General features: G+C 44.2%; 1 protein-coding gene across 1 annotated transcript; it reads left to right on the forward strand.

The window, feature by feature from the left end:
- The first annotated feature begins 9,932 nt into the window (after positions 1–9,932).
- BARX2 (BARX homeobox 2) lies at positions 9,933–79,724 on the forward strand. The gene is made up of 4 exons (XM_025894037.2): positions 9,933–10,119; positions 65,161–65,461; positions 70,041–70,125; positions 79,007–79,724. The coding sequence occupies exons 1-4, from the start codon at positions 9,933–9,935 to the stop codon at positions 79,271–79,273; spliced, it is 840 nt and encodes a 279-aa protein (XP_025749822.1). The 3' UTR covers positions 79,274–79,724.
- Positions 79,725–135,356: the final 55,632 nt, after the last annotated feature.

Below are 135,356 nucleotides of genomic sequence, written 5' to 3' on the forward strand. Positions count from 1 at the left end.
TCATATTTCTGAACCTAATCATTCCCTATAACTCTTCTTCTTCTTCTTCTTCTTCTTCTTCCCCCTCCCCCTCCTCCTCCTCCTCCTCCTCCTTCTTCTTCTTCACAAATTAATTGACAACCCTTAATAGTTAAGCTATAGACATTTAACAAGTTATGTGCAGACATCAGCCTAAGAGATCATGTACTCTGGAATATTCAGTGGGAGGGTGAGTCATCTCAGACAATATAAAGTTTACATTATTCAGTTATAACAATAATTATTTCTAATTGTCCATGGCTTTAAAAAATGTCAAATAAATGCACAGAGAATAAAGCCATATAAAATTGGACATGGGTAGATTAGCTGTACTTAATGTTGCCCGAAATATATATGAAAATATTTTCTTCCAAGTGCATTTATTCAAGTAGGAGCTTGCAGGCTAATACAGATTTCTGAACCAAATCATTCCATAGAACATTTCGGATCAGAGGATTTTTAGTCCATGAGTGAGAACCTTAATATGAAAGGAAAATGGGGTAATATGAGCAGAAAGTTGGGCTGGGATCCCAAAACTCTCCCTCCCTTTCTCTGAGTTGTTTCTTCTTGGGGCTGTCTCTATGCGCCCCCAAAAGATAATGATTTGAAATTCCAAATATCCATTGAAGATATCATGTAAGAATCTGAAGAAATGAAAGAAGTGCATTATTTCTATTTTACAGAGAAATATTTTGTGCAACAGCGATTTAGATGAAAAGCTATATGCACCTACATTTGGTAATTTACATCATGTGTCAGATTTCCTCAAAGTGAGGTCACATGTTCACAGGAATGCTAGTAAGGTCCAGTGGTAATAAATGCTATTCTGTGATTTCTAGTTTTGCTACTTTTATTTCTCAACATTTAGCAAACACAGACCAGCTTAATTCTGGCGTGGTCCCAACCTTGAGAACATGGAATTCAAATGAGCACAGAATTGTCTCAGAAACGTGGCTAAGTCATCTTCATACCCATAACATTTTGGACTGAAATTCTGTCAGAACACCTCCCAAACATTAACTTGATAAAACTCACAACCTCCTTCAGGAACTATGGACTGTTTTCTGGTTTTAGAAGAGAAAACCAAAACCTTTTGAGCTGTATCCGCTTACTGTCTTCCCTGAGAAAACAATCCATTGTTCTGCCTATACAAAGGACTAATTTGACTAGTTTTTTTCCCCTGGCTTGGCAGAACCTTTTATTGAACTGATTGAAATGACCAGATGTTTTGGCAGCTTATGTAGACATAATCTAAGAGACTCAATAATTGACTTAAGTAAACGTATCAGGATGTGGATTGGCAATAGTATCGGGATTCTCTGTTCTGTGATGACTTCAAATTCCTTTAAAAAAACGCAGGCTGCTTGTGTAATTGAAATGCGCAGAGATTGGCACCACCTCATATACTTCAGTAATTTATAGCCTATTTAGATCTGAGCATCCCTGTAACTTTTGAAAGTAAGCAAGCAAAAGCATTAGAGATCTATAAAGATTGTCCTTGAGGCTGTCTGCTCAGAGTGAAATGAAATATCTCTCTGCACAAAAATCTCCAGATGAAAAAATTGAAGCAAAATTTCATTTGACTCAGATTGTCTAAAAAATTATATGTTTGTGTTTTTCTTAACTTTTGGGCATTTTAGATGAGAGTGTTCGATACCAGAACTTTCCATATTATTTTTTGATGTTCCATTTTGTTTGAACATGTGTGCTGTGTTGTAATCTCTACTGATAATAAAAATATTCACTATGAATAGCTCACAGAGGTCAATTTTCTCTTAGAAGCCAATTGTTATAAGAAATATTTCAAATTGGGGTTTATTTCTTAGAAAAGGAAACAGTCTAGGGGTGCCTGGGTGGCTCAGTTAGTTTAGCATCAGACTCTTGGTTTCCACTCAAGTCATGATCTCGGGGTCCCGGGATCAAACCTCGTGCCTGGCTGGGCACTCAGCACGGAGTCTGCTTAAGGATTTCTCTCCCTCTCCCTCTGCCCCTCCCCGCCTTGCTCTCTCTTTTTCTCTCTCTCTCAAATAAATAAATCTAAAAAAAAAAGAAAAAAGAAAAAAAGGTGTAGATGGATTTTTAAAAAAAAGGGGGGGTGCCTTGGGTGGCTCAGTCTTTAAGCATCTGCCTTCGGCTCAGGTCATGATCCCAGGGTCCTGGGATCGAGCCCCACATCGGGCTCCCTGCTCCGCAGAGAGCCTGCTTCTCCCTCTCCCTCTGCTGTTCCCCCTGCTTGTGTTCCCTCGCTCGTTATGTCTCTCTCTGTCAAATAAATAAATAAAATATTAAAAAAAAAAAAAGAAAGAAAGAAAAGGAAATTGTCTACATGCTGCTTCCCGCACCAAGGCCTTCTAACCTGGGCTGAGCCCAGGAGAGAACACTACAAATATGAACCTTTGGCTGGGCAACTCAGCTCCATTTCCCTTTCTCTCCTGAAATTAAGGCTTTCTCTTGAATTTGTTTAGCCAACAAGATTTTTTTTTTTAAGATTTTATTTGTCAGAGAGAGAGGGAGAGAGCACAAGCAGGGGGAGCGGCAGGCAGTGGGAGAGGCAGGCTCCCCACTGAGCAGGGAACCCAAAGAAGAAGACGTGGGACTCCATCCCAGGACCCTGGGATCATGACCCGAGCCCAAGGCAGATGCTTAACCAACTGAGCCACCCGGGTGCCCCAACCAACAAGGTTTTGAAATGTCCCTCCTTAAGCCTTTTTAAAAATTCCTCTTTCCTACCCATCCCTTCATTCCTCTTAAAAAAAGAAAGTTTACAGACTCTGGGCCCATTCAGGTGTGTGTGTGCAAATGCATGCCCCCTACACTTAGACCTAGGTAGGTGCTTAGCACCTATGTCCAGGAGTTTCTACAATCTTCCTTAAGAACCTGGAGCACCGAGAATATTACATTCTCTGATGGGCACCCGGCAGCCGGTGTTCTTAGTAAATGCTGTTCTGTATTAGCTAATTAGCTAATAACAATCACGTCAGCAGATTTCTTTAATCGTCCAAAGCCCTCATGAATGTTGTTTTACCTTTATGTGTTCAGAAGGCCGACGGGCCCCTCGAGGCTTTCCCTGAGCTGGCTGACACAGGAAACTTCTTGTCCTTGATAACAGGCGACGTGACTGTCCAACTGCTAACTGCTTGTTCTCTGAAATCTTGCCTTGCTGGGTTGCTGACTGGCCCTGTGTTAGGGAAGATTACCAAGAATTCACAAGAAACCTAGCGGAGGCACGCTTGAGGCAAAACAGAGAATAAAAATATTTTATGAGATAATTTGAATGGGATGTCACCCAGTGGGTGCAGGATCATGGTTTTTTTTTTTTGGCAGACAAAACAATGTAACAACTATAAATGAGCTAGTCCCTTGTGAAGTGCTGGTTAGAATGATTGACTCCTGCAGATGCGCCGGGTCTGTGGCTCGAGGTGCCAGATGTAAAGTAGCCCTTTGGGGACTCTTGGTGGCCAGGCCATTTCCTTTATAGTTAACGACACCTCCTCCTCCCACTCTATTTCTCCTTCCATCCTGGCTTTTGAACACTGAGCCAACACCAACCCCAAACACATGTAAAACAGCAAAGGCTCTGATGGTTTTGAAAATGCAGTTTTATTTTATGATGGGTTTTTTTTTTTAAGATTTTATTTTTTTATTTGTCAGAGAGAGGGAGGCAGGCAGAGGGAGCCCAATGCGGGACTCGATGCCAGGACCCTGAGATCATGACCTGAGCCAAAGGCAGCCATTTAACTGACTGAGCCACCCAGGAATCCCTGTGATGGTTTTTGGTAGCCAATTGCTTATTGTATTGGACTCAAAGACAGGCTTTTGCATAAGTGAGTGCTGGGCACAGGCTCTTCCGTGAAACCCTCCAGCAAACCTTGCAGTTGGCTATATCACCCACATGTTACTGCTGGAGACCAGAGGTCAGGAAAGTTCCTGAGAGACTGGGTAGGGACAGCACCCAGATTCGCTTGGCTCAGAGTTCTTTCCACTTACCCCAGACAGCCAGGGCATCGCTCCACTGAATGTTGAGAAGTGCCTTTTGTCTCTGGTTGTAGCTTTCTCCTTAGTGAAGGGTTAAAATAATGTCAAATTCAGGGATGCTCTAAACTTCCGTGTTTATTTTCACCACAGTATGAGAAAGATAGGAGAGATTACATTTTATTTTCCTGGCTATGGTCAGTCAGCTGAGATAATTAAGGCACACAGGCTATTGGCAGAAATAGGGCTGTTTGAGGCCAGGATCACAGCAGTAAAAAAAAGGGGGGGGAAGGGAAAGGATTAGCAAAAGAAATGATTTTAATCTGTATACCAAACCTCTAAAATTTTTGGAAACATTTGGTGGATTAATGGCATTTCCACTCTGCGTGTAAACATTCTGTGTTCTGTAGATACAGCTATTGTGTTAGTTGATTTGCTTTTTTTTTTTTTCAGTTTAAACTTTTCCTCCAGAAAGATGTTTTGAGAAAGGACAGAAGGACGTAGTCAGACCTTCCCAAACCCATTTGTCAAGTGGATTACATTTGTGCCCTCTCTTAAAAAGATGCTTTACAATGTATGAGAGCAGTTTTTGTAAATTAATATCATTACAAATGAGCTAGCCTCCTTGTATACCTCCTTTAGCTCCTTTTTTTTTAAAAGATTTTATTTATTTATATGACAGAGAGGGACACAGCAAGAGAGAGAGCACAAGCAGGGGGAGTGGGAGAGGGAGAAGCAGGCTCCCCGCTGAGCAGGGAGCCCGATGTGGGGCTCGATCCCAGGACTCTGGGATCATGCCTGAGCTGAAGGCAGACGCTTAACGACTGAGCCACCAGGCGCCCCCCTTCTTTAGCATCTTGTACAAGGCGGGCCACGCTGGACTCCACAGGCAGCAGTTTTGGCATGGCCCTGGGGCCCCGGGGAATATTAACTTACAAGGCTTTCCCTCTCTTGCTTTTACATGTCTGAAACTATTTCAAAACTTAGTGGCTGAAATACAAGTTATTAAATACACTTTACTAGAATATAAAAAGTGCTTTTGTCCCCTACTCCTCTTTGGAGAAAAACTGGTTGGGAATGTACTTATAAGACTTCTGGCATGGCTCTTCTGAACATCTACATCGACACATAGCCCAAGATCATAAAAGGAATAAACTAGGCATCAAGATGAGTTCAGCTAAGGTTAGAGCCTACATGCAATTTCAATGCTGCTCTAGGATTTTTATTTATTTTATTTTATTTTTTAAAAGATTTTGTTTACTTGAGAGAGAGAGAGAGAACAGGAGCCGGATGAGGGGCTGAGGGAGAAGCAGACTCCCCACTGAGCAGGGAGCCCAATGTGGGGCTCGACCCTGGAACTCATGACCTGAGCTGAAGACAGACACTTGACTGAGCCACCCAGGCTCCCGTGCCCTAGGATTTTTAAAAACCATTTTGTTTTAGGGACGCCTGGGTCGCTCAGTTGGTTAAGCTTCAGACTCTTGGTTTCGGCTCAGGTAGTGATCTCAGGGTCATGAGATCGAGCCCCACATTGGGCTCCACAGCCTGGGTCAGGCTCTACGCCCCATGTGGGGCTCCACGCTCAGCACGGTGTCTGCTTGAGACTCTGTCTCTCCCTCTCTCTGCCCCTTTCCCCTACCCTCTAAAATAAATAAATACATCTTTTTTAAAAAACCCATTTTTATGACTACTAGTTGAGTGGAGATACCAGGTATGAGCTGAAGTAGGAAAGTGGGATTCCTTGGTTTCTGATTATCAGAGCCTCCTAACATTGCAAAGATGTCCTTGTCCCCTTCTTTCTGGCTGGGCTCTATCCCCAAGGAATCAGGTACCTGATGGAATGGGGGACTGATTTCCTGAAGCCTCTTGGAGGGTAGGAATTGTTAGCCCCTTCTATGCCTGCCCAAGTGTGGCTCAGTGCAGATGGGCCCGTTCCTCTCTGTGTGTGTTCCCCTCCCTGGGCACGGGGGGCAGACACTGCCTGGGTAGAGTCACCAGAGGCTGGGAAGTGTCTGTGGGTCTCCAGCAGCTGGAAAAGGTTTGAGTCTCTTTGGCAGATGTTTGCTGTTCCAGCCACTTCATTAATGTTGGAAACTAAACCCCTGACCATTCTTGACAAAAGCCCCACTTCGTGATTGACAGCCAGGGTGTGCTTCCTCCCACCGAAGCCCTTTACAGAGAAGGAGAGAGGGAGTGAAAAGAGAAAAATGGAAGCAAAATGGGAATTGGGCTAGGTGCCATTGCTAAACACCCAAAAATACCGAGGAAAGAGAGTGGCAAAGGCTCATGTGAGGAGAAAGACAAATTCAGAACAACAAATTAAGATTTGAAGTATTGTCCTGTGCTTGGGTCTTTTACGCATATTACGTAATGATCCCAGCTTTCATGCATTCATTTCTTTTAAAAGATTTTATTTATTTATTTATTTTAGAGGCAGGGGAGGGGCAGGGGGAGAGGGAGGGAGAGTCTCAAGCGGACTGGGCGCTGAGCGTGGAGCCCCACTTGGGGCTCCATCTCACCCCTGAAATCATGACCTGAGCCCAAACCAAGAGCCCAACACTTACTGGACTGCACCACCCAAGCTCCCCTCTGCATTCATTTATTTATGACACACTTACTGAGAACCTGCGGTGTGCCAGGTGCTATGCTGGAGAACACACCAGGAGTTTATTTCACCAGTGGGTGAAATAAACATGCAAAAGGTAGTGCAGCAGAGGTAGGAATCAACAGCCTTGGGGAGTGGGGAATCCTTTCTCAGAGGAGGTGACATTTGAGATGGGTCTTGAACTAGTTTTTCAGGGCAATGAAGGAGGGAGGGACTGGGCTGTGGAGGGCATTCCCGTAAGGGGAACAGCTTGTGTGAAGGTATGGATTATGAAAGGCCAACCTTGTGAAGTAGGTAGGTATTACCATTGCCACTTATAAATGAAAAAACGGAGGCTCAGGTTTGATTATAAGCGACAGAGAGCTGGAGGCCCCAGATTCCACGATCTGGAATCTCTCTCTCCCCTACACCTGGGACGTGTGCCCTCAGACCGCCTTTAAGAGGTCTTGCCTCTGTGGCAGAAAATCGAGAAGCTGGAAGATCCAAGGAGTTGAGCCGAAATTCTTTAGCTATTTTAAACACGGCAGATTTCCAATCAAAGGACAGTCTGGGGGAGAGTGTGAGCAAATTTTGTGCCTGTGGTCAAGAATCCGAGCGGGGAGCAGAGGCGAGGCCGATTCCCGCCGGGCACGGTCACCCGGGCTTTCGGCGCTGTCCCCGCCGCGCGCTGCCGGCAGCCTCCCGTGTGGCAGCGCCGCAACGCAAGGACGCGAGAGCGCGGCTGCAGATCCGGGTTTGGAGAGAGGGAAGGAAGAGACAAAGAGAAGGGGCAAGGAAGGGAAGAGAAGGGCAGAAAGAAAAAGAGAAACCAGGATGGAAGATGGGGGTGAAGAAGGGAAGGGAGGGCAGAAGAGAAAAGAGAAGGGGACGTCCCACAGGGGAGGGGAGGCCGAAGTGCTGGGAAGAGTGGGGGAGGAAAGGGGGGATGGAGTCAAGGCAGTTAAAGGAACACAGAGGGTGAGACGGGGCACGGAGCGGGGCGAGGGGAATAAGCCTGGAAAGGGAGAAAAGAGGCTGCAGTGGGGAAAGGCCGGGCAAAGACAGGGCCCAGAAGAGTAACTCGGAGTAAGCGCGTCCCGTAAGCGCCCGGCAGGACCGGACAAACAGTCCACACCGGTAAAGCTCAGTCCCTCGCCAGGGTTGCCGAGTTTAAGGAGAGGCTGTCGCTCAGGTGCTGCGCCCCAAGCTTTGAGCACGCCTAGCGGCCCGCGCTCCCCGTGGAGTCGCCCCCACGCCGCGGGCTCTCGAATCCCACCAAACACTCCCTTTCTCGGCGCCTGTCAACAGCTCTGCGCTTGCCAGGGGCAAAATATAGCCCCCCCACCCAAGATTGTCCTCGGAGCGAGCGTCGCGCCCTTGGGACTCGTCTCCGGCTCGTGGCGCCGCTGGTCCCCGCTGCGCCCGCGGCCTGGAGAACCCCTCGGGGCTGGCACCCGGCGGCGGGGCCCCGGCTGAGCCGGGAGTGGTCCTGCCCCCCCCTCGCCGGACAGCGGACAGGCGGCGGGGACTGCTGGTCACCAGAGCCCGGGGCGCTCCCGGGCCCATGGCGGCGACCTGGCGTCCTGGCGGCGGGACGCGCGCCGCCGCCGGGACACCTGGCCGCAGTGTTCGCAGGCCCTGCAGCCGCCTGCGCGTGGAGGAGAATGAACGAAAACAATTCTAAACGGAGAGGAGGGGAGGAGTAGGGAGCCCTGGCACACGTGAACACATCCAGCATGAAGATCCTCAAAGTCGCCCTGCGAGCCATGTCTAATACCGGGCTCTAATTCGGCTGACTGCTATTTTCTCTTAAATGCCTAGTTATTAGTCCTCCAGGTGTGTCCCTTCCGTCCGACTTGAACCACCAGCCCAGGGGCGCGCGTCCGCTTGCTACCGCGGCGACTCGGGCTCCTGGGCGAGCAGCTCTGCAGCGAGCCCGCCGCGACTCCCGGCCGCTTCCAGGTTTCCAGCGAGATGTCACCAGCCCCAAACTCGGGTTTCGGAGAAGGCCATCCGCGTCTATAATTCTGTCTCTCTCTCTCGTGCGTTTTCCTTCCGATCCCACGCACACCAGTTCGGAGACAAAATCGTGGGAAAGCGGTGCCACCGGGCGGTTGTGGCCGGCCGCCGTGCGGGGTGGCAGGACGCAGGCAGCTGGAGCCGTCCCGGGCGCCGAGACTGGGTGGGGGTCCCCCTCGGCCACCAATTCCAATCGAACACAAGTTCGTACAGATACTGATTGAAACAGACTCGGAGGTTAGGAGCCCAGGAGGGGGGAGGCAAGCCACCCAGTAAGCGTGTTTCTTCGGGGCTCCCCGAACCCTAAGCGTCCTGAGGGACCCGGGAACGAAAGCCGCACTGCCCGGAGCATCGGGCGGCCAGAATCCTCGAGTGGGGCTGAGGGCCGGCGGGCACCGCGGGATCGCGCTGCGCTTGCCTTTACGGCGGCGAAAACAGTTCATAAACGTTAAAACATAAAAGAACGCACGCTTTTGGGGGATGACTTTCTCATTTTTACAATTTATTATTGGGATAACGGTCAGGGGCAAGGGTCATTTGCGATTTGGGAATTTGTGAGGGCGGTCAAGTGTGCGGCTCCGCGCGAGCCGAGAGCCTAGTGAATTGCAGGGGAGGCCGCGGGTCCTTGGGAAACCGGGGAGAAAGACACACGGGTCTTTGGGGCGCCGGCTCTGTGGCCCGCAGCCTCGGGAGCCTCAGCAAAGACTCGACTTACTTCTAGCAAGAGACCTAGACGCGCCTGCTCCCCGGGTTGCGGGTTGCGCGCTGCGCGCACGGGACCCAGCCCAGGAGGCGCACCCGGTCGCGTCCCGGAGGAGCGGCCCAGACCCGGCCCGCGGGCGGGGGCGGCGCGCGCTCCCCGCACCGCGCGCACACCCGAGCGCGCACACTCGGCACACACACCTGGAGTTCGTCCCAGGAGGGGGGCGGGGAGGAGAGCCAAAGCGAGTGTCTTAAAATAGAGAGGCTGGCAGAGGAGCGCGAGACACCGCGAGGCGGGAGGAGGCGAGCGAGAGAGGCGGGCACGAGGTGTGCAGGTCCGCGGCCGGCTTGCACCAGCGGGCTGGGCGGGGTGGGCGCCGACGCCCCTCGGCGCGCTTCGGCACCCGGCCCCGCAGGAAGCGCGCGCTGATTGACAGCTGCGCCGTCCCAAAAAGGCTCCGCGAAGATGCTGATCCGCGGGTGGGTCTAGACGCGCGGCCGGCGCGTCCGGTGCCCGCTCCCATCCGCGCGCCTCCCGAGCCCGCCGCCTCCCCGGCGGCCGAGGAGCGGGGCTGAGGCCCCCGCCGGCGCGCCAGCCCCCGCGGCCCCGGCCGGCCGGCGCTCTCCCCGGCTCACGATGCACTGCCACGCGGAGCTGCGGCTGAGCTCGCCCGGCCAACTCAAAGCAGCCAGGCGGCGCTACAAGACTTTCATGATCGACGAGATCCTTTCCAAGGAGACCTGCGACTACTTTGAGAAACTTTCCCTCTACTCCGTGTGCCCGTCGCTGGTCGTGCGACCCAAGCCCCTGCATTCCTGTACCGGTAAGGCGCCCCGCCGGGGGTGGGGTGGGGGAATTAGTGGGGTGTCGTGGCTTTCGCGCGGGTGTCGGGCGCCTTCCCGCCTCCGTCCTCCCACCGGAGGGCGGGGGGATTCTTCCCGGTGCCCGTGCCATGGGGGACCAGACTCGTCAGCGGCGGGCATCGCAAGGGCGGCCGCGATCTGGGACGGGCCAGGCAAGGTGTGGATCGCAAGGCTGGCGGTGGAGCGGAGGCAGCGGGCCCCTCGGAGCGGCGGCTCGGGCCACGCCGGCGATCCCGCTCGCGGGAGAAAGCTTCCTCCTTCCCGGCGCCGCTGTCGTTTTCGGTCAGAAAGTTCAAACACTTGACCCGGTTCGGCGCCTAACTCACTGTTTCAGGAAATGGTGTTGCTGCTCCCCTTGAGTTAACTTGTCCAACCTCCTCTTGTCTCCACTGGGAATTTTACGAGTCAATCAGTGTCCTGAGGTTCTCAACAAAATCCAGAAATCATTGAACTTTACTTAAAAGAATCTCCCTCTGGGGCAGTAGTTCTGGAATCCATCCCCTGTGGTGCAAGCTGAGGAGGTGACCCTTTTGTTTTAAGGGACTGAAAAAACAACAGTTATAACAATAAAAACATTCTTCACGTCTGGTTTCCTCTATCCACAAGAGCCTAACTAAGATCACTAGGAAAGATAAAGAACATTTAATAAACACGTTGAAAAAGTCGTAAGTTTATATGGAAAGTAAATCCGAAGGTATTTTTAAAACTTTGAGTGCATTAAGAGAAGCTCCAAGTTTCAAAGTGCCCTGGCTTTATAAGGATTTAGGCTATCGAAAAGCAGGTATAAATGAAAAAAAAAGTTAAAGCAGTTTTTATCAAAAATAAGTGACTGTGTGTGCTTTCAACTAAAGGTAAAAATTTAGTATTTCCCAACTAGAAGAAACTTTGAGGTTTTGTTTGTTGCATGGTTGTCCTGAAATAAGTAATTTTGTTATACTTCCACTGAAAAAGTAAAGTGAAGAGCTGGCAGTGTTCTTAAAAGACATTTTTTTTTTTTTGACCTTTCAGGCCAGAAGCTTCTAGTGCACAATGCTTAGAGTCCTATATTTTCTTTTGATTTGATGGGTTGTCCCTGTAGAACGATCAGTTAATATATGTAAATACAGCAAAGTTCTTTGAAAACCAAGTTGTTTCCACATGTATTTGGTTATGAAATGAGTACAGTATTCAGGTATGCCTTTGTAAAATAAATTTTATCCGTAAGATAGAATTAGCCTTGATAGCTCATAGCAGGACTTGCAATACTAAATTTTAAGGGCCAAGAAGTATATGAGACAAGAAACTTTAGAAATAAGCTATATTTTTACATTTACGTGTCTGCCATGCATATGTAAACCCTTGAATGAATAGTCTACATATATATTAAATAGGGGAGGTAGGCTAAGTTTTGTATTAAGCATAAATCATCACTTGCTATAATAACTCAAACCTCTTTGAGGAAAAAAAAAGATTTAATCACAAATTTCAGTGCACCCTGCTACAACATCACATGACCCTAGGACAAAACAGAATAATTCTGAACACTGAGGTATAGCACAGGGCCGGCAAAATTTTTAGTGACTTTGTGCTCTGCATTGACCCAAAGGCGGATTTTCCTGGCTTTTAGCAGTCACAGAATTGGATCATAATAAAAACATGCTAAAAAAAAAAAAAGTAATAAATAACCTCAGAAAACCGTGATCCAGTCATCAATAGGAGCTGAGTAAGTTCTGTTTCACTGAGTCTTGTATGGAAATAAGTCAGAGGAAAATAAGATGATTCATATGTAGTTTTGAGAATGTTAAGGGTGAATTGCACGTGTATCACGAACTAAAAGTTTTGCTTGGTCTTGTGCTTTTGAAGTTCCTTGATGGTTTGTGTGAAAGGCTGGTTCTTGGTAATGGTTTTCTTGCCCTGTCATTCCAGTGTTTACTTTCTTTAGATTGTTCTTTTGAAAAATGTCGTGATTTTGTGGTAGTTGAGATTTAAAATATAGAGACTGGGATTTGCCAGTGGAATTAAACCCATAAAAACTGGCTACAGTAGTCCATACTCTCAGGTCATAAGCCTTTAGTGGGTTTACGATTACAGTTAAAGCCTAACATATATTAGATCATGGGAATCCCATTAGTGACTTCTCAAGGGTTTTGCAAATACCACACTTTCAAAGCATTTTTGTTGTTTTTAACGGTTATGTTCAAGATCAAAAATCTTAGACTGGATAAATTTTATCTTTTTTTTATTAATTAAAAATGGCATTAAGTTGCTGACATTCTACATTCAATACAACTATTTATATATATTTATGTGTATATATATATATTTTCTGGATAGAGATAAATATTTAGCACTTTTGGTAGAAACGATGTGTAAAAAGTTCAAATCAAGTGAAAGGCATACATTGGAATTAAAATTACTGAACTTTCTCTCATCCTTCGGTTTGCCATTTTTAAGATTTAAATAACTACCAAAAGTGAATTTTGCCAGGTAAAATATGAAATAAGATTAAAAAAAAAGTTACCACCCTGCACAATAAGTATATAAATTTGGGGTGAAAAAAAAGCTACAGCATTTAAGAAGCCTCTACATAATTAAGCAGTCCACATTGTTTAGATTTAGTAATCCAAATGCCAATTTATGGTACTAAATCTCCTCAAGCAGAAGGTCATGTGTTCAAGTAAATTGAGAAATGGAAACATTTTTCATTAGGCAGATCATCACCTGACAGTAATTTATTATTAGACACTCTAACCTTGATGGAATACTTCCCTCCAAAAAAAATTGTTTGTCTTAGCAGGCCCTTTCTTACTACAAATACAGTAATTTTAGGCTTAGCAGGCTGTCTCTAAATTTATTTAAGTTTCCCAAGAGATGTTCTACATCACATAATAGACAGTGAGAAAGGGAATCCTAGCCTTTGAAGCCAAACTGAAGGAACATTTGTCATTAGATTTAAAATAAAATTTAAAACACCGAGCCCAAAGAGAGCCTCCGTTTGAAAAAAAGTTTGTTACTCGGACCACTGATGAGGTGTGAAATATGTTTAGGATTATTTTAAAATCTGGTAACAGGGGCGCCTGGGTGGCTCAGTCGGTGAAGCGTCTGCCTTTCACTAGGGTCGTGATCCCAGGGTCCTGGGATCAAGTCCCACATTGGGCTCCCTGCTCAGCAGGAAGCCTGCTTCTCCCTCTCCTACTCGCCCTTCTTGTGTTCCCTCTCTTGCTGTGTCTCTCTCTGTCAAATAAATAAATAAAATCTTTAAAAAAATAAAATAAAAAATAAAAAAAATCTGCTAACAGTCATTCCCATTTAGAATGGAAATATATTGCCATCTAGAAATCAGTTAACAATCTCTCATAAATGTTAGAACATTGACAGTGATTAAAGGCGCAGTTCAGAGTATCATAAATACTACTTAACTCTCGAGTGCGTTATTTCATTTTTCTGGTTGTGATTAATGTTTCTTGGTGGAAGAGTTGCTTAAAGAAATCTGGCTTCTCAGGATGGAGTATGTGCAGAGATATCGGCCGGGCATTTTTGAAGGCTCTTTCAGTTTGGTCTGTAGAGACAGGCAGAGTTTGGAAAAGATGAATAGCCTGCTTCACAAAAACAAGGCTATAACAATTTATCCTAAGAGTTTTTTGAGGATACTGAGAAGCCAACCTACTGTGCTAATTACTTAAAATTCTATTTTAGTTATTTATACTTACAACCTAGAATTATCTTTAGACTTGCACATGCGTGTTTTGCGGGGGGTGGGGGGAAGGTGAATATAGATACTTGGATGTTTTGCAGCCTGTGACCAGCACATGGCTTTTAATTAATCCACTAAAACCTACAGGCGAATTTCTTTCTCCTTCCCTGGTGGAATGGTTCTGTTGGATCTCCCGGTGACCTTCAGTGGCCAGCCTTGTAGAACCGACTGTTGAGGTACAGAGCTGGAAGGGATCACAGAGATCACGGACCAATCTCCCCGAGCAGAATATCCTTTTTTTGTGAGGCGCTAGGGTCACATCAGTGCTTAGACACAGTTTTAGTCCACGCTGTCCACTGCCGTCCTCCTTGTTACTGAGGATACTCAGAAATCAGGAAGACTTTTTCAACTTGGTTACGCACCCGGGATAAATCCGTGCAGTCACACCCAAGGGACAGTCAACCAGCCAATTAAAAGGGGCACTTGGGGAAGGATGTTTATCTTAAGAGGTGGCATTGAGAACATTTTATCCTTTGGTGGGTCCAAGAGAAACAAGTTCTTTGGGGTGGTGTCCTTGGGTTCATTTTTATCACAAAGATTGGGTGTCATCCCAGTGAAAAATGAAATGAGGTGGGGACACGTGTAATGGCTTTTTTGGAAGTTAGGCAGCCTGCTCTTGCTTCATGGAGTTGGCTCCAGTCATTTCCTAAATCTCAGTGTGGTCTTTCAGTCTGAGAATGAAGCCCGTAGGATCTTGGGAACCTGAGGGTTGGGGACTGGAATGTTAATGGAAAAAATGTAAACTGGGGTTTGGGAGGGTGATCATTATCAACAAGCATTTGTATTTCTGCCAGAGGCTGATAGGCTTTTATTAGAGCGATTATTCATAACTGCTTCTCCTGTTCCCATTCTAAGGGTAAATAAATCAAGGGATGCGCAGGACATAGGACTCATCCAGGGTCAGAAGAGATTTGGAGCTGGGCTCTGTGGGCCCCCTCAGCTGTTGTCTCATTTACTCCTTAAGTTTTATAACTCCTTTGTTAAACAGACAAGCTGAGTGGCTCCTCAGGAGTCAGTTTTAACTGGTGAATATAGTTCATTAGCAGTTTCTTCTCCGGTTCTGGTTTCCCTAATAACCAAGGGGAAAATGATTAGAAATTTAGTCCACGAGTTAAAATGCCTCTCTGAATGTCTGCAGTCTTTAGTATCATTTAATTCATCATTTTCATTCAACAGATCTTCATTCTTGCTTGGTGATGGCACTGTTAACGAGTTCATTACATTTCAGTTTATTCTAAATCTTGACTCACAGTTGGGATACTTTACAGATTCCCCTAAACTATCTGTAGAACCACTGCCAAACCCAATTTTGTTGTTCTCTAGAATGTATTGGGCAGTTTGGAATTGGGATCAGGGAACATTGTGACAATTGAATACTTTTGCTCGCCAGATGGAATTTTCTGTTTGAACTCCCCCTAAAGGGTGTGATCGCCAGCCAACTTGTCATATTAACCTCGTTAAATACAGCCAAAATGAAACGGTGTTTATAGAACCTCTGTTATGAAGCCAGTCTGCCCGTGTTCTTGTGGGTTGTATGTCTGGACTGAAACCGCCTTTGTATATAAGCGTGAACTGTATAAAGTTGCTAGTTGTAACCCACCTCCGGAATCAAAGTGAAAAGATTGTTAGGTCGAATAAGTCCCAGGAATCTATAGGAAAAGCAGTAAGGATTATAAAAGGTTGTTTACATTGTAAGGAGAGATTAAACAAACAAAACCCACAAAAGGAAGGAATAGGGAAAAAGAAAAAGAGCAGGTTTCCCTGAAACTTTTGTAGCTCCTCCAGGGAGCCTTGCCCAAAGCCCAGGGTCCTTTAGCATGGCTGCTCAGGCCAAGCTACGGGGGCTTCTGAAGTTTTTGTCTGTGCCTGGATAGTCAGTGGTGGCGAAGGTTGATTTTACTTAGATACACATGGAACCCCCTTGAAACAAGAGACCCAGGGCCTGGGCCCTGCTGGGCATTCAGCATTCACTGGGGAGGACTGAATAAATGTCAGGCCAGAAGCATTTTTAGGTGTCATTTGCGCTTTATTTTTGAGGCCCAGCAGGAACAGAGATGGAAAGCTAGGTAGGCCACATGATCTGAGGCTCCCTCATTGGTATGAAGCCCGTGAACTTGTATGGGTGTCACCGGCCTGCCCCGCTGGCCCCTCATCCAGCTTCAGGGCAAAGTGCGCTCAGGTCCTGTGGCTGAACCCATTGCTGAACTCGTCCCTGGAATGTGGGACTAGAGGCCTGCAACAGAGGGCCGCGGGGATTGGGATGAGATGTCCAGATTTCAGCCTCATTTGCCATTCTTCCTTGGGGAAGGCCGTCGTACACGCTGTGTCGTGGAGTCATTTTTAATGTGGCATGGAGCTGAAACCCACTCGCACAGCTTGCTCACTGAGGGCTGCCCAGAGCCCGCAGGTGCTCACAGAGCTGTCAGGAGCCCCGACTGCAAGCGACCCACTTCCCTTGGCAGCAGCGTGAACAGAGAGAGGAAGAGGGGACTGCGAGATATTCGGGGGAAGGCTCCCCCTGTGTGACAAGCCCCTGTGTGCCGCCTCTCTGGGGCCTGCCTCGGCGTTAGCGGCCTGTGAGGTTGGAATGGCTATTTCTTCCTCCACAGCACAGATGACGGGATGAAAATTGGCATTAGAGTGTATTAATAATGCGGTTCAGATCAGAACCTTGTATAACCTTGGTGATATTCACAAAATAAGTGGTTCGAGAAAGAGAAGCTTTGTGTGTGTGTGTGTGTGTGTGTGTGTGTGTTTAACCAGAAAACCTCCGCAACCCCTCAGGATTTAATGTATTTTTATTGCAGCTTGAGAACAGTTAGGGAAAAAAAAAGTCTTGTTAAAATGAATGCTCTAAATAAAAACACAGTTAATTTTCCATTACAGTGTCTAATTACTCATCATCACCAGGGCATTTTTATATGGCAATTTAACTTCTTGAAAGTGGAAACTTGGCACACGTTTAAGGAAGAAAGCAGTGCTCCTAGATAGGTATCAGAAGATGGTCTAATTATGTTTGGGCTGGAGTTGATTCTTACACATGATTGCTCTGGAGAAGATAGGGGGATAGAGGGCCTCTTTCTTTAGTTGCGAAGGAAAGTCTCTGGTTTCTTCAGTGCCCGTTGAAATTGAATATGGAGGGAGAGAATTCTGAACGTTAGATGATGTGCAAGTACATCTGAAAAGGGACCCTGCCAGTCACCAGTTGAAGCTGATGTCAGGACTACTTGATAGGCCTGGAGGACAGCTATCTGTGCTTTCTGACTCCCCTGGCAGAGTTCATAAAGATGAACATGGCCTTTCTCCAAGGAAAGGTCAAGATACCACTGAATAGAAGCCAATCTGGGAGGATCTCCACACGAAACTAAATATGTTAAGAGTCCAAGCAGACAAGCTTATGTGGCTCCTTTTTATTGCATCCCTCTAGCTTACCAGCATGTCCTTAGGAACGTGTTCTTCTGGATATTGGGGGACATTCTCACAGTGTACGTTGAATAAGATTACCTGCTGCCTCAGTGATGTCAATGTCATTATTTAAAAAAAAAAACCTTATGTGTGTGATAAGCGATGTGATGATTTTCTTTTTGCTTTTCTAATTCAAGGATCGCTTATGACGTGTGGGAAAATGGAATGGTCTAGGGCTTGGTGGAATCTTAGGAAGTCCTAGCTGTATTTCCATGCCAGGAATGCCTAGCAGGTCCCTAATTCTGATTCACCTACCAGCCTCCAGCACCCCACTTCCCTCTTCTCAGAGTTCTTTGCACTCTGTAACTTAACCTTTGTTGAAATTCAGGATTATGGTGATTTCACAGACAAAATCAAAGCCATTTGTATATTGAAGGAAGTGTAATAATGGAAGTTTTAGTTTAAGCTATGTCTAGGAGAATTGACGTTGTACATTTCCCTCATAGTAACCTACAAACAACCGAGTCCTGATATTATGTCTTCTGTGGTGGGGGAACCGCCTGGGCAAAGAAAGTTGCCGAGACTCCTCCTCTTGTGTCCTGTTTTATTTATCCCAAAGGCAGCTACAAACTTGGGAGAAACGCTAGAAATACTCTGAACCCTCTTCTTCACATTTGTAACAATAATAGAAATCATGCCTATCATGTAATAGGCATTGGACTAAGTGCTTTAAGATCAGCTAGAGATCATCTCTAGGAAGTAGGTATTATTATTGCCACGGATGGGAAGCCGAGAAATTAAGTAACTTTCCCAAAGTCATAGGATACATAAAGATCACTTACAAAGCAATAAGAAGGCAAGTAGAAAGATTTGCAATTCATAGAAATGAATATCTAGACAGTAAAGATGAAAGGATGTTCTGCCTCCCTGGGAATCAGGAAAACACAAATTAAAACAAGATACCATTTCACAGCCATCAGATAGGCAAAAATTAAAGAACCTGACACGATTGATGACAGCGATGTAGAGTGATAGACATTCTCATACACTGGTGGTAGGAATATATTTTTTTTGGTACGATTACTTTGGAGAGCCGTGTGGTAACACCCAATAAAGCTGCAGATCCACACATACCCAGCAGTTCAGCAGCTCCACCTCTGGGTTGATGCCTTGAGAAAACACTGTATGTGTGGGAAGGGACACATGTTTAAGAATGGTCATTTCTATGTCGTTTATGATAGTGACAAAGCTAAAACAATCAAACCACTTTTCAGAAGGAAAAAGGATAAAAACATATGTCTATTCATGCAGTGAAATTCTAAGTAATGAAAATGAATGAACCAGAACATGAATGAACCAGAACCATATTCTGCATGTATGAATATGGATAAGTGTTAGAAATACAGTGTTGAGAAAAAAACAAGTTGTAGATTGATACTTACAGTCTGATACTATTTATATACTGCTTGAAAACAAGGGTATGGGAGGAGGAGGGCTACCCACAGGTTTTTATTTTCCCGTGTAAAAATTTATTTATTAAGGAAAAGAAAAGGCCTAATGTAAATATGGCTAAGCATTCAGATTTAACAAAGCTTGGTCATGGGTATACAGATGTTCATTACATTATTCTTTGTACTTTTCTGTATGTTTGAAATTTTTCATAATATAAACCTTGAAAAATGATAGTATGGGAGACCTCACATATTCACAAAGCTCTTGATCTTGTGGAACGCTTGATGGCTTTCTTAATAGCTTTTCTGTCCTGAAACAGAAGCTTTTAAATGCAGGGCTTGTTGTACATAGTCTCGCAGTAGGGAAATAAGAACACTTTATAATTAGACACATGAGTACAACTCTCACTAAAACAACCACTGTAGGCTTCTGTAATTGGTTTCTGGATCTCACTTACCTCCCCTGGCTGGATGGGGATACTATTTATCACCAAGATAGCTGCTGTTCCCCCAGGTGATACTTTGGCATATGAGTAAACATTCTCTGAGCCCAGCATAAGGGCTAGAAGGGGTTTGCTCCGTGAAGTGTTTATTTCAGATATACATAAATAATCATGCAAGCAGGAGTCTTCAGGATTTTTCCCTTCTTAATGATGTTTAAAATCACAATAAGTTGTCTTTAAAAAAATTTTTTTTTAAGATTTTATTTATTTATTTGACATAGTGAGAGAGAGCACAAGCAGGAAGAGCAGCAGAGGGAGAAGCAGGCTCCCTGCTGAGCAGGGAGCCCGATGCGGGACTCAATCCCAGGACCCTGGGATCATGACCTGAGCCGAAGGCAGACGCTTAATGACTGAGCCACCCAGGCATCCCGTCAATAAGTTGTCTTTTATTGGATCTTGCTTTTCTATTTATTTGCTGAGATGATATACCACTCTTGGCTTTTGACCTGTAGTCCATTGCTATTGACAATTTAACTTAAAAAAAAATTGTCTAGGGACAGCTGTGAATACCAAAGAATCTAAAAATGTTAAAATGTAGCTTATTAGCAGGGACGAATGATGTTGGTATTGGCGTATAAACTGGCTGATTTCTCCTTATCCTTTGGAACCACAGATTTGCTGTGAAAACTTTGATGTGTGGTAGCAGACCTGGTTAGGAAGGGATGAGAACCATTACCGTGGAAATCCCATGGATTGCTGTGTGTTAGGGATAATAAGTGGTTATCCTATGGTTTGGAGAAGGTAACCTAGACCATGTTACTCTACCGTGACATCTGCGGTGGCAGGTGCTTTGCTCAGTCTATCTTAACAGCCAGAACCTTTTGCTTTTTCTTTCGTTCCAATTTAGAAATAGAGCTCTAAGACGTTTTGACCAAAAGGTCGCCTTTGGGGGCTTTTTCCTCCTGTGTCCATTTCAGAGAGAAAACACTCTTCAGTGGGGGTGAAACAGTTTGTACGGTCAAGAGTTGGCCAACACGCTCCTCCTCCTAGACCATCCCTCTCTGCCTAAATATGGCAGACCCTTGAACAACACGGGTTTGAACGGCATGGGTCCACTTATGCATGGATTTTTTTTTTTTTGATAAATACAGTACAGCACTGTAAATGTATTTTTTCCCCTTCCTTATGATTTTCTTCATAACATTTTCTATCCTCCGGCTTACTTGTTTGCAGAATACAAAATATGTGTTAACCATTTATGTTACTGGTAAGGCTTCTCTGGTCAGCCGCGGGCTGTTAGTAGTTAAGTTTTGGGGGAGTGGAAGTTCGACGGTGATATTTTGAGCACCCCCCAAGCCCCTTATTGTTCAGTGGTCAACTGTACATACAGAGAAGCAAATCAGTCCAAGCACCATAGGACGTGCGTCCCACCCAGACCATCTGCAGCCCGTGTCACAGAGCTTTCTTCAGTGCTTGGCAGTGGCAGCTATGGTCAGCAGGAATTAATGACCACATCTAGAGGACTGTGGCCAAATTGGACATGACTGAAGGGATGGTGGATCTGTCAGATTTGTTGCCAGTGAGCAGACTTTCATGGGTTGCAGGACCAAGTCTGCAATTTATCTGACCCACGTAGATGCATGCAGTGGCTGGAGTAAATCAGACGGACTGCAATTTTCGCTGTGTCTTGCTCAGTCAACCTTCTGGATCTTTTCAGTGGAATCTTATCCCTCATAAAATGGACTAGCTAGGCTGGAGGCTGTGAATGGAGAAAACATTATGAAGACAAGTTCCAAAGAGCTGCCGTGCAACTCTCTAAGTAAGATAACATGCTCTCGCGACCCATGGAGTCTGTTCACTGGCAACAAATTGGATAGATCCACCTTGGATCTTCTGTTTGGAACTACGTGGGGAAAAAACGGGCGAGGACTTAGAATATTTATGGTCGCTTTTTAGCAAGTTTCACTGAGGGAGAGAGATAGGAATATATTTGACTTAGGTTCCAGTCCAAGTCCTTTTCTTTTCATGATTGAACATTTTATTGAAATAATTGGTAAATCACCCTGGAGGAGATTGTTTCGGAGGATGTTGTTAATTTTGTTATCCCTGGATATCATGGCAACTCATTATTGCTCTTAGCACGTTAGACAGCTGTGTAACTTGGAAGCATGTTTTCAGTCCTCAGTTCAGAGTACAGCGTAAAGGAACGTTCTGTTGGAGTGCGGGTTTGGTTTCTTTAAACTGGGACATGGAGCCTGGGCAGTTGGAACAATTAGCTGCGCAACTTTTTTTAGGTAACCGTAAAATAGAAATAACAATAATTATAAATGGTAACCCTGTGGCAGACACGAGGGCATTTAAGTTAATGAAATAGTTGTTGCGATCACTGCTTTTCGGATGAAGAAAGGGAAACTCGGGGAGGTGAAGAAATGGCAATAAGATCACGTGAGTAGGTGGCACAGTTGAGATCGGAACTCAGGTCTATTTCTTTCGGCGTAAAGCTCCATACTATGTATAACCATATGGAAGTATGCAAATTAGAAGTCAAGCCTGTCCCTTTCCATGGAGGGTCCATACTGTATAGAAAGCAAGGTCCAATGAACGTGAAGGAATTTATTTTGCACCTCTTCACTCCTTTACCCATATTTACAATCACTTAGTGTGTGCCAGTCAGTCTTTCCTTTCCCGTGATTATTTGGGTCTCTGAATGATTCTAGACGAATTCTAAGAAGCAGTACTACCTTTGGAGGAAGCAAGATCATAGACCTACTGCCTTCTGGCGGTGTGATTTTGAACCCATTTCCTTGCCTCTGGGTGTCCTTATTGGTGTGACATGCCTAAGGCTTCTTTGGTCACATTGCTTCCATGAGCTGTGGTTCTCTGAATAAAGTTTTCTGTAGGGGTCAAGGGTGGAATTCCCATCCATCCATCCATCCATCCATCATCCATTCGTTATTGTGAATCAGAGAGAATATGCTTAACTAAATACAGCCAATTGCCTGGAGAGTTAAGACTTGGAATATTTTTCATGAAATACTCATTATTAAATTTAGTGGGGGAAAAAATCTGGCCACTTGTTTGGCATCACTTCAAAGGTTAAGAGACTAATTTGTTTCACATTATATGTTGTGGAGCTTGGGGTGGGTTCTGGGAATCTCTGTTTTTAAGAAGAGATTATAATGATTATAATGAAAAGTCAAGTTTGGGAACCACTGTAGTGTAGATATCAGCTTAATGGTGAGATAGATGTAATTTGTACCCCATGACTTAAATACAGGAAGCTGTTTAGTGGAAATGATCCTAGTGGATGGATTTTGAGTCACATGGTACTGGGTTTGTGTGCATTTTATTGTTTGTTTGACCTTCGGCAAGTTATTTGACCTCCCTGACACTCAATTTCTTCATCTACAAAAGGAAGATAATAATAACTCCCTAATGGGGTTAGTCATGTAGGTTAAGTGAGATAATGCATATAAAGCTCTTAGCATAGTTCCTGGCATGTAAGTGCTCAGTAATTGATAGCTTCTATTAAAAATAATAATCTTATAATCATAACTGCATCTTGGTTGACTGAAGCACAGCCCTTCAGAGAAAGATCGCTATTCTTGATGAATTAAACTCAAGAAAAACTAAATATCTTTAAAAAACTACTTCACTCCAGGGCATTCTTGTGAGTTATGTCATAGTGCTAACTGCCTCTTGAGGCCTCTTGCATCCTGGGTGGTCTGTGAGCTAAGTTCAAGTCATCATGAATAGGTACGTTTGATTCCCCCACCTTCCTGTTTTATAATACGAATTCAGAATTTTGTAAATTCCTAAACGAGTGGCACAAACAGGTCAACACGACATCGTCACAAAATGTGCTTTGTTACTTTCTTCTTTTACAAGAGTTGCTCAGGATTAATTACCCGTAGGAAATGTTTCATCATGCAGCTGGGTACCTCAAGAATTGTTTCAGAAAAGTGGCAGAATTTCCCAACAAGTTTGAATTCTTTTCTTCTTTGAAGAGTACAGTTAGGGATAACCTTTTCTTGTGCAAGAGAATATGAATATTCTCTTATTTCAGAGTACTGAGAGAGAAAAATTCAGTTGTGATCTTTTTTAATTGGCGATGTGGAAAAGGTAGCAGGTTGGGAAACAGTTGTTGTCCTAGTATATTATTGGGTCTGTGATTCACAGGGAGTTCCAAATAAAGCCCCTGTTTTACAGCTTTTAAATTGCTTGTGGGGCTAGTTTAAGATCACATTCTAAGTGGTAATGGTGGCTGTTGTGTTGAAGGAGTGTGTGGACAAGGGTTTGACATGGATTTCTCCTGGGAATTGTGTTTCTCAACTAGCCACTGGTATCTTAGGAGGCCCGGTATCTGCTAATGAAATACTTTAATCGATGAATCCCCTCCATAGGGTGAGAAAAATTCTCTTGATGAATTCTCCCCTTCCATGGTGTGAAAGAAGCCCTGGTGAACAGGGCAGTATGTCTGTCCCACCATTTATAATGATGATTCCTACGAGCAGTGTCTAGTGACATCATCCAGGCTCTGTGGGGGTGGGGGGCAAGTGGAAGCAGGTGGAATTAGGACCAGTTGGTGTGTCACCATGGCCACATGGAGTGGGGCTGATTTTTTTTTTTTTAAGATTTTATTTATTTAGTTGACAGAGAGAGCACAAGCAGGGGGAGCGGCAGAGGGAGAAGCAGGCTTCCCGCCGAGCAGGGAGCCCGATGTGTGGCTCGATCCCAGGACCCTGGGATCATGACCTGAGCTGAAGGCAGACGCTTAACCGACCGAGCCACCCAGGCGCCCCAAGGAGTGGGGCTGATTTGTGTAGGGAGGACTCACCTGGTTCCCTAAGTTCCTCAGGACCATTGTTGAAATAGGACTCAGTGGGACATATGGATTTTGGGCAGCCTGTTGAGAATATTCTGTTAAAGCTGTGAATTCGGAAAAGCAGTGTGCATGCATTTATAACCCAGTAGGAGGGGAGTAGGCAGAAATGGATGAGAGGTGGGAGGTGGGGTGTGAGAAGGAATGTCGCAAATGGGGAAAGAAGAGTCGGGGGTTCGGAAACAGGTTCTACTACTGGAGCCCGAAGCCTGGGTCCTTTGACACCCGTAGGAAAACAGATTTAAAAATGAGAATGGAATATTTCATTTTGGAAATTGCCCTGTGAGTACCTGCTTATTACCAGAGGCGTTCCTCATAACCGACAGCTTGATGACCTCTGATTGGGCAGCGGCCCGCCCAACCACACATGTTGCATAATTATCATATATATTAATGATGCATTGAAGAATTTCATCATCCTGGGTCACAAAAGATCGTTATTATTACATGATAATACAGTAATCGTGTGCGTGCAGTGCCGGGCAGGAAATCGCGTGTCCTTGCTGTGAAGAGGCCGTGTGGGAGCAGAGTTCACAGTGCAGATTCTGTCAGAAAACCCCTCCTGGGCCCTTCGCTGCCTCCGTTTCAGGGTCATAACACGCACGACTGTGTTTTTCTGGACAGCGAGACCAGAGGCGGGCCAAATTTGGCCTACCACCTGTTCTTCTACTGCTAGGAGCTAAGCATGGTGTTTACATTTGTAAATGGAAGAAAAGAAATCAAAAGAAGAATATTTTGTGACCCATGAAAATTACACAAAGTCCAGATATCGGTGTCCGTGAAGTCTGATGGGGGCAAAGCCACGCCCACTTGCATACATACCGTGTTTGGTGGCTTTCACTGGGCGACAGCAGAGGGGAGCGGTTTCGGCAGAGAGGGTATGGCCCACAAAACCTAAACTCTTCACTGCCTGGCCCTTCACAGGAGAAGTTTGCAGGCCCTTAAACTAGACTACTGGAAGCAGGTTTCCTCAGTTGGCTAATAGTTGTTGCTGATCCACAACAGATGATGTCATCCTCGTTATTCTAGGGCCACAAAATCCCCCCTTTGATTCATCACAGACCAAGGTTCTGTTGTCATCCTGTGATGTGTGAATGGCCTTGGAAGTGGGAGTTTAGTGGAGAATTTTGCCGGGACTCTCTTAAATTGAGACAAGGCTCTTGGAACTAAGGATGAATTTCTAAACCTTTCTAGATATAACACAAGATTTTTCTGCACCAAGAGAGGGGTTAAAAATATTGACAGTAAAGTGGTCAAGATTCAGCTGAATTCTGGGGAATTTTCTTTGCTGTCCTAATCCTCAACTGGTTTTCCCCAGAGGAAAGCTGAGGATGACAGCTTATAAGAGCTTGGGAGTATCAAAATTACTGACATTTATCTGTTTGAGGTTTGGATGACATTGTATATGCTTCTTATTTGACTTTAACTTGTTGCCCATCCCTGGAATTAATAGCAATAATAATACAAGTTCTGCAGTTACATCACCACAGCCCCACCTGGGAGGCTTTGCATGGCTGGGTAAAGCACTTGATTGTGGGCGTACATTCTGCTGCAGAAATGCATACCCGTCTGTATGTGCCTTTGGAATTTTCACCTGTTCGGGTTCAGGGGCTCCCAGACCTTTCAAGAAGGACAAAGCATGATTCTCCTGGTGCCTCGGTACACTCTTGTTTTATTTCAGGCACTCGGGTTAGGATGAGGCTTCTAGTGTCCTAGGCAGCCTTCGAGCCTTCCATTGGGAAGTGGAGGTGTGAAATGAAGCTGACTCGAGATAACTTCCTACCCGTTGTGTTTATCCAGCCAACTGGGTTGAGAATCCTTCAGATGTTGCCCTAAAATGGACTTGGTGGGTGGTGTATACGCTGGAAGGTAGGTTAACTCAAGAAGAAGCAATCATTGATGTTGGTAGGTAAAATTTGATCTCAAAGAGAAGAATGTATGGTACACGCTACCTCTGATTTCTTACTCCAGGTGGTGGTGAATTTGACAAAAGGACAATGACGACAACGAAAAGCAAAATAAATATAAAAACAAAAGTAAAGATAACAGCAAATACTTCTTTAACATTACTTAACACTCAGTGCTCTGAATGCCCTACGTGAATTAATGAATTTAATTCCTACCACAATCGTATGAGAGACCATTATTCTTTGCACTTAAAAATGAGGAAACAGAGAAGTAGAGAGACAGACCTCTCCTTGGTTGGCATAGTATGGCAGAAGAGAGGAAATCACATTTTAGGTGGTTAGAGATTAAATACATTAGGGGGTAACCTCTGATTTCTACAAAGCTAATACAGAGTGTGACAAAAAATAATACTCAAAAAATACGGGTGGAAGAGCAGAAGATAAATCCCAACTTTGTCACACATGGGGAACTCTGTTGCTTAACAGGGAGCTTAGACTCCTGAAGAATTTCTTATTTTTACTTTTATTTATTGACTTTTTATTTAAAAAATTTTTTTAAAGCTTTTATTTTTAAATAATGTCTACACCCAATGTGGGGCTGGAACTCACAACCCCGAGATTAAGAGTCACACGCTTAGGGCACCTGACTGGCATGGTCGGAGGAGCGAGTGATTTTTGATCTCAGCATTGCAAGTTGAGCCCCATATTGGGTGTAGAGATTATTTAAATAAATAATAAATTAAAAAAAGAGTTGCATACTCTACCAACTGAGCCAGCCAGATGCCCCAAATTTCTTATTTTTAAAAGCAGTGCTGGGTACAGAATAGATTGTAAGCAGTATTTTTAAAAATTTTCTCAGGGCGCCTGGGTGGCTCAATCAGTTAAGCATCTCCCCTCAGCTCCGGTCATGATCCCAGGATCCTGGGATCGAGCCCCCTGTTGGGCTCCCTGGTCCGCAGGAAGCCTGCTTCTCCCTCTCCCGCTCCCCCTGCTTGTGATCCCTCTCTCACTGTGTCTCTCTCTGTCAAATAAATAAAATCTTAAAAAAAAAAAATTCTGATTTTCTTTTATTACGACTCATTTGATTTTCCTTACCTAGTTCTTTATTTCCAGGCTAGCCAACTGTCCCTGCAATGATTAGGACATATTTTCCCCCGAGGAACAATGAAGTTCTTCTATGGCTGAAGTCCTAGGGAATCTATTAGTGTCCATATTTGCAAAGTGAGCTAGAGAGGGACGCAGTTCAGTATTTTACTCATTATGCTTAACTGCCTTAGCTACTGTTCCAGGATGGGTATAATTTAACTAAATTTGATCTTATTGTTAATACCAGAACAAAATTAAATGTGAGTAGATAAAACTGAACACCTGTATACCTGCCACTGAGCTGAAGGGAAGGACATTTTTTCTGTGGTTTTACCCTGTGCTCCTCCCTGACGCTGCCCTCTTCTTTCTCTCCACTAGAGGCAACCAGTGTCTCAGGTCTCTGTTCATGCCCGGCTCTCCTCTGTAGTTTCACCATATGTTTGTATCCCTAAATCAGAGATCACTTAGCTTTGTTCATTTTTGAACTTGATATAAATGCAGGCGTGCCATGTGTATTTTTGGTGACTTGTGTTTGCACGTAGCATTGCATTCCCAAGGTTCATATATTGTTATATGTAGCTGCAGCTTGTTCAGTTTTTCGTGGCTGTGTGCTACGCAGTGTCTAAATATAATGTGGTGTATTTACCCATTCTGTCGATGGACTTTTGGGTTGCGTCCAGTCTTCATTAGAGATATTGTTGCCTTGCTTTTTCTTTTTTTTTAAGGTTTTATTTTTAAGTCATCTCTATACCCAACATGGGGCTCGAACTCACAACAGTGAGATCAAGAGTCGCACGTTCTACGCACTGAGCCAGCCAGGCACCCCAGGGATATTGTTCCTTTGAACATTCTTGTTAAATGCCTTTTCTTAAAATCAGTGATCAGGAGGACTCACTTAAATAGTTTTCCTATGAAAAGGTTAGTCTTACAGTTTAATGAAAATGGTAATGCCTATTTTTTGCATAGGTAGGTGTGTAGTTTTTATTTGGGGACTCAGACTGCATATTAAATGGATTTATTTTTAATTGCTTTTGTGGTTAACTTTTTTCCAGAATTGACAATGATTTGTGTATTTTATTTTCTGAACAAATTGAAGCATTTATTATAAAAATCACTGGAAAATAAGTCTGTCCAATTTTATAGTAGAGGTTATATATATATTTTAATAAAATAAGTGTTTGAAAATACTAAATAATTTTAACTAGAATGTGAAGTACTTTCTTCTCTTAGTGAAACATTAAATAAGCTTTTGTCATCCAGAGCAACAAATAGCAAATCCTGCAGTTATTTAGGTAAGTTGGTCTTTGCGCCACCCCCTGTTTATATGGAGACTAGAAAAGAAACATTTAATTTGCACAGTTTTCAACTTAAAAAAGATAGTCCTTAAGAACTTTCTGAATTATTCTGCAGAATTGTACAAAGGCACAGAGGTTTAAGGCAGGTAAGAATCTGCAGTCCACTCCGCTGTTTTTGACTGGAAAGAGAATGAAAGCCCAGAGTAACTAAGTTTCTTAACCAAGATCACAGCGAGGCCTTGCTATGCCTTTTAAATACAGCTTCTCCAAGATAGCCATATGAACCTATAGTTCCTCTTGTAACTTAGAAGCCAGCAGTGTCTTGTCATAGTCCTATTTTTTGCTTCAGTCTGTCTTATTTAGCATCACTGGAATCATTAATGAAATCTATCATGACAGTGTAAGGTTTGATTTTTCTAAATGCTTTTCCCCACCCTGTCAACTGTGCTGACCCCAGAGAGATTGTACTTCATTCCCAGAGCCTGGCTTCTGTCACTGACAGTATTTCCATTCGCTCGTGACTCAGCTGCCGCCATCCAACGTTGGAGGAGAAGCACTAAGCTTGAAGAATCCCGCTGCCTGGTCAACCAGCCCTGGCCCGGGGCACCTCGTCCTCAGTCCGCCCGCAGCCTGGCAGGGGGCTCTCCCTCTGAAGGAAGCGGCAGCTTTGCAAGAGAGATCTTAATGAGGCTATTTGGATTAGACTGGGTTAAGGGGCAGTGAGTTCTATGCATTTGGGGGTGGATGTGAGGTTCTTCGTGTTCTTGCAGTCACCCTGGGCCCTCCTGTCACACCCCTCCAGCGCCGTGCCCAGCCATCAGCCTCTGCCCCCATCCTGAAATAGCCACGGTTCACAAGGAAGACATTCGCTCTTCTCATCTTGCTGGGCTGGTGAGCTCTGTGTTTGCCAGGGGGATGGGCTGGGGCCGGGGGCGGGGGGGGGGGGAGGGGGAGGTGGGCTTTGACTTGTTCTCCTTAAGGACAGCCTCCGAAAGCTTACAGTCTGTTTTAAGAATGGCACAGGAATGCAATGGGACTTGGAGACAGAGCGTGAACACTGAGTTGGTGACCTGGGCAAGCTGCTCTGCTCTTCTCGGCCTCTCCCTCCTGGGCTGGGAAATGGGTGTGTAAGAGCACTGGTGCCCCTGGGTTTGCTGTAGAGACTGCCAGAGGTAGATCTCCTGAATCTCACGGGGACAAAAGGAATTCACCTCTGAAATAAATTTAAAATACATATATATATCCTACACGTGTCCTTAGGTTTCTGCATCAGAAAGCTGGGGAATGCATCTGCAGAGTCAGAGGTCACAGAGATGACTAGATGCATAGCATGTCACACACCAGCTGGCCTCTTCCCCGGCGATCTGCTCCACTCCAGCGGCACCTGGCTTAGCCAATATACTGTACTGAAATCTTGTGTTTATTTGACCGTCTCTCCTGCGGGGCTGTGAGCTTCCATCGGGCAAGAATTGTGCCTTAATTCATCTTTGTGCCCCTAGCACCTGGCATATTTTGGGTGCTTAATAGGTCCGGAAAGCAGGGTGGTTTTGAACCTTATTAAAACGTAACTGAACCCGTTGAGATTTGTCTCTGTCTGGTGTTTCCTCCCAGCACTTGCCTTACTCTAGGCAATATATTTTTCTCTTGCTCACCTTCTCCCTTCTTTCTCCACGCAGTTGATCTTTCTGCTATCTAGGGACCATCTTGTTCCTATACCTCCAGTTTTCAGGTGTTGCTTGCTCCTCCCCGGGCCCACTTTGGGGTTGTTTTTTTTTTTTTTTTTTTTTTTTGGTTTAAGTATTTCTAATATGCAGCTTGTCACACTTGGCTAATAGACTTTATTATGTGGAATTGTCTGCCCTAGTGTGTGAATCCTTGTATTAAGCCCTTATTATTTATATTAAAGGGTCTCCTGTGGTTTTAATTCTCTAAGTTCGCATTGATTATACTTCCCCACCAGGGATAATGGTTCATTTCAAGTTAATCTACAAGACTAAAGTGTAACCTACTGGGGTGGGGGGCGGGTAGGAGCTCAACAGCAGCTGTTAAATAGTGCATAGCAACTCCTCACAGCGGCTTAAACATGAAAAGGGAATGGGAGTAATAGAATATGCTGGAATTTGATGAGGACACTGTGTGCTAGAGGACATGGGATTGGAACTTGCAGTTGTAGACAATGACTACGCCTCAGAAGACCAGAGACCCTGAACCCTTAGCCCCATGACGCCTCAGAAGAAAGGCTGGTGGAATCATCAGCCAGGTTCCAGTGTAGCTCAGGGAGCTTTACACCCCGTTGTCACACAACATCCGTTCCTTTCTTCCTTAAACTTCCGTATAATAGAGACATAAAGTTCTTGCCACCTTCGTGTCCCATAAAGTTGACAATCAGAATAATTGCAAAACCTCTTAGGACTTTGAGGACTGAAAAGCACTAAGAAACTGAAAGAATTAAGTCACCTGGTATAGAAAACTGGTATTAAACACCTTTGCATGAAAGAATCCATCGCATGCTGGCAGTTATTGGAAGGTACCCTAAAATGTTCATAGCATCATTTCAGAGTGTGACCCATTTGGATATAAAATTATTAATGAACTCACTTGCCTCTTTTCCTGCCCAGGAAATTGTACAGATGGCCATGATTTTTTTCAGATTTTATACAAATCAGATTCTGAACAAGTTTATCAAAAATTTACAATGTCTGTATTAAAAACTTGAGTGAGTTAACAATGAGCTCTCACCTCACACCTGTCAGAATGGCTAAAATCAAAAACACAAGAAACAGCAAGTGTCAGTGACGATGTGGAGAAAGGGGAACCCTCGTGCACCTTTGGTAGGAATGCAGACTGATGCAGCCCCTGTGGAAAACCGTATGGAGGTTCCTCAAAAAATTAAAAATAGAACTACCATGTGATCCAGTAATTCCACCTCTGGGTATTTACCTAAAGAGTATAAAAAACACTAATTCAGAGCGATACATGCACCCCTATGTTTATTGCAACATTAGTTACAACAGTCAAATTATGGAAGCAGCCCAAGTGTCCCATCAGTAGATCAATGGACAAAGAAGATGTGGGACGCACATGCACACCCGTGTATGTGTGTGTGTGTGTGTGTGTGTGTGTGTGTGTTTGTAAAATGGAATATTACTCAGCCATAAAAAGAATGAAATCTTGTCATTTGCAAAAACATGGATGGATCTAGAGGGTATAATGCCAAGTGAAATAAGTCAGCCAGAGAAAGACAAGTACTGTATGATTTCACTCGTATGTGGAATTTAAGTAACAAAACAAGTGAACAAATAAAAAAAGAGACAGAGAAAAAAATAGACTCTTAAATACAGAGAATTAACTGGTAGTTGCCAAAGGACAGGTGGGTGGGGGGATGGATGAAATAGCTGAAGGGAATTAAGAGCACATTTATTTCAATGAGAACTGAGTAATGTATAGAATTGTTGAGTCACTGTATTGTACCCCTGAAATTAATATAACACTGTATGTTAATTATATTGGAATTTAAAAAAATCTAGTGAATTAAATTTAACTCTTAAATGATGGAGTCATCCACACTGAACTTTCTGATTAAAACAAAGAAAAGGTGGGGCACCTGGGTGGTTTAGTTGACTGAGCAGCCGACTCTTGATTTTGGCTCCAGGTGTGATCTCAAGGTCCTGGGATCAAGCCCGAGTCAGGCTCCGCACTCAGCAGGGAGTCTGCTTGAGGATTCTCTCCTCCCTCTCCCTCTGCCCCTCCCCCTGTTCATGTGCACGCACTCTCTCTCTCTCTGTCTCTCCCAAATAAATATAGATCTTTAAAAAAATAAAACAAAGAAAATAGCCCTTATTGTTTCAACTAGAGTTCATTAATAAAAAACTCTCAAGCACTTATCCCCCAGGTGTGATGACAGAGCATCAAAGTTTCTGCTTGTGGGAGACTCAGAGGAGTAAATATGAAGTCATCAGTACAATATCCAATGGCAAATTCCAGGATGGGGGTAGGTAGGTGTGCAGAGGGGCACCTAAACCAGACAAGGACTTGGGGCAGCAGTGAGGGAAGGCCCAGGGAAGGCAGCCTCTAAGCTGAAGGCTCCAGGATAAATAGGCAGAGGCAGAGGTTTCTAAAATGAGTTCCTTTTCCTGAATGTTATAGCAAATAGGATTGAACATTATTTTGATGGCTGAAGACCTTGTGACCTTTGGGGCAATTATTTTTATCACCAGTCTTTATGTAGTGTTGTAAGTGTAGTTGTATAAAATACTAGTAGAATATTAATGATAATACTGTCTGAAATGCCTCTTTGCGAGTTGTGTCTTAAAAATAAACCCACGGAGTGCCTGGGTGGCTCAGTCAGTTAAGTGTCTCAGCTCAGATCATGATCCCAGGGTGCTGGGATCGAGCCCCGCATCGGGCTCCCAGCTCAGCGGGAAGCCTGCTTCTCCCTCTGCCTCTGCCTCTCTCCCTGCCTCTCTCTCTGTCTCTCAACTAAATGAAAATTAAAAATCTTTAAAAATAAGCCCACATAGGGACACCTGGGTGGCTCAGTCAGTCAAGTGACTGACTCTTGATTTGGGCTCAGATCACCATCTCAGGGTCCTGGGATCGAGCCCCGTGTTGGGCTCCACGCTTAATGTAGAGTCTGCTTGTCCCTCTCCCTCTGCTCCTCCTCCTGCACTTCCTCTCTCTCTCAAATAAGTAAATAAAATCTTAAAAAATAAAATAAAATAAAAATAAACCCACGTAAACTCAACCTAATACCTGTGTAGCAGAAGGACAATGCAAACCATTAGGGTAAGTTGTGTGTTTTCGACTCATGAGTCACTGTTGCTTCAAAAATCCCCCCTTTTTATCATTACTGTCTTAAGGGGTCAGGATAGCATCCATGTCTCTTGACGAAATTAGGGCTTTGTTTTACCAGGAATGGAGTCTCATTTATTTACTGAGTTTACTTTTATTTTGTAATGAGCTCCTAGAGTGACTTACATTCCGAGAGTAGGTTGTTTCACTTCTTTGCAACTTTTCTTCTGAACACAGATATCATGTTCATTGGTGGCGTACTTGGAGGTTCTTCAATATCAACTAGGAAACTTAGGAAAATGCAAAATATAATTACATGCATACACATTTGCCTCTTCTAAGCAGATGCTCAATAAATGTTTGCGGAAATAAATTTAATTGAGAGTTTAACCATTCACAGTTCATTGCAAAGCATTAGAATCCTAGTTGCAGCAGGTGAATTAAAAAAAAAAAAGTGTATCATTGCTGTTCCCGTTGGAATTTCAGAGCTTCACGTGTGAGTATTTTGATTCGGGTTCATTGATCATTTGGTTGGCTGAGTTCATCAGAATCTGCATGGGAGTCTAGCAAATGTGTTAGTTCACCTTGTTCAGAACACAGTTGGACACTACTGGCAAAAGCCATGTTTGATTCCAGTTCTGAATACGTGGCTTATAAAACCTTGAGAGAGTGGGGTGCCTGTGATAGGTTTGGGTGAGAAGGAGCCTGTGTAGATCTGAGTTTTCTCGTTCTCAGAACGGTTGGGCTAGTTGTGTTGTTCCTTAGTGACAGACTGGCTCAGAGAAAATCATGCCAGACTACTTTACCTACTTAAGCTACCGTTTGGGGATTGCAGTTCAACTGTAGGGATATTTGCAGAAGGAGAAACAGCATAACCACGTTTGCCAGTAGCTGCTCAAGGAACATCATGGCAGGCTCCCTGTATGATGATCTGTGTACCTACGTGGTGGCCACTGGATCAGCTCCTGTCTGCCCGCTAGAGTAGCCCATCAGTACGGCTCTGGTCATACACAGTGCGTCAGCGCTGTAGTCTCTCCAGGAGTGGAATGAACTAGCCAGCTTCCCATCTGGATTCCTGTTCTCATGGGAAGACTTTCAGACTGGCGGAGGGGGCAAAGTGGGGGGACAGGAGAACAAATTCGACGGGAAGTCAGAGGCTGCTTCTCTTGAATCTACAGAGATGGTCCTTTGATTAGAACCATAGACCCTTCCATGGCAGCTCATCTGCTGTGCACCTTCATTTGGCACAGGAGCAATAGAGATTTAAGTCAGCTCAGAAAACGTTCATTGGATGCCTGCGCCTTGCCAGGTTGTGGGAGCAGCTACAAGATGAATTATCCCCTCAGAGCTTACTGAGTGGTAAAGGGATACAAACATATTATAAGTCAGTTAAGTGCTCTGTGGAGAGCCCTGGAAAAGGTAAGCATGGAGGCACTGTGGGAGCGGAGCACAAAGGAAGGGATTTAGCTCAGTCTGTGTAGGAGGCAGCAGGAAAAGGCTGGGGAAGGTTTTATGGATAAGAAAGCCCAAGCTGAATCTTAAAGGATGAATAGGAATTAGCCAGCGGAATGAGACTCCTGGGGGTGAAGCCGGGGGCATTCTGAGAAGACGGAAAATAGGACCAAGGATAATGTGGCTTGAGACAGCATAGTACATGTCTGGGAACTGCATGCAGGTCAGTACGAACAAAATGTGAAATGGTGCTGAGAGGTGAGGTTGACGAGGAAGGGTCCCATGCCGGGGGTGGGGGGCGGTATTCTGGAGGCCCTGGGGAATCACTTCATGGGTCTAAGCAAGGGATTGACACTCGGGTCTGGTTTGGGGGGAGAGTCATTTTACTGGATGGCTTTGACAGGCACAAGGGTGAAGGCAGGAGAACCAGTTAGGAGGCTCTTGTCATTATCCAGGCAAAAGGTGAACTAGGGCAGTGGTGGGAATGGGCCGAGGAGGAAGCCCTGGGGAACACCAGCATTTAATGAGCAGCAGAGAACTAGGAGCCTGAGCAAAACCCCAGTCAGAGAGATGAAAGAAAAATCAGAAAAGAGTGTCAAGAAGAGAATTTCAAAAGGAATAAGGGATCAGCGTGTTAAGTGCTGAGGGATCCAATTAACTCAAGACTGAGAAGCGTCCAGAGCAGCACTATCCTGAGTGTGGTCCATGGGCCAGTGGTACCAGCGGTATCTGGGAGCTGGTTAGGAATGCAGAGTCATGATCCACACTTGGCTGTCGATGACCTTGACACACCATTTTCATTCAGATGGTTGGGACAGAACCAACATTGTGGTGAGTTTGGGGGTGACTGTGTAATGAGAAGGCGAGGACAATACAGTCTTGTGAGAAGTTTGGCAAAAGTGGGAAAGGGAGAAATTGTCAGAGACGGGGATAAGTCAAGAAACCACGTTTTTAGCATGGCAGAGACTTGAGTGCCTGTTGTTTGGCTTACAGGAAAGTAGAAAGATTGTGGTTTATGATAAGGAAGGTGGGTAACGTAAAAACAAATATGTCGAAGACATGCATACCCTCACATAGAAGTGTCTGAACAAATGTAAGTCATTGTCGTGTGGGACGAAGCGGGGTGATCGGTGCCCTGGAGTGGTGAGGCTTGGCTCTCAGTGCTGGCTCTGTTTTTCCAGGTTTCGTTGAGAAGCATCATTATGTATGAATCATAGCCTACAGCTTTTTAAGGAACAGACTTGGTTTGAATTCTCCGCCCGTGCCCATCAAGTGTGTAAATGTAGGCAAATTATTTAGAGACTCTGAGCATGTTTCCTCATCTTTAAAAAAAAAAGGCATAACGATACACAAAACGTAGGATTGTTATGGTGATTAAATGAAAAAGTATGTATGTAAACTCTCAGGTGTCACATACTGGTATAGATCTGATAAGCACTCCACAACTGTTTGAATGAATGATTGAGTTAAGTGCACTGATATGAAAATCAGTGCATGACTAGGTAGGTTGTTTAAGATGGGAATGTTGCAATTTCCTTATCTGTGAAGAAGGGCGAATAATAGCGCCTTCATTATGTACAGGGTTTTATAAAGATAAAAATGAGCTATTTATGAAATGCTTTCATGAAATGTTAATGTTTCAGAAGTTAAAGGAAGCATTTCACTATGTTTGTAAATACTGCGACTTCAGTGGTCCGAAGATTAACTGGTTGGTTGACTCTTCTTGTGACAGGTTCCTAGTAGACCCTCTCCTGGAGAAATCAGTTAGCAGATCAGGCAACAACTGCTAATTGAATGTCTGAAGTAGGTAAGAGAACATTCTAGACACTGAGGGAGATCCAAAACAGACAAACAGACAACAGCAGTAGAAACCAGGAGGAGCGTGAGGTCTGTCCAAGGAGAAGACAGTCTAGGAGGGAAGTGGTTCGGGCCCAGGGAGGTGCTCCAACAGGGCACCTCAAGAAGTTGGTGCGCAGTATTTGCTTACGCGCATGCGCAGTATTTGGAGAAACTGGCACATTGCAAGACGAGCGGTGGAATGCTGATGGTGTCCTTGCAATAAAGTGCCGCAGTCCTTGGGTTGACCCGGCCTCCCGGGCAGGTCCGGGGCTTTCTAGAGCTCTGAGCTCCACTGGTTTTCTCAGCCTTCTTAAGGGTTCTCAGTCAGCAGTTAGCTGTTTGGGATGGTCATCACTGTCAGTCGTGTACTTATAAATTCTCTCCTCCTTTCCACTACTCCTTGCCTAGAAGTGGGTACAGCACTGTAGTGCTGCAACTGTAATTTTTATCACGGAAACTGGGGGATCCTTGCACTCCTTCTTGGAAGGAGTCCTATTTAAAGGCTGAGTGAAATCCGGATCGGTCTCTGGAGGTTAGTCCCAGTTCCTCCAGGAGGCCCCTGTTGGCATCACCACCTTCAGCCTCCCGAAGGCAGCCTCTGCCCCTGCTCGCCCCCCTGCCTTTGGCCCCAGGGCTCACTCAGCACCCGTTGCACTGGCCAGTGGGATTGTGCCAGGTGTATCCCTCTACCACGCAGGACTGTCCACTTTATGTTGGTCATACAACAGACTGGTGTCTTTTGCTGTAGACTTGATGGAGAATTGAAGATACCCAGACCCGAAAGCAGTAACCAAAGTCCCCACCCCGTTTCCTGCAGGGCTAGTCCTGTATGGCTTCTCCCACAAGTGGATTTGGGATCAAATGGCAACTTGTGCTTTTCTGAAGGCACAAGGTCAGTAGGGGTAAGGGCAGCCCCAGAACAGGGCTTAGGGTGAGGAGTGAGGCTCCCATCCTAAATAATGATCTGATCCAAGTTTCCCTGAGAGATGGTCTGCCTCGTGTCCATTCCGCCCTGGAATTTCCCAGAAGGAGAAGCATCGAAGCCCACAGTCACGCACCCAGTCAGCTGTGTTGCAGTTTTGATGGCATTGGCACATCCTGATGTAAACCCCAGTCTGATTGGAGAGGGCTTCATGGGAGGCCGCAGGCTGACATGGTGAACAATGCTCTATTCACAGGTTACAAGGGCAGGCCCGTCTCCTGTGCCAACCAAAATGGTGCTGGGAAGAGATGTCACTCCATAGTCTTGCTTCAGGTGATTAGAACCAATTAAGGGGGTGACACATCGTAGAGACGGGAAGAGAAAACACAGAGGGCATTGATTTTTCTCCCCCCCCCCCCGCCATTGGCCCAAGAGAGAAGGCAAGTGTCTGCCATCTGCCTGCTTCCCGAGTCCGTGTACAAACGGCTGGATACTCTTCCTTTGCTGGTTGACCTTTCTGGGCTCTCGTCCCTCCTTGGTTCATAAAACAACAGCGAGGCTACCTGCTCTGTGAGAGGAATGTTGTCTTAATAAACCTGGTGGGAAGTGCTTTTCTTTGGAGAGCCTGGTTGCTACTTCACGTTTCATTTGCAGGCAAACACAAAGCCTGTCCATTTGGTGTGAGCAGTGAAAGGAGGCTTCTAACAGGTGCCATTGTAAGCTTGCTGGTGGAGGAGCCATTTAGAGGGCAGCGGGCTTGTTTTGATCTCCGCTCAGATGGAAGGCTTTAGTGGGATACCCTCTCCGGCCGGGAAGGGGACTCTTTGATCTCCCTTTGCCTAATAGGCAGAACCCTCTGCTCTGTTTCCTCTAAGGACAAAAATAAACAGAGAAGCTGAGTTTGTGAACAGCTGCATAAACAATGCAATTTGGAAGTATGCAAAAAATATGTGGGTTATATATACATTCATACATATAGCCTCTTGATCCATGTTTTGCTTCCTTGTGACCATCGCATGATCTGAGAGAGATTTCCATCGGATGCAGTGAAATCCAGCCCCTTAATGCTCTGAGGGGTTGAAGGCCTCTGAGCATTTGGGCAGAAGCATTTCTTTCCCCTGGACCTGAAGCAGTTCCGAGACATTCCAACAACAGTGTAATAAAACCGAGGGAGTTTTCCATGCCGCTCACCCTCCAGAGGGTAGGTGACTTGAGTTGACTGTCTCATGGAGGTGACGAATTTACGCTCGTACCATAGAGTCTGCAAGTCTGAAACCAAATTCATCTTCCTTCCTGTGTCCCTTCCTTCCAAGGAGGTCTTGCTTTTGACATCCATCAGTTATTTCATGGGATCACCCTTTGCCTGGTCCCAGGCAGCAAGCTGTGGCATGAGTCTCCCTGATTTCTCCTTCACCCCCCACCTCTGGTCCGTCTCCATAAAGTGTGGAGTTTTTCTTTTTTGCCTGTCTCTTCACCAATACTCATAGTTCAGGCCATCATTACCCAGACTAATGTAACAGCTTCCTAACCAATAATATACCTTTACGTTTAAAGATGATAAATTAAAATCATTTTAGTAATGCATATGGTAGAAGGAAACGCTCAGACATACCATGTTGGCTCCCAGGAGAACTTGGAAGAAACAGTGACTTTCAAAAGACAAGAGAGGTTAAAAGTATAGAAACTTTTTCACATCTGAATGCTAGCCTCTAATTCTCTCCCATGACTTTTTCTCCCTAGCCTGTCTTACATGTTTTGGTCTTTTTATCTTGGTCTAAGCACTTCTGCTTAGAGTGCCTGCATTCGTTCCTTCTGCCGATCAAAATCCTGTTACTCAGAGCACAGCTCACTGCCATTGTCTTCCCTGAACATTGTGGGCAGAAATGTTCATTCCCTCTACCGAATTTCTACAGGCCTTCTATTCTTTATTCTACATTTAATTGAATGCTTTGCTTTATAGATATCTTTGGGTATTACTTATCTATTTCCGTACTGGATTATGAATTCCTGGACAAAAGACTTCTTTTTTTTCCATATTTGTACTTGTTACTACAGGGCAAAGCGTAATGCATTGTGTAAGGTTAACTCCTAAATAAATACTTTAAAACAGAAATGGAACTTTCTAAACCATGATAACTACGCATTCACCTAATATCCCTAGTGCCCATTATTTGTTTCCAATTTCATTGAGGTATAATTGACAAATGCAATTTTAAGATTTTCAAGTATATATGATAATTTGATACATGTATCCACTGCGAAAGGATTTCTCCCATGGAATTAATTAACACATCCATCACCTCCCTTTCCTTTCTTCCTTCCTTCCTCCCTCCCTCCTTTTTTCTTTTTTCTTTCTTTTTCTTTTTCTTTTTCTTTGTGTGAAAGAGCATTTTTAAGTTCTACTCCCACAGCAAATTTTAATTATACAATATGGTGTTATCAATTATAGTCACCATGTTATACATTAGATCTTCAGAACTTACTCATCTGATGATAATGATGGTACCCTTTTGCCAACCTGTCTTATTGTCTTCATCTTCTAGCGCCTGGGAACCGCTTTTTTACTCTGTCTCTAGGAGTTAGACTTCTTTTTTAGATCCCATGTATGAGATACCAGGCAGTATTTGTCTTTCTCTGTCTTTGTGTCCATTATTTTAAGCAGATGTTTAAGGAGCTCTTCAGGAATAAAACTCACCAAAAATGTCATTTAATCCCCACTATAATCCTAGGGCATAATTAATTACTTTTGTCCTCATTTCACAGTTGAGAAAAATGGGGCTCAGAGAGAGATGAATGAATTCCATCAGGACCACCCAACTTGTTTGTCTGAACTCAAATTTAGGTCTGACTCCCAAAACCGGCATTTATATTTTGGGGCCGTGTTGTCCCTCAGGTGTCCCATGTCGAGACAAGGTACGTAAAGCACAGCTGCTTCCCAGGGCCTGGCAGGCTGGCGGAGAGACCAAGGTGCAGGCCACCGTCACTCTGGCTGCCGGAGGAGAGGTGCCTGCGGTCAGGCACTGTGGGGGTGGGGGAGGGGGTACACTGGTAAGGGCACATCACAAGAACCAGGGGGCTGTGTCTGAGAGGGGTCTGTGAGGAGGATGGACGCATGGGTTTTCTCTGTGCTGAGCTAACCAGTCTCAACGGGGCTTGAGTGTGTAACTGTTCTTTAGGGTTTCCCTTTAGCTCAGCATGCATTTTCTGGTAAACAGTGACATTTAGCCTCGAGTTTTTGGATTTTTATGGCTTCTGAGGTAATAGGTAAGTCTATAAAATGCATAAAACAAAGAGACCACTTGGAGAGACTATAGGAATTTGTTTTAAAGAGCTGGTAAATGGGCAAAAATAGGGGAAAGGATTAAAAGGTACAGATTTGCAGTTATAAAATAAAGACGACGTGGGTATACAATGTATAGCATCGGGAATACAGTTAATGGTCTGGAACAACTTTATATGGTGACAGATGGTAGCTAGATGTATCACTTCATATACAAATGTTGAAGCAGTATGTTTTACACCGAAAACTAATACAAAAATTTTTGTTCAACTACACTTCAATAAAAAAATAAAATAAAATACGTGTTTGGTTAAAAAAAAAACTTTAAAAATCAGTTTTAAAAAAAAGCAACTGTGATTTTCTGTTGTTTTCTAGAATCCACACTGTGGAGAAAAACCAAGGGGGCACTGAGTGGGTATCTAATGAGAAACCCTGACAGTGGTCTACCAAAAGGATATTTGAAGCACACATACCTTTCTCATGTTCAAGTGTAGAGTCTCCCGAGTCCTAAAGCCTGTTGGATGGGACCAGAGAGACCAGTTGGTTAACCTCCCATGTGCCGGAGGGCACTTCCTCCACAGAATCCACAGGTTGTCCTAGCCTCTGCTTGCACGTCCAGTGGGGAGGGAGGCACTATGCTGCTTGGCTATGCAGCCCATTCCTTTGTTGGTGTTCATGAAGGTAAAGCCACCTACTCAGAGCCTTCATTTCATACTCTGGAGCCACACATTAGAAATCTAATTGTCCAGGTGAAGGCGCCGCAAATATTCGAAGGCAGCTTCTTATAGTCCTGCTAAGTCACATTGGACTAAACTCCCTCCACCTTCACTTAATATATGCAGTGGGCCTACACAGAGCCCATACTCTGTGTATAATGCTACTTGCTAGGGATACAAAGATGATAAGACACAGCTTTCCCCCCTCTTTAGGAGCTCACAGTCTAGTTCATCTAGAAATTCCAGACATGATATTGTTTCCATCACCCTATCCTAGAGAGTCAAGTTGCATTTAAAGGGTGGTTTCAACAATTGGACCCCACTCTCAACCCACAGTCTGTGCTTTGTACTTCCATTAGTGAAGCTTAAGAGCTGTGCTCTTGGAACTGTGATCGACTCAAATCCCACTTTTCACCCATCTGCACTCCACAAACAACTGTGAAGTCGGATGGTTTCCATGCTGTATTTATTTAATTCATTTGTTCATTCATTCAGTAAACTTTGAGTACTAAATATTTGGGGCCCTACTAGGTACTGTTTCTCAGATGCAGTTCTGAACCACGATGTAGTTTTGGCATCAAGCTCAGTCTTGTAGGAAAAACACAAATAAATGGAAATTCCCAACATGGTGGGACAAGTGCTCTGATAGGATTGTATGCAGGTTGCTGTGCAATCAACCAGGGAGGGCCATCGAACACTCTCGAAATGAAAGAGTGTTGGGAGAGGGCCAGACAAGGATTCCTGGAGGATCTGGTACCTCTGTCACCTCTAAAAACACAAGTAACAGTTAACCAGGTAAAGGAGAACCAGGCAGACAGAGCAAACTTTGCAAGACTAAGGGGCGTGAAAAGGCCTGAAGGTATGTGGAGGATTGGATGAACAACAGGCTCCCAGATGAGGGCGGAAGCCTCGAGTGGGGCAGGGCTCCGCACGCCTAGCTAAAGAGATTGGGTTTTGTCCCGAAAGCCACTGAAGGATGGAGTCATCCCTGTTGAGTTTAGCCCATTCCAAGCGTTAAAAATCCTGGTTATGTCATGCAACATTTTACTTCTTTGTGACATGAGAGGATTGGATAAGCACACCCTTTCTGCTTTTAGACCAATTTTGGATAAAAGTAGTAAAAAGGCGGGCACCTGGGTGGCTCAGTCTTTAAGCGGCTGCCTTCGGCTCAGGTCCTGGGATCGAGCCCTGCGTCGGGCTCCCTGCTCGGCGGGAGGCCTGCTTCTCCCTCTCCCACTCCCCCCTGCTTGTGTTCCCTCTCTCGCTGTGTCTCTCTGTCAAATAAATAAATAAAACCTTAAAAAAAGTAGGGAAAAGGGATAATAAAAGAAGGACTGAGCGCCTCATCCTGCCTCGGAAGGGAGCTGCGAACACCGGGGTCAGCAGGCCTAACAAAGCCCACTTCAGCCTGCCCGACCTGGCCCGACCTGGCCGTCTGAACTCCTGCTGTGCTTCGTCGACCTCTTCTCCGCTGTTCCTGGAACACGCTAAGCTCTTCTCTATTTCTGGTCCTTTGCATATGCTGTTCCACTCTCTGGAACGTTTTCTGTGGCTGGTTCTTAACCTTGAGATATCTTCTAAAAGATCTCCACCTCCTCGGTCCCCAAACCACACCCGCTACGCTCCATCACTCAACCTGTTTCTTTCTTTCATAGTACTTATCCTGAGTTACGATTGTGTATTTGTTTACTTGTTTGTTGTATTATTACTTAGACCCGCTCTCTCTCTAGATTGTAAACTTCCCAAGAAGAGAGATCCTGTCTGTTTTGTCTACTGCAGGAGCTCAGGAAATATTTAGGTACCATTAAAAGAGAGGGTTTCTATGGGAATACTACTTGAATATGGTTGACTGTGAACCCTAAGAGACGGACAATGTCCTTTGCTGCCCTTAGCTAATCAAAGGGGAGTCTAATACACTATCCAGAATCCAGAGTAATGGCCATATTAGACAAGCCCGCACTGTAACAGGATTCCTTCCAAGTACATTCTTGGACTGGCTTGAAATAGGTCTGTAATACAGCGGATTTCACGGTCTCTGGCTGTGCTATGGTGACCCTCCATCTTAAGCTGAGAGTCTATAAAGAAAGGCAGCGAGTGGATATCAGTGAGAATATTATGGACACAATGAAGTTATGCTCAGTAAATAGCCCTTTAAATCTTCAGGGAGCTGGGCTTAGATGGAAATTCTGTAACTGAAATTTGGGCTAACGGGCTGGGTGGATCAGGAGAACGGTAGGAATTGGGATGAGGCTCATGTAGGGCAAAGAACACAGAAAATGAGTTGATTAATTTAGAGACAGGAAGACTGGGAGGCTTCCTTAGAGTTCAGCAGGCCTGCCGATCAGTAAATCAGCAAGAATCCGTTGACTTGTAGTTAAGTGCCAGTTATGCACCCAGCCCTGAAGAAAGTTCTGAAGGAGACACAGAGACTAACACACAAGAAACTTCTGTTTTGGGTAGAGGAAAACAAAAACAACAAGCCCGAAGAAAACCGGAGTTATTTGCTGCTATGTTCTGACTAGAAATTTAAGCACACTAAGGATTCCAAGAGGTAGCCTTGGATGTATTTGGGACAAGTTTCTAGTTGCAGGTGGACTTTGAGTGTAACCTTAAAGAGTTGCAAAGAATTCACTTAATTTTATAATTTATAAAGCAAACAATGAGGACGGGCTTCTAGCCAGGCACCCTGCAGAGCACCGTACACAGATTAAGTTCTCGAAGAGTGCTTTGGAGCTGGGTGCTGTCATTCTCTGTGCTGCAGGTGGGAAAGCCAAGGCTTAGGGAGGCTAAAGAAATGTGTCCAAGGTCACACAAGTGATTAAGTGGTGTTGGCTCTTGAAAGAGCTGAGCTTGTGACCACCATCTGTAGGACCAGCGTGAGCCGAGGAGGGAGCAAAGTGGATTTTTGTGCATTGACTAAGTAGCGGCTTAGGTTGAGTAACTGGGTGATTATTCGAAAGCTAACTTGGGGACCAGTTCCATTCGTCAGGGGTTTTGATTGTCATTTCATGGAATTTATCTTCTGGACACTGAGGAGTCCTTGAAGGTTTTGGGGGGCAGCGAGTACAGTGATGAAAAGTCGTTTTCGGAAAACCTTCAAGCCTGAAGACAGGGACACCAGTTAAAAAGATGTCTCAGTGGTCACGGCATGAAGCCTAAACAGAGTCAGTCAGTGGGATGGGAAAGGGTGGGAATGGTGTGGGGCACTTCAGAGAAGGATGGCTGTTCTTTATGTCCAGAGATGGCCGTGCATGTGGAATTGGACAGTAAATACCTCAGGGGTAATTTTGGTTTGATGTTAGTTTGAAATTCCTTACATGAACAAGGTAGAGAGATTTTGGAGTTAAGAGTGTACATTTTTTGAGCGAATATTAAGGGAAAGGCAAGTGGTGATTTTTCTGAAATTAAGCTCTATCTACATAAGTGCTAGGCCTGTAAGGATAGTATGACCTTTGATCCAGTTCAGTTTTGGCTATTATTTAATTTAGGCCCTGTGACTAAGCTACTTTATATGGCTTCTCGAAGAGCTTCTGAGACAAAGGAATTACATAAAGTACAATCTTTGATTCACCAATAAACCTCTCTTATTCCCCTGCTGTCTTCTCTTGAGCATTAATTACGGCTACTAGGTACAGGTCATTCTTTTAACAACCTGAGACCTTCCTCTGCTGAATGAGATCTCCAGCTCTGGGATGGGAAACTTCCATAGATCCTTTTCATAGGCCTCCATAATGCTGTCTTGATACCTGTATCTTCAAATCCTATGTTAGCTCTCTGCAGGAATGCCAGAGGTAGGAAGATGGGAATGAATTAGTCAATTTGTAGCTCTATTGTGATCATCGTCATGCACTGGCTTAAGGAAGACCCAGTGCCTCAATTGCAAGTATGCTAGGTATGTGAAAATACTACCTGAGCTAGGTGTGAAAAATTCAAACACATTATTGCTAATGATTTTCATAAGGGCTAAAGAGTTTAGGCCAAAAATAATTAGGGTGAACAGTAGAGCTGTCAACAAAGCTCCCAAATAATGAGGTAGCGATTAATGAATGGACTCATTGTTCTTTTTGGCTCTAGGGCATTAAGTATTTCATTTTAAGTCATGGTAAGTAGTACAATTCATTTATATCTTTATTTAAAACTGTTAGTTTAATGTTAATTGATTTTACTTTGATTTATAATTTAATATTCAATCTTAATTTAAAAATTAGATGATTCCCCTCACCTCAGCCCCATTATAAACCTTATGAGCAAGAGTGGTTTTGGTGCTCTCAGTTCACACCCTATGATAGGCCTCATAATTAGGCTCTTAATAAATGTTTTGGTGGTATTAATCATGACAATGATGAGTTTTAAGTGTTCTAGTGTTGCCTACTAAGACAGACTCTTGTTGTTTTCCATGACATCATTGTGTAGGGCTAGGCTGGCCAGTTGTTCTCCTCATGGCCCTTTCCCCTTTTAGATACAGAAGCATCAGGAAAAGCCTTTCACCTCATTATTATTATTATTATTATTATTATTATTACTACTACTACTACTACTATTTATATATTTATTTATTTGGCAAAGCCTGCAGGATATCATGGGAAATGCTTTTTCACATAACCATTCCACGCAGCAAGCTTTCCTTCCTACAGCGGTCCAGAGATTTCAGATAAGCAATTATGGTTGCTCAGCTGAGCCCATTTATTACAATATGTATATTAAATGTATCAACTATCACCTTCAGCACCTCTTTCCTCCCCTCAAGAAAGACCAGATGTTTACAAACCATTTCCCAGATCAGGAAGCACTGAATCCGAGGACCTCTTTTTTCTTTTTTTAAGATTTTATTTATTTATTAGAGAGAGAGAACAAGTGGTGGGAGGAGCAGAAGGAGAGAGAGAGAGAGAGAGAGAGGCAGACTCCCCGCAGAGGACTCTGAGACCGTGACCTGAGCAGAAGGCACACACTTAACCGACTGAGCCACCCAGGTGCCCCAAAGGTTGGCCAGCTAACCTTTTGACTCTTTCTTTGACCTGGGACGTTTTGACTCTTTCTTAGAACTAAATCATTCAAAGAGTCATGAGCTGAGGAATGAGAGTATCCTTCATTGCACAGGATATAGTAAGACATTTATCAAGAGTTGGTTTAACAGATTCCTCTCGTCTCACCCCAACTTTCCCTTGTACCCTTCCTCCTGAAGAAAAGTAGTGACCCTGGGTGTTTTTTTTTTAATTTTTTTATTGTTATGTTAATCACCATACATTACATCATTAGTTTTTGATGTAGTGTTCCATGATTCATTGTTTGTGCATAACAGACCCTGGGTGTTTTTGAAGTGAGTGGATGGCTTAACATCCCACCGATTTGCCTGTATCTCCCATGATACTGTTTCTTGAGACTTCTTATTATGGGGTCTCGTGTCACCTGGGCTTTTAGCTCCCTTCTTAGGCTTTTCAGAGTCCATGTCCAGAAAGACCCATCTCGTTTCAGAGATGTGGATTTCTTAAGAATCTCCTGTCCTTTGCTTTATCTGTCTCTTTTATGGAAAACATTGAATTAGATGGGCCCGCTGTTCTCTATGTGGGCCTTCCCATGGTCTGCAGGTGCGTTCAGGGCCAGGGGCTGGTACAGAAGATGAGGCTGAATGTGCTTTTTATTTTTAAATCCTCACCCTGTGTCCCTGTGGGTTCTGCTGCTTCATTTCTCAGTGTTTGAGAATCAGGCCGGTGTCTTAGTCCTAGATTGTTTACCCAGCCTTGACAGATGGGTGATGCTCAGTGGTTGTTGTGGAGAGAGTAGGGTGTGGTTAGGGGTGGAGGTGGGAATGTTGGTTAAGAAAGACTAACAAATGTCAGTGTGTTGAGAAGTTGGAGGAGCAGTGCCGGGGAATGGAGACGTTTGGCAGGACATTCTTTTCCTACAGAAACTTTCTCAGAGATGGCTTAGGGGAAATGAGTTGGCTCAGTGTTTCTGATTGATTATCTTTGAATAGTGTGCAAAGAATTGTGAAGCTAAGGATTGTATCGAGCCTTGCTAGTTAAGAACAAGCAGAAATTGCAGAGTCCATCAACAGTACTTGGAGTTGATATGTCAGGACTAATCAGTTCCCCCTTGAACTGTGACCAACCAGGAGTCTTAATCAGTAGGTGAGTGGGTTAACAAGTTGTCACCACTAGTTTGTATTTAATTACTGCCTTAGAAAAGTGACGGCTTGAACCTGACTCTGGTGACTCCATTATAGGCCTAAAAATGTAAAAAGATCAACAGTGGTTCATCCCCCCCTCTGTGAATGGATGGTTTCTACTGAGATGTTGTTGGTCTGGTATAATTTGGCTGCTGCCTGAGGCTATTTTTGGAGGCTTTTGGAGTGTCCTGGGAGTCTGTCTATCCAATGGTTTTATTTGTATGTAGCACCCCTGCCTTCTGCCAGTCCTTCACTGAGTTGCGGGGTCGTAAGGTAGACACAGCTGGATCAGAGAGAACACCGCTGTGTTCTGACTCACTCTCAGCCCCGTCCCCCAGGGCAGGGAAGACACTGGCCCCGGAGTAGCTCCCATCTCATGCTGTCCGCTGTGTGATGGGGGAGGGCCTCGATGGGCAGCTGGATGGAGAGCCTGTGGAGTCTGGCCAGTGGAAGAGAGCCACGGCCCAATGTAAACGAGTGCAAGCTAGCAGGGCAAATTGCATGTTGAAGCTCTTCTCTTTGGGGGCCTACAAGTTGCTCTTGTCAAAACTCCTCTTTTGAGGAATACACATCGCAGCTGTTAGGGGGACCGGGGGCCTGTGGCAGAACCAAGTTGTGTCTGTGTTGGTGGATCTACTTGGCGTGGGAAGTGGGTTCTGTAGTGCGGACGGTAAGAAGGGAGATATTCTAGGAAAGACTGTGCTAGCCCAGAGGTCCCTGTTGGATGATAAGTATAGCAGACGTTTGTATTGCCCCTCTCAGCTGATAATATTACCTAGAAAGTGAAATATGCTGACCGTGACATTAACATTTCTGATTACATTTCAAAACCTTATTCTGACATCCATCTTATTTAGGAGGCCAAAGAGATCCTAAAATTTAAAAACATATGTTTATTTTAAAAATCTGTGCCTTTGACGTAAATCTTGGTACAATTCCACACTGCGATTTATTGATCTTATTTTTTCTTCTGTTGATAGAGTGACCATTTTTGAGCCTATAATCCTGAGCTCAGAATCAAATGAAGAAAGGGAACATTTGCTTTTCCACTTACGTTACTCCAGCATTTGCTAACTTGTTACCAGCGGGGGGGAAATGTATTTGAGTAATAAGGGAAACCCAAAGCAATATTGATACATATCTCTGGGAATAATGGTTGCAAGTTCTATAAAAATGCCTCTCTACTTCTCACATGGTCAATGGGGAAAAGGCTCATGGAAAATGAGAAAGTACCTGGGCATCTGGCTACAAATCTGAGTTCTTTGCCAATGCGGATGGCTTGGCTCACTTCTTTGGTCTTGGTAATAGGGCCATTATTTCTGTGTTAGATGGATTTCAGGATGTCATATGTTGTTTCAACCCAGGCTGTTCCCCAGGAAACGCAACTGTTTGTTCTCTTTTCTGGCCTGGGCTAAAACCATGGTGCCATCTTTCTTCCAAGCACAGCGTCTCTGAATAGGATCTCCTTTATCTTTCAGAAATCTGTGAACTTCACTAGTTTTTCTGTATGTGGGAATATACTTTTTTTGGTGTCTATATTTCTGTAGATTTAAATTTTATACATTGAAACATGTTGCTTCCTACTGGGAAAAAATTAATGCGATTTAAGAAGAAACCAAAATATCTCCTTGCCTGCCTTTTTCTTTTGGGAATTGGGCACCATATCATGAAAATTATGGGAGCCTTGAGATAAGGATTGACTCTTCTCAGGCAATATGAGCCAACACCAGTGCTTAACTCATTAGCACTCCCTGGAAGAAGCAGAAGGCTTTAACTGTGTATGCATGTACATTGATTACCTGGAACACTAGAAATATCAGAAAGGAAAGTTCCCTGGTAAATTGTATTTTAGAATTTTGGAAGGTAGTGTGATATAATTAAAAGAGCATGGCCATGAATCAGATAGATATCTGTTCAGGTTCCAGATATGTGCCTATGTCATTGATAATTTTTGCTCAAACTAAGAGGTAGGTTTTCACAGAGTCTAGCCCATGGTCATGCTTGATAAGCTTTCCTTCTTTTGTCTCCTCTGTCTTTCCATCGCCATCGGATATGGGTAGAATTTAAGAGGCGTGACACTAATTCAGTGTCACATTGAGCCTGTCTCCTTTTAGAGAGATTGACCCTTCCTAAGGCCCTTAACACAGGGTGAGTTATTATTATTAATCTTTTTTTAGTGAGCAAATCAATGCCAATGTTGCAGGCCATCAAGTTGTAATACATAAATCAGAAGTCTGCCCTTACATTCCTCCTCTCTTCCTAAACGTGTATTTGCCTGACTTAGGAGAAATTTCTAAGCAGAAGTCTTTCAAATTGGTTTGTGACATATCAGATTATTAGTTGTTAATCTCTAAAACACTCAAGCTTCCTTAAAAAATGGGCCACATGATTACAGCCACTGTGGAAAACAGTATGGAGGGTACCTAAAGAAATGAAAAATAGGACTACCATAGGATCCAGCAGTCCCACTTCTGGGTATACATCCAAAGGAAATAAAATCATTTTCACAAAGAGATTTCTGCACTATTATGTTCATTGCACCATTATTCACAGTAGCCATGACATGGAAACAATCCAAGTGTCCATTGACAGGTGAATGGATAAAGAAAATGTAGCGTACACATACAGTGGAATATTATTCAGCCTGAAAAAAATCCTTTCATTTGTGACGACATGGATGAACCTGGAGGACATTATGCTGAGTGAAATAAGCCAGAAACAGAAAGAGAAATACTACATGGTCTCGCTTATGTGTGCAGTCTCGAAACTCCCAGAAACAGAGAAGAAAAGAGTTACAGAGAGCTGGTGGTTGGGGAAAATGGGAAGATGTTGGTCAAAGAGGACAAACGTCCATTTATGGGACAGATATGTTCTGGAGACCTCATGCACAGCAGGTGGTGACCGTAGTTAATAATAATGCATCGTATACTTGAAATTTGCCAAGTGTGTTCTTGCCACACACAAAAAAGGCAATTATGTGAGCTGATAGGTATGTTAATTAGGTTGATTGTGATAATCATTTCACGATGTGTACCTATATCAAATCATCCCATTGTACACTTTATATAATTTTTATTTCTCGGTCATGCTTCAGTATAGCTGGGGGGATAAAAGGGAATTGCAAAGGCCCAGAAACTTCCAAAGTAGTATTTACCATGTCCTCTCAGATTATTAAAAGCACAGTGCTCTTAACAATAGGTTGCTGAGTCAGTTAATGATAAAAAAAAATAGACGATATGAAGGAAGAAAAGAAGTGTCTGAGGCCAGCCACTACTCACTGTTTTGGTAGTTCCTGCCTAGAAAGGCAATACATGACATGAACAGAACATTTGTGTTTGCCTCCAGGGGTGTGAGCTCTGGTCCTAGTTCAGACTTCCACTTTCTGTGTGAGTCTGTCAACTACCGTCTGCCTCATACATCAAAGGCCAGGTTAGAAAAAGTAATGTCTGTGTTCTGTTAGTCACTGTGTCATTGGCTGTAAAGCACATAGCCTCAAAGTCTTCATTGTAAATGGTTAGACTTAGTGCAAAAATAGTCTTTTGCCTTGAGTAGTTGCAATCTGGATCACTTATGGGGATATCAGATGAGTACACAGTTTATCACTGCACTCCCTGTGCACAGAGATTCAGTTATGCTGGAGAAGTTTACTTGCATGCGTTAATACTCTCTTTCTCAGCACCCTTGTTTAATTCAGCTAATATTTATTCAGTTGGTATCCTTGCAAAGTATGGGAAGTACAGTGTGGGAGATAGTATGGGAAGTACAGTGTGGGAGATAGAAATATAAGACTCTACAGTTGGATTGAGAAATGTTAAGAGAGACACATTGTCTCTGAGTGTGATAACTGCTGATAAAATCATTGCATCTCAGTACCAAAAAGGGACCTTAAAAACTATCTAACACCCTCGTGTACAGATGAGGAAGATTCCGACAAAGATCTCATTATGGGCTAAAGGCTTAAGCTTAATGTTCGTATTGTTGAGGGTAGAGTTGGATCTTAACAGACAGGGTTTGGCTCAGTGCAGGAAGGGGGAGGCCTTGTTGCTGTAGGGAGCAACCATCTTTGGTCCTCAATGGCCGGTTGGGTAACCATGGTCCACATGGTTCACATTCACTGTTTTGCAGAATCTTATTGCTGTTATTCCTCTTATCTTTTATTACCTACAGGAGCAAGACTCAAGCATGAGTACATATTGATATTTCTGCTGTATAATTTTCCGACTACTGTTTATCTGCCACTTGATCTTAATGGCTTGAGAAGGAGAGAAAGGGAGAGAAACTTGTCCATTCCATCCAACAAGATCCTTCCACCAAATACGGAGCTGCTCTTTCCTCCTCTCTTTGATAGGGTGCATCTCTCCTAAGTTTGAGCCCTTCCTGCCACGTAGTTCTGTGTTCCCTGACCTCATTCACTGTATAACCTTTAAGGATGCATTTTTATCAGAAAACAAGCGAATTACCAGGAAGAGGAGATTCGACCACAGAAATGATAAGACGGACTGCCTGACCTGGAGACAACTGGATGAAAATGCCTGTATGTTGCCGATCGTTATGGCAAAGGGAAATCTTCTGATGCCTGAGTATGTTTGGGGGGCCTTACCAGACCCTGGTTTGTTTGAGAGCACTCCAGTTTAGCAACTTGCCTTCTTGTTCCAGCAGAGAATTCTTCCCACTGGCCCCACTCCGTAGAACCAGTTTCCACCTTAGAAGCTCTTTAGGTATTCTCTGGTAAGGCCCAAATGCCTTCCCAGCCTGTGTTTTTTGTCCTTATTAATTTTTTTTTTTTTACAGTTAGTATTTGGCAAATTTGTATACTTTTACCTGTTTCTTTTTATTCTCTATTAGTCTCTGGTTAGGAACTCAGCTAATCTCATCCTTCACATATCCATTAAATGACATTCTTTTGGGGGCATCCTGACCACCTATATTTGGTTAAATCCTCTTGCTGAATGCTCTTTATAGCACCCTGAATTACTGCTTTCTTAAGTGTCTGCCATCTGGCCAGACCATAAGCTGGGCAGGGACCTGGTCTGTCTTGCATACTGTTTTATCCCCAGTTCTTGGCACAGTGTCTACAGGAGGTATTCCATAATTTGTCAAATTAAATTGAATTTTATTCTCTTTTATCCCACTTTGTTTCTATTCTTTGCAACCAAAGGCAAGCTAAAGAGAATACATTTAAGCCAGGATTAGAATGCATAGGGAGAAGGAGGAAATGAACTTGAATTTGGAAAATTACATTTTGGCATGAGATAGGTTCTAAGTTTGGCAGATGATTTTCCTTCTGGGTAATGAGGAGCTTGCCTAAGGACCCATGGGGCCACTTCAGAAAGGTAACCTCCTGTGGCTTTTTCTAGAAACTTTGCCCAGTGCTCTGGCGTGATACACATTTTCCCAGCTTGCCTGGTAGAGATTCCAATACTATGAAGATCAGTCTGGACGTAGCAGAGAATAGGTTGTGGTGGGGGGGGGGGCAAGTTTCAGAACTTTAGTCAGAAGATTTCCTAGTGAGTAAACTTGCTGGAAGTTTGTCATTCTTGAAATTCTCTGGCCATTTTCATTGAGCCTGTGCTCCTTCCCCTTATGCTACTTCCTCCTTCGGCAAGTGTCTTGCTTTGTTGCTGCTTTTTCCTTTTCCAGCCCCATTGACAAAGTTGTACCCCGGGGCCCGGTCCTTGATCTTCTGTTGTTTGTGAGTGTTTCTTTTTGGGAGATGGATTTGACTTTCAGCCCTTCAACTCTGGTTCTCGGGACAATCTCCATACCCATCTCTGAGCGCTTCTGGGCAGGACAGTCTGTGAGCGTCCCTGCCTGTTAGGTATCATCGATTGGGTATCTGATTGTCACTTCAAACTAAATAAGCCTTTGTGAGCCTTGTCTTTCTACCAGGACATTCTCACACAGCAGGGGTGCCACAGTTCCGGCAGGGACCGCCAGAGTCTTTGAGTCTCCCTGTGCCTTGCATGTGTCTGCACCTGTCTCCCACCCCAGTCTCGTGGTTTTCCAGATCCTGTTGGGTTTTCCTTGACAGTAACTCTGGCATCCATTCCTTCCCTTCTCCCCACCACCCAGCTCCTCTTTTTGCGATGAGGCCCTGTACTCTCTAGAACCTAGCCATCTGTCCAAAATTCCTCGGGTTCTTATGGCACCCAGCATTGCCACGTGCTTATTCGTTTTCCTGTTTTGTTTTGTTTAATTTTAATGTCTCATTTTCCCAGTGAGCTAATTACCTTCTTGAGGTCAGAGATGAGGAATTGTTTGTCTTCCTGTCTCTAGCAGTTAGCATAGAGCTGCATAGCTGTGGGGCAGGTTCACTGATGACCGTGACAGTGAATGGGAGGACTCTCCTGGTCGGCATCCATGGGACGCCAAGACCTTAACTAGAACTGGCAAAGCACAAGATATGAAGCCAAGGGGTGGATTAGGTTAACACAAGAGAGCAGTGTTGTTACTTCTAATGAAAAGAGGCATCTCCAAAATACGGAACATGAGTTCCTTTTGAGCGTTGGAAAAAGTCAGTGTCTCTTTTGGGATTGTTCTTCATCGTTGGAAGATATTTCTTTTCCTCCTCATTATCTGATGTTAACCTTCAGCAAGCTTGTGGAGAAGTATCATATTGCCACTTTATGGAAGAGAAAACAGAAGCTTGGGAATCTGGTTTGACCTGAGGCCGTAGAGCCCAAAGGTGGCAGAAGCGCATCTCCAGCTCTGACCAGAAGATCAGTAAGTAAGTAAGACACGGAGTTAAACACTAGAAAGATGCGCTTCCTGCCCTTGGCCTAAAGAAGTTTGCAATTTTGTGAGAAATAGAGGAGTAAACAAACTAACTCTTACTCCAAGGTTTGAATTAAGTTAAGGGTGAATAAGGACGCAAACAAAATGCTGTGGGTGCATGAAGAGAGGAGTGATTAATTCAGTCTTTGTACTGAGCAACAGCTGCTCTGGGAAGCTTTCTGTCAGTGAGTGGTTATGAGGTGTGGATGAAAGCAGGTGTGGGCGTCTGTAGAAAACAGAATGGCCGGGAGGAGAGAGACAGTGCCATCTCCAGCATGTTCCTTGGCAGAAGGAGCCGGGGAGTGGCGAAGGCTGAGGGTGGATGGTGACCACATTTGGGTAGTTCAGCATTCTAGGCAGGAGGGGAAGGTCCCTAAACCTATCGGCCCCAACTGGCTTAATTGATTTCACTGAGCTCTCGATGTAGCCCAGTGTTCCTGTGGGCGGCTGCAGTTTTGATGACATTGCAGGCTGACTGTGATAAGACTGAGCTTGTCTCTGTGCAAAAATCAAGAATCTGGAAAGATGGCACCATGCCGTCAGCCTACCAGGGTTGCTCCCATGTCCTTTGCTCATTTTCCGAACTTCCTACGTTTTTCTAAATCCTACCCCCCCAATGTGTTCTCCCGACTTCCTTTATTTTTCAACCTTGTGAACCTTCTTAAGTTTTTATTTAGCCAGATGTTTATTCCAGACTCGACAGTATGGCAGTCTCATGTGGATTTTGAAATAAATTTATTCCATGTGTTTTTAATTCATTCACACTTAACTCATCAAAATGCCCCCCCTTTTTTTAATGAAGTAGTTAATGGCTTAGGCATTTTTGTCAGCCTTTGAGTTGGCCTCTTAAAACATTTTCTCTTTTCTTTAGTCGTACAAAATCATCCTAGAAACTTGGTGCGTGCCAAAGTTAAAAGACCCCTTGGAACATCTTTATATTTGCTTTCATCCCTCTTCCCCTTCTTTCTCATGCTTACAGATTCTCCATCTAGACACACAGTAACTGAATTTTCATGTCTGGTTACCACTTACCCTCCACTCAGCCTTTCCTTCACCCTCTTTCAGCATAAGACGGGGCAAATGAATTTTAGTCCCCGCATCTCCTTTCCCTGCAGTTGTCAGAAATTGACTTTGGTCTTTCTAGCATCTCCCCAGCTCCATCCTTCTTAACCTTGGGAAGGACTGTGCTTTGGGCCTCTTAAGTGTTCTATGGATTTTTTTTTTTTTATAGGTCTGCAAAACCTGCAAATGATTTCTGGAATCTTGATAGTTTTAGGGGATGTCCGGCTAGGTCAGCCCTTCTACCAGTTTCCTTTAGATCCCTTGCTGCTGTCAGTCTCTCTATATAGTTGTAAGGGCATTTGAGGACGTCCATGTGGCAAAGAGAAACTGGCAGATTATGGTGTGGAGGTCTTGCTTTGCATATGAATGCAGAGAGGCGGAGGAGACCCAAGTGCTCAGTTCACGAATATGTTCTGCTTTCTCGGTAAGAAAACGTATCTGCGGGGCACCCCGGTTGGCTCAGTTGGTTAAGCGGCTGCCTTTGGCTCAGGTCATGAACCCAAGGTCCTGGGATCGAGCCCCATGTCGGGTTCCCTGCTCACTGCAGAGCCTGCTTCTCCCTCATCTCCCAGTTCATGTGCTCTCTCTCACTATCTCTGTCTCTCTCTCAAATAAATAAATAAAAATCTTTAATAAAAGAAAATGTATCTGCTTTCCTTTGGCTTCCTCACAGAGCATCAGGCAACTCCAGTGAAGGCAGGAAAGGAAAGGGAGGGCACAGCAATGAAATGCCCACTGGGCACTTCACAAAGGGTAATGCATTTCATCCTCACAGAAATCTTCAGGGGTGAACTATAATTAGCCCTGCTTCATGGAAGAGGAAATTGAAACGAAGAAAGTGTTGGTAACCTGTTCAAGATCACTCCACAAGTCAATGGTAGAGATCCTCTTCTTTCCCCTACCCCAGATTACGAGCCAATTGGTAGGAACATGAGCCTCCAGGAATCATTTGGCATGGGTAATTTTATGATTTTTCCCAGGAAGCTCAGCTAAGAGCCACACCCAGTTGTCCCATTGAGTCTGTCAGGTTATCTGAGTATTTCGGCACCATGTCTTTGTATGTGTTGCTTTCGACCCTCTGAAGCTTTCAGCGGATATATAGGTCACACATTCCTGGAACATAAATCAGTCAAGCAAGCAGCTTAGAGATTCTTATCCACTCAGACCTTTGGCCCTCGCCTGTGTCAACCGGAAATGTGGGTGTGGAGAGTCAATTTGGGGACTGGTACGTTGGAAGAATGGAAGAGAAGCCCACGGGAGATGCGTAGGAACAGAAACTGTTCTTTGGGGATTCTGCCCTGAAGTTCAAGTACAGCTGTAGTTGGAGGGGACGGACTTCTGCCATGAAGGAAGATTTATATTGAGGAGATGTGCCTGGACTGTACCTCTCCCTGGCCCAAACACATTCATACACACGAGCTTACAGTTTCCAGAATCAGCACAACCGGAAAATGTTCTGTTTAGCTTGCCGAATATTCTGTATCATCCCAAACACCCTGGGATGTCCCGGGGCATACCGACCACTGGTGCACTCAGATTTTCTAATCCAAAACCAGATTCTCAAAACAGCCAGTCGTTCGGCAGGGAATGACTTCTAGGCATACAATACAGACAGTTATGTGATATCCGTCCTGCAGCAAAACATTGGTTAGGGGGACTGGTTGAGGGAAAACAATGATTAGAAAATGTCCATTCATTGTGGTCATGTTTACACTCCGTTTGTCAACTAAAAATGTGTTTGTTTAAACAGTGTCCTTGGTTTATGACAGTCATTACTCGGTAGCAGATAATGTGCTTGAATTTCACAAGTGTATGTAAATGATCCGGCCGAGCAGGGCAGCTGTCTTCAGTCAACATTTTCACATAGTGATAATTCTCAGGGAAAGAGAAAGATGTACTTAATACATAGCGTTATACCTCATCTGCCTTCCCAGTGACCGCAGTGCCCCCTAACGTATGTGTTAATTGTAAATTTTTCCCTACTATTTTCTCCCTACTATTTTTAAAACTTACATTTGATTTTTAGCCAAAATATAAAAATGTGGCTGGATGATCTCACAGTACTTTTGTGGGAATATGAAATGGGAGTTGCCAGAGCTTTGTGAAATTAAAGCTCAGGGCCAGTGTGGTTTCGTTGGGAATCGGGTCATATAGTAAAACAAGAAAAGACAGCAAACATCTGGCTAAAGCGTATTTTGTCTCACTTTTCTGCTCCCCGGTTGGTTTGCCTTTTGGGAGACTCAGTGCGTAGCATGCATGTTACCCACCCTGACTTCTGGTGCAGCTGAGCTCCTTCCTTCCAAGGACCACACAACTCAACACACTGCCCCACTGCAGTCATATTATTTACAAGGGCGGTCCTCCTGAAACCCCCAAACATATATGCTCATCCCAGTGGCCTTGTGTGTGTGCCTCCAACATCACACGGTGCTCCCAGCCAGTGAGTAGAGTGCAGCTTTGTCACTGAACTTGCCTCAGAGTTCGGGTCAGGATTCCTGCAACTATAGGCTTTGGTGAAGGACAGTGCTGTAGATCACTGTCATTCGTTAGAACTTTGTGTTTTTCTTTTTTAACTAAGCTCTACTCCCAACATGGGGCTTGAACCCATGACCCCTAGATCAAGAGTTGTGTGCTCTACTGACTGAGCCAGCCAGGTGCCCCTGTTTGTTTTTGATGAAGGTTTTTTTGTTGGTTTTAAGCATTATAGAACCAAATCTCGCATAAATCTCCAAAAGCCATTTACCTGTTGTTTGAGTAGAGTTAATGCACAATGTTATGTTAGTTTCAGGTGTAGAACATTGTGATTCAATGAGTTTGCACATTATACTGTATTTACCACAAGGGTAACTACCATCTGTCCCCATACAGTGCTATTACAGTATTATTGACTATCTTTCCGACACGGTGCCTTTTATTCCCATGACCTACTCATCCCATAACTAGAAGCCTGTACCTCCCATTTTGTCCATCCTCCAAACCCCCACCCTTCTGGCCACCATCAGTTTGTTCTCTGTATTTATAGGTCTGATTCTGCTTTTTGTTTATTAAATTGTTTTTAGATTTCACTCATGAGTGAAGTCATGTGGTATTTGTTTTTCTCAGTCTGATTTATTTCACATAGCATAATCCCCTTTAGCTCATCTGTGTTGTCTCCAAGAGCATGAGCTCATCCTTTTTATGGCTGCATAATATTCCATTATATACATAATGGAATAATGTATATAATACATAATACATAACATATTATATATATATATTTATATAGCCCACATTCATTATCCATTCATTTATTGATGGACACTTAGGTTGCTTCCATATCTTGGCTGTTTTAAATAATGCTACAGTAAATATAGGGGTGCATATATCTTTTTGAATTGATGTCTTATACTCAGTAGGGGAATTACTAAATCATATGGTAGCTCTATTTTTAATTTTTTGAGGAAACTCCATACTATTTTCTACAATGGCTGTACCAATTTACATTCTCATCAATAGTGCATGAGTGTTCCTCCTTTTAAATTTTATTTTTAACTTATATGCCGTAAAATTTCACTATTTTAGTGTCTGGTTATGAGCTCTGACAAATGCATCAAATTGTATAACCCAGAACCACAGTCAAGATACAAACCAGTCCTGTCACCAGGTGGTAGCTACACTTGTGGTGAGCATAGTGTAAGGTGGAGAGTAGCCCAATCACCATGTTGTACACCTGAAACAAATGTCACATTGTATGTCAACTGCACTTCGATAATAATAATAAAAACCCAGCCTTGTTACCCCCAGTTATCTTGTGTTGCCTCTTTATAGTCAAATTCTTCCTCCACCCTTAATCTCTGGAAACCACTGATTTCTAGATGTCTTCTCCATCTCTAGTTTTGCCTTCTCCAGAATGTCTTGTAAATGGAATTCTGCAGCTTTTGAGTCTGGCTTTGTTCACTTAGTGTAATGCATTTGGAATTCACCCATGATGCTACATATTCCCTTATTATTCTTGAATAGTGTTCCATGATTCTATTGTATGTATGTATGTACCACAGTTTGTTTCTCCATCCCAGTTGAGGGATGTTTGGATCATTTCCAGTTTTTGATAATGACTAATAATGCCACTATACACATTTGCATATAGGTTTTTATGTTTGCTTTTCACTTGGATTAATACCTAGGAGGGGGGATTACTGGAGTATATGGTAACTGTAAGTTTAAATTCATAAGAAAATGCCAAACTCCTTTTCAAAGGTGCTATACTGTTTGCCTGTATTCCCATTAGCAGCATATGAGAGTTTCAGTTGCTCCATATGCTTGTCAACACTCGATGTTATCAGTTTATAAAAATTTTTAGACCATTCTAACAGATGTGTAGTGATATCTTGTTGTAGTTTTATTTTTTTTAAAGATTTTATTTATTGAAAGAGAGAGAGAACACATGTGCTCAAGCGAGGGGAGGGGCAGAGGGAGAGAAAGAGAATCTGGAGTAGACTCCACGCTAAGTGTGGATCCTGATGAGGGGCTTGATCCCAGGACCCTGAGATCATGACCTGAGCTGAAATCAAGAGCCCACTGCTTAACTGACTGATCCACCCAGGCGCCCCTTGTAGTTTTAATATGCATTTCCTTAATGGCTAATCATGCTAAGCATCTTTCCATGTACTTATGTACTGTCTATGTATCCACTTTGGTGAAGTGTCTGCTCAAAACTTTTGTTCATTTTCTTATTGAGTGACTTTTTAAATTGCTGAACTTTGAAAAGTTTTTTTGTATATTCTGGATACAAATAATTTGTCAGGTATGTGATTTGCAAATATTTTCTCCTGGTCAGTAGCCTGTAGTTGCATTTTCTTAGTAGTACCTTTTGCCAAGTAAAAGTTGTTACTTTTGATGGAGACCAGCTTTTCACTTTTTTCCTTAATGTGACATTCTTTGGGAGTCAAAGCTAAGAATTCCCTGTCTAACCCAAAGTCATAAAGATTTTTCTCCTCTGTTTTCTTCTAAAAGTTTTATAAGTTTATGTTCACTTTTGGATCTATGATCCATTTTCATTTGATTTTTAAAATAAGTTGTGAGTTCTAGGTTAACATTTTTTTTTTGCATATGGATATCTAGTCATTCCAGGACCACTTGTTTAAGACTATCACTTCTCCACATTATACAGTTTTTATTTTAAAAGAAAGAATGTGATTCTACCTAGCATGAGAACTCAGACATCTTCTATCATGAAAGGAGAAAATTCCTTCAACCCGTTGGCTCAGGAGTGGCTGAAAGAGAGAGTCCCCTTTGCTCAGAACACCACAATATTTGTTTTACTAGCAGTGTCATAAAACCAAACATATTTTATATATTGCTGGGATTTCTAGGTTGTTGAGGTTTTTTGTTTCATTGGTTGTGGGATTTTTTGTTTGTTTGTTTGTTTGTTTTGCCCAGCTTTTTAGAAGAAGTTTTAACTATGGGCATGAAAATTCTCTTTTGACAAATTGGACATATACTAAAACTTTACAATGAGAACAAAACTGAAGTTCATTTAGTCTAACTCTTCCTTTTTTAAATTACAAAAATAATACATGCTTGTAGTAAAATCTAAATACAGGTGACCCTTGAATAAAAGAGCTTGAACTGCATGGGTCCACTTAGCTGCAGATTTTTTTCAATAAATACAGTACAGTACTGAAAATGCATTTTCTTTTTCTTGCAATTTTCTTAACATTTCTCTAGCTTACTTCACTGTAATAATACAGCATGTAATAAATGTAACATACAAAATATGTGTTGACTACTTATCAGTAAGGCTTCTGGTCACTGGTAGGCTATTAGCAGTTACGTTTTTGGGGAGTCAGAATTTATACAAGGATTTTCAACTGCGGGGTCAGTCCCCTTAGCCCCCACATTGTTTAGAGGTCAAGTGTACTACAGAAATATCACCTAGGGAGTGGTTTCCTACTACTTCTCTGCTTCCTTTCATTGGTCCCTTCGATGCGCTTCTCTTCCTTTTTATGACCTCAGATGTTGGTGTACCCCAGGGCTCCAACCTTGGATCTCTTTATTTCTTTATTTCACTTGCTCTGTAGGTGGTGTCATTTAATCCTGTGGTTCTGTGAGCCACATCTACTCCCAGGAGTCAAGTTTGTGTCTCCAGCCTAAGTTCTTCTCTAAACTCCAGACTGGTATGTGTAGCTGCCTGTTCAGCACATCTACCATGTGTAACAGCAGCTTGTCTAGAACAGAAATCTTGGGGGCCCCTGGGTGGCTCAGTTGGTTCAGCATCTGCATTCAGCTCAGGTCATGATCTCAGGGTCCTGGGATCGAGTCCTGTATCGGGCTCCCTGCTTGGCAGGGAGCCTGCTTCTCCCTCTGCCTCTGCCCCTCCCCCTGCTTGTGCTCTCTCTCTCTCAAAATAAATAAAATCTTTAAAAAATAAATAAATAAAACAGAGATCTTGGTCTGCTCTTCGTCCCGTCTTTCCCTTCTTAGCAAATGGCACCGTCATTCCTCTGTGTGCCAAGGCCAAAAACCCAGACCTGACATGGCACTCTCTGTAGCTCAGACGGGACATTCAGCGCTTCCTCAGCCTCTTCGACCCCTCACTGGAAGGCACACACTGAATGGACCACCTCTCACTATGCAGCTGCTCCCTTGCTGGCTCAGGCCACAGTGGTGCCTGGTCTAGAAGGGTGCCTCGCCTCCCAGCTTGCGTCCCAGCTTCCACGCTCACCCCTGTGCTCAGTCCCCTGCACGGCAGCCACGGGGATCTTTAGGATGCAAAGTGTATCATGTCCTCCTCCAGCTCAGATCTCGCCAATGCTTTTATCACATTCTGAAGAAAATCCAAACTCTTTGCACTGGCCTTCAAGACCCTACGTGATCTGACTATGGCAGATTTCTCCACATTTTATTTCCTGTGACATTCCCCCCGCCCTGCTCACTCTGTCTTTTTGCTACTCTTTGAACACAAGACCATTCCCACTTTAGGGCTTTGCTTGAGCTGGTTCTCTGCCCCTGGGGTGCCCTTCCCAATGTTCTCCTCTCCCCTGAGTCACCTATCTGCTAGAATTGTTACCTCTTCCTTGCCTCCCCTCTTGGAAATGCTTGCTCCTCCTTACCTCCCCCATCTTCACAATCTTCTATGTTTTTCTTCATAGAATTTATCACGACCTGGCCTTATATACATATATCTGTTTGTTTGCTGTCTACCTTCCCAACTGAAACGTAAGCTTCCTGAAGGTGGGGACTTGATGTTATTCACTGCTCTTTCACCAACTTCTAGAACAGAGCACAGCCCATAGTAGATGCTCAATAAACATGTATGACAGGATTGAATACAGGATTAGAGTCATACATGTAGACTATTTTTCGCCCTACTTCACTCCCACGCCTTCTCTAGAGGTAATCACTGTTAATAGTTTGGTGACTAACTTCCTGGGCTTAAAAACAATACATTTATAAATGTGGGCACACATCCAGATTTTTTTTTATGGAATGCAAATTGTTCCATACCTTTATTTTCTCTCAATAATTTACTTTAGAATTTTTTTCCATTTTATTTTATTTTTCCATGTAATCTATCTATTTACATAGGTCTTCTTAGTGCTTACATTGTAGTTCATACTATAGAGGTACCACAGTTTTTTTAATCATTTTGTTGTAGCTATGTGGGTTGTTTTCCCTGTTTCACTATTATAATCAAGGCTGCAGTAAATATGCTTGTACATAAATCTTTGTGCATATGGGAAAATTGGTCTCAAATTATAGAATTGCCTGGTCAGTACTTTTCAGAGGTATTGCTTAGTTTGTCTTTCTAAAAGACTATACTGATTTACACTCTCACCAACAATATTGAGTACCCATTTCCCCATATCTTGGCCAGCACTAGATATTACCACACGTCCCAAATATTTTTTAACGTTAGGGGAAAAAAAAGTTTAACTCTCTTACAAAAGAGAAAGCCGAAACTCTGGTGATTAAAAACCTTATGGACAGGTAGATAACTAGCCGCTTCCTATACTGGTAAGCTCCTAAGCTTCTAGATGTTAAATTAGCCTGTTTCCTAAAGATAGTTCCTTTTTAAAAATGTCAGAATTAAAGGAATAAAGTGATTTGAGATGAGAACTACATTGTACCTGTAAAGAAGCTTTCAGATAGTGTTTTTAAGAAGTGACATTTCATAATGTATCGTGGGAGATCCCAAACCACAGGCCCAGGTATCCTCATTTTCTTGCTATAATTCATTCCCAGATGATTTTTTTTTTCCCCTCAAAAAGAATCCACCACACAAAACCTCAAGTGTTAGCATTGGCTGGAGAGTTAATGGAAGACGTAGCCATTGGTGATTTATTATTTAACAACTTTGTGGTTTGTACTGGGCTTTATGAGAAGGAGTCAAAGAACAAGAGAAGTTACCTGTTTTAATAACAATGACAGGGGCCCAAAACAGAAGCACGGAAATGAATAAGAAGAGAAATGCCAACCCAGAGGAGGGAAATACAACATACAAGTAGCAACCGGGTGTTTCTGTGACATGGGTTGGTTTTAACCCAGAGCTAGTGTGAGCATTGGTTGGCTCACAGGCTTGCCTTTGCCCTTGTAGTGAGCTATCAGGGCTGGGCTGAGTCTCGAAGGGCGACCCCTGAGTCTTCCCTATTTTCATCAGGTATCAAGATGGGCTTGGGATGAGAAGTACTTTTATGGCATCAGTATATTAGAGTTTGAAGAAGTCCTTGAAGTTACCTACTTTTTTTACTCGCTATAATGGATGGCAAGACTGAGGCCCAGAGAGAGAAAATGACTTACGTAGGTAATGATCATGACATTTTAAACACGATTCTATTGAATAACGAAAAGCAAGAGCTCTTGAACTTTAAAGACATAACAGAGTCTTGGACAGAAAAGTACTTCTGCCTGGAAATTCCTAAGGCAGGAGTGGCACATAACTAGCTTACATGCCACCATACACCCCCGCAAATGCCCACGGCAGACATCGGCAGTCAAACTCCGCTCCCTTTCCTCAGCCACGCTCTGACCCAGCCTGACGGTCCTCCTTCACACGGTGCTGTAGGCCGCAGGTCGTAATGGATCTGAGTTTTCATGTGAATTAAAATCGATTTCTGTTTGCTGTCCTCCCCCCCCCCCCAATTGATGTATCCATGTGATTCAGGATGTGATAAGAGCTCTAGACTTTAAGCCAGAAGAACTTGGTTTGACTCCTGGATCTTCTTACTCCTAGCTCTGTGATCTTAGGCAAGTCACTGAGCCTTTCACTTGGTCTTGTCTCCGAAATGAAGAAGTTGAATTAAATCATCTTTAAGCTTCCTTACAGCTCTGAAAAATGTCACCGATTCAAGGTCTGGAGACCTCTAACAGGAATTCATAGTTGCAACTATGTATTTTTATAAAGACCAGAGGGGGTTCTCAGGCAGTTTGTATATTACAAATCTATTCTCTATTCTTCAGTGTGGGTTTCTAGCTTTTTCTAACTACTTTTCATCTGCTCAGACTATTGACCCATATCTCTGAAGACAGAATTTAGGGGTTTAAAAGAGAGGGGGTGGGGACATACCCACTTAAAACCAGACAAATTTCAGGAACCTCTTCTTGGCTGCGGGGAGCTCGAATGTTGGCACACATCAGGCTGAGCACAGCTCACCGGCCCACCCAGCAGTTCTAGGTCCTCTTCCGCTTCTTCCATTCTACCTCCTTATGATCAGGAGGCCCCACCCATCCGACGGGTGTGGGCAAGTGGTCCTCTGAGTGCCCCTGGCTCCCTTCTACCCTGGCTCGTCTCATGACCTGCCGCCCTGTTTGTCTTCTAGGCCCCGCTTCCCTTCGGGCTTACCCTCTCCTCTCAGTGATCACCCGACAGCCCGCGGTCATCTCTCACCTGGTCCCCGCCCCCCCAGGAGCTGCCCAGGCCTTGTCCTGCCACCCGGCCTCCGAGGCCGCCTCTGCCGAGGCCCCAGGGGGCGAGGCTCTCGGCAGCAGCGAGTCGGAGCCGGAGCAGCCCACACCGCGGCAGAAGAAGCCCCGCCGGAGTCGTACCATCTTCACCGAGCTACAGCTCATGGGCCTGGAGAAGAAGTTCCAGAAGCAGAAGTACTTGTCCACCCCGGACAGGTGAGAACCCGGAAAGAGGACTGCCTGCAGGGAAGGCCCTGGGGGAAGGGGAGATGCGTTTTGCTCTCGGGGTGGGACGGAGAGCCACAAGGACTGTGTTAGAGAGAGGTTCCTCACGATGGCAGGAGTCTCGTGCGTGGCTTATGTAATCTCAGCCTGTTCGACAGCCCAGCCCACCTGCACGCATCACACTTAAGCCCTGGCTGTATCCCCATATTTAACTTAACTACTCCACCATAAGAAGCAAAGTCACGTTTAGTGTATGGTTGCCCAGGCTCTGAGCTGGAAAATAGGTTTGGGGTTTAAAGCCACTTACAGTAGGATCAGATGCAGTGTGGTTCACTGGGCGTTTGGGACCTGTGACCTTCTCAGGCTTCTCCCACCCTCCGACTGCCAGCTGGCTCAGGCTGCGGGCCTGGCTCTTGACTGGGAAGGCCTGGATTGATTCGGCTGAGGAGCTGTTAGATGTCCTGGTAAATTTGGTGGATATCAAGTCAGAACCACTTGGCTGAGAGACAAGCAAGACCCAGGTGTGAGTCCCTTCTTTAAATGCCTTTGAGAGCCAGATGAGGGGACTGTGACCCCTGACTTACTCAGAGGCCTTAATATCTCACCTTATTTCTTTAATTTAGTATCTTAACTACAAAATATGCAAGAATGTATCTTATCTTATTCCTTCAAACTCATTCTGGGGATCTGGCCAGAGATGGCTGGGCTAATATGTGATCCTCTTTGTTGGGAGGATTTTCCAGGTCCTTTTTCTGTTCTTTTGCTCACTTCCTTGTCTGTATTAGGTTTGTCTCTAGTCCTATTAGAGAGAAAGGGAAGGAAACTCACATGCATCTCTTAAGCTAGTTAGTAGCTGTTTGACCCAAATTTAAGAGAGAGAGAGGAGTATACAAATCACTGATCAAAGGGCATCTGTTTACTGATTCACTTAATCGAGCCCCCCATCAGCTGTGTGCTGGGGGTTTGCTGGGGGCCAGACACTGCGGCAGGGGCCGTGAGTCCAGAAAGTAGGAGACAAGAGTCCTGCTCTGGAGGAGATCCTAGGGAAGGACGGACAACAAGTACCCACAACACAGGGCACAGGTCCTGGTGCCAGTGTGTTTCCAAGGGCTGGAGGAGCCCAGAGACGTTGCTGAGTGTGTCAGATGGGGCTCAGGAAGGCATCTCAGAGGAGGCAACACTTAAGAAGAGCTTTGACTCCAGAGGGAATGGCCCACACAGGCACAGAAGCACATCTCACTGGGCACGTCGAGGGAACTGCAGGCGGTCATGATGTCTCCAGGCTAAGGGGCAAATGGGAGCCTGGCAGGAGATGAGGCTGGAGTTGGGAAGGCTCACATGCCTGGCCAAAGAATGCCGACTTTGTCTTCATCGACAGCCACTAAGAGCGGGAAGGGACGTGGCCAGATTTACATTTTAGACTCCTTGCTTTGGTGGCACCCTAAATGGTTGATTTGAGAGGGAAGCAATGGAGCAGGGGGTAGGAGGGAGCCCAGGGATCGTCACTGAAGACTGGAATTAAGGTGGTGACAGTGCGCACAGAGAAAGGGGAGTAGATTGGAGAAGAGTTTAGAAGGTGGAATGGACAGACTTGACACTGGCGTGAGGAAGAGAGAAGAGAGCTGGGAAATCTGCTCCTCCTGGATTGGGCCACAGCGTAGACAGGGATACCAGGACCAAAATTGTAAGGCAGAGGGCAGAGTGGGTTTGGTGGGGGAAAGAGTGAGTTCTGTTTGGACGTGAGCATCTGGGGAGCCTTTGGCCAGACGGTGGAGATGCGGCTGTGAATTGGGAATTGACAGAAGGGATCCCCAGTTACCAGGAGCTATTTTGGTGCGCCCAGGAGGTAATGGAGAGCCTCGGGGAGTTGGGCAGCCAGTGGAGGTGGGTGCCATTATTTATGACTTGCATGGTAGTACACCGAAAGGGCTTCAACAGGCCTGGGTAGAATTTTAGGCTTATTTTCTAGAAGTCAGAATGTTTTAACAGAAATGTTCATTCCTAATCAAGCTCCTGGGACTTCCTGATACCTGCCCAGGCACCTCTCAGGTGACCTACGCAGGACTGATTCACTTGCCTGGGGAGAAGGACACCATCTGGCTGGCATGGAAGCTGCCGCCTTAACCCGCCCTCTCCCATGTTCCTCATCTCCCTACGTGACCAGGGCCATGAGCACTCCCTCCTCCCACAGCTTTCTGCCTCTTCCCCTTTGTTTGTTTTTCCAGTTTCCTAGGTGACCCCATTTAAGCGAATATGCAGGGAAGTGAGAATTTGTAACGGTGGCAGGTAATGAGAGAAAGCTGATGACAGTGAAGCCCGTTTCTGTAGCCAGAGTGAGTCAGGGGTGCATTTTTCCCAAGTGAGCTAACACCATTTGCTAATGCAGTGGCAGAGCTGTGAACTGAGCCTGCCATTGACTAATGCACCTGATGGCCTCAGGTGAACCGGCCTGGAAGGCACAGTGGGAGCCTGGGAGACCAGAAGCCTGTGGGACAGCCCCCTGGGTTTTGGGTTCTTAATGAATGGCTGCTTGGGAAGCAGCGCTTCATTAGTGGGGAGAGCTAAGTGCTGTTGGCGCTGGGAATTTATTAGCTTCAGTGTGTTAATCACTTCGAGTAAAACTGTTAGCTTCCAGTAGCCCTTTTCCTAGGACAACCAGATATATGTGAATGCAGATGTAAGACAGGTTCTGAGGCTTTTTTGGAAGGAAGACTGTTTTTCTTATTGGAGATTTAAATCGTGTCCTCTGGTCAGAGCAGGGGGCTGAGCAGCCGCAGTGCCAACAATCAGCACCTGGAACCTTCACTGCCGATACCCACTGGCTTTGCTCACGTGGGACGTTGCTCAGCACTCCTTGGGGAGAGAAAGTTGAGGCCGAGAATGCACACCCGGGAGTCCCCGTGGCTCAGGCTTGTGGCTGTGAAGGTTTATGGGACCTAAGGGACCTCAGAGCCACAAACTGTAATGTTCAGACTTCTAGGACTTCGAAAGTGATGACCCCGTTCCCTGTAGCAAGGGTGCCCATCCTAGGTTGCTGCTCTAGAAATCCATGCTGCAGTGAGCAGGGTTGGAGCCACAGGGAGACCACTGACGTCGGCTCAGGGAGGTGGTCCTTCCAGTTGGTGCTCAGGTAGTAGACTTGGGGTTCTTCTCAATATAGGTCCATAGTTGTAGTCTTGAGGACTGAGTTTGGAATCCTGGTTCTCTTTCTCATATAATATGCTCCAATTGGGTTGTTCGCCTTTTCTCCTCAAAAACCAGAGCAAGAGCTTTGCTTTGACAGATTAAACTTGTGCAAAAATATGGTGGGTGGAGGGGAGCCCCCATACAGGCAGAGGTATACAAGCCAGATGTAAGTAGGTTTGCATCCCGGTCCACCTCCACTCTAGGATCATCTACCGGGGGTCAGCAAAGCTTTTCTTGTACGGGGCCAGAGAGAAAATAATTTCAGTCTCTGTCACAACCACTCACCTCCGAGGCTGGAGCAGGAAAGCAGCCGTGGACAGTACCAGACAAATGGGTGTCCGTGTTCCACCAAAAACTTTATTTACAAAACAGGCAGCAGACAGGATTTGGCCATGGTAACCGAGAGATTCTAATCTCTCCAAGCTTCAGATCTCTCATCCATAAAATGGGAATGATTATATCTACTTCCCAGCGTCATGAAAGGAATGAATAAGACAGCAGAGGTTGGGGGCTGAGCCTGGGGCCTGGGATGCCACGGTTCTCCGGAAACGGTTGCTGTGTTGTTGGAAGTAGCTCCAGCCTCACACTTCCCAGGAATGGCTTTGACATTCAGGACTTTTCAGAAGGCTGCAGAGAAATGCAGAACCACGGTGAGCAGTAGAATGGGAAGCAGGAGGGGCTACAGATTGAATGTTTCTTTTGGAACCCAACATTGTAACAGTTTAGGGCAACTACAGTGAATGAATCCATCCTTTGGAAAGTATTTTTGAGGCCTTGGTCTGGATTGAGAACCTGATAGGCACTTTTGTGGACAGAAAAGAAGCCCTTGCAGTTGAGTCAGGAAGGCAGAAAGTACTCGTGGGAAACAGAACCCTTGAGAACGTGGAGCCACCCAGGTGATGGCTGACCAGTGGGAGGGTCCAGAGGGTAGAAACTGTGGGAGGTGTCATGGGGGTGGGGAGCCTTCCCTGTAGGAGGGGTCTTGCGCTGCATCTGGGGTGATAAGCAGGATTTTGACAAGGATGGCAGGTCTTTACTTTTCCTTTCCAGTTTGGATTTGGGGGCAGAGTCCTCATTTTGTATGGGATCCCAGTAAAGACTCTGTCAGGTCAGAAAGAGGACTTTGCGATCAAGGCTGAGAAATCCTTTTCAGGTCCCGTGCAGACAGTGAATGTTTCTAGGTGATGGCCCCAGGTGTCCTTGGGTTATAGGCATCTGTTTCTTAGGTTCTCAGAGTTTCATCCATGAGATTCTTGGGGAAAGAACTGGTTTAATGGAGGAAGTCCACGCTTTGATAGCAGTGCCTGGAGCTGGTCCACAGGACCCCATCCCTGCTGTCCCTTTCCTCCTTCCTCATCCTTCCTTTGTATCTCACGCCTTCTAGGCTGGACTTGGCCCAGTCTCTGGGACTCACTCAACTGCAGGTGAAGACTTGGTATCAGAACCGCAGGATGAAGTGGAAGAAAATGGTAAGAAAGAAGAGAGTGAGTCTCACCGTGCCCCCATCATGAAAGGGAAAATTCTTACTCCAGGGCTGGGAAGAAGGCAGGAAGGACCATTGGTGGTTTGGGGTTCCAGAGAGTGGAAGGCCTTTTATGGTGCTGGCTGGCTGGGAGGGAGGTAGTTGGGGCAGTCAGATAAGCCATTCCTCCTGACCTGGATTTCCTGACCAGCAGGATATTCTTTTTCACAGTTTCCTTAGAAATAAAAGAAAGCCCACAAGCTTCTCTGTTGCTAGTTTTAACCCCACCTGCTAGCCTTTTCAAAGAACTTCCTTCCCCCTCCCACCAGTCACCAAGAATAGAAGTCAGGGCTGTTTGTTTATAATGACATATAAGGGCGCATCTGTTCCTGGGCTTCGGGTAGTGTAATGCAGGGATTGTCAAGCTTCGGTGGGTGTCAGAGGAACCTGGATTGCAGGTAAAAATGCAGAAGTCTAGGCTCTCCCAGGATCCTGAGTGCAGAGGTCCGTGACAGGGCAGGACAGAACACAAGGTGGTGTTCACAAGCTCCCAGGTTCCTCTGATGCACATGGTATCATGGACTAAGCTTTCCCTAATAACTGCTTTACTGCCTAGCTAATGAATCATTCCATCTTTGGTTTCTAAATGGACCTATTAGCATAAACAACTATCTCTCTCTAAAAAAAAAAAAAAAAAATAGACATCTCCATATTTTTTTTAATTTTTTTTTGAAGATTTTATTTATTCATTGGAGACACACAGATACAGAGGGAGAGAGAGAGAGCACGAGCAGGGGGAGAAGTAGGCTCCCCGCTGAGCCAGGAGCCAGACATGAGGCTCGATCCCAGGCCCCTGGGATCATGACCTGAGCCAAAGGCAGATGCTTAACCATCTGAGCCACCCAGGCGCCCCTAGACATCTCCATAATTTGAGGGACTCTGTTTCATAATAGTTCACTCTTTCTGAAAAAAGAGCAAATTTGAATAATCTGTTAAATCCATATTTTCCAAAGTGGTTGACGTGTTTCATTGCCAGTTTTGGAAACCACAAGGGAAAAGGTCAAAGCCCAGAGAAAAGAGGTGAGCTGGGAAAAGAGGGTGGGAAGCAGCCTGTTTCCTTGAGAGACCAGGTACACGATGGCCTGTGCCCTGAGACTTCCTCACACCCTCACCGAACCTTAATGGTCCTTTTTCCTCTTGTACGGACCAGGCGGTCCAGACCTGCTTGGATGACACTCTAATTTGCTAACCCATCTGGCCACAGGCCATCTTTCCTGGTGTTCAAGGGCTGGAATATGATTTTTTTTTTTTTTTTACAATTACTGGAACTGAGGTCCTTCTTCCATCCCTAGTTTTCAGGAAAACAGGTAAGTTAATAGATACTTTTAATAGCTAATAGATATGGGTGCCTGGGTGGCTAAGTCAGTTAAGCATCTGCCTTCGGCTCAGGTCATGATCCCAAGGTCTTGGAATCGAGTCCTGCCTGCACTGTGCTCCTTGCTCAGCGGGGAGTCTCATTCTCCCTCTGTCACTCCCCCGTTCCTTCTCTCTCTTACTCTTTCTCAAAGTCTTTAAAAGAAAATAGCTAATAGATATGGAGACATTTTCTCAATTTTGTGTTTTTGTCTAATAATTTTTTTCTGAAAACGTTAGTTCTTGCTGTTGCCTACTAACAATGAGAAAAATAAATACGTTGTAAATTAATATCGATGGCAACATTTTTTTTAAAAGCCAGCGAGGCAGTGTGTATTATATTCCCAAAAGGGAATTCCTGGGCAAATCTCATAATTTCCTCTGGGGGGACCTGAGCCTGCGAGGGAAGGATGTTCAGGTGGAGGCGGCGTGGCTCACGGAGTGCTTACAAAGTGAGGCCGGGATGTCAGTACAAACACATATACCGGATGAATCCACAGATGTGTATTAGCATCTCTTGTGAACGGTGCCTTATTCTGGGCACTGTAGGAAGTAATGAAATGAGATAGAAACCTGCCTTCATGGCATTTGTGATCTTGTTGGAGAATCAAGGTCCAGAAAGCAGCCAGGGCTGCTTTGAATTGTAATTATTGTAGGTGTATAAGTCCGGAAATGTTCAGGGGATGGGTATTTGAGAAAGGTGTAGGGAGACGTTGAAGGATAAATGGGATTCGATTAAATATGTAGTCGTTCCAAAACCTCCAGAATGCTACAGACACATGAAAATGATGGCGAAGGGATGCCTGGGTGGCTCAGTCGGTTAAGCGTCTGCCTTCGGCTCAGGTCATGGTCCCAGGGTCCTGGGATCGAGCCCCGCATCGGGCTCCCTGCTCAGTGGGGAGCCTGCTTCTCCCTCTGCCGGCCGCTCCCCCTGCTTGTCCGCGTGCCCACACTCACTCTGTCTCTGATAAACAAATAAATGAAATCTTTGATAAACAAAAAGAGAGAAAGAAAAGAAAAGAAGAAAATGATGGCAGAAACCTCCCGGGGAACTGATCTCAGAAAGAACCAGATCGGGGAGTTAGAAACTCTGGGCGAGTTCCCATGCCTGTCCCTCCCTGGCTGACTTTGGACTTGGGCAAGTCCGCCACCCACCTCCTTCCTCGTCAATCATCATCATCAAGGTCTCCTGAGTGGCAGAGGCATTGTTGAAATCGGTTATCAGCGATCTCTTCATGAGTCAGACGATTAAGGAATTGACAGCCTGCCATCCCTGTCAGCACCACACCACCCGATGCCCGTGGGACGAGCGTGTGCCTTCGCCCCTGACGTTACCTGTTGTTCACCAGCCACTGGGCCGGTGGCACAAGTGGGAGCGCTGGGTATTGAGGGTCATCCACGTCGCATAAAGCAACATGGAGTCAGTTAGCAGATTTAACCTCAGAGAGCATTCCACGGGCCGACCAAATTTAGGTCCCTTGGGGAGGCGGGAGTGCCAAGCTCTCTGTCCACTCTAGCAGTCAAATGTTGAGCCTAGGAATGGAGCACCAGGTGACGGAGATGCCAAGATAAGTCACAAACCTGTCCATTACAAAATAAAATAAGAAAAAAGTACTCCATCAGGTGGGAGGAGACCGCCCTGTGAAACTAGTAATTATTCAGAGGGATCAGGGCCACAGTGGGATTTACTGGGTTCAGAATCAGGATAGAGAAAGGGAGGGCTTCATGGAAGAGGTGCTGTCTAAATTGGTCTCAGTGGATGAATAGAAGTATGCCAAGCAAAGGTGAGGAGGGTGTCACGGGCAGAAGGAAGGAGCTGGAGCACCTGGGGCACTTTGAACGACTTCAGAATGGCCAGAGCTAAAAATGGGAGGGTGCCGGTTCCGTTGCAGGTCTGAATTCTGACTCCCCCAGAACAGCGAGGCATTGTTGGGATCCTGATTGCCTCATGTGTTTTCCTGGTAGAACTCTTTCAAGGCTATCTCTTCAAGTACTGGGAGGAAAAGAAAAAGCTAATTGGGTAATAAAGATGTCTCAAGGCTAGTCACCTAATTGGAACTGGAAAAAGATTAGCACTTGATTCTCAAGAGTTACTCACACGGCAGCCAAGGAGAGCACTGCCAGAGGCCAGATAGCATCTTGGACTAGTTTTTACCGGTCAGCATTTGTAACCTATAGCGGGTTGGGTAAATTTAATCTTGCACACGAGGTGGGATGCTCACCCTCTATTCCATTTCTGTTTGGCTTGAGTTCCAGGAGGACCCAGAGTTTTGCAACAGGCTGAAAGTGCCTCATTGTTCAGAGATCTCTTTCAGCTCTAAAACCTAGTTCCATGAGAGGATCCAAATGGATACCACCCTCCTGCCCGGTCACAGAATTGGGGGGGTGGTGCCACATACCATGCACCATCATCATCTTTGGCACTGCAGATCTCCAGATGGTCAACAATTCCATGAAATGTCCAATGGTTACTATCTATGTGATCTTGAGCAGGTTACTTAACCTCTGTGGGCCTGTTTTCTCATTAGTAAAATTCCTCATACATATGTGTACCTCATAGGTGCTAACTGAGCTCATCCCTGTACGAGCCTTTGCACAGTGCTTGCTGCGTAGAGCGCAGCTGAGAAGTGTTAGCCGCCATCCTATTCCTCTTCCAGTATTATTATTATTATTATTATTATTATTATTATTATTTACCTGGCCATGTCTCCAGAGAATCCACAGTTTGGGAGGCCCGAAGACATACAGACAGAAAATGAATTCTATAGGTTTCTGGGGCCCTGAACCTTTCTTCTGGGTGAGAACAATCCTGGCTGTTTGTTCTTGCTCGTTCCTCACTTGCCGGGCCTTCTCCCACTCAGTGCCTTAGCATGTGGGGCCCCGTCCGAGATAGCACTGCATCTCCAGGCAGAGAAAGGCTGCCGAACAGGGTGCTGGGAAGAGATTTGTGCCGGAGAATCCGAACTTGCTTCTCAGCTTCGTGGAAATAGTCATCGGTTGATCCAGCTCTCCCTGCTCCAGAGAGCCGCAGATGAAGACCGAGAAAAAGGGGCAGAAAGCACCCCCTAGTGAAGGAGTCCGTTACCCAGCGTCTGCCGGGAGACCGGGGGACTGCAGATCAGTATTAGAATCAGAAAACACGGTGGCACATGTGACGCATCCCTCGCTCGTTATGCACGATGAGATCCGGGTAAGAGCGTTAGATTCAAGTGGGCAAGGTTGTGTGTTCAAATCCCAGCCCTGCCCTTGGCTTTGCTCTTGGACCATGACAAACTACCTCTGCCTGCTCGGTTTCCTTTCTCAGTAATGGGGGAGGCCAGAAGCTTCCTCCCTGCACTGACAGTCCATGCTCTGCTGTCAGACTGCCTGTCTCCCAACTGAGCACCTTGGGAAGGAAACAGGCTTGTCCTGACTTCTTCAGCAACAGAACATTTGAATATCTAGTTTAAGGGTTTGGGGGGCGGTGGTGGGGGGGCTCTGCAGCTGGCAGCAAGCACAGCCAATAGAAGTAGACGGTGTCTAGCTGTTTTTCCGAGAGGCATGTGACCTCAGGTGCTGCAGTGGGTTGTCTGGACTTCCCCAAGCAAGGGGACTAAATTGGCTTTAGGAATAATTGGGCAGGAGGGATCCCGGGAGGAGGGCCACGGGGTGCATGAGAATGCGCAGTTCCTGGCATGGGGCGGTTGTGAGATAATTGCATGTTTCAGGTGTGCTGGGAGGCAAGGGGCCAGAGGTCGAGCGCGGGAAGCAGCCAAGAGGGTAGTTATCTCCTAATTATTCTTTGCGCTGGAATGTTTTATTCCATTTAGAAAATGGTCTGATTGTTTTGATTTTTTTTTTTTTTGCCCGGTAGGAAAACAGCCAGGTGGGGTCTATCCAAGCTGTGTGGGTGGTGTTCGCTAATTGCTGGGCTGGACTTTCTTTTGCCAATTAGGTGGCTTCCTTAGACCTGCCCTTTTATAACTTGATTACTATATGGGGCAACTTAATTTTGCAGAACCTCTTTCATACCAAGTGGAGCTGCTTTCAACATGTAAATTCCATCCTGGCACATCTGGGCACTCTCAACAGCCTGCACTCAGACTGAAATAAAAATCAGATGCTGACTTATGTGAAAAGGAATATAGGGCCTCCTTCTCCCCAGAGGTGGATTCTGTCAGCATCTATACCTTGTTAGAGGTCCCCTTCATATTTGCGTGTTAGCTGTGCGTGTGCAAAGTGCGGTGGCTGAGCAGATTCCCAGCTAAAAGGAGATGGTTTTGAGAGCTTATGGGTTTCCTCACACCTTATACAAAAAATAACTCACAGTGAACCATAGACCTACATGTAAAAGCTAGAACTGTAAAACTCTTAGAAGAAAATTTAAGAGTAAATATTCATGGCCTTGGATTCGGCAAAATTCTCTGAGCACACCAAAAGCACAAGCAACAAAAGAGAAAATAAATTGGACTTCATCAGAACTAAAAACATTTGTGCTGTGAATGACATCACCAAGAAAAGGAAAAGACAACACACAGAATGGGAGAACACCTTTGCAAATCTTGTATCTGATGATGGACTTGTATCCAGAATGTGTATAAAAAACTCTTATGACTCAACAATAATAAGATAACCGAATTTTCAAATGGGCAAAGGATTTGAATAGATACCTATCTAAAGAAGACATATGGCTGGCCCATAAGCACAGGAAAAGATGCTCATCTTCATTAGTCATCAGGGAAATGGAACTCACAAGCACGGGGTACCACTTCCTACCCACTAGCATGGCTGTAATCAGAAAGACGTACCATCAGGTATTGGGGAGGATATGGAGAACTGGAACCCTCATAAACTGCTGACTGGAACATGGTGCTGTCGCTTTGGCAAACAGTCTGGAAGGTCCTCGAAAAAAGACAGAGTTACCATATGACCCAGCAATTCCAGTTGTAGGGATACACCCAAAAGAAGTGAACAGATGTTTCTATATTCCTCTTCACAGCAGCACTATTCACAACAACCAAAAGGTAGCAGCAACCCAAGTGTCTCTCAGCTGATGATTGGGTAAAGGGAATGTGGTATATTCCTACAATGGCTATTAGTTGGCCATAAAAAGGAATTGAAATACTGATATAGGCTACAACATGGATGACCCTTGAAAGCACCATGCTGAGTGGAAAGAAGCCAGTCGCAAAGGATAACATATTGTATAACTCGATTCATATTAAATGGCCGGAATAGGCAAATCTGTAGAGACAGAAGGCAGATGTATGGTTGCCTAGGCTTGGGGGGCAAGGCCTGGGGCAAAATACGGGTGGCTGTTAATGGGTGTGGGGTTCATTTTTGGGGGTGATGAAAATGTTCTAAAATTGGATTCTGGTGATAGTTGTACAATTCTGACTCCTCAAAATCACTATATCGTCACTATGATGGGTGGAGTGTATGGTATGTGAATTATATCTCAATAAAGCTGTTTGAAAAAAGAACTTTTGGCTTATTGAGTTACTGCCTGCCATTACTACAGTTCAGCACCCGGAGGTCCTGTTCTCTTGAAGGAAAGAGATGTAACCGATAAGTATTTAGTGACGGAGTAGAGTCAGTTGAAAGTTATTTGTCTGGAGCATGAAGCAAGGGATAGTTGCAAGATTTACCTTCAAGGAACTTCTGTTCAACTATGGAAGATAAGATTAAGCGGGTTATGTAAGTAGCAAAAGCACATTTCACTCCTAATTATCTGTGCTAATCCAGGTCCTCCTGAAGCCCTTCTCACCAGCTGCCCAGAAAAGCCACAAGGGCAGCAAGTCAGAGTTCAGAGCCAGTGGAAGAAGGCACTGTCTGTGATACTCTAAAGTAACCTATACATATTTTTAAAGTTCTCCCTTCGTAAGTCACAGTATTCTCGTGGACATCACACACTGGGATAATAAATGTTCAAGTCCTTTGAGATGAGCAAGGGCTATTTGGGACACTGTTACTTTGCTTGCTTTGTACCTTTCTTCACCTCCAGGGAAAGGCTCATTGTTCAATACCACTTGGTGAATGCCTGCTACGTACAGGGGCTGAGTGGGAGGGGCAGGCAAGTACACATGCAGGGACAGTGGTTTGTGACAAGTGCTCTAATGGAGGAAATGTAAGAGCTCATCGTGCACACGGTCGAGGGCCTCTGACTCTGACGTGGACCTGGGAGGTCTAAGTGGAATGCACCAGGTGAGGAAGGTGGGAGGCCTGTTCTGCACAGCAGAAAGAGTTCTTGCTCTCTTGTATACATTATATCTGTTGGTCACCCTCTAAGAAGCAGCTGCTAAGGAGCAGAATTAGAATTTAACTTAGTGATTCGACTTTCAAAGCTAGCTGGAACTTTGTATTCTCTACTCGGTCTTTGAACCATTCAGTTGTATGTTCCTTATAATATTTTTTCTGATTACAGAAATACTTACACATGATCATTGTACCAAAAAATTAGAGAATACAAAAAAGAAAAAAAATTTAAAAATTCTCCGTGATCTTGACACTGCGAATAGGTTGTCTGTCCTCCAGATTGGGTTATGCTGGTTTATAACCTGCTTTCCACAAAAGTACATTAATGATATTTCCCATGTTATTAAACATTCTCCTACGTGATGATTGTAATGGTTATCAAGTATTCTCTTTTTGGGATATACTATAATTATCTACCCAATCATATAGCAAAAGTTTATTTTCCCCCCAGTTTTCGCTGTTAGAACCAATTTTTTAATGAACATTTTTGCAAATCAATCTATCTCAGTCTTTGATGATTTACTTAGGCTAAATTATTAGAAGTGGAATTTCTGTGTCAGAGTATGCACATATTAAGACTTTTGATTCGAATTCTCAGATTGCCTCTTGAGAAGGTTGTACCAGTCACCCTTCCACACGATTTATTTTCCTGCTTGCTACAAATACTGTCTTTTTAACTTGTCAACTTGATAGATAATGCATTAATATTTTAATTTTTATTTCTTTCCATACTGTTGAAGTTGGATTTTTTTAATGTGTTTGTGATCATTTTATTTAAAGCCGAAATATGTGATACTTGCTGAAAGTGCACTGAACATTTAAAGAATGAAGATGTCTTGGGGCACCTGGGTGGCTCAGTCAGTTAAGTGTCCGACTTTTGCTTAGGTCATGACCTTGGGGTCCTGGGATTGAGCCCTGAGTCGTTGGGCTCCATGCTCAGCGGGGAGTCTGCTTCTCCCTCTCCCTTTGGCCCTCCACCATTTGTGCTCGTGCACGCATGTGCTCACTCTCTCTCTCTTTCAAATAAGTAAATAAAATTTTTTGAAAAATGTCACCTTAAAATAATAATAATAGTAATAATAATAAAGAATGAAGATGTCTTTATACTCTAGAGATGATGGGTTGAAAATACCTTTTGGCAGACTATCACTGCTGGGAAGGAACGGTATAGACACTGTTGAGTGGGAAAGTGGAGGGAGGGAGTTATTTATTAGACTTAATGACTTTTTTCTCCCACACAGGTTCTTAAAGGTGGACAGGAAGCACCTACAAAACCCAAAGGTCGTCCCAAGAAGAACTCCATCCCCACATCAGAAGAGATCGAAGCTGAAGAGAAGATGAACAGCCAGGCCCGGAGCCAGGAGCGCTTTGCACCCTCCCAGAGACAGGAGGAGCTCTGTGACCCACAGGAACCAAAAGCATGCGATGTCCCCTTAGAGGTGGCAGAGCCCCCCGGCCAGCCCCAGGAGTTGCCAGTAGCCTCTTCGGAACCCCCACCATCAAGCTAAAATAAAAACTCTTTTGGGGGAAGGGGGAGACGGGGAGGAATGGAAAGAGGGAAGTCAGGGAGAATAGGGAGAGATCCGCTTCCCAAACCCTGGTAAACTTGGGGAGAAGAGATCCACGTCTCCCAACCCCCACGGGTCTCAGTGGTTTTCATCATAAGCATTTGACGAAGACTTGCTTGCCTTAGGCCTTTCTCTTCCTGAAAGGCTGCTTTAGCCACGGGATGCCCTTGATGAAGGGAGACAGTGCCTTGGAACTGCCTGCCCCTGCTGGGGTGAGGGCTGTGGGGCCCGCACCCCCCTGGTGCTGGTGAAGGACTGGCCCGGGCTCTCTCCCTCCAGCCCCTGGGCAGCCAGTCATCAAAGCAGAGAGATCATGGAGGAGCCTGGGCAGCAGGCCTGGCTTCCTTGCTGACTCAGCACTTATTTCTGTAGTTTTAAAAGAGAATTTAATGTTTTTGGTTGTTGTTTTTTTTTGGGGGGGGTGGGGTAGGGTGGGGCCGGTGAGGGTGGGCAAAGAAGAGTTGGGGGAAGCGAGTTCTGAGTTATTAGAATTGTTTCTGAATAAAGTTCCTTTGAAGACACGTGTGCCTTTGTACCCATTATAAGATGGTTAGGTGACCCAAGAACTGAGAAGCTTTGGTTTTCTTGCTTTATTGAGTTGCCATCCCTGAAACTGCAAAGCAGATTATGTTAAGATAACTTTTATTTTTTAATTAAAGATAAATCTTTCAAAAGGATTGGGTGTTTTGTGTCTTCTGGGGAGTATATTTAGCCCTGTCTGTATACGTCTTACGGAAAGACCCAGAGAGATAGCCCGGCTCCCTGGGCTTTCATTTCCCCCGCTATAAAATAAAAGATTGGTCTCTGCCCACCACCCCTCCCACCACCTTCTGCCAGAGCAGCTCTGTCGTCAGCCACTTTCCATTGTGGGCTTCCAGCTTTAAAAACGGCTTCACTTTTTTGTAAGAGATAATAAATACATGTGCTTCAAAAGTCAAACAAAAAGAAGTGTTGCTTTTCCCACCTACTCCCTTCCCTCTGCCCTCCCCTAGCCTGCACAGGTAACCATTTTTTACGGGCTTCTTGTTTATCAAGTATCCATTTGGATGATGGGCTCTGCGCCTTTTAACAAAAGATTTGAGAGCTTCTTGGCTAGAGGTGCTCTGCGATTTTAAATTTAAAACCATGTCCCACTTTCAGGAAGAACAGGAAAGAGGGAGGCTCCAGACTCACTCAAGTAGGAACTCGGACCCTTTCTTGTCTGGTGGTCGTGCCCGTGGACCCCGAGGCCTGAACCCACAGAGGTCCTCTTTCTCAGCATTGATGTCCTGCCCACTGACAGTTATTGATTATGGGGTAACTCTGCCCTGTTGCGGGTTTTGGAAACATCTACCTGCTTTTGTAATGGCCGCAACTAGGGAGCAAAATCTGTTGCTAGTTCTGTAAACAACTCATGTAATTCTTTGGAAACTTACACACGAAATGATCTGCTTGTTTTCAACCATGGCTCCTGCTTCCCTCCATTAACACTGCCAATCACAGTGACTGCGATAGCGCCTTCATTCCCTCTGCTCTTGAGATCAGCACAAAGAAAGCTGTCTTTTTCTTACCTCTTGTGAACAAAGGAGCTAAGGATTGGGCCTCCAAGAACCAGTTTGTGCAGACCACACCCAGCTGTGTTCGAGGTTTCTGGTGCTATGCAGGCGAAAAGCTGCCTCCTGCATCTCTAGCCCACCCCCTGGGGACAGTTTTATGGTCTGCCTACTAAGCAGTGCCTTAATGAGCCCAAGTGTACCCCTGGCCACATAAGCAGGTGGGTCTGTGCCAGTCTGGGCTCACTCCTAAGGAACTGCTCTGTCCTCTTCAGCCCCGCCCCAGAGAGGCTTTTCACTGATGCTGGCTTCCTGTGGCGGTTTTCAGTCTCTTGTCATGGGCTCTTGTACCGCCCCCCTCTGAGGTGTCTGACGGTGGCTGTGTCACACACACATAGTTTTCCTGAGCTAGGGTTCTGGACTCTGTTTCTGACGTGCGGCCCTTAGCCATTGGCCTGTCATCTATAGTGCTTCCAGGGATTGGAGGTATTTCAGTGCATGGTCTCAGACCTCCCCTGATCTTTCCCGCTGTTTTGGAAGCCCTGAGCCCAAGGGCACCTCCACTTGGGAGCCCTGGGCTTGTCCTCTGGCTTCAGCTCTGTGTAGCCTTGCTCTGGCACCCCAGGAGGGGTGAGGGCTGGGCCTCGGGAATGTGAGTGGGCATCGATTCCGCACCAAGCCCTGCTCGCCCTCCGCCTTTCCCTTTTCCCTCCTGTCTTCCCAACTTCCCTCTACTTCCCACGACATGTGATGGCACCCAGAAACCAAGCTCCACAGGGTGTCTTTGAGTTGTGCATAGGAGGTCACGTTGTGCAGTCTGGAGCAGGGCTATTCAGGGACCTCTGACCCCAGGGTTTCCCTGCCCCAAGCCCAGTCTGCTCACTTTCTCTGCTCCTTTCTAGGAGGCCTCTCTCTGGACCTGAGCTCAACTCTGTGGGCCTCACTAAACAAAAGCATTCTTGCCCTTGCTTGGCATCCAGGATGGTGACCCCGTGAGGGTTCAGGGTCTTATTGTAGGGTCTGGTCATTTGATGCTTTCTGAAGTTTTCCAGAGGAAGGGAGCGAGCCGAAGCCAACTGCCCACACAGGGAAGCTGACCACTGAGACCTTGCAACACCCCCCCCTTTTTTTTTTTGTAGCGTCTCTGCTCTGAGCATTGGAGAATGCTTTTATGAGCACTTTTAGCTGATGCCTCCCCCTCGGGCTGTGAAATGGGCTGTTTCTTCCAGTTTTATAGGAAGCCTGTTAACCAGAGAGAAGTTGGCTCTCCGTGGGTCAGGTAGCTGGTCAGGAGCCATGCTGAGAACCAAGCCCAGGCCAGGTTCCCTGCGGGGACCTTCAAGGTAAGCACTAGCACACTGTCCCTCCCAAGGCGGCAGGGGGGTGAGGGAGTTGGGGGGCTTTTAGCAGCGGTCTGCCGCACGTGTCAGCTTTGTCCTAGGCGGGGATTGGGGGTGGGGAGCTTTCCTGGCTACAGGTGAGGCTACCAGGAACCACTGCCTCTGCTCCCCCCCTTTGTATCCTTTATCTAGCTATCATCTATCTATCTATCTATCTATCTATCTATCTATCTATCTATCTATCATCTTTTAAGATTTTATTTATTTACTTTAAGATTTTATTTATTTATTTGACAGAGAGAGAGAGCACAAGCAGGGGGAGCAGCAGAGAGAGAGGGAGAAGCAGGCCTCCCACGGAGCAGAGAGCCCAATGCGGGGCTTGATCCCAGGACCCCAGGATCATGACCTGAGCTGAAGGCAGACACCTAACCGACTGAGCCACCCAGGTGCCTCCCCCACCCCCCGCATCTTTTATGTTAGAGAGCAAGGATTCCTGGAGCAGGTTCTAGGCTCCCAGTAAGCATCGAAGTGTGTGTGCCTAACAATGGGTTTGTGTTCTGGGTCACCGTACCCTCTGACTTGCTTGTCCAGAGTCTGCAAGGGTTGATTGAGAAACAACACTCAGCCCTAGCTTGACTCAAACAATAACCAAATGGGTCTCCTGCTGGGAGCCTGTAGTCCTCAGACTAGTCTGAACAGATCCATCAGACACCAACCCTCACTAGGCTGGTTTTCAGTTTCTCTCAGAGACGAGTCAGTTCTAAAGCTGCCTTAGAGAAGGGGTCTGGGGAACTCTGTGAGCCCCTCTTCCCTTCCCCAGGCGCTTAGAGTTCCCTGTCCTCCTCACGACCTTTCAACTTCACGCCACCCGCCCTATGCCCTGGGCTGGGCTGGGCTAGCACTCCACTGCAGGGGATCAAGCGCTTTCCTCAATAGGTTGTGCTTCATCAGCCTGGTCACGTGTTGTTCACTCAGCAGAAAAGGAGCAGGGACTTCGAAGGACCAGATTAAAGCTTGTCCCAAGGGGTTCTCCCCCATCTCCCCCCTGCCTGGGCCAGCTGCCAGGTCACTGCCTGATCCTCCAGCCATTTTCCATAGGTGCTGCCTAAATCTTGCCCCCTATCATGTCGGAAGGATCTTTGAAGGGCAGGAACTATTGGGTTAGAGGGTTGAAATGTGCTTTGCAAAAAAAAAAAAAAAAAAAAAAAAGCAAACTTGTTTCTCAGGATTTCTGTGCACTGAGTTGCTTATGTTTGCCTAAGCCCTGAGGAGCTGCCGTGGCTCTTTGTCTGAATAGGCACCCCTCGCCGCCGTCACCACTCTTCTCCGTTGTGTTGCCTTGTATTGCATCTTCCACGAGAGACGCCACCTTCCTCTCTTTCAGTGGCACTCCAAGGGGCTGCACCCTAGCCTTCTTCATGCCCAGGAGACAGCATCCTCTCTCCGACCTGCCTTGGCTCCCCTCTCCTTTACCCTTCTCAGCCACTTCTTCCTGTTCCTTATTAACCTCACCTCCTCTCCAGTCTAACCTGTTCATTCCTCTCCACCTCTCCCTCTTAATGCACCTTTTGTCGTTAACACCATGGGCCTGCCATCTTTCCAAAGAGGACATGGATTAGTTTTGTTTCCCTATTAAGAGCCTAAATTCCTTAAGGTTGTTTTTCAGTTTATGTGTTCTGAGTTCCTTTTTCTGTGCTCAGGGCTCCAAAGGTCCACGAGTAGGCAATGAGAGGATCCGGATGCTCCTGGTCTCCTGTTGACGTCTTTCTTGGAGGCCCAGATGTTTTGAGTTCTCAGCAGTATGGTGGGTACAGCCCACTGTCATGAAGCCTTGAGGCCCCAAATCATGAAGCAATTCTCCTGGTCATTGGCCATTGTTAGAGCCACACTCAGTGGCTACAGGGCTTGGGCCTGCCAGTACTTTCCAGAGTCAAGAGGGAAGGCGGAGCAAAAGATCTTTGTTGTCCGTGGAAACATTCCCATCACCCACGGGAAGCAATGCTGGGCCCATTTCCCCAGAGCCAAAGAAGGCAAAGGATGACGAGGAACCCAGATTTGAAGACCCTCATGGCTAAGGATCAATCCCCCCATCCCACCCCATCCATTTTGCTAATTCCTTTTGGAAAAAGTACTGACAGGGCTCTGAAGAAGATGCTCTCGGAAGATTTCTCCGCAAGGAGATCACAGGCAGGGTTGCAGGGGGCAGGCTGGGAGGAAGATGCCTGCTAAGACATTTGTCTCAAACAAAAATTAACATCCTGTCTATACCAAAATCATATTCGGTAGGGGGCGGTGGGGTTGGTGAAGTTGTTTGACCTGATTCACGAGGTGATATGAAGTGGCTGAAGGAAGGTGAATTCATCCTCAAGTACGGCTGGGAGGGCCGTGGCCCGAAGGTCGCCGTGTACCTCGGGGCTCAGCACTGAGGACTGCAACCAAGTCTAAAACCCTGGGATGGGCAGTAGCCAGAAACATCCTTCCCACTCAGTGGGGGAAACTGGGAGAGAGGACCCCCAGCCGACCAGGTGGCAGGCCAGTGCGGTTGTCCTGCGCCCTCAGGAAGCCGAGTGCTCCGGGCTTCTACCACCAGAAGCAGTGGTAGCCACAGTTCAAACCCACAGGTGCTTCCTGAGCACCTGTCTTGTGCCTAGCACTGGGCTAGGGTGGGGGTGGTGGAGGCTGGGGGGAAGGAGAGGTGAAAGTAATATGGCCCCGCCTCAAATAAGCTAACATCTTGTCGGAGAAACTCCTACTTTAGTGACTTTGGAGGAGCAGCAGGGATTCTAGCTAGGCTTGTGAGGTGTTTGCACCCGCCCTTCCCTGCGAGATGGTTCTTTCAGAGCAAGGAGGGTGATTTATGGACGATACATCCCTTGGCTTGTCATTCACCAGGCTAGTCCCTTAAGGGAGGGTTAATGTTTTAAGTAGGCCCCTTATTCACCTGGAAGGGTGATTAACATTGGAACAACAGGTGTTTGCTAGTTTCACCTGAATGGGCCTCTAATCCCAGAGATTGTCACCCAAATCCTGGGTGGTTTGGGGCAGGAAGAAAGATGCAGATCATACCAACTGTGATCTGGGCTTGGATGCCCAAAGGAAGGAGGTTTGACTCCAGCCCACCTTTGCTTCCTTGCGTGCTCTGGAGTGGCCTCCACCCGGGTCTCTCTGTCAGCCCCCCGGATCTCCAGGTCGACAGTGGCCAGGCAGGGACCGGGCGGACACTGCCTGCTGAGGGGGGCGGTGGTAAATCACTGTGACAGGCCCCTTTCATACCTGACCTCCTTTCTTTCCCAAACCCGCTTCCCTTCTGTTTATTTTTGTTGCAGATTTATTAGACACGCAGTTAAGTGCCCATTTAGCTCTGCAAACTGTCATCACGCCTGCTTTATGAATAAGATCATTCACGGACAAAACCCTTTAAACATTTTTTAAAAAGCAGGTGGGGAGGCATGGGGGAGAGGAGGAGGAAATAGTGCCCCAGGTCAGCCAGGAGGCCAAGAACAACCGAAACCTAAGCCACGGCCTCTCCTGGAGCTCAAGAATGTAGCCAGGGCCCTCAGAGTTGCTTTGAATTCACCCTGTCCGTGAAGACGTGTGTCATCTCCCCCGCAGGACTCTGGGGTCTAGAGTTCATTCCTTTGTCTCAGCTGCCTGAGAGCATACCGCTTGGGGCAGGCTGAGTGGCGGCTGTGCACCTGCTCAAAATGGTTGCCAAGAACCTCAAGGCATGTCAGGCTGAGTCCCTGCCGTTTTGGGGCTCCATAGACAACATCCTTGATCTGAGAGACTTCCTGGTTCTGCCAGGGCTTCCCTCCTCCAGGTGGCATTTCTTCCCTAGGACCTGGATACACACACACACACACACACACACACACACACACACACACACACGGAGCTCTGCTGGAAGCAGCAAGACTCTGGGGTGGTGTCTTCACGCACCCTGCTATGTGCCCGGCCCTGTCACAAGGGCTGGTCACATCATCGCCCTGCATCATCTCGGTAGCCCTGTGAGGAGGCACTGTTACCAGCCCCACTTCAGACACGGGGAAGCTGAGACAACATGTGGCGAGGTAAGTCACCACACAAAGTTGCCCAACACAGCTGGGAGGACTGCTCGTCCCTCAGCTGGGCCAGTCTTACTTCTCCCAAGGCCGAGTTGACTGAGTCTAATCAGGGCAGAGCATGGAGGTAGGTAGACCCCTTTGTCCCTCAGCTTCCCCTGCAGGTGCCTTTGCCTGCCGCCACCCTGCCCCCCCGTCCTCACATTGCTGTAACCCCCTCACAGCATGACCTCGCATTTGGCGTGCAGACAATAGACCTCAGTCTGCCCCTCCGATGTGAATGAGCAAGCCCTCCATCTACCCACTCGGACTAGCAACCAGTCCAGGCCCCTCCCAGCTCTTCTCTTGCGGATCCAGGGGCTTGGGAATAGTCCTTGTACGGTGTTGTCATTCGCAGTAACTTTGGAAAGGAAGGCTGGGCCCAGCTCGGGGGAAGGGGTCCTGTCTGGGGCACACTCACAGGATGGCATCCTCACTTTGCGATGGCAAGCAGTGCTAGAGGATGTTGGCTTCCGTCCCAGAAGGGGAGTGGCACGAGTAGAAGCTTGAGGATGCTGGGTAGAAGCTGCTCAGAATGCTGAGTCCTCCGTTCTAGCTCTGAACGCGGACGCTGCTCTTTTTCAGCAGCCCTGGGAGTGACCCTCTGAGGTCAAAGCCAGCCTCGGAGCCCTGGCCCTGGCCCCAGCTCATCATGCTTCTGCTCCTCAGAGACCCTAGAACCAATCTTCCTTTTCCTGCTCCCTGCCTCCTCCTCCTTTTTCCTGGCTTCCCTTTCAGCCAATTATTTGTTTTTTATTTGAAGTTTGTGCACAAGGCAAAGAAATTCCATATGAGAAAGTCACTATGAATCACAGCATATAGTGACACAGGTAGAATGCATGGTCAAAGCCCATGTTCAGCACGCAAACGTGAAGCAAGAAGCGGCGTTCGTTCACACATACAAAAGCTGGGGATGCGTTGGAGCTGGTTGTTTTGTATTGCTTTCTAAGGATGGCAAACATTTGCTTTTAGTAACTAATCGAGGCTGTTGTGCTTATTTGGACCCTGGAATACGTGTGTGGTCATGACAATTCAGTGAGTGCATATTTCTAAAAAAAAAAAAAAAGGCTTCTGCACACAGAGGCAGCTGTACAAGACTTACTTTCCAGAATCAAACTGGTTTAGTGTCAGGTTCTAACTATTTAAAACCCTGGCTGATACCGAATGTGCTCCAGAAGCAGCTAGTTTTAATTCATAACGGTGGAAACAGTATTTACGGAAATAGCATAAGAGAATTTTTGTGAGTTTAGTTCACCTGAGTCTCCAGTGTTCAGTTCACCTTATATTTTACATCTTGCAAGATATATAAATGGGTCTTTTCCATTTTTACATATTATTTTACGTATGCTGAAGGAAGGTTCGAATTTAAAATTATTCGGGGTCATCTTGTAGTTAAAAGCATCTGACTCTCTTTTGGTGAATGGGACTATAGGAAGGGACATGCCCAGTTCTTCACCTTTCTAGCATATAAGCAAGAGTCTGGGCTTAAGCGCTGGTGGCTCCCTAAGTCTCCTTTTTGTCTATAGGTTCTCCTTCTCTTTTTTCCTCACCTCCAATTTATTGACTAATTGGACATATTGTTTCCATGAATGTTAAAGATATTGCCATCAGTATGAACTCCTGATGTATATTATCTTTAAAAAAAAAAAAAATGTTTTCTAGCTCTGCCTTTGGAAAAGACCAAGAACAATGGTTAGCCCGGTGGTGGTGGAAACTTCTTGCACCTAGATGATGATCTCAAAATTTTATTTTCCACTAAAAGGAACAGGGACTCCTTGGAAATGACTCATTCCAGGTCAAGTGCAGAAATTGCATAAGGTTGTTTTGGAAAGTCTTACGCTAGAAAGCAGTGAAGCTGGGTCATGTCAAAAAGATAGAGGGGCCATAGGGCTAACTTGAAGAAGCTTCCCCTGACTACAAGTGAGGCCATGAGAGTATCAGTAAGAATAATAATTGCAATGGTTTGAAGTACATCAAATATGTATAAATCCCTGTGTCCAGAATTTAAAAAACAAAATGAATTCATCACCTCTGAAGGGATGCTGGGAAACCAATTTATGATTTTGAAAACTGGTGAATAAAGGGAAAGCATCAAGGATTTACCCTATATGAACTGTGCCTCCAGGTAATGAAATAATTGATGAGGCAGATTTCTCTTTAGAAAAAATAGTAAGTGAACAAGGAATGATTGATTTCGAATGTCACCATTCAGAACCTCATGGAATGAATGAATCTGGGTGAAGATCACCAATGCATGCTAGTATTACAGAAAGAGCCACAAGATGTGTATCCTGATTAAAGTACACACCGTTACCAATGAGGGAGTCTTGCAAAGGAAAAAAAATTGAATCTGAACCTGATTGAGCTCCTACCTCAAGATATCAATTTTATAGGAAATAAATGGACAGTGGACATGTTAAATGATGCTCCAGTGAAGCAATCAGCAAAATCCAGACGATTCCCCCCATAACACATCTGAATGGGCTTTCTTAACTTCCCCCACCAAGTCACCCTCAATGTCCTACCTCAACAGTCACACCGTGAACCTTGTCACCATCCCATACTTACCTACGTGGAAAATGACTAATTGAAACATTTTACTCTCTGCTCTCTCATTACAACTTTCAATGCTTCCCATTCTTTGTTCAGCCGTTTCCCCTACAACTATTCTCTGATGCTGACTTCCATTCTACTACCTTAAAGACGTATTTATGTATTATTTTAGAGCGAGAGCACATGAGCGGGAGGGGCAGGGGGAGAGAGAATCTGAAGCAGCTCCACACTGAGCATGGAGCCGGATGCGGGGATCAATCTCACGACCCTGAGATCACGACCTGAGCTGAAATCATAAGACGGGTACTCCACCCAGGTGTCCCCCATTCTTCTTTTTAATAGACACATTGTGTTGCATCTGCAATGAAACCTCCAACTTTCCACTAAAAAAAGAAGATGGGACTCGCTCAACACTCTGCTACCAAAGCCACAAACCTATACCTCTGTCCCCAGCCTCTCTTTTCTTCCTCTTGTTACTGAAGAAGTATCCCTACATTTATGCACAATTACATCTCTGACCTGTGTTTTGGATGCCCACCTCCAACTTTTGAAACCTTGTCACATAGGTTATAACGTCTCATTTCTCAACTCTTCAATCTCTTTATCTATCACATAAGTATTATTTTAAATAATTTTATTGAGGCACGATTGACATGCAATACACTTCACATAAATTGTGTAATTTGACAAGTTTGACATATGTATATACATGGAGAACCATTATCACAATCAAGATAGTAACCATACCCACCACCAAAAAGATTTCCACATGCCCCTTGCTAATCTCCTCCTGCCCCACTTCCCCAGGCAACCACTGCCTCTGTCACTGGAGATTAGTTGGTGTCTTCTGAAGATTTAGATAGATGGTATCATCTCATATCAACTCATATTGATGGTATCCCCAACTGCTATGCTTTTGTCTGGCTTTCATTCAGCATACTTGGTTTTTTCTTTTTTTTAAGATTTTATTTATTTATTTGACACAGAGAGAGCAAGAGAGCATAAGCAGGGGGAACAGCAGAGGGAGAGGGAGAAGCAGGCTTCCCACTGAGCAGGGAGCCTGATGCGGAACTCGATCCCAGGACCCTAAGATCATGACCTGAGCCGAAGGCAGAAGCTTAACTGAGGTACCCCTCATTTTAGATTTTTACCTTTAGATTTACGATCAATTTTAGGTCAATTTTTGTGTAAAATGTGAAAATGGATCAAAGTTCTTCATCATTTCTTTAATCTTTCTTTCTCTCTCTTTGCATATGGATAGCCAATATTTTCATAGCCATATTGAAAAAATTGTAAGTGAGAGACATTTCTGCTTTATATTTTTTTGTCAGAAAACAGTTGTCTGTATATGTCTAGACTCACTCACATACGTCTGAACTCACTATTCTGTTCACTGATCTATTTTCTATCTTTATATCAATACCAGACTATATTAACTACTGTAGCTTTATAATAAGTCTGGAAATCAGCTAGCATTCACCCTACAAGTTTTTTCTTCTTTTGCAAAATTCATTTTGCTGTTTTAGTTCCTTTGCATTTCCATATGAATGTAGAATCACCTTGTTAACTTATACAGAAAAGCCTGCTGAGATTTTTTTTTTCTGAGATTTTGATGGGAAATGCATTTAGTTTGGGTAGACTAGACAATTTAACAATATGTAATCTCCCCACCCATGAGTAAGGCATACGTCTCCATTTACTTAGGTCTTCTTTAATTTCTTTCAACAAGGTTTTGTCATTTTGGGGTGCAAGTCTGTCCTATTGTTAGTCAGATTTATCCCTAAGTATTTGATAATCTGATATTATTGTACATAGTCAGCTTTCTGCCAAACACTCAAGGAAACAGTCTTCAGCTTTCCAGGATTCTCCCTGTGGGCCGTATTCTCCTTTTTGGTACTCTGGCCTGCAAACTCCAGTTGCCTTTGTATCCCCGAACCCTCGGCTTTGTCTGTTCAAAGGGAGACAAGGGTCTACCAGATGTTGCCTGAATTCCTCTTCCATGAACCACAGCCTGGAAACTCTCTCAAGGCAGTAAACTGAGGCAATCTTAAGGCTTTGCTCATTTATTTCCCATCTCTCGGGGCAATCTGTGTCCTTGTTTCCTATCATTTGTTTTCATATATTTTATCTGCTGTTGTTTCAAGCAAAGGGTCAATCTGGCCACTGTGACTCCATCTTGGGCAGAAGCAGAAATCTATCTCATACATATTTAAATCTCAACTTTCCCATTTTAAGAAACAAGATACATTTTAAAATATATCTTTATGTTCAGCTACTGACCTTTTTCTTCCTCCAGCCACGTTCCCTGGAAGTTGTCTGTATTCCATTTCTTTGCTCAGTTGACTCCAATCTAGCTTCTGCTGTCCCTTCACTGAAGTGGGTTTTTTTGGTTTTGTTCTGTTTTTAAGTTTTTTTTCAAATTAAAATGGAGCATTTATTGTGTACTTACTCTATGCCAGGTATTGTTCTTTTTTTTCTGTTTTTTTAATTGTTATGTTAATCACCATACATTACATCATTAGTTTTTGATGTAGTGATCCACGATTCATTGTGCATAACACCCTGTGCTCCATGCAGAACGTGCCCCCTTTAATACCCATCACCAGGCTAACCCATCCCCCCACCCCCCTCCCCTCTAGAACCCTCAGTTTGTTTCTCAGAGTCCATCGTCTCTCATGGTCCGTCTCCCCCTCCGATTTCCCCCCCTTCATTCTTCCCTTCCTGCTGTTTTTAAGTTTCTTTAAGTAATCTCTACACCCAACGTGGGACTCAAACTCTCAAACCCGAGATCAGGAGCAGCACGCTCTTCCCACTGAGCCAGCCAGGTGCCCTGAAGCACTTTTTAAATTAAGAAGAGCTAAGATTTGGCCGCCTGGGTGGCTCAGTTGGTTAAGCGACTGCCTTGGGCTCAGGTCATGATCCTGGAGTCCCAGGATCGAGTCCCACATCGGGCTCCCTGCTCAGCCGGGAGTCTGCTTCTCCCTCCGACGCTCTTCCCTCTCGTGCTCTCTATCTCTCATTCTCTCTCTCTCAAATAAATAAATAAAATCTTTATAAAAAAAAAGAAGAAGAGCTAAGATTTTTATGTCTCTAAAGCTGGTGGACAATTCTCAGCCTTCATCTTACTTGGACTTTCCACCTGTTTGACCATTCCCTCATTCTTGGATCCTCTCTGTCTGGATTTGATGACACCATGCTCTTCCGCTCTCTGTCTTTTGACATCTCTTTCATGGGTTCCTTTGTAGCCTCATCCTCTTCTATGGCCAGTAAATTCTTGTCATCTCTCTAGGTTCTACATAGAACCCCCTATTTTCTCTATAATCCATATTGCCTCCCTGGTCCTTAAAGAAGACTTCGGCTGTCTCTGTTTGGACCTTACACTTTGTAGTTGGGTTCTTCTTTCCAGCGGGTCTCTTGGCTCAGGCAGAAGACCCTGTGGGTAAAGCATCCCGAGATGGGAACTGAATCTACCCCCTTCAAGCAATTGAGGATGGCCCTGAGTCAACAAGACACGATACTCTGTGTGACTGACCCCAAGACAATGATTGACTTGACCTTTCCTGCCCACCTGCTCGGACCTACCCACCTTTGCCCCACATTTTCTTTACATAAACCGGGAAGTATTTTCGGCACTTTGGAGACAGTCTTTGAGATGCTAATCAGCTGTCTTTCCCCGTGTTGGCCTCACTGAAGTAAATCCCGTTGATTCCCCACCACTCCTCTCTCTGCCTGTGGATTTCATCAGCATCGAGTGGCCAAACCTGCTCTGTCTGGGACCCCCGGAACCAGGTGCTCTTGTTCCCCTGTGCCTGGCTACAGTCCATCTCATCAAAATTCACAACTTCAAATATAATTTAGTTGCCTACGCAACATTTACACTTAGCTGCTGAAAAATGCCTCGTAAACTCAACATATTAAAATTGAACTCATGATATTCTCCCAAACTTGGTCTTCCTTCCTCCTTAAAAAAAAAAAAAAGAGAGAGAGCCAAGGTAGATTATGCTGTGTCCCTGTGAGTGGCATTATCATCCATCTAGTTAGACAGGTCAGAAACCCAGAGAGCATTCTTGACCCTTTCTACCCCCTCATGTTCCTTATTTCATATATTACCTCTATCCTAGCACTTTCTGGCAAACTACCGTTTCCTATTAGCTAATTGTTCTGATCCATTACTGCAGAGGTTCGTGTCGCTATCTCTCACAGGGGGTGTTTGATCCGATGTGGTTTAAAAATAATATAACAACAATATAATAAGATATTTTGAGGGAACAAAAGAAACCGCATTTACATAATTTTTATTACAGTATATTGTTATAATTATTTTTCTTATTTATTGTTGTTTAATCTCTACTGTACCTAATCTGTAAATTGAATTTTACCATAGGTATGTATGTATAAGAAGAAACAGTATAAACAGGGTTTGGCACTATCCGTGGTTTCAGGAATCCACTGGAGGTCTTGAAATATATCCCCCGCAGAATGGGGGGGAGCTACTGTACAGAACTCAAATTTTATATAATCCTAGGACAGAGGGTAAGGGAAGGAGATAAGCAGGAGGCAAATAATCCTTTTTATTCAAGGAACAAAGAAGTTGTGACATCACTTCCTGTACAGCCTTGGTACCTCATTCACGCTTGTGGACAGTTTGAGGCCCAAGGGGTTGTTTTGAGCTGGAACAGTGAAAGATTCTTTAGTATGGTTTTGTGGCTTCTTTGGTAATATAATAGCCTTAAAAGTTTTCTGGACTTCCATTCTGTGTGCTTCTAGTCAGTGCTCTGTGCCAGTGACTATACCTAAATTTCTTCCCCAAGCATTTCTCAACCGGCTTAGTTACTTGGCTTCCTCAACAAGTTTATTTGTTCCTTTGAAGCTAGCTGTGCTAATAGGCTTGGGTGAGGAGGCCACAACCCTTAATCTCATCTTTAATCAAGGTCAGTTTCTTTCCTGAGCTTATCTCTTTCTTAGAGTATTTATTGAAGGCAGCCCCTAGTAACCAACACACACTAACACTTGGGTTCTTTCCGGCCATCACCCCTGGAGCTGTACACTCAGTACCCACAGGGCTGCCTTCTGAGTTAACACAGGCAGATTTGTACCAAAGATTTTGCCATTGTATATATCTTTCCCAGCCCTCATGACCAGTTCTCTTGTCATCACACTGCTAAGCCAATGTCATATATCATCGTGGTTTTTTGTGGGGTGGTCTTTTTTTTTTTTTTTTTGAGATGTCAGTGCTCTATTTCAAGGTACAAAGTTTTGTGCAAGTCAAGGTATGCTGGTTGCTTTGTAAGACAGTCCCCCAATTTCTATCACATAGCACAGTGAAATTCACTGGTTCCCGCAGAGGTCCAACGTGAATATTCCTAGTCCCGTGTTTCTCCTGCATGGTTTTCCTCCAAACTTAGCATCAGGGACCTCATTCTAGGGGCTTGGCCATCTCTCTCTCTCTCTCGATTTTTCTCGTGGTTTTATTGTCTGATTCGAATAGATTAAAAATATTTTTTTCATCATAAGTGTAGTCTTTAATCCGCATCACCTGTTTCACCCATCCCCCACCCACCTCCCCACTGGTAGCCATCAGTTTGTTCTCTAAGTTAAGAGTCTGTTTCTTGGTTTGTCTATTTTTTTTTAAAGATTTTATTTATTTATCAGACAGAGAGAGACAGAGGCAGGCAGAGGGAGAAGCAGGCTCCTTGCTCAGCAAAGGAGCCCAATGTGGGACTCAATCCCAGGACCCTGGGATCATGACCTGAGCTGAAGGCAGACGCTTAACTGACTGAGCCACCCAGGCGTCCCATCTTGTTTTGTTTCTTAAATTCCACATGAGTGAGATCATATGATGTTTGTCTTTCTCTGACCGACTTACTTCATTTAGCATTATACTCACTATCTCCATCCATGTCATTGCAAATGGCAAGATTTCATTCTTTCTGATGGCTGAGTAATATTCCATTGTATATACATACCACATCTTCTTTATCCATTTGTCTATCATTGGCCACTTGGGCTGCTTCTATAGTTTGGCTATTGTAAATAATGTTGCAATAAACAGATGCAACTGTGTATGTATCCCTTTGAATTAGTGTTTTTATATTTTTTGGGTAAATACCCAGTAGTGAGATTACAGGATCATAGGGCAGTTTTATTTTTAACTTTTTGAGAAACCTTCACACTGTTTCCCAGAGTGGCTGCACCAGTTTGCATTATCCCTGACAGTATAGGAGGGTTCCTTTTTTTCCAGATCCTCGCCAATACCTGTTGCTTCTTGTGTTGTTGATTATAGCCATTCTGACAGGTGTTAGGTGATATCTCATCGTAGGTTTGATTTGCATTTCCCTGGTGATTAGTGATGGTGAGCATCTTTCCATGTGTCTGTTGGCCCTCTGGATGTCTTATTTGGAGAACTGTCTGCTCATGTCTCTTGTGCCCCGGCCATCTCTTAATGCCTCTCTGAATCCTCTGCATCCAGCTGGAAGATGAGCGGCAGGGAGCACAGTAGAGGTTTCACTGGTCCAGGCCCAGAGGTGGGATACATGCTTCTGCCAAGCATAGCTGGAACTTAGTCACATGCTGCATCTCATTGAAGGAAACCCAGGAGATATAGTCTTTCTGTGTTCCTAGGAAGAAAAGGAGATGGGTTTGCTGAGCAGGTAGCCAGAATCTGCCAAATCAAGAAGAATTTTCATACTTATTACCAATATCTGAAAATGAAAAAAAACACAAATATCTGAAAATGAGAGCACATTGTCACTGAAAGTTCTTGGTAGCAGATAATGATCTATCCAATAGAGCAGAGGCAATTATGTGTTGGGAGCAAGCTGGACTAGATGATTTTGGATGTCTCTACCAGCTTCATGATCAGAGAAGACTAAAAGTCAACTAATAGCCACAGCAACAAAAGATAATTAACATGTTCACAAATCATGGTCCCATTTGCCCTTCTGTTCTTAAGGCCAATTAGCTGTTTACATAAGGTTCTTACTCTGATTAGAGGTGATAACAAATGTCTAGTGATCCTGGCTAGATCTGTGAATTTCAGACATACTTGAGGAAATGTGAGTGCACTTTGGTTTATGATTATCTATTATCAGGCCAAAATATTTACTTAATAATTGCCTCTGGGAATGAAAATATACACAGTGAACACATTTACTAATTACAAGCCTCTGCTGAACCCTTAGCCATGGCGTTAACACCACTCCATGAGTGAGAGCTGCCTTTGACCTATAATCACAAAATGTCAGGAGGTCTCATAAAAACATTATCTTTCACCACCCAAGAATTCAGGGGGCTGTTTTCTTTAAAGAGAGGCTTTATTGTTACAGTTCCTACCTTGAATTCTCTTTTAGCTAACGGCCTTTGTCATATGACCACTCAGCCATTACAAACCACAGGAAAATACTGCAAATGCAGGAAGTTCCTAAAAGGAATGGAAAGAGTTACTACCATTTTTATAGTGTTTTACACCACATATTTTTTCTATATGTACTTAATATTTATATATACTTAATATCTATTTACCTTATAAAGCACACTTATTTTTTTCTGTCATCAAAAGGATAGTTTTTAGTTGTATTAAGAGTGCATAAGGCACCGGAACTTAACATGAGTAAGATACAGTTCTTTTCTCCAGGAGCTCTTAGTCTGGTAGAGGGATATAAGCATGGAGGAAGATGTGTTGGAAATCTCTAAAAAGTACAATAGGACATAAAACATGAAGTGATTATTTTCAACTATGACATCGGGAGGCTGAGAACAGAGAAGTTTCACAGAAAGGGTAAGGGTTGAGCCGGATCACTCCTCTTACCTAATGACAACATCCCAGGCAGGCGGATACTATTCCCATCATTCAGGTGAAGAGACTGAGGCTCTGTGTAGCCATGTGACTTGTCCAGGCAGAGTTGGGAGTTGAATCCAGGCCCCCTGCCCTTTCTGCTCCATTACACTTCTACAAACTATACACAGGTTACCAAATTATAGAGACGCAGCAGAGTTACAGAGCCCGATTTTAAAGCTCAGCTGATAACACTGATATTTGCGTCTATTTCCCTCCTTATTGGGTTAAGTTCTGTTTTGGGACAAGGCTACTGAAGTTCTGTCTTGAGGATACAAAGTTCTTTTCGGCTGGTAGTTCTCATGCAGGCTGCCCCCTACCATCTCATCTGTCCCCTCCCCTCCCTTGGGTTCCCACTCGTGGGAACTGCATTCCACCCTCCCTGTGAAGTCCTCCCTGTGGCTTCGGCTCCAGGGAGTCAGCTCCTGCTCCGACCTCGACATGGACTTGAATCGTTCTTCAGTTGATGACTCTTATCCTGTGCCCCCCCCCACACCCCCGAGGCTGCAGGCCCCTCGGGCAGGGACCATCCTCCAGTGTCCCCAACGCCCCAGTATCTGGGCTAGGACTGAGCCCTTGCTCAGGTTCCACCAACTAATGCTGCTGGGCTGATGGTTTGATTCAAGAGACATAAAAAGCAATGTGCTTTTCTCCTGCTGTTTTATAATATCCTTATTGAGCAAAATATAGAGTTGGCAGCCTACATTACGTCCTTCGGTTGCATTTGTGTGTGCATGCACACATGCGTCTGTAAATCTTGTTTTTCTGTGAAATCCAAAAGTTTAGGATCCATAGCCCTAGTGGGTGGTTCCTAAATCTGGGGGATGTAAAAATTGTTTGGGACAATAAAAAATAGATTCCTGGGCTTTGTCCCAGAACTAAGGAGCTAGAAAATGAGGGCCTTGGGGAATCCATGTTTTTAAAAAAAAAAGACCTGCAGATTATTCTGATAGTGGGTGGCATTCAAATCAAACAATTGAGAGGGTTTGGGCAGATGATGGTGGAGGGAAAGGGGTAGGAAACAGCCTTCAGAGCAAGAAAAGTGTGAGCAAAGGTGAAGAAGTGGAGAAGCAAGTGTGGATGTCGTTTGGATTGATAAAATATAACTTAATATGAAAGATTTCTTGAATATGAAGTAGCTTTGGGCTACTTGAAGCAGATCGTACAGTACAACATCCATGATGTGGAAAGCTGTAAATTTCTTTGACAGAATGATTGAGGAGGGTTTGTGGGAGCAGGGGGAGCCCCTGGAGGTTTCTGAGAAGAGTTAGGGAAGCTCAGTGTGGGTCGAAGAAGGGAGCTGTTGAAGATAGAGGAATCAGTGAGGAGGCTGCTCACAGAGCTCCAGGCTGAGGTCATGAGGACCTGCATGGAGGTGAACAGCCGTGGGTTTGAAGTCAGCACCATAGATTGTGGTCTGGCTATGAGTCAGTGGCTCCCTGCTCTTCCTTGTCACATGTCTGTCCTTTACAGAGCCGTCTGAGTCCCCATGTCCGTGCTGAGTTATATGCCCCCCAAAGCAGGGGATGTGCTACTTCTCTTTCTGCAGAGTCTAGGCAGAGATGCTGGAAATCAGGTTTTTGATGAATGTGTGTACTTACCGATGATCTTCCCACATAGCCCTTCTGGCTTGAAAAGATCCCCTTGAACCCAGAGATCTATTTCTCTGGATCAAATTATTGTCCTGAATGAACGATGATAGAGAAATGGGGCCAAAGACCAGCCTACTAATAACTCCGAGAGAGATCAGATTTAAAGAGGCAGGAATCCTTTAATCCCAGGTGATATTGTTTCTGCTGCAAACCTTGGAGTCCCCATCACCATACAGAAGAACCCTGGCTGCAGTCCCCAGCCACCTGATCCCCGGGAGAGGCAGGGAACATTAGCTGTTCCAAAAGTGGGCATAATGGGCTGGCTACTGGGGGTCAGGTGGGGCTGAACACTTAATTTTAGCCCCAGCCTGCCTATGTCTCTTCTGGGAGTAATTGGTGTGACCAAGATGCAAGAGAACCCTAATCTTATCTTGGCACAGAGGAAACCTGACATTCGCCAAGGCTCTTCTACCCAGAAATTCTGCTTTATAAATAGAGGAACCAATACGCAAGATTGCAGCGAGGGTCACTGAAGCATATTGCTTGGTGATAGAAGGGTGGGATTTCCAGGACAGAGGGGCATTCTTGGCACTAGATCTAGCCTTCTTGTCTTAGGTAAGACTGCACTGTGGGCTGATTTGGCTTCTTTCTATATCACCACGCTTCCATTTTAGTGGAGGAAAGTAGTATTGGATACAAAATCTAGATTGAGGCTTATACTGATCCCTAAATCGCAGAGATCTTTGGGCAACTGAAATTGTGTATCTGTGTATATTAACTCATAATTGTGCACTAGGGGTACAAATGATTGTAAATTATAATACTGTATAGAGGACATGAATTATTTGTGGCCATCCCGCAACTCTCAATTCTGCCTTACATTTTGGTAAGTTACCATCTTATGAATCCCCTCTTCCCAAGGTAGAAGCCAGAAAATTCACAACTGCAGACCTCACCCAACTATGGTGCAGTCATATGATCTAGGTTCTGCGATCACGCACACCCTCATGAGGGTTGGATTCAGAAGTCAGAAATATGAAGAGATAGCCACACACGAGTGATCAATCTTCAAGAAGGTGTGGGAGCAGAAGTCTCCAGATCTTCAGGAGTGGTGGAGTTTCTTGTTGTGAGACTAAGTGTTGTGAGACTACGTGGATGGACATTGTTTTGGCTGCTTACCTTCAGGGCCTAGCTCTCTTGGACTCCAGGAGATTTGATGAGTTACCTAATATCCTTAAACCTTTATTTTTTTAGCTTAAAATGCCAGAATAGCTTCTACTCTTTGCATCTAAAGACACTGCCAGGTGCACTGATTGGTACTTGGGATGGTTACCAGCAATAAACACTCAAGGAAATGGGAACCTGATGGTTGGTTATCTAAAGTGGTTGGATTTGATGGCAAGGCAATGATTGTTTAGCTGGTGTTAGAGGAGAGGATTCAGGTAGCCCGTGAGGGACAGTGATGAAACAATTACATAAATTACCCTACAACCTACCTACACAAGGTGTTGGTGGCCTCCATGTTGGAGGGCCTGAGGAAAGCAAGGCTGAGCTTGGTGCTTTTAACTCTGTGGGAAGTTTGGGGGTTTTTGTTTGTTTGTTTTTGGGTGTTTTTTTTTAAGGTTTTTATTTATTTGACAGATAAAGAGCACAAGTAGGCCAACCAGCAGTCAGAGGGAGAGGGAGATGCAGGCTCTCCGCTGAGCAGGGAGCCCAATGCGGGGCTCGATCCGAGGACCCCGGGATCATGACCTGAGCTGAAGGCAGACGCTTAACCAACTGAGCCACCCAGGCGCCCCTCTGCTGGAAGTTTTAAAGAAAGAAAATGTTAAGTCAAACGTTAAAATTTTTAGCACATGAGACTATCCTGTAATCAGGTAGCTTCTCTGCTATCTCTTACAGCCACAGGGCTGAAGTAACTGAAAATAAGATTCACAGTGGGACACCGGTTTCTAAAATAGGTTGAATTCTTTGCTTTAAGAGGATTCTTATGTGGAAGTTGGGAAAGAGTGAGGCGTGAAGAATTGGTATGCGGACATTTGAGGCATCACAATTCCCGAAGTCTCAGGAGGAGAGGACTTCTCCCTTCCTCATTTAGTCTGTTGCTTCTGCATGATGTTACCGTAGAAGTCACCTTTGTCTTCATGGGCTACGCTAACCACCTCACACTGCCTTCGGATCTAGAACTAAAGTCAAATCCTTGGGTATCCCCGGGAGGCGATTACCGAGTCAATCTGTGGAAGTGACACAAATACTGAAAAGAGTTTCCTAATTTCTATGGTTAAAAACTGGGAAATACAATATGGTCATAGAGGATAAGAGACTGGATGTGGTAAGAGTAGAAATGTAATCTTAGATAGGGGTAAGCTGGTTAGTATGGGTTCACTTAGTGGAGATTTTGAATTGAATGTGTTAGCTCAAATGGTTGAGAATAACTTTATGGTTTCTCATTTAGTTGGTTAAAATTTAGTCTCAGCAAGGATTTATGCCAAATAAAACTTGAGATGTTAGACATCATTAGGGAAAATGTAGGGAGAAAGAAATCCCAAGATCACAGAAAGAAAAGGAATCTTGGAGTGGATTTATCCTATGTGACTCACTCACTAACCCTTAACTATGTCCTTGAAAGAACCCAGAAGACACTCCATTCTCTAAGGCCCTGAGATATAACATTAGTGAAGAGAACACCAATGGATCGGTGTTGTGTTGTCACTGCTGTTTTCTGCAGGCTGGGGATGCATATGGAAGATATTTCTATTGAAATCATCTCTTTGATTGAATGAAGATTATGGAGTAATATGGGAACAGAGGTAGCAGAATTTATCCAAAAAGAGGCAAGGCAAGCTTGGTGTATATATTAGTCAAGGTTCAATGGTAGATAACAAGGACTTTGGCTCCTGACCAAGATGAAAGAGCCAGAACCAGATTTGCCCTCCCACCTGAAATATCAAAAAATGAGAGAAAATATAAGAAACAATGGTTTAAAAAATTGAAAATCAGGTAATAAAGGCAAATTATCCCTGAGAAATAAGAAACAAATGAGGGGACTCTTATGATGGTACCAATTTACATTCTGGAGACAGTTTCTGGGGAACTCTCCTTTGATGCAGGGAGGGAGACCCAGGCAGAATTTGTAATGTCCCTGAATCGACAAGACAAAGCTGGGAGTGTAGAAAGAACAAAATGGTTAGGGTTTGCAGAGCAAAGGACCAAGAGAAAACACTTGCTTCAAGAGAAATCTCTGCAGGACTGTAGAAGATCCCCCTGGAGGGTAAATAAGAGTAAAGATTAGCAAATGCATGTGAGGAAACTACCCTGGGCCCAGGGAAAGAACCACATTAAAGAATTAGAATGAAGAATGTCTGAAGTTCACACAGGGCTGAGAATAGTTCCTGTTCTCATCTGTCAGAGCACAAAACTTCATAATTCATGAGGCATCAGATGGGGAGTCTTCAGAAGGTTTTTGCTTGAGTAGTGGGGAAGTGTTAGTCCTAAATGTTGCTCTGACACCAAGAAAATAAACATAAACACAAGACTAGAGAGGACAAGACTCTTTCCAAGCAATTTAACTGGATTGCAGAACAAAGTTACAGAATATTTATAGAAATATAAAATATTCAACAGCAAACATAGAAAAATATACAATATCTAGCATCCAATCAAAACTTATAGACATATACAGATAAGCAGGAAAATATAGCCTGTAATGAGGAAAGGTGAGTTAATTAAATGAAACTGACTCAGAAATGACACAGATGATGGAATTAGAAAACAAGGTTATTTTTTTTTAAAGACTTTATTTATTTTAGAGAGAGCGAGAGCACAGGAGGGAGAGAATGTCAAGCAGACTCTGTGCCAAACATGGAGCCTGACATGGGGCTCGATCTCACCCTGAGATCATGATCTGCGCTGAAATCAAGAGTCAGATGCTTAACCAATTGAGCCACCCAGGCACCCTTAGAAAGAAAAGTTATTAAAACAGTCATTATAACATTTATAGTGTCTGAGATGAAAAATTTGCGGATCAGATTAACAACAGATTAAGTATTACAGAAGAAAAGATTAGTAAGCGTTTAGAATAAAAGCTATCCAAAATGAAACATTTAGAGGAAAAAGATTAAACAAACCCACAGAGCATCAGTGAGCTGTAGGAAATTTCAAGCAGCACAATACATGTAATTAGAGCCCCAGAAGGAAAGAAAGGGTGGGTGGCAGAAAAAAATATTTGAAGAAATAATTGCTGGACATTTTCCAAATCTGATGAAAATTTTAAATCCACAGATCCAGCAAGTTCAATAGAATTTTTTTTTTTTATTGAGAGAGAGAGAGAGGTGCAGGAGGAGCAGAGGGAGAAGGAGAGAATCCCAAGCAGTTTCCACCACACTCAGCAGAGGGCTCAGTTCCACAACCCTGAGGTCATGACCTGAGCCTAAATCAAGAGTTGGATACCCAACCGACTGAGCCACCCAGATGCTCCAAGTTCAATAAATCTTAAATACAAGATACATGAAGAAAACTACATCAAGGCCCATCATAGTTAATCACTTACTTAAAACATATGGTAAAGACAAAATCTTAAAAGTAGCCAGAAAAAAAAATCACGTACAGAAGAACAAAATAACAATGACTGCAAATTTCTTGTCATAAACAGCAAGCCAAAGACAGTGTAGTAACATTATTGAAATACTGAAAGGAAAAAAAAATTCAGCCTAGAATTATACAACCAGCAATTCTCCAAAAATGAAAGTGAAATAGACTTTTTCAGACATATAAAAGCTGAAAGAATTTATCACAATTTATAAATGTTAAAGTCCTTCAGGCAGAAGCAAAATGAAGCCTGTTGGAAATTAGGATCTATACAAATGAGTGAAATGATAACTACATGGATCAATATCAAATATTTTTGTCTATTATTTAAACTTCTGAAAAGATAATTGACAGTGCCAATAAAATTAATCACAATGTATTATGGCATTTATTGGATGTATATAAATAAAGATATGGAAATTTTGAATCTACACAAATGATTAAAGAGGACCAGAAATGGTAACTTTCAGCTTTTAGATGTCTGAAAAAATCTATTTCACTTTCATTTTTGGAGAATTGATGGTTGTAATAATTCTAGGCTGAATTTTTTTTCCTTTCAGTATTTCAATAATGTTACCACACTGTCTTTGGCTTGCTGTTTATGACAAGAAATTTGCAGTCATTGTTACTTTGTGGATAAATATACAAGATTTTCTTCTTTTTTTAAAAAAAAACATTTTTTAAAAGTAACTGACTGAGTGGGGCACCTGGGTGGCTCAGTCGGTTAAGCATCTGACTCTTGATTTCTGCTCAGGTCATCATCTCAGGGTCATAAGATCCAGCCCTTTGTGGGACTCTGCACTCATTGTGGAGTCTGCTTGAGATTCTCCCTCTCCCTCTGCCTCTGCCTCTCCCCCAGCTCATGCGCGCACTCTCTCTCTCTCAAAGTAAATAAATAAAATCTTTAAAAAGTTAAAAATAAATAAATAAAAATAACTGACTAAGCAAAAATAATAACAATGCATTATGGAATTTACAGCATATAGAGAGGGAAAATGTATGATAACAATAGTACAAAGGCCAGGAGGAGAGAAATAGAAGTATATTGTCGTAAGGCTCCTATATGTTATATGAAGTAGTATAATATTGTTTGCAGATAGACTGTGATAACTTAAAGATATATACTATAAACCCGAAAGCAACCTCTAAGACAGTTAATAAATTGTTATAGACCTATATATATATATTACATAGATATCTATATCTATCTATCTGTGTGTGTACATTAAAGGATTGTATATATCTATATCATCTATCTATCTATCTATCTATCTATCTATCTATCTATCTATCTATCTATCTATAGAGAGAGAGATTGAGAGATCAGCTATATTCCTAGGCACATGAACATGTAGGATTCTCACATCCTCTGATGAAGTGACCCTTTTATCATTCTGAGATGACTTTCAAATGAAATTATAAAGATACTCAATCTAAAATTGGCATCAAAAAAGGAAAAATGAACCAAAGAACAGGTGGAACCAATAGAAAACAAATAGTAAGATGAAAGACTCAATTAAATGTAAATGGTCACAGCACTCCAATTAGAAAGCAGAGATTGTGAGATTGGATAAAATACCAAGATCCAACTATACGCTGCCTTCAAGAAACCCACTTCAAATATAAAGACACAACTAAGTTAAAAGTAAAAGCGGCGGGGAGGTGGTGCCTGGGTGGTTCAGTTGGTTAAGCCACTGTCAGGTCATGATCTCAGGGTCCTGGGATCGAGCCCTGCATCAGACTCCCTGCTCAGTGAGGAGCCTGCTTCTCCCTCTCCCTCCGCCCCTCCTCCCTGCTCATACTCTCTCGCACTCTATCTCAAATAAATAAAAAGTTTAAAGAAAAAAAGTAAAAGGATGGATCAAGATATACAGTGCTAATACTACTTAAAAGAAAGTTAGAGTGGGTATTTTAATATCAGATGAAGTAGATTTCAGGACAAAGAATATTACCAGGGATAAAAAGAAAGTATGCTCATAGTGGTAAAGGGGTCATTTTATTAGAGGATGTGACAATCTTCAAGGTTCATGCACCTAATATGCATGCACCTAATATCATGCACCTAACACTTAATAACATAACAATAACATAATTCATTTAAAATATATGAAGCAGGGGCACCTGGATGGCTCAGTCAGTTAAGTGTCTGCTTTCAGTTCAGGTTATGACCCCGGGGTCCAGGGATCGAGCCCCTTGGCAGGCTCTCTCTGCCCCTCCCCCCCCCGTGCATTCTCTCTCTCTCTCAAATGAATAAATAAAATCTTTTTAAAATATATGAAGCAAAAACTGAGAGAACTGCAAGGGGAGATAGACAAATTCATAATTATGGTTGAGGATGCCTCCTTAAATAATTGGTAAAACAAATAGGAAATCAGTAAAGGTATACAACACTTCCTTAACCAAGATAAAGCATATTCTAGGCTATAAAATAAGTCTCAATAAATTTTAAAGGATTCAAATCAAATTTGTTCTCTCTCTACAATGGAATTAAATTAGATATCAATAACAAAAAGATACTAGGAGAATTTCCAAATATTTAGAAACTCAATAGCCCACAACTAAATAACCCATGGGCTAAAAAAAGAAAGTACAAGGGAAGTCTGAAACTATTTTGAACTGAATAAAAATACAACATATCAAATTTTATGGGATGCTGCTGAAGCAGTATGTGAAGGGAACTTTATCTAATGTCTGTATTAGTAAAGGCTCAATGATAAATCATGGAAACCACTCTATCAGAAAAGGATTAAGTACAGTGATTTAGTGCTTACAAAAATGCTTAGAAGGGCTGAGGGATTGACATTTACAGCAATATTGCCAGTCAGTTGAGCTTCTACATTTTCAAGAATCAGGAAGATAGGGAATCAGGAATCACCACTATAAATGATAGCTCTAGAAACATACCACCATACCCACCATCCATGGAATAATAAGCCACCATCATAACAGCTAACTCCAGAATCAAAGGATACCCACTAGACCCATACTAGCAAAACATAAATGCTCCCCCAATCCTGCCTCTTAACACGCATAATTTAAGGTTTGGATACTGGGAATCCAGCCAACCCTGACAAAGACAAACTCAATACAGCCATACACATGCTACGTAACTATGCTTGCTAGGAGAATCAACAGAAGGAGCAAAAGCACGGTTTCTTCCTCAATTAGACCTTCCAAATCTTATGCAAAACACGCCCCGTTGGTGGAACCTAAATTACATCCAGAGTCACAGCTGCAAAGGTGTCCACGAAATGTGGCTTTCCGTTTTCCAGCCTCAGTTGTACAAGGACAAGGGTGAAATGGATGGCCACCATAATAACTATCATAATTTAGCAGGGCTAATGTGGTAACTAGAATGACCATTAGCATTACTAATTGTTCTTAAGTTCTTAAGGACTGAAATAGTTGGTCAGTTCATTAGGGTTTTATTTTTTAGTGTTCTATCTTTTTTTTTTAAATCTCTAGAAGAGATTTAAAAAAAATTCCTAGGTCTGATGAACAGAGATGTGTCTAGCAACTACAGTAGAGCGTCTGGGCACTCACCAAATTCCCAGTTCTCACAGTTGGAAACACAAGCAATTTTATAGCCCCAAGGAAATTACAGAGATTTGTGTAACTTTAAGACTTAAAAGACGCAGGTGTAGTGATTCCTATCATGTCCCCCACTGAACTCATCTGTTTGGTATGTGTAGAGAGGATTATCTTGGCGACCAGCATTTTTGAACATCCTTGTAATGTTTTGCTAATTTCCTATTAATTAATGAATTAATTAATTGTAGGCTCCAGGCCCAATGTGGGGCTAGAACTCACAACCCTGAGATCAGGAGTCCCATGCTCTTCTGACTGAGCCAGCCCGGTGCCCCCTAATTTCCTACATTTTAAGACCTCCTATTCTAAGAAAGAAGCCAACTACAGTGCAAAAATGCGATCTAGGTTCTATCAATCAGATAGTTCTGCTGGGCCCTGAAATCAGAAGTAGGCCACGTGAGGCGGTGGCTCACATATGTAGGGGGAGCGATCATCTGCAGAGCATGCTGGGTAAAGATAGCTGAGTCTTCATGATGACAGTGGTAGAATTTCTGGCATCTGGTTCCAGGCATTATAGGTGCCAAGCAACATTTGTGGAGATGTTTTTGCTAGAGAAGCCCTTGAGTGGGGTTGTTACCCAGCCCAGATTCTGCCTCTCTGGCTCCCCTGGAAATTCAGTGAGCTCATAATATCCCTTAACAATTCCACACATTCTTTTTTTTTTTTTTCCTATGAACTAACCAGGCTGGAACTGTTTGCAAACACAGACCTGACTGATGCAACAACATACCTTCTGGTATGCATTTTAATCAGGCCCCTCCGTGGAGGGGTGTAGCATTTATGGCTTTCCCAGTAAGAAAAAAAAAAGAGAGAGAGAGAGAGAATAATTCTCAGAAAACAAATACACAGTAGGGGTTAACCAAGAAGGAACTTTCAGGGTATGTTCTGGGTTCTGTAGACACTTCACACCATTTTTCAGGCCATCTATACAAACTGGGCTTACAGTGAACATTCACTGAGTCTCTGAAAGATCCTCCACCATTAAAGAGAGATCCTGGGTATAATTGTTTAGTCAGACACATGTGCCTTACAAACATTTCCTCCTGGCCTGTGGCTTGCTTATTTGTTTTCTACATGGTTTCTTTTGTTGAGGGAAGTGTTTAATTTTGGTGAAGTCTAATTTATCAAGTATTTCTTTTATGGTTATTCTTCCTGAACCTTGCTGAAAAAATCTTCACCTACCTTTTGGTCATAGAGATATCCTCTTAAGTTTTCTTCTAGTAGTTTTATAGTTTTAGCTTTTTATGTTTAGATCTCTAATTCATTTTGAATTAATCGCTGTGCAGAAAATACAAAAGGAGTTCAACGTTTTCCATATGGGATAGGTAGTCGTTCCAGCATCATTTGTCTAAAAGACTTTTCTTTCCCATTGGCTTGACTTCATGTCTTCCTGGAAAATCAAATTGCCATATAAATGTGGGTCTCCATATCATTTTATTGACCTATTTGTTTATTCTCATGCCAGTAGCACTGGTCTTGATCATTACAACTTATGTTCTGAAGTCAGATATTTTGTCTTTTAACTTTGTTCCTCTTTTTAAAATTTGATTTTTTTGAAGATTTTATTTATTTATTTGACAGACAGAGAGAGAGAGAGAGCACAAGTAGGGAAAGCAGCAGAGGGAGAGGGAGAAGCAGGCTCCCCACTGAGCAGGGAGCCCGATGCGGGGCTCAATCCCAGGACCTTGGGATCATGACCCGAGCCAAAGGCAGACAGACACTTAACCTACTGAGCCACCCAGGTGCCCCAAAATTTGATTTTTAGAATGAACATCTAAGTGAAAGCAAATTTAAATCTGTATCATTCGATTAATTTTAACACATATATAAATCTATGTAACCATTACCACCCTCAGAATACAGAACACTGGTACCCTTTCCCTGCTCCTAAACGCTGATAACCACTGATCTAGTCTTTGTCATTATAGCTTTGTCTTTTAGAAAATGTCATATAAATGGAATCATACATTATGTGTAAACATTTGAGACGGACTCCTTTCACTTAGTAAAATGCCTTCGAAATTCAACCAAGGTGTTGCATGTACCAATAACATTTCTTTTATTTGTTGGGTAATATTCCATTTTATGAACACATTGTGGTTTGTTTATCCATTCACTCATTAAAGAACATTTGGATTGTTTCCATTTCAGGGGCAATATTAAATATAGCTGCTAGAACAGTAAAGTTTCTGGTATGAACACATTTTGGTTTTTCCAGGGTCATTCTTTTATAGGATTCTTTTGGATATTCTAGGTCTATTGCATTATCACATTAGTTTTAGAAGCAGCTGCTCAGTGTACACAAAAGCCCTACATCAATTTTGCTGAGATTGCATTAAATCTACAGATTTAATGATTGCTGAGTCTTCCGGTCTGTAGACATGGTATATCTCTCCATTCATATAGGTCTTTTAAAATTTCTCTCAGCAGTGTTATGTAATTTTCATTAATAGGTTTGGAATGCTCTTTGTTAAATTTATGCCTAAATAATTTATAACTTTTACATTATTATAAATGGTATTAAAAAATTCATTGTCCAGTTTTTGCTAGTAACATATAAAAACACAACTGCTTTTTATATTTTTCTTGTATTCTGCAAATTTAGGAAATTTACTTGTTAGTTCTACTAAGGTTTCTTTGCCATATTTGTTAGAATTTTCTATATGAGCAATTATCATTTGCAAAGAGAGACCATTCCATTTCTTATTTTCTAATCTATGCCTGTTTTTTTTTCTCATCTTATTACATTGAATAGGATTTCCAGTACAATGTTGAATACAAGTGATACAAGTAGACATCCTCCTCTTGTTTAATTTCAAGGGCCAAGTGTTCGATATTTCACCATTAAGTGTGATGTTAGTATTAGGTCAACATCAACAAAATGAACAGGCAACTCACTAAGTGGGAGAAAATATTTGCAAATCATATGTCTGATAAAGGGTTAAGACCTAAAATATATAAGGAACTCAATTCCATAACAAGCAAACAATCTGTTAAAAAGTGGGCAGAGGATCCAAATAGACATTTTTCCAAAAAAGACATACAGATGGCCAACAGCTACACAAAAAGGTGCTCAACATCACTAATGATCAGGGAAATGCAAATCAAAACCACAGTGAGATATTACCTCACACCTGTTAGAATGGCTGTCATCAAAAAGACAAGACCTAACAAGTGTTGATGTGGAGCAGAGGGAACGGTTGTGCATTGTTGGTGGGAATGTAAATCAGTGCAACCACTATGGAAAACAGTTTAACGGTTCCTAAAAACATTAAAAATAGAACTACCAGGGTGGGGGGATGGAGTAACTGGGTGATAATCACGTGATGTGATGAGCCCCAGGTGTGATATGCAACTGATAAATTATTGGACACTGCATTTGAAACTAAGTGTGTACTGTATGTTGGCTAATTGAATTTAAATTTTTAAAAAAGTAAACTAAAATAGAACTACCATATGATTCAGCAATCCCATTTCTGGGTATACATCCAAAAAAATTAAAATAGGATATCAAAGAGACAGTTGCACTCCCATGTTTATTGCAGCATTATTTGCATTTATATTAGCTAAGAATCAATCAATCGATGAACGGATAAATAAGATGGGATATAGACACAATGGAATATTATTCAGGCGTGAGAAAGAAGGAAATCTTGCCATTTGTGACAATATGGATCTAACTTCAGGGCATTTTGCTAAGTGAAATAAGTCAAAGAGAGAAAGACAAATACTGCCTGGTATCACTTCAATGTGGCATTTCAAAAAGTCAAACTTGCAGAGACAGAGTAGAAGAGTGGTTTCCAGGGGCTGAGAGGTGGTGGGAGGGGAGAGGTTAGTAAAAGGGAAGGTACAAACTTCCAGTTATAAGATGAATAAGGTCTGAGCATCTAATGTAAAATACGTTGGCTGTAGTTAATAACACTGCATTTTAATTACAATTTGCTGAGAAAGAAGGACATAAATGTTAAATGTTCTCACAGAAAAGAAAAAGAAAAAACATAAAATAGGTGAGGTGGTAGATGGGGGATGGTGGGAATTTTTCACAATGTATATGTATAGCCTATCATCGTGATGTATGTTTTAAATTTCTTATAATTTTATTTGTCAATTATACCTCAATAAAGCTGAAAAAAATGGAGTGTCATTGTAATGGGGAAGGTGGCAGTGGTAACTTCATAGTTGGAATACCTTCTAATCTGCCCCCCAAAGTAGACAAAGCTGTAGAACACAAATGAAAAACCCAAGGACAACACTTAACTGCAGAACCAAATATGCATCATCCAGCAAACCACAAGAATTCAGGCAGGTGAAGATAAACCGCCTATAGCTGTAAGTCAAAAATACTGAAATTAGTGAATTGCGTTTAACACTTGATAGATCACTTTAAAAAATACGTTCACATTTGGTATTTTAGTTGCACTCTAATTGATGAGGAACTGAAGCTCAGAGAAGGTAACTCATAAATAATAGTCATAAGAATTTGTGCTAGGCACTTCACATGCATTATCTCATTTAATTTGTAAAATATTCTCGGGAAGAAAGGGTTATTATCCTCATTTTGCAGATGAGAAAGTGAAGCTTATAGAGTTTATAACTTGCTAAATATTTCACAGAGCTAGGAAACAGAAGAACCGGGATGTGAACGTGGGATTCTCCAATTCTAAGCTCCAACCCTTTCCCAGAATTCTGTAGCAGGAGGGGATAGAGGAAGCCGGAGTTTCTTCTCAATGCTATATAAGCTGGGCTTTGAGATTTAAAAAAAGTGTCAACGAAAGATCAAGACACAACAACACCTGGCTTATTTAGGGAATTGGAAAGAGAACCCAGTGGCTGGATTCTGGGGTGCAAAGGAGGTGGTATTGGGGGTAGGGCCAATCATTAGATTTGGCAGGTCCTTGAAAAACATGCTCTTTGTTCTGTGAACAATGGTTAATTGTTGCTGGATTAGAAACTTCCACACTCTGGAAGCAGTGTGGGCGGTGTACTGGAAGAAAGAGAGACTGATAACCAGGAGACTTTGGTGATCAATAATTCAAGCAGAAGATAATGGTGGTTCAGCGGCTCTCATGGGACATCTTTGCTTGGCCACGGTGGACTTGGGTGCTTCTGAGAAATGACGTTAGGCCTCACCTGCCTACCCCCAGGTTCTTGACTGAATGTGCCAATGTGCATAGGACTCTTTCCCCCTTCAGAAAAATCATCACAGGGTTTGGGGGAAGAAGAGGGAACCTTGAGGAGAATGGTTGAATGGCCCGACAGCTGTCTGTTAGACTGGTTTGGAGACTCTGGGGAGAAAGTAGCAGAGCTAAAAGAGAAAGGAGCCATTTCCACAAGGATCTTTGTGGACCCCCAGGTAGAAGCTGTGACCAAGTACGAAACAGTGGGCAGAGGGACTTCTCCCTGATTGGCGTAGAACCCAGCCCAGGTCAAACATGGGCATCCTACAGAAAGTGTTGGTAACAGAGCTGGTGGTGGTGCGTGTGTGTGTGTGTGTGTGTGTGTGTGTATGTGTGTGTAGATATTAATCAGAAGACTGCATATGTTATGAGCATCCATGACTAACATGGAGATTTTGAGAAGGGCTGAATTTTCTTGTGGCAGGTAAGCCTTCAGATCTGAGAAGAGCAGTATGTATGTGTATGTGTTCCCACTTGCATTCACAGACCTGTGAAACCTTGGGGCATGTCACTGGAGGAGAGGCAGTAAAGAAAGGAAAGTGGGGAATGAAATCATGAAGTTTTTAAAGGGGGGACCCACAAGGCTTCGTGACCAATCGGATGTTCCTATTATTCAGACAAAGCTGAAGATCTCAAAGCTGTGTCTACAGTGTACACATGTGAAGTGTGTCTGTGATTAGTGGTCACGGCTATCAGTGCCTCAGGCTTTTAGGCACCTTGAGCCTAAACTGTCAAGGTGCCTTGACAAGAGCCTTCCTTTTGCTCTTGGCTCTAGGGTTAAAAGTGAAATGGTCCTTGCCATTGAGATGCTTACAGGTGAGTTGGGAGTCAGACATGGAGATGAGGCAGGTAGACACACAGAGTCAAAGATTTTTCCAGCTGGGAGGGAACTTGGAGTTCATCAGTCCAATCTCTCACTAAAGGAGTGATTACTGATTCCCAAAGAGGTTAAGTGACTTGCTCAAGGTCACAGAACCAAAAAAGACAGAATTCAGATTTAACCCCGGGCTGGTCAGTACAGAATTCTTTCATTATACCACCTACCACTTATTGAAGTACTATATGCTAAGTACTTTCTAATTACACTACTGCATTTAACCCTCATGACAGCTAACTCAGGTAGATATATTATAAATCCCATTTTAAGGAGGAAGAAATAAAGTTTAGAGAGAGATAAGTAAATTTTTCTAAGTCCGCCCAACGAATGACTAGCGCCAGCATTTAGGCCCACTTGCACTATCTGGTTTCAAGTTCATGCTCGAAATGCTCCTCTGTGCAGCCTCTCTAACATTAGCTGCCTCTTTCTTTACTCCTGTCAGTGAGAATGGATCAAAGATGGAGAATATTATACAAGCTGCGTAAGCTTCCCGTCCCACTGTCTTTCTTGGAGCTGGTTGTTTTGCACCCTAGCCCTAATATCACCGTGTCAGGAGTCCATGAGAGGGCCTGCTCGGAAAAGAGGAGTGCTATGGCCTAGAGCAGTCAGGGCCTCCTTTTAAATACTCCTAAACTTCTCAGGATTCCAGAAAGACAGAGTCCACTGTATTTAAGCCACCTCAGGCCATGAGGAAGCACTGAGCATTGCAAGAGAGTAGCATATGTCCTACAAAAGGACCAACCTCTCCACTGGGCACCTGAAACTACATAATTGATTCTAGACTATTGAATGGACCAGAGAACTTAGTGAAGTAGAAAGAGCACAGAATTTTGATTGAGTCTTGGCTTTGAATTTGTCTCTGACCCAAGCATGTACCTTTTTTGTGTGTATTCAGTGGTCTATGAAATACCTCAGGAAGAGGAATTACATGCAGACCAGCCTGAGAGAATGCCCAACGAAGACACACTTGGAGCAGGAATGGGAATAATTAGGAGGTTTTCCTTTAGTAGGTAAGACTTATAAAAGACGTTGAAAGTCTTAGACCACTCTCACCCTGGAAAACAGACAGATGCCAAGGTTACCCCAGAGGCAACCAGCAAATCCCCATCCTTCCAGCACCCCTCACAGAAGCCTCCACCTCACCTGGGCTCAGCCTCCTTGGCTCCCACTCCAGGCCTTTGGGGAAAGGTTGACATTAACTAACAAAGGGATTCTTTGAAAAGCCTGGGAGCCCAGAAAGAAAAGCACAAGCTGGACTCTCCATCTGCCTGCTTGGCTGTTGTGTAAGAGCTGGAAGGAGAAGAGGAGTGGCCGGGGCAGGGCGGCTCACAGTGGCCACAGTGAGTCCCCTGCTGCGGAAGAGCCAACTCTGCTGACAGGCTGGGCCTCTCCCACAGTTTCTCCCTGGGACTAGACAAAAGAGGAATAGAGAGCAGGAAAAGGGTGGAGGCCTCAAATAAAAATTAATTAACGCTATCTATTTTTCTTTCTTTTTTTAAAGGTAATCTCTTAATCCTAAAACCTGGGATTCATGTGTGCCCTTTGGTCTATAACCAAAAAGGGAAGGGTCAGGAGGAATCCATCATGTTCAAGGTTTCACCTGTTAGTTTTCCTTTGCTCAATGGCTCTTTGTGTGGCAATCTCCTGTCAGGTGAAATAGACCTTTGAGGCTCTGAGTAAGGTGAGGCAACCATAGCCAAGGTGAGCCATCACCAGGAAAGCTTTGACATGGAGAGATGGGGAACCCCAGGGAAATTGGCATCCCAGAACCCGAGTTACCAAGGGAAAGGGGAGGACTGCAATCGTCTCTCAACTGCCATCCAAATCACTCTTTACCCCGTGGACAGATCTTTCTCCGTATCCCATGATGCCCTACCTTCTGTCTGTTTCCATCCAGTCACCATTTTAAGGACGAAGAAATGAGAAGTCTTGAAGTTAGAAGGTTCTTTCTGAGGTCTTTTTGTCTAGATTCCTGTACAATGAGGATAGGAAAGCCTTGGCTATCCAGGTCTTCATTGGCTGAAAGTGGGAAGAGAGAGGAAGAAAAGAGATGACTGGATAGGTTATGTGAAGAGCAATTTAAAGCCAATTGGAAAATGGGAAGTTACTCTCATGATTCTTTACCTAGGCAAATGGCACCACCGCCTACTTAATTGTGCAAGCCAGACCCTTGGGAGAGCATCACTAATTCCTTTTTCTTGTCCGCTAAACCTTGACTGCAATGGTCTAGGCCCCTATCATCTTTTGCCTGCATTATTGGAATGTTAATTGATCCCCTGTTCTAATACTTTGTTGTTCTTCACTCTCACTTGCAAAGCACAAGCAGAATTTTCTTTGTACTACACAACTTGATCATATTTCTCTGCAGCTTCAGTGGCTCCCTACTGCTTTCAGAATAATTTCCAAACTCCCTAGCACAGTATTCAAGGCTCTCCTTGGTCATCAGCCCCCTGCCTCTCCTGTCATATATCCACAGTATTCAAAGCCTCTCCTGAACTAGTATGATATGCTCCAACTTGCCTCCTAACCTTGGTACATTCTGCCTGGATCATCTTTTTCCTCACTCTGGCTCACTCTTCTCTGTTTTTCAGGTCTCCAGTTGGTTGTCCCATCTTGTGGGCAGCTTTCATGACCTGTCCTATACCGGCTTAGGTATTTCTTCAATGGACTCCCATGACCTTTTATTTGCCTCTATTGTGGCAATTATCCTCTTTGCCCATTACCAGTCTGTCCTTTATATTAAGCTGTAAGATCTTTATTTTTTTAAGATTTTATTTATTTATTTATTTGACAGAGAGAGACAGTGAGAGGAGAACACAAGCAGGGAAAACGGGAGAAGGAGAAGCAGGCCTCCCGCTGAGCAGAGAGCCGGGACATGGGGCTTGATCCCAGGACCCGGGATCATGACCTGAGCCGAAAGCGGACACTTAACTGACCGAGCCACACAGGCGCCCCTAAGCTGTAAGATCTTTAAAGCTGCTTGTAGAAATAGGGTGGGAAGGCCGCCTCCATGGTTTTAATTTGCATGAACTCACCTGTATGGCCATATTAAAAAGGGAGAAAGAATGAGGGAGGGAGTAAGCGATTGTTATTTCAAAAGTACTCAGGCAATCCTGAGCCATTTTCACACAGCACCAAACAACACATATGGGCCCCCACCGAGTAAATCTTAGTGAGATGAATGTGAATGTCTGCTCAGAGGTTTTGTTTGTTTGTGTTTGCTTTGCTTGGTATCACATGGCCACTAAACATAACCCACAGGCATCATCTAGTGAGGAAGCAACAATCTGTTCCAACCCTGGAAGAGACACTGGTGACTTTGGACTTTGTGAAACACTGGATTTCAGCCTCTAGTACAGTGCATCCTTAAGAGATTTTCAAGGGTGATCTATGCTATATTTAAATTGTACTTTTTATATGCTTTTAGAACACCCCTGTAAAATATAACTCTACTCTATCAGCTAAGCTCGTCCCCTTTCTCCTGGCAACTACATCCTTGCCCCATTTAGATGGCTTTTATAGGAGTTAGCATGTTTTCATCTGAGATAGGCCAACAAATACCTCCTCCAAGATTAGTATGTTTGAGATCTAGATAATTAAAGCCTTGTCCTCTCTTGTGAGTGAAGTGATATGATGAAAAACGAAAGGACCGTATTTTTCAGCACATGGAAAAAGCTAGTCGGCTGAAAGGAATAGATGAGATGGAGAGAGAGGTAACCTAAAATGGCAAAGGCTGATTCAGCAGGTGCATGCTCCTTATCATTGGAGGGTTGTAAGCAAGGGCTGGGTGGTTGTAGTGGTGGTAGAGATGGGGAGACTCTTAACTGGGTGTATGTTTCCTTGGTGCTGATCTTAGGCATATGAGGAAGGAGCTTTAAGCCTGAGTCTGTGTGATTCTAAGGGGTATGAGCCTAGATGGGGGCCAGTAAATGTGAGGAATGAGAGCTGCCTTGGGAGGGAGAAAAAAACAGTGAAAAAGGAGAACAGTGCGTGAGGACGTGAAATAACTGAGTTAGCTGGGACAGGAAATGAAATAGAGTGAATTGAGATAGAAATATTGAGCTTAATAGCTAACCTAGGCTGGACAGTTAGGAAATGGAGGCCTTGTGCCTCAGAGAGTTTAATGACTCCAGAGTTATGCAGCTGCTAAAGCAGCAGAGCCCAGATTTGGATTGCGATCTGTGTGACTTTGAGGTCCATGTTGACCAGTCATCTGATCTAATTCCTTCTTATGACAGATAAAGACAATGCGACCGAGAGGTGAAGTGACTTACCTTAGGACACCAAGATATTCTAGTAAAACCAATCCTAGGACCACCTAACCTCAATTATATTCTTCTTCTAGGCCATTCACTGCTATTATAATCTGAGAGGAAGTAGGGAGTTACTGAATCTCTACAGGCTCTGAAAGAAACTCCCCTCGTTTGTGCCACTGTCATCTCCTTGGTAAAAGAGGGAGAACAGTGACAAGATGTCACAGAGAGTGAGACACTTGGAAAATACAAATCCCTCTATTAGGAGATTCCAAGCAATTATTTACTTGTTGATGTAGGAAAGTAGGGCAGGATTAATTTGAGCTCAAAGGATCAGGGTAAAAAATAAAGTGTAATTATTATTATAACAATGATAATCATTAATTCATCTGTAGATTTTATACAGATATTACTCCACCCTCAAGTAGCTTACCTGTTCTAATAGGGGATAAGCCAGTGATGAAAGTATGGATTGGAAGGAGGAAGCAACTGGCACAGTGAAGCCAGAAGGTAGACAAGCAAACTGGAGAAAGAAAGCATCCTGCTCTGGTAGTGATGGAAGGTTGAAGATAGTCTGACAGGCAAGCAATTTTATAGTAAGTTATAAACTATTTACATTGCAGAAGATTTTTCAGTGGAGCCCCAATTTTTAATTTTCCTTATTAGGAACAAAATATAAGAATGTTAAGTGACCACCTAAGATCATATAGTTTGTCAGTGACAGAACTTGGATAGAACTTTGGTCTTTTTGTGCTTAGCAATGTGCTAGTCCAATAAGAGCCCATTTGGGTGTTAGAGAATGCAACGGATTGAAGAGAAAGACCAGAAGAAAATATGTTGGGATATAGGTCAAAGGAGATAGCCCAGTAGGATCAAAGGCCCATCTCCGTCTTCCATCCCATCCACATCTTCCCCACAATGCATTTCAAAAAATATAAGTGCACCCACGTGTGAGGAGGAGCCTTTACACCTCCATATCTGAGGCTGTTTCAAATCAAACTGGCTTATGAGAGTGGTAGGGAAGTTGTAGGCTCACGATAAGATAAGTGGTCCCATTGAAGCTTTTTAATTTTTTCAGAAGCAAGAATCCACATAAATGAAGAAGAAAATAAAGGACACTATGAACAAATGCCTTCTAGTAATTGTGCACCTATCATATGCTAATTCCATACCATTTCTCATTTAAATCTCACAGCAACTCCATCCATTCCACACCCCTTTATTTGTGACCTACTATGTATCAAGCACTGTGTGGGGTCCTGGAGGTTTACTGTTAAGCAAAATATACATCATCTTTGCCCTTACAGAGCTTAGATTGAAATACTTACACTGGTTCAAGAAAGAAGACCTTTGGCACTTCCCCAAAGCTGGTTGGTTAAAACTGAGACCTTCATGTAATCTAGGATACTCACGGTATTATTGAAAGGATAGACTTAAAACAAAAAAAAAACAAACAGAAAACAACTGCCAGCAAGTAAAGGGAGATGAGAAGACTTATTTGTCTTAGTCTGGATTCTGGTGGAGGGAAGTAAGTTGCCCTAAAACTTTATAATTATATAACTTCAAAGATTTGGGGGTTTAAACATACATGGCTTTGGGGAGGAAGTAGCATAAAAGGTGGTCCTATGTTGATAACTTAGGCAAGAGCAAAAACAAATTCCCTGGAGGGACAGAGACCCTTCCTTTCACATTTACATAAATATAGATGTAATCCAGACTTCCACAAATTTCCACAAATAAAGCCACAAATAAATGACTGTCAAGGTGAGTTCAGAATTTAACATTACCAAACACAGAAAGAAGTAAGTCATCAGGAGCATTAAAAAAACAAAATCAGACCTAACAAATTGGACCCTGAAGAATTTCAGTAATGGAATGAGATGAAAAAGCCCATAAGATAAATATACTTAAAATTATTGAAGACACAAAATGATTTAAAAAATGAGACCAAAAATGCTTTAAAAAAAAACTAGACAATTTGTAAAAAAGAACTAAATAAAATTTTTAGAAGAAAAAAATACAGTCACTCAGATTAAAATGAATTAAGTAGATGAGAGGCTGCTGAAGAGAGAATAAACTGGAAGATGAGGTCAAAAAAATTAAAGAAAATGAAGCTCAGAAAGAGAAAAAATGGAAAATGGGAAATGAGATTAACAGACATAGAGAATAGACTAAGAATGCCAAGTTATATCTATTATGGGTTTTAAAATGAGAGAATTGACAAAATAGGGAAGAGAGAATATTCGAAGACAACTTCCCAGGATCATTAAAGAAATGAATCCTCAGATACAGGGAGCATGCTGAATACTTAGCATGATAAAGAAAACCCACAACCAACACAATGTAACTAAACTACAAAAACAAAGAATCTTTTTAAGATGAAGAAAAATATTTTTAACCAGAGAGAAAGTCAGGGAGAAATGTTTTAAACATAGCAAAAAATAAGATACCTTAAGAGAATGGCATGTGGACCGACAGCTGACTTCCAACACTAAACCACTGGCAATAGAATAATATCTTCAAAGTGATAAGAGATTAACATGATAAACCTAGAATCCTATACCCAGTTAAAGTAGCATGCAATAGCCATCAAAAGGAATGAGATCTTGCCATTTGCAACGACGTGGATGGAACTGGAGGGTGTTATGCTGAGTGAAATAAGTCAATCAGAGAAAGACATGTATCACATGACCTCACTGATATGAGGAATTCTTAATCTCAGGAAACAAACTGAGTGTTACTGGAGTGGTTGGGGGTGGGAGGGATGGGATGGCTGGGTGATAGACATTGGGGAGGGTATGTGCTACGGTGAGCGCTGTGAATTGTGCAAGACTGTTGAATCGCGGATCTGTACTTCTGAAACAAATAACGCAACATATTTTAAGAAAAAAGGAAAAGAAGAAGATAACAGGAGAGGAAGAAAAGGGGAGTATGTCAGAGGGGGAGACGAACCATGAGAGATGATGGACTCTGAAAAACTGAGGGTTCTAGAGGGTAGGGGGGTGGGGGGATGGGTTAGCCTGGTGATGGGTATTGAGGAGGGCACGTTTTGCATGGTGCACTGGGTGTTATGAACAAACAATGAATCATGGAACACTGCATCAAAAACTAATGATGTAATATATGGTGATTAACATAACAATAAAAAAATAAAAAAAAAAAGTAGCATGCAATAATGGCCGTGAAATTAAGGTATTTCTGGATTAATGAGAACTTAGAATTTATCATGAACAGAAACTCACTGGAAGAACTATTAAATTGTGTATATATAAAAAAAGAAACTAAATCAAAAAGTCTCAGAAGGAATGTTGAGCAAAGAAATTGATAAGCCTGTAGGTAAATACATGAATTGGCTACTAAACAAGAAAAATAATGATGGTTCATTAGGTGGGGTATAAAAACAGTGAAATTAAAATACTGGGCAAGTGATTTATGTAATATGAAAAGGTATTGATGGTAGCTAAAACATATTCACATAAAGCACTAATAGAATTAGAGCATATAATTTGTAAACCAGTAGAGTGATAGGGAGAAAACAAAGAAACCTGAAGCAATCCAATAGATGGCAGGAAATGAGGACACAGATCTGAAGGGTGAGTAGGAGGAATCAGTCTGGGGTGTAGGGGTATAGGAAAGAAATATAAGGTGAAGCTGGAGACACAAGCATGGCCCAGATTAAGTAGATTAAGTAGATTAAGAATTTTGATTTTGATTTTAAAAGGTAGATATTCTTTTTTTAAGATTTTAATTTTTATTTATTCATTTGAGAGAGAGAGAGAGAAAACATGATCAGGGGCAGAGGGGGAGGGAAAGGGAGAGAGAGAATTCCAAGCAGACACCTTGCTGAGCCCAGAGCCCAACGTGGGGCTCAGTCCCACATCTCTAAGACCAGGAAACGAGCAGAAACCAAGAGTTGGACACTTTACTGACTCAGCCATCCAGGCACTCCAAAAGGTAGATATTCTTTTCTAAAAATTGTGGAAATTGAGTCTCAGAAGTTAACTAACTCATTTAAACTTATTCTGCTAAATCAGAGATAAAACTGTAGGGTAGGTCCATTTCCAAAGCCTTTCCTGATTCCACTATGCCATGCTATAATTGCTGTAAAGACATCTGAAAACAGAGCGCCTGACTCAGAACATTGGCAGAGCTAATAACAACAATGACAATAATCAGTAACATTTACTAAGCACTTACTATATGCCATAGACCATAAGGACATGCTTTGTCTCATTTAATCCTCACAATTATGAAAGAAGAATTATTATTATCCCCATTTTACATATTTGAGAAAAGCCAAGGCTTAGATGCTTTAAATGTAACAAAGCAAGTGGCAAAGCAAGCTATGAACCCAGATTCATCTGTCTCCACATTATAGGGCTAGAATTCCTGGCCTTGAATACCCAGCCTTGAATCTGTTCTATTGACATACGAACTCTTCATTTTTCTTTATTCCTGTCCAAACGTTATGCAGATGGACACACTGTTTATGGACTTATAGTAATATAGCATAACAGTTTCATGGGTCTCCTTTCTGTATGTGTAAAATATTCCACCGTGTTGAGGTCCATAATTTGCTTCATTATCCCTTTCTTGTTGGACATTTAGTTGTAATCACCCCCTCTCCTATAACCTCAACCTCTCCCTCTTAATTAGCCCTTTCCTCTGAACATATAAACACACTTTCATCTCTCCTATCCTACAATTAAAGTACAAAACCTATTCCCTTATCTTTCTCCTTCCCTCTTCTATCAAGTTTTCGGAATAAGTATTCCTGCTTAGAGTCTCCACTTCATTATTCATGCATGCCTCAATCTACTGCAATCTAATTTCTTCCATCCTGTCTCCCACTTTCCGTGGGCAACCTCATCCAAGTACATGTCACAAGTGCCATATTTGCTGGTGACCCACACCCAGACTCCTCCAAAGGATAGTCCAAGGGTCTGAGGGCAAAGCTGAGGTTGGAGACCAGTCTATACAACCTGATGACTTTCTCCAGCAGTGTGAGCAGCCTGGGAGAAGTAGAGGAGGAGGCATAGTCATGATTAATCCTAGTTAGTGCTTTGCCTAACAGAAGGAAGGACAAACTTGGAGGGGAATTGAGAGTGCTGGTGAATGTGGAAACTAAGACACAGTTGCTCAGATGGGGCAGTGCAATGTGGAGATACCCCACTCCATGGAAGCTGGAAAGGAAGGAAGTGAGGCCAGGGGTGGCTGACCAGGAGAAAATGAAGGGACCAAGAATAACAGTTATGGGAGTAAATTACAAGCAAGCTGGAAGGATAGAAGATTGTATTCAGACAGTGGGATATGACATTTAAGATTCAACATGGTATGGTCTGGGGGCTGAGAAGGACGAGGTGAGGAGGGGGGAGTAGCCAAGGCAAAGTAGAGTCAGTGAGATCCAAACATCTACATAAATACAGAGGTCCCCCAGAATGACACTTTGACATGAAGTAGAAAGTCTGGGCCACAAGCCAAAATTCTCACCAAATGTGGGGAGGGACCAAGAGATGAGTCAGTACCTGTCAGTGATAAGGGAGGGCAATAATACTGCGTGGACAGGAAGAATAAACCTCAAAGGGGAAGATCTGTGCATGAAGATGGAGAGGCAACAGCTTGCACTTAGCAGTGGGCAGGGGAGGGGAGGCAGGAGAGTGCTTAGCCTCTCTCCGAACCCTTGGTCTCCCTTTAGACCATACATGGAACAACTCTTCCCAGCTTCTTGAACATTCCATGCTCATTCACATGTTCCGTTCTTTCTAATGCTCCCTATTTCAATGAGTATCACCACTCCTTATCTACTTGTAGAAACCTAGCCTTCATCCTGAACATCTTTCACTTCTCTCCCAGTCCTTCTCCAAATCCTGTTAAATCTGTATTAAATCTCTCTGGAATCCATTGGTTTCTCTCCACCACCACCAGGGCTGAGGTCCCATCGGCTCCTGGCTGGTCTATCTCCATGGCCGCCTCTCTGCTGGAACCTGGTCTCTGCACTGCCATCGTGGCATTATACATCTCGCCTTCATGTGCAACTTAGTCTGGTCACTTCCCAACTCCCAATGCGCCATCATACTCTTTCTTGAAACTCTCCAATAGAGTTGTGTTGTTCTGAGGATAGAGGTCATGGCACCTCCCCTCCCCGGTCTCATGCCACAGCTTGTGTCCCTCTCCACTCTCTGACTCTAGCCTCACTGGCTTCCTTTCACTCTCTTGAAGGCTCAGGACCCAACCTTTGCTTCAGCTCTTCTCTCTGTCCTGAATATTGTTCTCCACTCCCAAATCAAGCGCTGCCAGGTCTCCCCTCCACATATTCCTATGGTAACATGTACCTCCTCTTAGCAGCATGAGCCACTGATGTGTTTTTACCTGGAGTTGTGGGGTTATATGATTAAATATCTTTCTTCCCCTGCTGCACTGCAAGTGTGGTTAAGGACAAGGGCTCTGATTTTACCACCACTTCGTCTTGATTCCTAGCATGGAGCTCGGCTGTGTGTAGTAGACAAGATGTGCCACCCAGACCACCTTCAGGGAAGGACTTGCTGCCCATCTGTGGAGAACACAGCTGGCAGACAGCCGCCAATGGTCCATAACGTTAAGGTCTACCTCAGTTGCAGACGGCGGCATCTCTGAGGGCTGTTGCCTTTTGGGGGCAGTCTGTACTCGGTGACTGAGTGAAGCAGGGTGTAGTGGGTTGAGTGGTGATCTCCAAAAGTTATATGTCCATGTCCTAACCCCCTGAACCTGTGAATGAGAACTTAGTTGGAAAAAAGAGTCTTTGTGAATGTAATCAAATGAACGCTCTCAAGAGGAGATCATTTTGGAGTTAGAATAGGCCCCAAATCCAGTGATGGATGTCCTTATAAGAGAAAGGCAGAGAGAGATTTGAGACTTGGACACAGAGGGGAGAAGGTCTGCGGAGACAGAGGCAAAGACTGGAGTGTTGCTGCCACATGTCGAGGAGCGCCTGGAGCCACCAGGAGCTGGAAGAGGCAGGGACGGAATCTCCCTTGGCGCTTTTGGAGGCAGATACCTTGATGTTGAACTTCAGGCCTCCAGCACTGTGAGGGAATACATTTCTGTTGCTGTGTTTTGTTATAGGAAACTGGCACTCAGGGCCATAAAGGCCTGCATTTGGGCCACTGTGGCATGACCGAGGAGCGCTCCCCACGCCGGGGTTCGCTGTGGGGCCCCAAGGTTCTGTCAGACCTGCATCATGGTCAGCTTTTTCTTCTGTCCATTTCCGCTTTCCCCCTGCCTCCTTTAGCAGATTTCCATCCCTAATAAGCATCTCATACCCCAAACTCTGTCTCACAGACTGCTCCCGGAGAACCCAAAGTGACACATGATAGTAAGATAGTTGTTAAATGAGCTAGTTAAGTAGATAGTGAGTTCCTGGAAGGCAAGAATTATGTCTTACTAATGTTTACAATCTTAAAACTTAGCACAGTGTCTCACACAAAATACATGTTCAATCGCAATTTGTTAAATAAAAGAAAGAATGCAAATAGATTGAATCGAATCTAGAGATTAAAATGAATTCTGGTAAAATGCTTTTGTGTATTTCTTGTGAGCCTACACTGAAGAAGGAAGAAAGGAAAGTAGGAAAAAAGGAAGGAAGGAAGGGAGGGAGGGAGGGAGGGAGGGAGGGAGGAAGAGTGATTGATTGTTGCTTGTCATGAACTCAGCCAAGCATTGCCATTAGGCTCTTTTGAGGGTGGAGATAGAGAGGACACAACCTCCACAGAGGATAGCTTTTCCCCCTTGAGGGCAACATTTTTGCTCTTGCAGAGCTAAGACTCTCCCTATCAACATGCAGAAAGCATTTCACCACCCTGCCCCCAGCCATCCTGACATAAATCCTTAGAGATAAATGTTTTTACTGTAAAGAGCAAAAATAAAACAGAAGGGACATGTTCACACAAGGCAATGGAATGTGGGTAAAGGAGAAAGAATTGCCACTATTTTCAACAGTTGAAAAGTCTCTGTGAAAGAGACGGAATTCCAGAACTGCTTTACATCACAGGGTGTTTCAGAACAGGATCCTGGAGGTCATCTCCTGCAGGGCCTTCTTTTATAGGGAAGCTCAGAAAGAGCTAGTGATTTGCTCACGGTTCTACTACTAGGTCAGTGGCAAAGAAGAGGCTAGAACCCGGGTTTCTTTCCAATAAATCCTAGTGGGTCATAGGAAGAAAGGGATGAAAGAAAAGAAGGAGGTGAGGGAGGAGGGGGTACTGGCAAAATGAACAGGGTTTTAGCATTTGAAGAGGGAAGAAAATAACCAGGCTCTGGCTAGGTGCTTTGGATGGATGATATCATTTATTCCCTGCAACAATGATGTGAGGTAGAATCTACTGTCTTCATTTGATCGTTTATGATGGTGAACTCAAAAACATTGGGCGAGTTCCCAAGTAAATGGCGGAGCTAGGATGCAGACTCTAGTCTGTCTGATTCCCAAAACCATACTTTTCCAAGACAACAGGTTACAAGGGAGAAGAGCAAGATTAAAGTGGAAAGTCAAATGAAAGGATGCTGCTAAGTGGGTCACCTGGGGGAAGACTGGAAAGGAGACCAAGAGTGAGGTTTGAGCAACCCAGGAATCCCCAGGAAAGTCAGAAAGCTCATGCTGATCATAATAGGGCAATGGAAGCTGTCTTCTTGTCCCCACATGTGTAAGGAAAGAACAGATGTCAGCAATGTCTGTGTCTGAGTTTGAGGGAAGAGTTGGTGTTAAAGGGGGAACACTGGGCAGGTAGAGGGGCCCTGATTGTCCCTGTGAGGGGATGACTATCACTCAGAAGTGTTAAGGGCATGACTCTGCAAATGACAAGAAATAAGATGTGCAAGATGGTATCACTGAAGAAGGAGGAGAGGTTCAGTGGGCAGAGCAAAGGGCCATGCGGGGCGCTGAGTGATGCCTGAGAGGTTTCCTCCTGAAGGAGCCCAACAACCAGGCACGCTGCTCATGGTGACTGGGGGGTGGTTCCTGAGAGGCTAAGAAGGGCCTGAAATGGGAGGACAATGTGTTTGAATTCACAGTTGATGAGAACTAGAAAGGACAGTGAAGGCCACTGAGTCCAACCCAGTAAAGTGATGTTTTAGGAATCTTTTTATTTTTTATTTTTTGTTATTTTAAAAAAGATTTATTTATTTATTTATGTATTTATTTATTTATTTGAGAGAGAGAGCCCAAATGAGGGGCGGGACCAAGGGAGAGGGAGAGAGAATCTCAAGCAGAGTCCCTGCTGAGCCAAGGGGGGCTCCATCTCATGACCCTGAGATCATGACCTGGGCCGAAATCAAGATTTGGACACTCAGCCAACTAAGTGACCAAGTACCCCTAGAAATCTTTAAGAGTCAGCACATTCTTTTCCAGCTGTGATGGAGTAGCTTGTAGCAGGCCAACACACCTGCTAAGAACAACTAAAAAAGCCAGGCAAAATGCAGATTCTCTCTCTCTCTCTCAATTTCTTCTTGCAGATTTTCTCTTTGAAGGCACTGGGGATCTGGCAAGCAGCTAGGACTTGAGGGGCCACATCCTATAAAGAGGGGAAACTTACTGAGTTTTGAGTTGAATCCGATTTTCTGCACATTGGGCATTTGTTGAGTATTGGTGTGGGCCAAGAGGTGAAGAAGTGGGACAGAGAAGGTACTGCTAAGAGGCAGAGAGTCAGAAGAGCTTAAGGCAACCTCACAAGGTGGAGAGGTACAAATGGAAGTCTCTCCAAGGTGGCCAGGACTTGAGGGCTAAGACCCTGGAGAGAAGTGCCCCTGACACCCAGCACTGATAACCTGAGACCTTTACTGTCAAAGCTGTGCAAAGCAGAGACTAAGAAGCCAAGTGGAAGAAACGAAGAAGCAGGACAAAGCTTTTACAAGTATTTCAGTCCATGGGACAAAAATTGGGGTTCACTATCTCCTCAAGGATGGGGGGGAGGTCCTAGAAAACACCTTGTGTTCTCAGTGGGGATGCCCAAAGATCTACACTCTAGGAGGGAGAGCAAACCCGCTGTAGGTAGTCTTACAAAGACTGCAAATAGATCTCAAGTCAACTTGATTCGTGTAAGATTGAGGAGCTCTGATTCCCAGTTACCTGCCAGAGGATATAGCGAGTCTTTTCTAGAGTGAGGAAGTGACATTCAGAACCTCTACAATATTCAATGCCCAATAGCCAATATCCAACAAATGATTACCAGACATATGAAGAAATAGAACCAATGGAAAACACAGAAGAAGGGGAAATACATGCATAGGTGATCCAGATAGGAATTATCTGACACAGATTTTAAAACACCTATGACTATCTTCAAAAGAATAGATGACAAAAAAAAAATTCTTACCATAGAAACAGAAGCTTTAAAAGTATCAAATAGAATCCAAACACTGAAAAATACAATAATTGAAATTATGACATGGAGAGTTCAAAAATCAGTTTGAACGCAGTCAAAGAGAGGATTCATGTGTGGAAGATGGACCCAGCTAGAGATAAACAGTAGACTGCACAGATAGCCCAGTGCCTACTGGAATCACATTCCCAACCCCTTGCATGCTGGCTTTGGCTTCAGGCTCTGCTTTGGGGGTGCCCCAGGCTAAGGCCGAATGAACTCTGTTTACCCTGAGATCATCACTGCTGGGAGGGGGACAGGGGGCTGCTCGAAATCTCGCTGCAGCATTGCAGAAACGAAGTGTCTTTAGAATATTCTCTGTCCCCTCTTCCTAAGGCCAAACGTTGTTGGGGAATGGACCTGTCTAAAAAGGGATATCCTGCCAGATGGGCATCTCCAGCCCCAAGCTTCGATCTCTTATTGGTCGGAACAGTCGAAGAAGGTCCCACATTAGAGGTTGTTTAAAACCAGCTAGCTGCGCAGAGGCATGGGTTTATACGGGGAATTACGTGTAGATGCGGTGTTTTAAATCACCTAACTGTTGCGGGGAGGCCCCAGATTGGATGAGTCTTCCCAGCTTTAGGTCACTCTAGGCCTTACCTAATGATGCTTTTGGGGAGCAGACATTTAATTTCCTAAGTGTGGTGTGTCACGTTACTTTATTTCCTCTAAGTCAAAATTAACCCAGTTTTGAGCATCCCGTCCTATTAGGATGGTGGTAAATGCCATCTCTGTCACTGCAGACCGCACCGTGTGGTGGTGACAAGCCCAGATTCTGAAGCCTGTCTGTTTGGGTTGGAATTCCAGCTCTGCCACTTAAGAGCAAGTTGCTTCTCATTATTATCTATTTACTATTATTATCCCCACTTTACATGACAAATATCTTCTTTGTTGGCTTGTGGTGAAGATTAGTGAGTAAATATGTGTAGAAGGCTTTAGAACACTGCCTGGGATTTTAACCACATTACCTGGGGTGAGGTAGGGTGAGGCTAGACACACACCAAGACAGAGAATTTGGGAAGAATTTCCAGGTGGTGTTGTGCTCACAGCTCCCTGTCAAGAACACAGCAGGCCATGCAGGGCTGCTCGGGGAAGCAGCCGGGTGGGTCGTGAGACAGAGGTGGGAACTATGGGCATGTCCCTTGATGTGGCTTCAGAGGAAAAGAACACGCAGGGCAGGGCAGGCTTAGGATTGGGTAGTTTGAGTAATTTCATGGGGCTCTGAAGCATAGGAGTTGCCCGAGTACCTGGCCCTGGGCGGTTAGGGTAGCTGTAGGGTGGTCTGGAATGTGAGAGCCTGATCAAACGGGGAGTTGGGGTTAGACTTGACTACTCAGGAAGGAGAGCTGACTGGCTTCTAGTCAGGGCCTCAAAACTGGGTCAAGACAGCATTTTTTAAAAAAAACCATGGTATGTAGAAAGTTCTCAGTGATGGTCAATTCATAAGCAATTATGACTCAGGGTTAGAGGTCAGGAGGGAGGTTCTCATACTCTGACCCCCTCCCAGGAGTGCTGTGACAAATTACCACAATGTAGTGACTTGGACGCAAATTGATTATTTCCCAGTTCTGGAAGTCAGTCATCCAAAATGGGTCTCTTGGGGCTAAAATCAAGGTGTCCACAGGCTTCATTCTTTCTGGAGACTCTAGGATGAAATCAGTGTCCATACTTGGCCAGCTTCTAGAAACCACCTGCATTCGTGGGCTCAGGGCCCCGTCCTCCGTGTTCAAAGCCAACAGCACAGCATCTTCAAGTTGCTCTGTGACTATGACTCTCCTGCCTGGGCCTGTTACTTTCAAGGATGCTGATTATCTTGGGCCCGCCTGGAAAATCCAGGAAAATCTCCCTATCTCAGTTCCTTAATTGTTTTTAAAGATTTTATTTATTTATTTGAGAGAGAGAGAGCATGAGAGGGGGGAGGGTCAGAGGGAGAAGCAGACTCCCTGCCTAGCAGGGGGCCCGATGCGGGACTCGATCCTGGGACTCCAGGATCATTACCTGAGCCGAAGGCAGTCGCTTAACCAACTGAGCCACCCAGGCACCCTCTCAGTTCCTTAATTTAATCTTGTCTGCAAAGTCCCTTTTGCCATGTAAAGTAACACAGTTATAGGTTCTGGGGATTAGAACACGGATCTCACTGGGGGAACAGACATCGTTTTCCTATCCAACACAGCCACCACTGATGTCTTCATTATGTAACTCCACGTGGTCCTTGATGACAGGCGGTCCTGCAGCTACTGCACCATGACTGAGCCCATGAACCTCTATGGAGGCAGGGAGTCCCCAAACCTCCCTGGTGTATCCCAAAGCCATCTGCCTCTGAGGTTCTCCAACTTCCCAGCCCTCCTCCACTTGTCATTCTCACAGGATTCTATCAGTCTTGGGGACCCCACCCTGTCTCACACTCTGATTCTCCAGCTGAGTCATCCAAGGAGCTTCTCCAGCTTTTGGAAAATAGTAGACAGGCAAGGATCTGCTTTTGAGGGGCGCCTGGGTGGCTCAGTCAGTTAAGCGTCTACCTTTGGCTCAGGTCACAATCCTGCGGTCCTGGGATCCAGACCCGCATTGGGCTCCTTGCTCCATGGGCAGCCTGCTTTTCCCTCTCCACCGCTGTGTGCTCTCTCTCTCTCTCTCTCAAAAACTAAATAAAATCTTTAAAAAAGGTCTGCTTTTGACTCAGTAACAGGAACTTCCCCAGGAGTAAGGAGACCAGGTTGAAAAAAACCTCATTGAGCAATCCCGCCAACCTTCGCTGGGGTCACTTGTCTAATGTCTGTCTTCCTCACTGGACTCAACCTCTGGACAGCAGAGAGTGTGTGTACTCCAGTCCTAGCACAGAGTAGACCCCCCCCAAAGAGACAAACCCTTGGGTGCTTCTCAACTCAAACAACCTACACTGTTCTTGTATCCTCTAATTACTCTTATTATTCTAGAAGGAAGAGCCACCCTAACTGCCCCCCATCATGCTGTCTGTTGGTCCTCCAGTGTCCCTCTCTGGGATGGTAGATTATGCAGCAGGTCTGAAAACTGAGCTAGGGGCAGTGGGGGGAATTTCTCCCTCTTCCCATGGCTTGTAGAAGCAAAATGCTTTGTGGCAGGCTGTGAGGCGCACTGAGAAAGGCTCCCATCCGTCCGTCCATCCATCCATCCATCCATCCATCCATCCATCCATCCATCCATCCAATATTACTGGTACTTACTATATGCAGAGGGTGAGAAAAGAAGTGATATTTATTGAGTAACTACTATGTGTCATACTATGCTGTGCCCTTTATGTGCATTTTTACCAGAGTTTGGTGGCAAAGCTTTACTAATAATATATTTGATTTGTATGGTTTTCATACTGTTCAAAGTGCTTTCCCATGTCTATTCTTACTTGAATTTCATGAACCTGGGTGCAATAGGCATAGCAGATATAATTTTCGACATTTCAGAGAAACAGGGTCTGATGTACAGAGAAGGGGCTACACAGTCATGCAGTTGGTTGGGTTGAAGGTAGGGCTCTGGACTCCTGCTCCAGCAACACTTCCCTTCCATCCTCTGCACTCCTATTGGTTTTCACAGCCTGCATTTCATATATTGAACTCACCCTTTCTTCGATAGAGAATCCTTGACATCTCTCCAGGCATTGTACAAAGTATATACACCCACATATGCCAAGATGAGCACATATTTGCACACAAGCACACACTTGTGCACAGATATTTGCACGCACACATCCATACACATACGGGTACCTTCCCTTCTCCTAGAGAGAACTGGTTTATATTCCAGAGCAAAGAGCTCTCTCCTCTAGCCCCTTCACCATCCTCTTTATACCCCCCTCCCTCTCTCCTTTTCCAAAAGATGCTTCATATAAAGCTCTGAGTCACATAATTTTGAGGTTCCTCTCCTAGGCCCTCATGCGTTGTCCCACAAGGAACTGGGCATGGGGAACGGGTGTGTTACTAAAATGCTCTGTGAGTGAATGAAAAATTTCTGATCCGGGGGCCCCTGGGTGGCTCAGTCGGTTAAGGTCTGCCTTAAGCTCAGGTCATGATCTCAGGGTCCTGGGATCAAGCCCCATGTCCTGGCTTCCAGCTCAGCAGGGAGCCTGCTTCTCCCTCCTTTGCCCTCCCCCCTTCCTGTGCGTGCTCACGAGCTCTCTCTCTCTCTCTCAAACAAATAAAATCTTTTTAAAAAGTCTCAAAGATCTTACACGAGGATATAAAAACTGAACAAAAATTATCTGTCCTAAACCTCTGTTCTTTTTTTTTTTCTAGACTGGTCTGTACCTATAATAATGATATTATTCATAATAATAGCCACATTTATTGGGTGCTTACTCTGCTCCAGGCACAGGATGAAAGGCTATGATTTGACCAAGGTCACCTGGCCGGTGGTGGCGGCCAGGAGAATGGGTGCCTTTGCCCGGGATGCTCTGCATTCCGGTCCGCTGCTTTACTGTGCAGCGAGGCAGCTCTGGCTATTTTGGACAAAGCACAGGTGAGCAGGCTCCTGAGTTGTAGGCAGGAGGGCTGAGTCACAGATGGAGGAAGTCTACAGAAGTGGGAGCTTTCTCTGTGCAGGGTGATTCGCCACGAGCTAAGCTGATGGCCTTTCCCATTTTCTGGCCATGAGGTTCTCCTGTTACGAGACTAATGACTCGAACAATCCTCCACTTGCCAGCAGCCTGAAGATGCCAAGCCTGCCAGAACAGTCTGCTTTGGCTCCCTGCTGCACCAGGCCAGTCCCAGACGGAAGTCCCATTAACAAGAGCCACACACTGAGCAGGACTCCCAGTGTTGGGCCGCGGCGGGACCACAGAGTGGCCTAGAAGTGGAGAAATGGGGTGTGCTGGAAAAAGAGGAGACTGAATGGAGCACCCTTCCCCCCTTTACTATTTCTCTGCACCTCCTTCTCCTCCTCCTCCTGATAACATTGATGAAATGCCTCCGTAACTGACCTCAGTAGGCATGCATTAAGCCAAAGACCCCGTCCTAGGCAGTTACGGACAGCAATCACTCCTGCCTCTGCACATCTTTTTTTTTTTTTTTAAGATTTTATTTATTTATTTGAGAGAGAGCGAGCACAAGCAGAGGGGCGAACCGAGGGAGAGGGAGAAACAGACTCCCTGCTGAGCAGTGATCCTGATGCGGGGCTCGATCCCAGGACCCTGAGATCACGCTTCCGTGAAGCCGAAGGCAGATGCTTCACCGACTGAGCCACCCAGGTGCCCCCGCCTCTGCCCATCTGCTTATGCCGTGCCTCCCCCGTGGAATGCCTTCTCCCTTCCTCTACACCAGTTCAAACCATACAGGACCCTCTCAAGTCTCAGCCCCTCTGTGAAGTTCTCCCTTCTGTGAATTGGCTAACAATTTACCTCTGGCAGAGTCTAACAGAGGTCAAACCTCACAATCTAGATTCAATGCAACTATTCAGCAAGTGCAGGATTTGTAAGCGAACTATCAGTGTTGTGCAAGGTGTTGGTGATGGGGGGCGGGGTAAGTTAACTCCTGCCTCATGGGGTTTACAGTCTAGCATGGAAGACAAATGAAACAAAGAATTGCAAGTATGAGTGGTAAGGCAGGGGAGGTAAAGATTGCTTGGGTGCAAAGAACGAAGGAACTTATCTGAACCAAAAGAATCAAGGAAAGCCTGCCAGAATATAAGTTTTCCTACTCCTTTGTCGATTTGTGAATTTAAGTCTTGTCCTCTCTATAAATGGCATATGCCTCAAGACCAATAACCATGTGTGGTGCAGCCCTAGTGTCCTGCATAATTGTTAGTCCATTAGAAACCATGAGAGAACACTGGCCGGTTTGAACAAGACCCACATGAGCAGTGTCGGCAAGGAACTTGGCCACCGCGCCCCCCTCCACCGTCCCCACCTTAGCTAACACGTTCATTCCCTTATTCTCGCTGACTGCACCAAAAGCAGAATTTAGGAAAATCCTGGGGCTTCAAAATGAAGAAAAGTTTTGTTCGTATACATTTTGCTGCCCTGACTCCTTTGCCTTGTTTCCTATCTCAGTATCCTCTCTTTGAGCTGCCCGGCATAGGCCTAGAAGGAATTCTAACCCCAGATAAAAAGAACATGTGGGTCCTGCACAGGCCTGTAGGAGATTACTCAACAGAAAAGTGCCAGGACCCTAAATCCAACAGCCTGAGCAAAAGGCAGAAATTCTGCCTTTCTTCCTGAAGAAGTCCTCAATTAATTCACTTGTATAAAATTAATTTCCGCCAATGTTCCTAAAAATCATACTCTGTGTTAAGAAGTGCAGAGGCCCTGGGAGGGTACCCAGGTGCCTGGGGTGTGAAGTGCCTCAAGGACCATACAGGTGAGTCAGAAAACAAATCCACTCAGAGATAAAATAATAATGACAGTTTCCAATTAGTGCATGTCCCCCAGTGCCAAGTCCTGAGGGCTTCGTGTCTGGTGCCCCCGCCACCCAGTGCTCCAGGTAAGGTACTAGTATTCCCATATTTAGGATAAGGAAATGGAGGTTTTAACTTGCCCAAAGCCATAGCAGGCTAGCTGCAGAGCCAGGATCTGAACTTCTTGGTGTAGCTCCATGGCCTGTGTTGTGTTTCCCCCAGCATGCTGACCACAGATGGAAAGGGGTTGTTTTCGCTTCATAAAGGAGAATCATGTAAGCTCCCCACTAGAGGTACAGAAAGTGTCATGGGAATACAGAGGGGAGTCAGATGGCTTGAGAGCAGAGGGGTTAGGAAAGGTCTTATGTGAAGGTAACAATTTTTAAATACTAACTTTTGTTTTGTTTTTAGTTTTTGGATCCAGAAGGATCCTTAAAGATCAACTAGTTCAGCATTTCCTGGGTCTAGGGCAAGATGTTCCTTTATAGTGTGTGTGTGTGTGTGTGTGTGTGTAGGGGGTGTATGTGCATAGTTTTAAAAGCCTGGGAAAGGTTGCAAATCATATCCCACTCTCGGTGACTCACCAATACCCATTAGCAAATTAAAGGTTCTGAAAAGTCCTGTGGAAAGGAAATCTGTTCAATCCAGGGTTTCCTGAACCTACTTGATCATGCTACCCTCTTTTAAAAAATCCTGATGACCATCCCCAGGAATTCCTATTCCTTAGAATATCTGGGTAGTTCCATCCCATGGTTTTACCAACAAAGGGGAACAAGACCAGAGAGGTGAGTGCTGAGCCGGGGCTCCCAGCAAGACCAGAGTCAGGGCTGGACTGTCACAGATCAGGACTGTGGAGGGTGGGTAGATTCTGACAGCCACTGAGACCTGTGTGAGTCAAGGCCTGGAGGCAGGGAAGCTGCCCTTTGGTGTGGAGAAAGATGACTAGGCTTTTTTGTCCTCTGCAAAGTGACAAGCTAGGAAGATGGTAAGCCTAGCAGAGGGATGGCACAGGGGAGGGGCACCATGGGGGCAAAGGAGGGGTAGGTGTTGTCTTTATTCAGTAGCAGGGAGCCGCTGAAGGTTTGGGGCATGGAAGAGGTATGATCAGACCTGTGCCTTGGGAAAACTTCAGTGAGAATGTGTGCAGGTTAAAACGGTCAGGAGGAGAGAGACTGGGGGCAGGGGAATGAAGACGGGGAAGAGGCACTGGGAACTAGATACGGTTTCTCCCCGATCACAGAGGAAGAAATGAAGGCAGCGAGCAAGTCAGCCAGCTCAGCATCACATAGCCAGCCTCAAGCAGAGCCAACAAATTATAACCTTGATGGTGCTGATTTACTCGTTTTTCTTTTTTTAAGATTTATTTATTTATTTTGAGAGAGGGAGTGAGCTTGCATGTGAGTGGGGGGAGGGCCAGAGGGAGAGAGAGAATCTCGGGCAGACTCCTCCCTGAGTGGGGAGTCCAACATGGGGCTCAATCTCACCACCCTGAGATCATGACCTGAGCCAAGATCAAGAGTCAGACACTTAACTAACTGAGCTTAAAATAATGTTAGATTTTTTGTTTTTAACAGCTTTATTGATATATGTGTGATGTATGTCACATACCACACAGTCCATTCATTTAAAGGATATAAGTCAATGCCCTTTAATAGATTCATAGACACAGGCATCAATCATCTTAAAAAGAAACCCATACCCTTTATGGGGTACTCAGCATGGAGTCTGCTTGAGATTCTCTCTCTGCCCCTCCTGCTAGTTCTCTCTCTCTCTAATAAATAAATAAATCTGAAAGAAAGAAAGAAAGAAAGAAAGAAAGAAAGAAAGAAAGAAAGAAAGAAAGAAAGA

This window comes from Callorhinus ursinus, unplaced genomic scaffold (assembly GCF_003265705.2).
Source record: "Callorhinus ursinus isolate GAN/ISIS: 27379988/994484 unplaced genomic scaffold, GSC_fseal_2.0 scaffold19, whole genome shotgun sequence".
NCBI lineage: Eukaryota > Metazoa > Chordata > Mammalia > Carnivora > Otariidae > Callorhinus > Callorhinus ursinus.

Bases quoted from the DNA above. Each gene is read 5' to 3' on its own strand.
- BARX2 (XM_025894037.2), top strand. From the start codon at position 9,933: ATGCACTGCCACGCGGAGCTGCGGCTGAGCTCGCCCGGCCAACTCAAA. The intron at 65,462-70,040 runs GTGAGAACCCGG...CACGCCTTCTAG, and splicing joins TACTTGTCCACCCCGGACAG to GCTGGACTTGGCCCAGTCTC. The intron at 70,126-79,006 runs GTAAGAAAGAAG...TCTCCCACACAG, and splicing joins GGATGAAGTGGAAGAAAATG to GTTCTTAAAGGTGGACAGGA.